General features: G+C 59.3%; 8 protein-coding genes and 1 non-coding gene across 14 annotated transcripts; 3 read left to right on the forward strand and 6 right to left on the reverse strand.

The window, feature by feature from the left end:
• Nucleotides 1-1,713: 1,713 nt before the first annotated feature.
• TAFAZZIN (tafazzin, phospholipid-lysophospholipid transacylase) lies at nucleotides 1,714-8,296 on the reverse strand. Of its 2 annotated transcripts, none has more exons than XM_037511753.2 (10): nucleotides 7,915-8,296; nucleotides 7,622-7,750; nucleotides 6,670-6,715; nucleotides 6,368-6,453; nucleotides 3,615-3,695; nucleotides 3,499-3,540; nucleotides 3,270-3,332; nucleotides 3,069-3,121; nucleotides 2,587-2,664; nucleotides 1,714-2,473 (listed from the first exon to the last, which is right to left on the reverse strand). In XM_037511753.2, the coding sequence occupies exons 1-10, from the start codon at nucleotides 8,021-8,023 to the stop codon at nucleotides 2,372-2,374; spliced, it is 789 nt and encodes a 262-aa protein (XP_037367650.1). In that variant the 5' UTR covers nucleotides 8,024-8,296; the 3' UTR covers nucleotides 1,714-2,371. The 2 variants fall into 2 exon arrangements, with proteins under 2 accessions (XP_037367650.1, XP_054551470.1); XM_054695495.1 differs by having other exon boundaries at nucleotides 2,417-2,469.
• Nucleotides 8,297-10,894: 2,598 nt separating this feature from the next.
• On the forward strand, nucleotides 10,895-16,019 carry DNASE1L1 (deoxyribonuclease 1 like 1). The gene is made up of 8 exons (XM_037512841.2): nucleotides 10,895-10,984; nucleotides 12,820-13,029; nucleotides 13,379-13,467; nucleotides 13,543-13,629; nucleotides 14,650-14,750; nucleotides 14,891-15,003; nucleotides 15,083-15,331; nucleotides 15,414-16,019. The coding sequence occupies exons 2-8, from the start codon at nucleotides 12,895-12,897 to the stop codon at nucleotides 15,561-15,563; spliced, it is 924 nt and encodes a 307-aa protein (XP_037368738.1). The 5' UTR covers nucleotides 10,895-10,984; nucleotides 12,820-12,894; the 3' UTR covers nucleotides 15,564-16,019.
• A 980-nt stretch (nucleotides 16,020-16,999) lies between these two features.
• Nucleotides 17,000-19,331, reverse strand: RPL10 (ribosomal protein L10). The gene is made up of 6 exons (XM_037511754.2): nucleotides 19,260-19,331; nucleotides 18,434-18,492; nucleotides 18,237-18,344; nucleotides 17,935-18,073; nucleotides 17,313-17,475; nucleotides 17,000-17,238 (listed from the first exon to the last, which is right to left on the reverse strand). Exons 1-6 carry the CDS (start codon nucleotides 19,280-19,282, stop codon nucleotides 17,086-17,088), a joined length of 645 nt encoding a protein of 214 aa, XP_037367651.1. The 5' UTR covers nucleotides 19,283-19,331; the 3' UTR covers nucleotides 17,000-17,085.
• LOC119246822 (small nucleolar RNA SNORA70) lies at nucleotides 17,524-17,654 on the reverse strand. Its single transcript, XR_005125575.1, has one exon. It is a non-coding gene; the product is annotated as a small nucleolar RNA SNORA70 (small nucleolar RNA).
• Nucleotides 19,332-29,124: 9,793 nt separating the features above from the next.
• Nucleotides 29,125-31,234, reverse strand: EMD (emerin). The gene is made up of 6 exons (XM_037511758.2): nucleotides 31,116-31,234; nucleotides 30,888-30,995; nucleotides 30,683-30,760; nucleotides 30,366-30,499; nucleotides 29,943-29,989; nucleotides 29,125-29,865 (listed from the first exon to the last, which is right to left on the reverse strand). Exons 1-6 carry the CDS (start codon nucleotides 31,195-31,197, stop codon nucleotides 29,541-29,543), a joined length of 774 nt encoding a protein of 257 aa, XP_037367655.1. The 5' UTR covers nucleotides 31,198-31,234; the 3' UTR covers nucleotides 29,125-29,540.
• A 4,368-nt stretch (nucleotides 31,235-35,602) lies between these two features.
• Nucleotides 35,603-59,725, forward strand: FLNA (filamin A). 3 transcript variants are annotated; one of them, XM_037511755.2, is made up of 48 exons: nucleotides 35,603-35,649; nucleotides 38,533-39,021; nucleotides 41,953-42,201; nucleotides 42,297-42,394; nucleotides 42,492-42,639; nucleotides 43,109-43,227; nucleotides 43,305-43,382; nucleotides 43,468-43,630; nucleotides 43,732-43,932; nucleotides 44,414-44,551; nucleotides 44,633-44,756; nucleotides 44,844-44,980; nucleotides 45,066-45,259; nucleotides 45,406-45,519; nucleotides 45,604-45,747; nucleotides 46,311-46,434; nucleotides 46,520-46,680; nucleotides 46,763-46,853; nucleotides 46,943-47,112; nucleotides 47,349-47,466; nucleotides 47,575-47,837; nucleotides 48,069-48,666; nucleotides 48,750-48,923; nucleotides 49,005-49,167; nucleotides 49,241-49,401; nucleotides 49,493-49,663; nucleotides 50,029-50,152; nucleotides 50,244-50,400; nucleotides 50,896-51,085; nucleotides 51,240-51,263; nucleotides 53,434-53,681; nucleotides 53,774-53,869; nucleotides 53,986-54,088; nucleotides 54,174-54,314; nucleotides 54,412-54,540; nucleotides 54,715-54,888; nucleotides 54,977-55,138; nucleotides 55,224-55,427; nucleotides 55,503-55,655; nucleotides 55,767-55,889; nucleotides 56,014-56,280; nucleotides 56,388-56,525; nucleotides 56,716-56,831; nucleotides 57,338-57,470; nucleotides 58,117-58,293; nucleotides 58,453-58,671; nucleotides 58,754-58,957; nucleotides 59,222-59,725. In XM_037511755.2, exons 2-48 carry the CDS (start codon nucleotides 38,649-38,651, stop codon nucleotides 59,407-59,409), a joined length of 7,944 nt encoding a protein of 2,647 aa, XP_037367652.1. In that variant the 5' UTR covers nucleotides 35,603-35,649; nucleotides 38,533-38,648; the 3' UTR covers nucleotides 59,410-59,725. The 3 variants fall into 3 exon arrangements, with proteins under 3 accessions (XP_037367652.1, XP_037367654.2, XP_037367653.1); XM_037511757.2 differs by lacking the exon at nucleotides 35,603-35,649 and having other exon boundaries at nucleotides 48,315-48,666; XM_037511756.2 differs by lacking the exons at nucleotides 35,603-35,649; nucleotides 51,240-51,263.
• A 7,929-nt stretch (nucleotides 59,726-67,654) lies between these two features.
• Nucleotides 67,655-91,281, reverse strand: TKTL1 (transketolase like 1). Of its 3 annotated transcripts, none has more exons than XM_037511759.2 (13): nucleotides 91,156-91,280; nucleotides 84,991-85,108; nucleotides 82,769-82,866; nucleotides 81,705-81,896; nucleotides 81,497-81,624; nucleotides 80,243-80,436; nucleotides 76,627-76,791; nucleotides 74,916-75,072; nucleotides 73,332-73,462; nucleotides 71,711-71,794; nucleotides 69,727-69,823; nucleotides 69,473-69,592; nucleotides 67,655-68,480 (listed from the first exon to the last, which is right to left on the reverse strand). In XM_037511759.2, the coding sequence occupies exons 2-13, from the start codon at nucleotides 85,072-85,074 to the stop codon at nucleotides 68,308-68,310; spliced, it is 1,623 nt and encodes a 540-aa protein (XP_037367656.1). In that variant the 5' UTR covers nucleotides 85,075-85,108; nucleotides 91,156-91,280; the 3' UTR covers nucleotides 67,655-68,307. The 3 variants fall into 3 exon arrangements, with proteins under 3 accessions (XP_037367656.1, XP_037367658.1, XP_037367657.1); XM_037511761.2 differs by lacking the exon at nucleotides 67,655-68,480 and adding an exon at nucleotides 68,487-68,707 and having other exon boundaries at nucleotides 91,156-91,281; XM_037511760.2 differs by lacking the exon at nucleotides 67,655-68,480 and adding an exon at nucleotides 68,487-68,725 and having other exon boundaries at nucleotides 91,156-91,281.
• A 4,625-nt stretch (nucleotides 91,282-95,906) lies between these two features.
• On the forward strand, nucleotides 95,907-100,367 carry TEX28 (testis expressed 28). The gene is made up of 3 exons (XM_037512774.1): nucleotides 95,907-96,137; nucleotides 96,181-96,575; nucleotides 100,208-100,367. The coding sequence occupies exons 1-3, from the start codon at nucleotides 95,907-95,909 to the stop codon at nucleotides 100,365-100,367; spliced, it is 786 nt and encodes a 261-aa protein (XP_037368671.1).
• A 1,285-nt stretch (nucleotides 100,368-101,652) lies between these two features.
• LOC119246480 (long-wave-sensitive opsin 1) lies at nucleotides 101,653-111,150 on the reverse strand. Its single transcript, XM_037512842.2, has 6 exons — nucleotides 111,039-111,150; nucleotides 107,911-108,207; nucleotides 105,646-105,814; nucleotides 104,475-104,640; nucleotides 103,371-103,610; nucleotides 101,653-101,780 (listed from the first exon to the last, which is right to left on the reverse strand). Exons 1-6 carry the CDS (start codon nucleotides 111,148-111,150, stop codon nucleotides 101,670-101,672), a joined length of 1,095 nt encoding a protein of 364 aa, XP_037368739.1. The 3' UTR covers nucleotides 101,653-101,669.
• Nucleotides 111,151-134,490: the final 23,340 nt, after the last annotated feature.

Here is a 134,490-nt window from a genome sequence, read left to right on the forward strand (position 1 = left end):
TAGGCAGACTGACTGAAATCCACTGCTGAGGAGAGCAGCAGGGAGACAGGAGAGGTCTGCTGCACCATGTGGGTTGTTCCCTGGCCAGGGATGGAACTCGTGCTGCAGAGGCTGCGGACAGCTTGACAGTCTGCGTCTTAACCCGTTGCGCCACCAGGGAGGGCACCCATTCTCTCTCTATTCTTCGTACGTTGACCGCTTGTGTCTATCTCTAAGCAGTCTCATTCTTGGTCTGCTCGTACTTGAGCTTAATAAGATGGCCTTGCCCTGCCAGAGTCCCCTGCAGAAGACGAGTCACATCACGCCACCCCTGCTTGAGCCGCCTGCCTCTGATGGGCTCATTCTCCCGGCGGAGATGCCGAGAGAGCTTCCTCCATGCCTGTTATTGGCTGGGAGGCCCTGTGCCCTACGCATGCAAGATGCCTCAATGCCATGGCGGACGTCGGCCTCTGCTCGCAATTAGTCTCTCCCCATCCCCTTGAAGAACATTCCTCCTGCTGCATTGCCCGGCTCAAGGACACCCCTTAGAGCTGTGACCCGGGGATATGGAAACATCTTTCAGGACCCCCAAAATCAGTGACCGGGCACTGGGACGTTGCTACTGAACCTCCGCGCCCCACACTGAGCTGGTGAGGAGGTGAAGGGGCAGGAAGGCCCCTGCCTCACGCCTGCATTCTGATCGCCTTTGAATCTTGTCTTTGTTGGCTTGCTTTGTGGGTCCACCTTTTCTTTCCATTTTTATATTATAGCATTGTTTCAAAGAGACTTTTTGAGGTGCACTTTTTCCATTTTATTTATTTTTTAAAATTAAATGAAAGACAACAGGCCCCAGATGGCGTCACTCTGCTAGGCCCACGTCCCCAAAGCGAGACTTAACACCTCGCCCAGCGGCAAGCGCAGCGCCCCCAGAAATGCACCCTGGTCAGCACTGGTGAGGAATCGGCTCACAGGCCCCGCCCACCCAGTCGACAAGGGGCGAAGGTGCGCCCGGCCTCACGATGCTCTCTTTGCTTGTCACAGTCTCCCCATTTGTACAGCCCTGTGGAGCTCGCTAGGGGCAGTGCTGCCCCTTCGTGGCCCTTTGAACAAAGCTAGTTAGATCTTGAAATTTATTCAGTTGCATTTTGTTATTTCATAGTATTTTCCACGTAGTTGCCCCGTTGATTTTGGAAGTCCCCAAAGACTTGAACCTTTTTTCTGCTTGCCAATACACTGCTCCGTGTCCTTACGTGCTTGGCAATCCTTCTGCGGGCTCCTGTTTGATTTTACCCTGTGGACAAACTGGAGGCCCACACTGAACATGTTTCTGTCGAGAATTTACTTTCCCTATGCCAGGAACATCACCACCCTGGACTTCCATGCTCAATCTAGGTGTCCCCTTCCTCACCCCCAATCTCGCCTGCACTGTTCATGGTGCCCTTTGGAGACCGCCTCCCTCCTGGGACCACGCCTGGGTCAGATGGAATCAAAACTTGCTTCCCTCCATCTTGCTAGTTCTGGGCTTTGAAGCAAGTCCGTTAAACCTCGCTCTGCCTCTTGGCAAAAGATTAACCCCTACATTTGCAGGGGTGTTATGGGGACTACGGGCTGTAACTGAAGTCTTAAGTGTGCAGGGAGAGATCGGTGCCCTGACACACCCAGGGCCCCGTGGGTGCGGCCCTCCTGCCCAGCGGGTCTCCTCCACCCCTACAGAAAGGCCAGCGGTAAAACAGAACAACACAGATGCTTTATTGTTTACAAAACAGGGAAACCCAGGTCCAGGAGATGGGAGTGATGCCAGGGAGGTAGAAAGGGTGGAGAAGTTGCTGGGCCCCAGCATGGGGACCAATGGCCAAGGCTTAGGGTCTCGGGCCCTCGCTGCAGGCTCTGTTCAGCTGGGCTTGACTTTTGGCAAAGGTCGGCTTTTCTGCCTGCAGTCCAGGGCCTGGACCCATCCGAGGCTCCCACAAACGTGGCCAGCGTGGGCCGAAGAAAGAAGTGGCTGGCAGCCACCCCTGAGGCGGTGAGCTGCTCCTGGGCAGGTGGGCAGGTGGAAGCCAGACCGAGGGGCTTTGTGGACCCCTGCCCGAAGCTTGACAGGGCTACCCGCCCTCTTTCCTCTCCCTCCCTTCTGACTCCAGCCCCCAGGAGAGAATGGCTGAGGCAGGAAGGAAGGCAGCTGGGCCTAAGTTTCTTCCTCTCTTTCTAGCCAAGTGAGAGAGGAGCCGCTGAGGCCCGTGGGAGAACTGCAGGGGAATGGGGGTGCCCACCGCGAGGAGAGGACACCTGTACAGGCAATCAACGAAATCTTAAACACGAAGTCCAAACTCCAAGCACCAGTCTGCGTGCGGCCCGCTCTGTGCGGGCGAGCGGCTGCTTGGAGCGGGCGCACCTAGCACGGGGGCTGCAGGTGGTTGTGCAGCTGCTCCGCCTGTGTCTTGAGGCGCTGGAACTCCTCCTGGATGAAGTCGGTCAGGGCTTTGCGCATCTCTACCTGAGGGAGGGACTGGGGCTGGCCTGCTGTCCTCAGGGCGCTTCACCCTGGGGTCCTGGGTGGCCCAAGGGGGCTGGGAGGCACAGAGGAGACCCAGGGGCGGGGGGACTCACCGTGGACTTGTTCTCCGCCCGGAGCCGCTCCAGCACTGGCAGGGCACTGAAGGGCTTCCCAATCAGCACGGTGATTTTCTGTGGGAAGGCAGCCGTGGAGGGGACAGGAACGGGGGTGTGCCCACCTCTCTGGCCCGAGCGTGCGGGGGAGCCAGAAACCAAGTCCTTCCCCAGACTTGCTGCAGGCTCCCTCGGGGCCACGCTCCCGCTTTAAAACGAGGTGGTTGGGCTAGCCCATCCTGGGAGCCAAGGTCTAGATGTCCTGTCCTGTCCCAACCTCCAGGCCCACCCCTGCCTGGCCAGATCGCCTTTGTTGTCCTTCTACCCGGTCTCAGGGCCAGGAAGTCCCTCTCTATGTGCCACTTGGTCCCCCTGCTGCAGCCTCAAGCTCGGCTCCTCTGCACGTGGCCTCAGGAGTGCCGAGTAAGACATAGGGCCGGTGGTGGACAGACGGACACACGAGGTTGGCAGCCCCTACGCACCTGGCCGAAGCGGGGGAAGTAGGGCGGGCTGTTAGGCAGGACGTCGTTCATTCCTGCAGCAGCAGACAGAGGGCCGGAGGCAGACGCGGGGTGAAGCCTGGCAGCCCCGCACTCCACAAACCCCCCACCCCCCCAACACCACCAGGAAAGCCCCTCCCTCCTCCCATCCCCAGCCTCAGCCTGGACCGGGACGGGGCTCACCGACATGCCACAGCGGCAGGATTACAGGGTCAAGACGGCACTCGGCGACCAGGCGCCCGATTCCTGCCCCGGGGAGAGGCAGAGCGTTGTCGCCAGCCTGAGCCAGAGCCAGCCCTCGCCGCGGCTCGCCTCGCCTGCCACTACCGCCCCCACGGCCACACTCCAGCCGGGCGCAAGAGGCCAGTCCGGCGCCGGCGGCCAGCCCCGGGTCGGGAGGCAGCGCCCTTACCCCACTTGAAGCGCAGGAACTCCGAGCTCATGTTCACCTTCCCTGTGGCGAGAGGGTGGACGTGAGGCGGCCCTGCCCACACGCTGCAGGGGCTTGGGCCCCGGCACCCAACTGACCTTCTGGGAAGATGTGCACCCAGTCCCCATGGTTGAGCTTCTCCAGGATGAAGTCCATGCCCCTCTGGTAGACGCCGTCCCCTGCCAAGCGAAAGCCTCTCCCTGTCAGGCCCCGTCCGCCCAGGGCGCCCCCTCCGCCCCTCCCTGGGGACCAAGCTGCAGCTTGGGGACACCCTCATTCTGCCCCGCGCCACTCACCCCGAGCCCTCGCCCGCCCGCAGCTCCGAGCTGTCTGCTTGGCCCAGCCCAGGCGGCCCTGGCCTCCTCCCTCCACATGAGCGCCCAGCCAGCAGCGCCCTGGCCATGTCGGGCAGAAACTCGGACCATGGCGATTCCCCCGCTCACCTCTGAGCCCCAGCGTGGTCCCTGGCAGGGCCCTCCCTCCCAGGCAGGCTCTGGGAGCCCTGGCTTTCTCCTGAGGATGAGGTGCCCCCCACCGTCGGAACAAACCTCCACCGTTCTGACTTCCAGCCTCACTCGGCCCCAGACTGCGGGCAGCAGCCCCTCGCCGGGGTCTCCGCAGGTGGGTTCCGCCACCCCTCCAGCCCGCCGGCCCCTCCTCCCAAGACTCTCCCCCAGACCCCCCCAGAGTCTCTCTAGGGAAGCCTTTAGGGAAAGGGAGGATATTCACCAGTTAGACGTGCTTCACCACCGGCAGGCAGGGAGCTGCCCCGCGGCGAGCAGCGCTAGCCTTGGAGGTGCCCTGAGACCATGACACTGGACATGGGCCTGGCGGCCAGCAACATAACACGCGGCCTCATGCCCCTGCCAGCTTCCACCCTGCGGAGCGCTGGAGACAACATGAGCACACAGTTCAGAGTGGACAGCGACCAGAGGGGGCCGGGGAGAGCGCAGGTGCATCGACTCTCCTTGTCTGGGGGACTGGGGAGCAGAGAGCCACGCCACCAAAAGGGAGACAGACACACAGACCCTGGGACTAGGGTGCCCGCGCGTCCATGCTGCACAACGGACTTTGAACCTGTTCTCTGCAAGGCCAATTCTCATTCTGATGCAAATGGGGACCTGGGCCGTGAGCCGGCAGCTTCCTGAGGGGCTGCAGTTGGGGGGCAGTCGCCCCTGCACTCATCCAGAGAGCATGTGCTGGTGGCATCCTGTGGGAGGGCCAGGTGTAGCCGAGGCAGCTGGCTGGAAGTTGGGACCCTTGTGGTCGGCGCAGGAGCCACAGACGTCGCGTGTTTTACCTGTGCAGATGCTCTGTCCACGCCGTCGTGGGGCTGCACCAAAGACACTGATGCGCCGTGCCACGGTACCAGGTCTACCCCCGGGGAGAAGGGAGCTCTTTGGGACGGAAGCAAGGTATGCCGCCCCGCCCACGGCCTTACTGAAGGGGCTTCGGGTTCAGACTCTGCTCTTTTTAATTGTGCAACAGGACTTAGTGCAGATGGAACGGAGTGAGGTAAGTGGGCGGGGCAGGAGGCGCAGCCACACCCCCACACCTGAACTGCCCTCAGCTCCTGTGCTTGGGGGGGGTGTCTGTCCCTGGAGGCATCCAAGGCGCAGAGGGGTCTAGAAGGCAGCCTTCCTGTGCCTGGGCGGCCCTCTACCCTCTGTGCTCTGAGGGGCTGTCCTGGGCCACCTCGCCTCTGCAAGACTCCCTTGTGCCTGTGTCCCCTTGTATCTTTACCCCCCACCATTCTTTTGAGTTCTGGCCTCGTGCCACCCATGCCGGTGGCCTGCCCCCCCCCCCCACCAGAGGCTACAGGCTACTCAGATGAAGCGCCCGCAAAGAGGGGTTCCCACCTCACCTTGCCGCTCCCCTCCCCAAGCCCACACTGCTTTGCACTCATGCGACCCTCCGGGTGGCTCAGCGTCCAGACGTCACCTAGTGTGTCTGTGTCCCCCCTCAGTGTTCTCATTCCCTTGCTCCCCCCACACCCAACCTATCCACACGTCCTCTCAGCTCTGCATCCAATGCCTGGCTCCAAACAGCCCCCTTCTCCGGCTCCCGCCCCAGGGGCCCAGCTGGGCCCCTCTGTTGCTAGAATTACTGCGCCAGCCCCTCCCCGGCTCTGGCCTCCCCACCCTGCTCCACACGCAGCCACACTGCAACCTGGCGGCTCCCCTGGGACCCCAGAGGCAGCACGGTACTGAGCTGCTTGGGGTCTGCAAGAAAGCACACCCCAATCCTTAGTCTGATTATTCCAGAACCTCCCCGTTCAGTCCACAACCTACATTTTCTCTTTCATTTTCTCTCCTACCTCTCTGGTGCCTGGCATGTGCCTCTGTCAAGAGCACCTTTCCCGTCACACGCTGCCTGGCAAAGTCCGCTTCTTCAAAGGAAAGAATCACCTGAATTCAAATCCTGGCTTGGCCACCCCTTGCCCTGTGATCTGAGGCCAGCAGTTTAATTGCTCCTGGCTCTCAAGTCTGCAAAATGGAGATCAAGGCGGCCGCCACCTCCCGAGGCTCCCAGGGAGTGCCGAGTGCTTGCTCCCTGCTATGCCCCTCAGCGCACAAGCCCGTCTGCTCCGCCAAACCCTGCAGCCTCCAGCACGTGCCACTACCACCACAGATGTGCGATGCCACACTAACACCAGCGAGCCTCAACTCCTCCCGGAGAGGGGGCCTGGGGTCACACCTCCCGGGCTTCAGATGCCGGGCCCTTGAGCACTTGCAGAGAACTGAGCACTGCTGCCTCTCCATGCTGCCAAACTCCAGACACCAGCCATCAGCCTCCTGGCCCAAAGGAGGCCAGAGAAGTCCCCAGCAGGCCCTCCCAAGGAGACGCTCACCTCTACACACTGGCACGCACTTGCCCAGGCTGAAGAAGTGCGAGTGCAGCTCCTTGGTGAAGCAGATGTCAGCGGCCGCGGGGGTCCTGGAGTGGGACAGACACCATCACCCCTGCCCCCGGCATGAGGCCTGATACCGCGGACAACGTGGACTGGAGGCAAAGGAGGGCCTGTGGGGCCCCACCCCCTGCCCTGCCTGGACTGCTGGACGCCGCCTCCTGGGCAGAACAGGAGGAGGGCCAATCCCGGCAGAGACGGGTGAGGCCTGCCAGGCCCACTGTGAGGGGCCCATTCTTCCTCACCAACGCATCAACTTCAGGTTCCAGATGTGGCGGAGTTTCAGGATCCCTAGAGAAGGAGACGAAAGGCTTCATGCGCCAACTCACCTGGTCCTTAAGGAGCAGCTCTCCTGTCACCCATCTCAGGGGATGTGGGACAAGGACCCCAGCACTACCATTTCTCCACAGTCTGTCTTCCCGACTCTTGGTTTGCACCCTCCAGTTCTCCCTCCCCTCCCCCCCTCCCCCGATCTCACTCATCATCCCCTCCATCTGGTCTGCCTTCCTCCCCAATATATCCCAATGCTGCCTGTTCTTGGACACTTGTCCCTTGTACAGGCCAGTCCAGGCTGCTGGATGACCTCCTGGACTCCATCCATAGCAGCCGTGGGCCCTTCTACACCCAGCAGCCAGGGCGGATGTTGAAAGACTGTAATGTCACCAGGTGGCTCCCCATGTGTGGTGGCAACCCTGGGCACCCTCCACCCAGTCAAGCAAGTCCCTGTGAGGCCAGCAGTGTGGGAACCTGGGGAGGGAGGGGCTTCCAATGAGGCTGGCTGAAGGATACAAACGCAGGCTGGGCCAACCTGGAAGCAGGACACAGGCCTTCGAGCCCATAGCCCAGAGCTCCCTTGACAGGACACCTGAGGCCCTTGGAATTGTTCCCAAGACTCTGGGAGCTTTGACAGTTTAGAGAGCGGAGGGTCCGACAGAGCTGATGCACCAGAGAAAGAGGCCAGGAAGCTGCCAGGGCTAGCCCCGCAGCCATTTCTTCACTTCCTCATTCCCTTATCCCATTCCCTGAGAGGATTCTGATGGGGCCACAAGCGAAACCTTCACCCCAGGAAAGGACACCCCAGAAATAAGCATGCCAGGACTATGCGAAGAGGCCAGTGAGGAAGGAGCTTGGTCTGCTTTTCTGTGGCCTGCTCCCGGGTTCTCCCGCCTCCCTGTGCCCAGCCTGCCATCTGGGTACCCCAGAGATGAGGGTCGTCCATGCAGGACTGGTGATTGGAGACCGTGATGAGGGGGGTGGTGGGGCCTCGGTTCTCAATGAGCTCGTATAGCACCTCCTTGTTGTGGACCGTGAGCTGGTTCATGTACTCTGGGGGGAAGAGAAAAATGGGGGGGCCTTGGCCTCCTTCTCCCAAGGTCCCAAAGTTACCGCCAGCCCGCTAGGCCCAGCCAACGCCTCAAACCCCAACTCTGGTGGGTGTACATTCTCGTCTCCCACCCTACCCACCCCGCCTCCACTCCAGGCCCACTCACTGGTCCAGAAGCAGCTGTAGGTGCCCACCAGACCCATGACGACGCTGCTGGCCAGGGTCCAGGTGAGCGGCGGCACCGCCGGGAACGGCCACTTCACATGAAGGGGCATCTCCCAGGGCCACCCCCGCCTCCGGGCGGCCTGTGGGGCCGCGCTCGGTCTGTGCCCTCAAGCGCTCGACCGCCGGACAGGGGGCGGGGGAAGCCACAGCTCGGGGCGGCAGTGGACAACCAAGGTCACCTCCCGGGTCAGGTCAGAGCCGGGCCGGGCCGGCCCCGCTCTCTCGCCACAGACGAGACGCCACCGGGGTCACGAGCCGGGGACGGCAAAGAGGGGCAAGAGGGGTCGGCGGAGGCAGCCTCGCGCCCCGCGCACACGCCGGAAAGCGAGCCGGCGCCGGCGACTGTCGCAAACTGCATTCCGGCCGCCGGGCGACGACGGGGCGGGGCCTACAGGCTCGGGGCCCCGCCCCTCCCCTCCCCGGTCCGCGCCTGCGCAGTCCCGAGTTCCCGGCGCCGGGCCTGGGAGCGTCTCCGTGCGTCCGGGGCTAAGCCGCGCCCTTTCCTGCCACCGGTCAAGGTCGGGGCTGACAGAGCGCTCTTGCGGGGGCATCCCCCCCCTTTTTTTATGGAATAAAATTCATCTAACATAGCGTTAACTGTTTGATTGTATTTTATAGCATTTTATGTTATACATGACACTTCGTGTTTGTAGCATACGTTGTAGGTATGTAATGGTAGGTCATTTAACATAATTACATGCAGTTTTACTTAGGCTATTCCATAATTATACCATACGTATGCGTGATGTAACGTCTACTGTGATAGAGCACCAGGGGACGTACAGGACACCTCCTTTATGTCATTTAGTACGTTCACAATGTTGTCAGCCATCAGCTCTAACTCCAAAACATGCTCATCGCCCCACAGAAAAGCCCTGTACCCTCTGCGCAGTCTATTTTTTTTTAAAGATTTATTTATTTATGCATATAAGAGCTGGGGTACAGGCCAGAGATGCGGGGGGGGGGGTGAGAGGACTCACCAGAGACAGAGCGGGGGACAGAACAGGCAGACTGACTGAAATCCACTGCTGAGGGGAGCAGCCTGGAGACAGGAGAGGTCTGCTGCGCTATGTGGGTCAGCTCCCTGGCAAGGGATCGAACTCGTGCTGCAGAGGCTGTGGATTGCTTCATAGTGCGGTGCTTAACCCCTTACGCCACCAGGGAGGCCCTGCGCAGTCTATTTTTAAAGGACAAGTTCATTGCTCCTCACCACCTGCCACCTTATCTCGCCGGTGCTGCCCACCGGCCGTCGCTCCGCTGACTGCAGGACAACCACCCGCTGACCACCGAGGACCAGCCGCCAGCCCACAGCCCCGACCTGGTCCCCCAGTCTCTAGCCCCTTCTTGGCACCAGTAGTAGAGCTCCCCTTGACTTCCACCGCCCTGACCAGTTCCAGTTGCGACTGTCCTCCCCTTGGGGTACCCAGGCGCAGGGGAGGGAGCAGTCATACTGGCACCAAGGCTGAGGACCTGGACAGAAGGCTAGCTGCCAGATTCCCCACTTTGGGTGCGAGCTCCTGCGGCTCCCTACACAACGCCAGGTGGGGCCCAGCACCGGATCCCGGAGCCTGGGAGCCGCAGCATGGCGATGGGGGTGTGGGGGAAGGGGTGGGGGGTGCAGGCGGCGCCAGGTCCCTGTCGCCGCGCGCCCTTGGCACAGGCAACCACTCATTAAAGGGCTGCCGCAGCTCGGCCACTCTGTGACTCACAGCTCTGTCGTGGCCCCCAGCCCCGTCGCCGCCAGTGTGGAGCCCCCTGCGGGCGGAGAAAGGCGGGGTCCTGCCTGGGTGGGCGGGCCGGTCCGGTCGGCAGTTCCCAGGCCCAGTTTATCAAGCCAACTAACAACTGGGTGATGCGGGGTGACCAGTGAACACCTGATCCTCAGAGTGAGCGCGGGGCAGGGGCTGGACAATGCACACAAAGCCGACTGTCCATTAGCACCTAGTGCATCACCAGGTCGACCGTTTTCAAAATCCTCAGGTGCAGTCCACTGGTAGCCAAGCCGGGTCCCGGCAGAGAGGGTGCTGGTGCAGGCAGAGGCCTTTTGCGGCTGCAGCCTGGTCAGGGGAGTGCAGTGCAGGCTGCGGCCAGCCCCAGGGAAGTCTGGGAGCTTCCAAGCAATTCCTGCATGATGACAGCATCGCCAAGCCAAGGGTCTCTGTCAAGATGTGCTGTGGTTCATGGCGTCCAGATGCCATTTGTACACTTTTTTTTTTTTTTTTTAATTTTTTTTTTTTTTATAGAGGCATGTTTTATTTATTTATTTGTTTGTTTGTTTGTTTTTGTTTTGTTTATACAAGCACTGGGTACAGTCAGAAGCGTGGGAGGGTGAGAGAATTCACCAGAGCCAGAGCGGGGAGCAGAGCAGGCAGAAGGACCGAAGGACACTGCTGAGGGGAGCAGCGGGCGGCAGGAGAGGTCTGCGCGCCATGTGGGACCCTCCTCCAGTGGCCGGGGAGCAGCCGGGGATCGAACCGGAGCCGCAGAGGCTGTGGGCAGCTTCGCAACCCATCGCTCAACCGCTGCGCCACCGGGGAGGCCCCATTTGTACACTTTTTAAAGTCTCTGTCCAGGATCCGTGTGTCTGGTTGTTCAGACAAGGTTGGGGTAGTCCCCCGGCTTGTTCCCTGACCACTGGTGGTATCCTTAAGTCCACTGGGGCATTGTCTAATTTTCTTGCCCAAAGTGACTTGTGCTTTGACTTTAGTGACCCCATTTTATATCTGACATAGTTCATTTAAACTTTTTCATGACTTATTAAATAGCGTGAATACTGAAATGTTTGCACAATAAAAATCTCTGCAGCAGGGCCTGCCCTCCCTGAGAAGGGGAGGGACTGAGCTGGGCCCGCCTAAGGTTGGGGTGGGGCCTGGCCGGGTGTGTCCAGAAGCCTGGAGCCTACCTCTTCCTCTTTTCTCAGTCTACTCGCTGCCTGGGCCAGTGCTGCCAGCCCGTGGGGTGTCTGCTTCGCTCCCAGCTGAGCCCAGCGTGGACACAGCCCCTCTGCACAGGTACGGGAGTCTCCTGGGCACACTAGGGGGTTGGGCAGTTAGCCCCAGCCTGGGGAGGAGGTCGAGAGGGAAACCCAGGCCTGGAACCAAGCCTGGTGTTGGCTGCCCAGGCTGGGCTTTGGGTTGAGGCAAGGAACCGTCGCCCCCTGCCACTTGTTACCCTTGGCCCCTTCTGGGGACTGCTGGCCCAGAGCCTCCAAGCCTGTCCAGCGCAATCCAGAAGCACACAGACATCCCCAAATAGGCACCAGGACAGGGGCCAAACTAGCTTGAGTGACAGAACAGGTGGACAGGGAGAAACAGGCATTGAGCCCAGCCCGCAGGGTGAAGGGAATACACAGAGGGGTGAGAAAGAGAGGCGGCTGAGCCTGAGCAAGGCAGAAAGTGAGCCCCAGGGGCAGGTGACACAGTGACAGAGTAGAGAACAGACAGAAGTTGAGGGTCTTACGTTACTAACAAGAGCCACACCAACAGGGAGTGGAGTCAGGAGCTGAGGCCTGAAGGCAAGGCAAGAGGAGCCTAAGACAAAGATAAGCCAAGAGAGAAATTCAGGAGGGGGGCTCCCGTTCATGAGGTGAACAAGGAGGGCAGGTGGCAGCAGGGGCGTGGGAAAGAGGCTCCATCACACTGCAATGGGGTGACTTGTCTGAGATCACTCAAAGGCATGCACCTCAAGCCAAGCAATTGTGCTACTGGGAGTTTGTCTTAAAGATAACATCTCAGAAGTGGGTCAAGAGGCCTGTGAAGATGTTCCTCCTAGGTGCTAATAGTGCTGAAGAGTTGGAATCACTTTAAAGCAGCCACTCTAGGGCCTCCCCAGTAGTGCAGCAGGTTGAGTGCAGTGCTGTGAAGCTGTCCGCAGCCTCTGCAGTGTGGGTTGATTCCCGGCCGGCCAGGGAGATACCCACATGGTGCGGCAGACCTCTCCTGTCTTGCCCACTGCTCCCCTCAGCAGTGTTTTCCGTCGTTCTGCCTGTTCTGTTCCCTGCTCTGTCTCTGGTGAATCCTCTCGCCCTCCCATGCCTCTGGCCTGTACCCCAGTTCTTGTATAAATAAAGAAATAAATCTTAAAAAAAAAAGGCAGCCAATCTAAAGACGGTGCTGGGGTCTGCCCAGAGGAACTGAAAGCAGGAGCCTGAGGACATTTGCACACCTGTGCTCAGAGCATGCTTCACAGTAGCCAAGAGGTGGCAGCTGCCTGGGTGTCCAGTAACTGACCAGGGCCAGACACTCTGCAGTGCGCCCACACAATGGAATGTTATTCAGCCTTGAAAAAGAAGGGTGTGCGAGAGGGTCCTCCCTGGTGGGCAGGGGTTAGTCTCAGCACTGTGAAGCTGTCGCCAGCCACTGCAGCCTGAGTGCGATCCCTGGCCAGGGAGCTACCCACAGGGCGCAGCAGACCTCCCCTGTCTCCCCGCTGCTCCCCTCAGCAGTGGATTTCAGTGGATCCGCCTGTTCTGCTCCCCGCTCTGTCTCTGGTGAATCCTCTCACCCCCCGCACCTCTGGCCTGCAGCCCAGTTCTTGTGTGCATAAATAAATAAAAATAAATCTGGAAAAGACAAAGAAGGGCATGCGAGTCCGAGGCGACACGGAAGGACCTTGGGGGCACGATGCTCCGTGAAATCAGCCAGTCTCAAAGGCAGGTGCTCACCTCACTGGCACCCGCTCCCAGAGCAGCCAGATTCACAGAGACAGAGCAGAATGGGGGTGCTGGAAGGGGGTGCCGGGACAGTGGAGTTGGTGACTCATGGGGACAGAGGCCACTTGGGGGAAGAGGTGGGGGTGCGTGTACCACCATGTGCATGGACTTCATGCCATGTCCTTCTGGAACCAGAACTGAGTCCAGCTGGGACGGCACCCTGGGGCGACCTGGATTCCTGCGGAGGTTCCCAGCACCCTAGACACAGACATGCACCCCCCAGCTGTGCTCCTGCTCCTGCTCCTGGACGCGGGGGCTAAGGCTTTTCGCATCTGTGCCTTCAACACCCAGCGCCTGACACTGGCCAAGGTGGCCAGGGAGCATGTGATGGACACCTTGGTTCGGGTAGGTTCATCGCAGCAGCCAAGCCCAGCACCTCAGGACCACGACCCAAATTCCCCAGCCCTGCCTGACCAGGGGCCTGTCCCAGGAGAGAGAGGGCATGAAGAGATGTGGGTGCAGAGATGTGTAACTTTCCTTCTCCGTCACTGGGGTCAGTCTCCTCCTCTGTGAAGTGGGTGCAGTATAGGTGCGGGTAACACCCAATCTCCTCCCGGGTCCTTCCCAGTCCCCCTGCTCTCTGTGGGCCACAACCTGTGCACCAGGGCACTCTTGGCTATGCCATACCAGTTTTCCAGGGAATGGCCCCTCCCGGGACACCTCACATTGAGCAGCCTATGCTGGTGTCCTGCAGATCGTGGCTCGCTGCGACATCATGGTGCTGCAGGAGGTGGTGGACTCTTCCGACAGCGCCATCCGTCTCCTGGTTCGAGAGCTCAATCGGTGAGGAGGTCTGTGGGCCTGGTAGGGGCCTGTGCAGATCTTGGGGCCTGACCCTGGGTTCTCCTTTTCCGGCAGATCCGATGATTCTGGGCCCTTCAACTACCTGAGCAGCCCACAGCTGGGGCGAAGCACGTACATGGAGAAATATGTGTATGTCTACAGGTGAGCGCAGATGGCGGCCAGGGCAGACCTGGCATGTGACCTGGGGCGAGGCGACCCCCAACGGTCCCCCCCAGGGAGACCCTCCTCATGGCCCCGTCTCCTCCATGCTTTTATTTTGGGAGCTTTCCTGCACCTCAGGACACGCTGTGTGCCTACCGCAGGAGGCCTTTTCCATACCGATGCAGCCCCCTTCCGCTTCCCGAGGCAGCCCCCCTGGGCAGGGTGGGCTAGCCCGCTATGGCAGTGGCTGGCAGCGGCTGCGGTTTCTGAGAAAAGGCCCAATGGGGGTGCACTGTGGGTCTTGGGTGGGCCCGATTTCCAGGAACAGCCCTCAGGCCCTGGGAGGGCAACCTGGAGGGAGTCCTTTGGGGCCTGGGTCGAGAGGGCAAGGGGCGGTCAAGAAGAGAGGCCTGCTTCTTTATGTGGATGAAATTGTACCGTATCTAGAACTCCTGCCCAATGAGCAGGGACAGAAATGCGTCCACTCGAGAATGCTCTAGCTGAGCTCCGGCATCCCGCCCAAGGGAGTGCCTGGGTCTGCCAACCGAAGGGCTTCACCCACGCTGGCCTATTGTACAGCTGTGGGAAGGAGAGACGCTCGGCCCGCCCCCCCCCCCCGCAGCCATGGGTAGCCCCAAAATGCCTGTGCTAGGGCACAGATGCACACAGAAGCTACTACAGTGAAAGGCCAGAAGAGGCAGCTGCACAGAGGCAGAGCGGCTCGGCGCAGCCAGGGGCTGCGGAGGGGAGCGGGAGGCTTCCGTGGTGGGCGCGAGTCTTCTCTGGGGCTGAAAAGAATGAACTCAGGTGGTTGTGGGGATGGCAGCCCAGCTCAGGAGTGTGCTGAGACAGCTCAGCTGTGCAACTTAAACCAGTGCCTGTTCGACTGGAAAACAGTTCCAGAGGAAAAGCTAGACAGGTGGAGCCAGGCCTGCTGCCCTCGGGCTGCTGCTCAGGGTCGGCACTTGCAAACCAAAATCAGGGACATGGGGCCCTGTTCCCGGTCCCCTGGTCACGCAGGTCACACAAGACGAGGGTCCTGGAGCACTACGTGTACAATGACAAGGATGACCTCTTTGCCCGCGAGCCCTTTGTGGCCCAGTTCACTCTGCCCAGCAACGGTAGGAGGGAGGGCTGGCGACGCTGCGGGAGGGATGGGAAGGGGTCTCTGGCTGGCTCTCCCAGGCTGGGCCCCCAGAGGAGACCGGGGCGGGTGAGAGCTAGAGTGGGTGGGAGCCCTCTGTGCCCGGGGGTCTTGCAGTCCTCCCCAGCCTGGCACTGGTCCCGCTGCACACCACCCCAAAGGCTGTGGAGACAGAGCTGAATGCCCTGCACGACGTCTTTCTGGACGTCTCCCGGCGCTGGCAGAGCCAGGTAGGGCTGGGCAGACGGCACATGGAGGAAGAGGAGGGGCCGGACTGGCAACTGGGCCTGATGGCTGCCCCCTCTCCAGGACGTCATCCTGCTCGGGGACTTCAATGCTGACTGTGCTTCGCTGCCCAAAAAGCGCCTGGGCGAGCTGGTGCTGCGGACTCAGGCTGGCTTCCACTGGGCCATCGGAGACGAGGAGGACACCACAGTGCGGGCCAGCACCCGCTGTGCCTACGACCGCATCGTGCTGCACAGCGAGCGCGCCCAGGGCCTGCTGCGGGCCGCTGGTGCCTTCTGCTTCCCCAAGAGCTTCCAGCTCAGTGAAGTGGAGGTAAAGGGCTGAGGCAGAAACAGGGTCCCAGGGAAGGCCCTCGGCCTTGACGCTCATGCTCCATCTCACCACCTGCCTCCAGGCCCTCAACATCAGCGACCACTACCCTGTGGAGGTGGAGCTGGAGCTGAGCAGGGCGGCGCACACGCTTCAGCCCCTCAGCCTGGCCACACTGTTGCTGCCGTCACTGCTGCTGCTGCTCCTGCCTGCCCCGCTGGGCCCGGTAGCCTGATCGCGATGACTACACTACTGCCTTCCGGACTCAAACCTAGCCTTCCCTGGCCATCCTGCCCTGCAGCCCAAGAGACTCCCAAGGGGCTGCGGTTGCAGCGCCTCCCCTCCGCCCCGCCGCCTTTTCTTCGCTTAGGCTTGGGCTGTTCTTTGGTGGGGCCGGACCAGGAATTAGAATGTGGAAGAGGAAGGTAGGGGTGCTGAGGCTGGGCCCTCTTCCCGCAGGTCATGGCAGGCCCCTGGGTTGAGGGACGCGGGGGGCGGGGGAGAGGTGGCAGGTGATCTTGGCTGAAATGCAGGGCTCAGAAAAAGGAATCACAGCGGATTGTTTTTATTCTAACAATAAAGCTACTTGCATACACACAACCAAAACTTGGACTGGAAGGATGTTGTGTGTGCAGAATGCCCAGAGGCCGGCCTGATGGCACACAGGAGTCAGAGGCCTCCACTGAAGACACACATCATACTAGGGCAAGCACTGAAGCTCGCTGTATCCAGGTGAATGTAAACAGCTGCCGAGAGCCCTGGTGCCTGCCTCAAAGTCCAAGTTCACAACCACTACTCCGTGGCCCATCACCTAGTGGCCTCAGCTCTACCTGGCTGGCATGCGCCAGGAGGCTGGCCAGCAAGGGCACAGGTGCTCTGCAGCCTGTGAGTCGGCTGTTATGGGCAGGGCCCTGGCTGCAGAGCCACTGCCGCCCAACTCCACTTTCCACAGAATTCAGTGATAGCTGGTGGGGGACCAGGGCCCTAAAGGTGCATTCATGCCCTAGAGCCATCTGTCCAAGACAAAAACAAAGCTACTTTTAAGCTTCAAAAATGGCTATAGTTGGGGCCTCCCCTGGTGGTGCAGCAGTTGAGCGCTGGGCTGTGAAGCTGCCCGCAGCCTCTGTAGCACCGGTTCCATCCCTGGCTGCTGGTGAGGGTCCCACATGGCACGCAGATCTCTCCTGCCATGCCCGCTGCTCCCCTCAGCAGTGTACTTCATCAGTCTGCCTGTTCTGCTCCCCGCTCTGGCTCTGGTGAACTCTCACCCTCCCGCGCTTCTGACTGTACCCAGTGCTTGTATAAATAAATACTAAATATTTAAAAAAAAAAGGCTATAGTTGAAGGCTACCAGGCAGCATAGCAGGGTCTCCGATTCTTACCACCTGGCTAGCTGGCTCTGGAACCGGGGTGTATTTTTTACCTCCTTCAGTGCCCTATCATAGCTCCTGCAGCCAAGTAGCCCTTGGAAAACCAGAGCACTGAACTGTTGGCACACTTGGATGCCCAGGCCAAAGGTGGCACTTTGCAGCTAACCCCCTGGGCAGGACCCCTTACTCACCCAGAAGGGTGTGTCCCAACAGGCAGTGGGAGTTGCTCCTAGCCCCTTCTGGGTTCTCTTCCCTCATTGGTGCTGCCGGCCTCTTAAGAAAAATGATCCCCCCACTCGCTGCCCAACAAACGCAGATGCAAAGACAAAGGTGGTTAAGAATGCGGTTTTTATTTGTGTCACTAACAAGGGGGCAACTCTTCTGCTCTCATGAGTGCAGGGCCCGCCACTTGTCCAGGGGGCCTCGATTTGGGATGTATTTGACACCACAGCCATCTGGGATGAGCCGTTTTTCAGCTACCATGTCTTCAAACTCATCTGCATTAAACTTGGTAAAGCCCCACTTCTTGGAAATATGGATCTAAAGAAAGAGACAAAGTCAGAGGGCCAGGGAACTGTGCTTAAGAAGGGTAGGACAGGTCACAGATGACTTACTTTCTGGCGGCCAGGGAACTTGAACTTGGCCCTACGCAGAGCCTCGATGACATGCTCCTTGTTCTGCAGCTTGGTGCGGATGGACATGATGACTTGGCCAATGTGGACCCTGGCCACGGTGCCCTGAGGCTTCCCAAAGGCACCCCGCATACCTGTCTGGAGCCTAACATTGGGGACAGCATAAGGTCAGACATAAAGGACCTCTAAAAAGGGCTGTCTCCAAGGTCCCTTAGAGCAACCTATATGATCAACAGGCTGCATACACTACCCAGGAGGCTGCTGTTTGCAGCCACTGCACACCGGGCCCCATGGGAGAAGCACGGTCGGCTTAATTGGCTGCAGGAAACAAACCTTAGATAGAGATGGCAACACCCTAGCAAGGCGCCACGGGGTCATCTCAAAGGGCACCTGTGAGGCAACAGTTATGTGCTTGCTGCCAGACGGCCATCACCTGGCTCAAAGCAGGAATGGCTCCCTTGTAAGCAGCCCCCTAGCAGTCTGAGGGCCAATAGGCCTCTGCTTGCATTCCCACTGCTGATGTGCACAGTGGGTGTCACCACAACCCACTCACCAGCCTGTGGCCTGGTTCTGCTGTGGGGGTTCACGTGCACAGCCACCTCACCTATCGGCCCCAGCACAGGACAGCATCTTGTTGATGCGGATGACATGGAAGGGGTGGAGCCGCACTCGGATGTGGAAGCCATCTTTGCCACAACTTTTCACCATGTACTTGTTGGCACAAATACGGGCAGCCTCCAGGGCTGAAAAGAGGGAGAAACAGCAGAGTGAGAGGAGGTAACACGGGACCCCAGAGCCCTCCACAGCTCTCAGGGGACTTCTAGCCACTGAGCTGTGTACAGCGTGGCTATGGCTGAAGAGCACATAGAAGGGATGAAGTGAGAGAAACAAGCAGTACACCCTCACCTTCGGAGGAGAGCTGCTCATATTCATCTGATACCATGTGGCCACAGAGTGGGAACTCATCCACTTTTGCCTTCTTCCGCCCCAAGTCAAAGATGCGAATCTTGGCATCTGAAAAAGGCTCAGGTTAAGTGTGCCTGGAGTGCTGCACGCACAGGCCAGCACAGCCAAAGCAGCTTGGGAGCTCATGCGCTACTTACCAGGAACCCCGCGGCAGAAACGAGACTTTGGGTAAGGCTTGTTCTTACAATACCGGTAACTGCAGGAGGGAGAAAACCCAGGTTAGAGGGTGGGGGGGAGTCACAAGTCAACTAAACGAGACACTTTGAGTGGCCCCTTAAGGAAAGACCAAAGGAGGGATGAGAAATGATTATCAGTGGTCTATCTTGGAGGTCTCCACCCCTGGAAATCAGCTCGAAAGCAACACGTGGTCAGAAAGACACAATTTAAAAAGTAGAAGAACCTTCTCCTGTTCCCTCGTTGGGATTCAAACTCCTCCAAGGTCAACACTTTGGACAGCCTAGTTCAGGCCACTGGCTGGACTTGTGGCCATGTGCCCTGCAATCGGCCTCCCAGCCACGTGAAGGGCTGCCGGCGCCCCCTGCGGGTCACGCGAGGCTCTGGCGACACTTTTATGGGACTGCAGCGCACGTCGCCCGGAAATAAGAAGATGGCACACAAAGGCCGGGGAGGGAATCAAGCCCGAAAGGTCGCGAATTCCCAGCACAGAGGACCCAATGCAACGCGGGCGCGCTCCCAGCTCGACGCTGGCACAACACAGGCGGCCCGGGGCCAATCCGCCACCCGAACAAAAGGCGGACGGGGGAAGCACCGCGCAGCGGCACCAAGTTGTAAAAGGGAGCGCACTCTGCATGGGGAGATGTAAAACGGCGCGGAGGGGAGCGGGGGGACGTACAGTCTCCAGAACGGGACAATGCGGCCTGCGAGGCCCCACCCGACTTCTCGAAGCGGCCAAACGCACTTCCCTCCCTTTTCCCAGGTGAACTGCATGGATTTGGGACTTACCACCGGGCGGGGCGGCGGCCCATCGCGACACCAGGATCTTGGGGGGCTGCGAGAAAGTAAAGTCAGAACAGAAAACGAGGCCAGACCTCCAACGAAGGGAGAGAAACGACAAACGGCGCGCGCACAAAGCCCGAGACAGCGCTACTCACCGCACCGAAGGCAAAGAGGCGATCCCACGCCCGCGCATGCCTTATATACGCCGACTATCTTCACGCCCTAGAAACCATAGAGTCTCAGGGAGGGCGGGTGGACGCTCTATCACGCCTCGCTACCATAGACGCATTAGCGCTCTGCGCCGACGTCAGGGCGTGGCATGGAGCATGCGCAGTGCAGGGCGGCGGCCGGTTAGCGAATGAGGCCTGGCCACCTAGGCTCTAGGCGCCCGCCCCCCAGGGCCATCTTGGGCGAGAGCGCTCGCCCTCGCTTCCCCTAAACTGTGCCAGACGTGCGTGCCGGGGCTGGGACGAATGAAAATGCCTCCCAGAAGCGCTCACGGGTGGGGGCGGGGTCGTACGTGTCCCCGCGTTGGCGTTCTAGGGCACCAGAACCCAGGGGGCGGTGCCGCGCTGGAGCTTCACGGCCCACGTCCCTTTGTCTGCAGGAAGCCTGAGCGGGGGGGCCGCCCCCAAGACCCCTGGCTCCTGGCCGGAACTGGAGTGCGGGGCCGCCGTCGCAGCGAGCTGAGCACCATCTCCCCGTCTCACAGATCCGGAGCGGGGCCTGTGCCCACCCCGGCCGTCAGCACGACCAGCCAGAGAAAGAACCGGGGGAATCCTCCCCTGAGACCCAGGGCCCGGGAGACCCCGTTGGGGCCACTCCGCCCACCCTGACCCGGCAGAGGAAAGAGCTGATGTCAGCTCCCTGGGACAACTAGGAGGGAGGGAAAAGCTGAACGCTGACCCCGCCTGGATGACAGGGCACTGTCGCTCATCTCTGGCCACGCCCCAGGTCTGCCCTCTGAGAGATGGTTCCCTAGCTCGGACCTCCCCTCCCATACACTCCCAAGATGCCTTCAGCGACAGGGGCAGAGTTAAAGCTGAAGTCATCAGGTTTCAAACTCGGTCAGAGGGTCTCCCACACACTGAAGGAGGACAGCAGGAAGGTAAAAAAGCTCCCCTGGGTGGTTTTTTTTTTTTAAAGATTTATTTAGAACTAGAGTACAGAGCAAGGTGGGGGGGAGTGACAGGCGTCACCAGAGACAGTGGGGAGCAGAGCAGGCAGGTCCACTGAGAGAGACAGCCCAGGGGAGCAGCGGGAAGACAGGAGAGGTCTGCTGCGCCCTGTGGGTAGCTCCCTGGCTGGGGATCGAACTCGTGCCCCACGGCCGTGGCTGCCCGTAGATGGCGTTAAGATAGCACTCACACTTAACTCCTTGCACCGCCAGGGAGGCCCTTCCCAGGGATAATTTTTTTTTTAAGATTGATTTATTTATTTACACAAGCACTGGGTACAGTCAGAAGCGCGGGAGGGTGAGAGAATTCACCAGAGCCAGAGCGGGGAGCAGAGCAGGCAGAAGGACTGAAGTACGCTGCTGAGGGGAGCAGCGGGCGCGGCAGGAGAGGTCTGCGCGCCATGTGGGCCCCTCGCGGGCGGCCGGGGATCGAACCGGCGCTGCAGGGGGTGCGGGCAGCCCCCGCAGTCTAGCGCTGAACCATTGAGCCACCAGGGGAGGCCCCTTCCCAGGGATTTTTGACTAGTGTGTCCCACCCTGAGCAGCTGTTAGCCGCCCTGACCACACGTCACCTGAGCCAATAGCGTCACCTGAGCCAATAGCGGCAGCACCCCTTGGGAAGGCTTGGGCAGCTGTGCGGCCTGCGAGGGAAGAAAAGGTGCAGAAGCCTTCCCGGGGGCCCCAGCCTTCCAGGCCGCGCTCCATCAAGGGCTACGGGGCTAGAAACGGGACGAGGCAGGCGGACGAGTAGGGCAACTTGAACCAGGGCTGCCTGGGCCCCAGGGCCTGGAGCATGCGGGGTTGGACGCGGGAAGCAGAAACCCTGACCGGTCACCCACGCCAATGATCTGTCAAGACACTTGGATGCCTGCACACACCCCACCCCCCACCGCCACGCCCCGGCGTGCTTTATGGCAGCCATCGCGGCCTCGGCGCGGGCAGGACGCAGCTGCTGCTCGACCTCGACTCTAGCGGGCTTCCCCGCCGGACTCGGAAAGTCCACGTCAGGGATGTCATCGCCGAGTCACAGAAGGCAGAGGGACAGCAGCCAGAGCTGTTCGAGGACGCGCTCCCACTTGAATGCGCGTGTAGAGAGCTGCTTCGGCGTCGCCCGCGCCACACACAGGGACGGGTGTGCAGGCCCAGATGTGCGGACTCTCCAACCTCCGCCCCCGGCTCAAGCCCTCCGTCTGCGGAGAGGGCAGCTCTGGCATTAAAACCTGGTCAGCACTGGCGGCCATCCATGTGAGGTGTTAAGTTTCCTGCCACCCGCATTCAATTGGAGCCTCTGTTAAGTGGACCCCAGGCACTGAACCCAGCCCCGTGGACCGGCACGCTGACCTCCTTAACCTAGCACCCCGAGAAGTCGCACAAACGTTCAGACATTTCAGCCAGTAGCTACGTCTGGGAGACTTGCTGGGATGAGCCGGTCCCTTCTGTCAGATGCTGTCTGTCCCCGGGAGCAGCCGCATCGGGGCCTGGTTACGGGTTTCCTGTCGACAGCGTGGGTGCTGTGCAGGGTCTCGAGGACAGCGGACGGCCCCCCCGCCCCGGTGACGCAGTGACAGTCCTCCAGCTGGCGAACGCCAGTCCCCCAGACGCAGAAGGGCAGGCCGCCGGCGCAGCAGGGGAGGCTCAGAGGCGCTGGGGGCCTGAGGCTGTCCGCTTCCGCGGAGCCCCACCGGAAAGCTGGCCCGTTTCCAGGTCTCAGGGTCCCACTGTGCGCCCACGGCCCCGCCCTCCCGCGAAAACGAGAAACACGTGCGCCTGGGGCGCAGCCGGCTCTGGGATCCGGGCAGCCCCAGACGGGCGCGGCGCCTGACCCCCGGCACGGTTGGCCCGGGGGCTGCAGGCGGAGACAGCAGCTGGGGGCTGCCCTGGGGGCGGGGGGCTCGGGCCGCACAGCTGTGGCTGCAGCTGAGAGGGAAGGATGCTGGCTATGTCTTTCGTCCCCGGGCCCCTCGGTGCCCTGACAGTCATCCACGCCTCGGTGCTGCCAGCCCTCAGGGCAGCAGCAGCAGCAGCAGCGCCAGCGACCCAGGCACTTGCGCCACTGGGCCCTTCAGCCCACTAAACCACGGCGGGGAAGCTGGCCGCTGGCAGGCCCCCGCAGGACACCCCACTTCCCGCAGGCGAGGAGCTGTGGCCGGCCCTGCGGCCCAGGGCCTGGCAGACCCATGCCCAGAGCCCCCATCTGGGGCCACGCCCGGTGCCAGTTCTCTAGCAGTCGGGCCGGAGGCAGGATACACACACAGCTCCTGCACAGAGGGCAGGAAATGGGGGGCTGCTCAGTCAGGCGTGGCAGGGCGGGAGGTGCAGAAAGGGACACCCAAGTGCACAGGTAGCGCCGGAACAAGCAGCGGCCGCTCCGAGACGGAGGGGCAGGGGCAGAAAGAAAGCAAGAGGTCGGGGTCATGGGCGGCTTGGTAGGAGCCGGGCCGGTGGCCCCGACGGCCAGAACCCAGGTCTCCGCGTGGGTGGGGACGGTGGCCAGTGGCGCCTTCCAGGTCACTGACTCTTTGTCCAGCGGCATCTGCTTGAGGGTTAAGCCACCCCTGAGGCTTCTGCTTCCAGGCCGTGCTCCTCCACTTCAGAAGTGTTTGCTCTTTCCAAAGTCAGCCCGGGCTCCTGTCACCTCGCCTCCGTGCCTTGCCGCTCTCTGTCTCGCGCCCAGCCTCCGCTTGGGCCCCACGGCTGGCACCACCGCCCCCGGCTTGGATCGGGCTTGACTTCCGGGCTCTGCCGGGCCCAGGAGGCTTGGGCCCCCGAGTCCCCGGCCCCCAGGAGTCTCCTCCACCTGCCGGGAGCCATGGGCGGGCGGGCACCTCCGGCCCGCGGAAAACCTCTCGGACACCAGCACCCACCAGCAAGCCCCCCTGCCTTTCCACGACAAGTGACAGGCGACCGGGCCTCCCTGGGGTCTCAGGGGTGAGCCTCAGCGCCATCAAGCTATCGCCAGCCACTGCAGCCTGAGTGCGGTCCCCGGCCAGGGCGCTGACCCACAGGGCGCAGCAGGCAGGCCTCGCCTGTCTCCCCGCTGCTCCCCTCAGCAGTGGATCCGCCTGTTCTGCTCCCCACTCTGTCTCTGGTGAGTGCTCTCACCCCCCCTCCCCGCACCTCTGGCCTGCACCCCAGCTCTTCTACGCATAAATAAATAGAATAAGTCTTTAAAAGGGAGAGACAGGGCCTCCCCTGGTGGCGCAGCGGTTGAGCGCTGGGCTGCTGAAGCTGCCCGCAGCCTCTCCAGCGCCGGTTCGATCCCCGGCCGACCAGGCAGCGAGGGTCCCACATGGTGCGGCAGACCTCTCCTGCCGCCCGCTGCTCCCCTCAGCAGTGTGTTTCGTCAGTCTGCCTGCTCTGCTCCCCGCTCTGGCTCTGGTGAATCCTCTTGATACCGGAATTGTCAGGCTTAGTCTCCCAGCCAGGAACGGATCCCAGGCTGCAGGGCAGCGCTGAGCCCCAGCCACGAGACCCCCACGGGCGGGTGTCTCATGAAGTCGCAGCAGGAACTTCGCAGACGCTCAGGCTGCTAAAGCGAGAAGAGGCAGGTTTGTTTAGAGAAAGAAAAAGTTTATTGAGGAGAAAAAGAGCAGAAATAAAGTGGGACTCCCAGGCCAGGGAACCAGGCCTGGGAGGGGCAAGGAAGCCAAAGTGGAGTCGTGTCTCAGGGAACATAGACCTTTTTCCCCTCATTATTCTACAGCTCCACCCGTCTCTCTGTGATGGGTTAGTTCTCGGCTGTCTCACTGAATTTGCTACTGAGCGGGGGATCTTCACATTCCTTATCTAGCAGGTTTGTCTTTCCCCATTTGTTGCATCTTTAAATTTATGGCCCAGTCCTCTGGATGGACATCCCTGCATTGAAGCTAAACAGCTGCCCTTCTAAGTGGTCCATAAATTAAACCACTCTCCATTTCTCCAATCTCTGCCTCCCTTTACCACCCGAAGGAAATCAGGACCAGCGTTAACAATGTTGTCCTTGGTCCTGGCATGTTTGTTTTTCCTAGTGGAATTGGTTACACGCCTCTTGCTGCCCTTCTCTCTGAAGCCTTCCTCAATTCTCCAAGGTCTCCTCCGGCAGTGTCCCTAAAACTGCCTAATTCCTAGCTTGCCCTGTGTCTCACTCTCACCCTCCCGCGCTTCTGACTGTCCCCAGTGCTTGTATAAATAACTAAATCTTAAAAAAAAAGAGAGAGACAGACAGACGCCGGCCCGAGGGGCGCAGCTGCCACGTCCAGAGCAGGAGCCGACGGCCTCGCGTCCGCCGAGCTCCTGCAGAGGCACAGGGGGTGGCTGGCGGCGAGGACTCCAAGGGCCGCTGGTGCCCAGTGCCCAGCTGAAAACTGCCGTTTGGAACAAAACGGCCCCAGACCCGCAAGCGCGGGAACGACGGGGGATGCCCGCGGGCTGCGAGGAGGAGGCGTCCTCGGGCGTTGTGCGGGGGGGGGGGGGGGGGCGGAGGTCAGCCTTAAGCTGCTCCCCAAGGCCGTCCGCTAGCACGTGCGGAAACACTCGCGCCCAGGCCCTCGCGCGTAGCGGTTCCAGGCCCGGGGCGCGGGCCACCCGGGCGGAGCGCGCTGGGGGCGGGGCCGCCAGGGGCTCGATGCGGATGAACGGCCCCGATTGGAGGGAGACGTGCCCGTCAGGTCAGAGGGGCCGGGCCTCCGAGGGGCGGTGCTGAAGGACACCGGGTGTCGGCGAGGCCCAGCTTGGTCATAGGCCGCGCCAGCCGGAAGGGGCGGGCCCAAAAGGCGGGGCTCCCGGTCGGCGGGGCGGACTTCCGGTGGGCGCGGCGAGAGAACGCGTCAGCCAGGGAGGCCAGGGGTGGGCGAACCCGGGCTCGCCCCCCGCCCTGGGACCCCGCGGCGCCAGCACCCCCGCCCCCACCCCCACCCCGAGCCCAGGGTCGCCGTCCCGGACGCGGACGCCTCAGGAGACCGGCAGCTGTCCGGGGCCGGCGACCGCGGCGCTCCTCCCACCGTGCCTGAGGCGGCCGGCCCTCTAACCGCCAGGGACAGTGTATTGGGGTCCCCGGGTCCTGGGGCGCGGGGTGGCGACCCCACCGAAGGCAGAGGCGCCTGGCGGCCCCTCGGGAAGCTTCGCCGCGCCCGCTCTGTCCGCGCACGCTCGCCCGCCCGGCGCGCAGGTGCCCACGCTCCCGCGCGAACGCCACGCGCGGGCCACTCGGCGGAGTGGGGCGCCCCGGGAGGTGGGCCGGGGCGGGGGCGGCGCCCGGGAGCGCGTGGCCACGAGGGGCGGTCGGCGCTTCTGGAGGCGGGGCCACGGGAAGGTGCCGTCTCCGCCTCCCTGGACGGGCGTGGGGTGTCGTGCCCCCGCCCCCGCTTGTCCCAGGGCCTCTGGGGGGGGGGCGTGGGGAGCCGCGCAGAGGGAGCCCTGGGCTTCCCTAGAAGTGGGGCGAGCGGGAAGCCTGCCTCCCCGAGGTTCTCACGCTGGGGGTGCATGACCGCACCTGCGAGCTTGTTGAGACGCGGGGTGCTGGGCCCCAGCCCAGTCTCCTATTTTTTTTTTTTTTTAAGATTTATTTATTTATACAGGCACTGGGTGCAGCCAGAAGCGCGGGAGGGTGAGAGGACCCGCCAGAGCCAGAGCGGGGAGCAGAGCAGGCAGAAGGACCGAAGGACACTGCTGAGGGGAGCAGCGGGCGGCAGGAGAGGTCTGCGCGCCATGCGGGACCCTCGCCCGGTGGCCGGGGAGCAGCCGGGGATCGAACCGGCGCCGCGGAGGCCGCGGGCGGCTTCGCAACCCAGCGCTCAACCGCTGCGCCACCGGGGAGGCCCCCAGTCTCCTATCTTGCAGATCTGAGGCGGGGCTCAGACTTGGCCATCTCGCGGGGCTCCCGCGCTGGCCCAGGCTGGGGGGGGGGCCGCGCACTGCGGCTTGTTGGCCTGGGAACCCCACTCTGAGAAGCACGGCTCCCCAGCCTCGTGCCCCCCTGCAGGGGCCTGGGAAAGGTGGGCCCGGAAGGCTGGCCGTGGGGTGGGCGCCGCTGTCCCTCCCCTCCCCGCCCCGGGTGGCCTCAGACCAGAGGGGACCAGCGTGTCAGGGGGCTGCTCCCAACGGGAGCACCTGCTGTCCCCTCTGCAGACTCCTAGGTGAGAGGGCCCGGCCTGGGGGGGCGTGTCCCCCAGTCAGCTCTGCTGCTGCCACCCTGGCCCGGCACCCTGCCCGGTTCTGGGCACAGGGCCCCCGGGCGGGTGTGAGCCGGGCCTTGTGCCTCCTGCTCTCCTCCCAGCAGCTGGGTGGAGCCGGTGCTCCTCTCCCTGGTGCCCCTCTCCCTGGTGCCATCTGCCTGTCCTTGCCTGGGGCCCCTCGCCGGACGGTGCCCAGTCTGGCTCCCTCCCGCCCCTGCCTGGGTGGGCCTCGGGCTCGCGCCAGGTCTGTCCTGTGCCCTCTGCCCGGGGCCTGTGTCCCCCACCTGGGCCTCCTCTGCCTGCGCCGCCCTGCACGTGGGCACGGGAGGTGGCGTCCGCGGGGACGGGCATCCCTGCGTAGCCGGCTCTGCTCTGGGGCACTTCTTCCCGGGAGCCTTGCCCGCAGGGGCTTTGGAGGGGATGGACGCAGGACTGTCTCCTCTTGGCAGGAGCCCCCGCCGGGGGCGGGGGCAGGGGTGTGCCCCGTGGGTGCAGAGCCCTGGGGCCGGTCGGCAGGGGCCTAGGGGCGAGGGTGGCCTCTCAGGGGAACCTCTGTTCTTCTAGGCGCTGGACGTCTGCGGACCTGGCTCTGCCTTCTCCTGCCTCGTTCCCAGCTGTGCTGCTTCTGGGAGCCTGGGGGGCGTGCCTGGTCCCTCCTGGCCAGTGTGGGCACGGCCGTGGGGAGCCGTGCGGGGGCGTGGCCGCGCTCGGGTGCCTCTCAGTGCCTGGCCACCAACCGGGAGCCCCGGCCAGGTCAGTCCCGCGCGGAGCCACGGCCACTCCAATGTCTTGGCCCGAGGTGCAAGCAGTGGCTGGTTCATCTTGAGGAGCATAGGCTGTGCACCCCTCAGCCTGCCACATGGCGGGCGCTCGGGCCCACCTGGTCTGGTGGTGTCCTAAAGGGAGCTGGCCTTGCACAGCAGGAGGTCAAGGCATCGCTCCCCCAGACCTGCCCAGTGCTGAGGTGCTTCCCTCAGACTGGTGGGGGAGCCTTGGTCAAGGGGCTCATGAGGAATAACCTTGGGCTCCTCCCCGCACATCCCCTCCCTGCTGTCCCCAGGGCCTCCCGGGGCTCCGGGTGTGCTTCCCTCACTCCTGCCTGGGGCTCCACCTCACCTGGCAGTTCCCTGCTTAAGTCACTTGCCTTGTCTGCACCTGGGCATCTCTGCCTCCTCCTGTGCCCCTCATACCTGCTTCGGCCTTGGGAGGAAGTGCCAGGGGGTGGCCCCCGGGAGTGGGAGCCTGGAGCCCTCTAGGCGGTAACCTCAGAGCCTTCAGGAGCTTTCTGGTGAGCGTTTAGTTGGCGACCGAAGGCTTTGGCCCTTTAGGGTCCCACCCAGCCCTCGGGACCCTTGCAGCCATGCAAGACTTCAGATTGGGGGACCTAGAGCCCTAAGGTGCCCTTATAGAGGTCAGAAGCCTTTGGGGCTGGGAAGCAGCCCCAGCAGCATTGTGGGCCGTTGGGCCAAACCTAAAGGGGAGTTTTCGGTGGGCCCCAGCCCACTGGGACTTCTAGGAGGCTCATTTTGCCGCTCTGGGGCAGGAGCCTGGAGAGTCCTGAGAATGAAGCGGTGCCCTTGTGGAGTGAATGAATGAAAGACGGTTGTCCAAGGATAGCAACTGCTCTGCCCTTTCTTTCCCCTCAGCCACATACCGCCGAGTGGGGTTGCCCAGCTCACCTAGCCTCCTCTCCAGGCCTCAGGCCGAGTGGCCATTTCCCCGAGAAGCTTTCGGTTTCCCCCCCGCTTACGCAGTCCCTTGCTGTAGGGCCACACACACAGTAATGTGGGGAGCCTAGGACAGAGCCAGAAGAAATGGCCAGGAGCAGGATGGGGTGAGTGCAGCCCCAGCCCTGATAGGAACTTGCCTGGGGGCTAAGAGCCCCCCAAGCCTTGAGAGCCCAGGGGTGCATGTGCAGGTACCATATGGGTACATGGGCACTGTGCCAAGTGAGAGGAGTTGGTCACAGGCAGGCAGAGGGACTGAGGTCAGTGCCTGCTGGGGAGCCCTGGTGACCCTCTGCTTCCTACCTGCTTGATGGTGCCGGCCCCCGCCCTGTGCTCCCCCACTGCTGACCCCAGCGAGCCAGGTGCATGATTTCCGGGGCCCTTTCCGCCCCAGCGTGCCTTAGCATTGGCTTTTCGGAATCTAAATGTTGAAGTTCGGAAAACCCCCATGGCAGAAGCCTGCACGTGAGACACGCCAAGCCGCCTTAGCCAGGAGATGGGCGAGTCCCCTGCAGTGCTGGACGGGGCTCCTGGAAAGCCAAGAAATGGCCCCCCAGAGGCCCCAGGCCCTTTCTGGCCCCTGCCCTGAGCTCAGCTCTTACAGGCTGCAGCCTGGCCTGCATCTCCGAGGGGCCCTAGTTTTTGTCCTAAGTAGTCCTAAGAGCTTTCTCTGGGAATGAGTCAGAATGAGCCCCGGAAGCAAAGCCCCAAGGTACCCATGGGCAGCATGAGGGCCCCGCCCCAGACCACAGCAAGAAGGCAGAGCGTATAGCTGGGGCAGGGAGTGGGGAGGAGGGTGGAGCCAGAGACCCGCCCCACACAGGGAAGAGCAGCACATAAAAATAAATGGTTTTTTATTGTGTATCCACGAAAACAAAGTCAGGGTGGCCTTTGGCTAGCCCCCGAAGAGGTGACAAGGAACAGGAGGCATGCAGAGCCACTGCCCTTGCATTCCCTCCAGAAGGGTCTTGCTCTCCTGGCCCTAAGGGTCAGAGGCCAACATGGCCAGGAGGCTCCAGAGGACAGCCCTCCCGGTACACCAAGCCAGAGGGTCTGGGCCTGCTGCCTCCCTGGCAGAACGAGGAAGAACAAGTCAAGGGAGCGAGCATGGGCCAGGCCCAGCACCCCCAAGCTAGAATACACACAAAGCCCCCACCCCACCCCCAGCAAACACTGCGAAGGCAGTCAGCCGGGACTCTGAGAGCAGCTGCCGGGGCCAGAAACCAGGGCCTCAGGGCTCCGTCCAGAAGGGGTTGCCGTCCTCAGCCTGCATGGAGTAGTAAACAAAGAGCAGGAAGGCAGCAAAAACCAGGAACAGGAGCAGCTGGCCCCAGAGGGGGACCTGGCGGTCCTGCCCCAGATCAGCCCCCGGAGCTGGCTTTTCGGGGCGGATGGCTCGTCGGGCAAGCCACGAAGAGGGGGGAGATGAGGACACGGGAGAGGGGGAAGATGGAGGATAGTAGGACAGGCCCAGGGAGCTTCTGGAGATGCTGGGCGCAGGGCGGTAGTGCGCAATGCTCTGGTAGGCGCTGTCCCGGCCATAAGCACGGCGTTCCCTGTGGCAAAGTGGGGCGCAGAAGGGTCAGGAAGGCCAGGGCAAAGATCAGCCTGGCCCCCAGCCCTCCCTACTCACCTATCCTTGCTCTCCTCTTCAGAAGAGAAAAGGCTGTCATCACGCACCTAGAGAAGACCCAGAGTGAGGTAGGTGGCTGGTACGGACTTGCTGTAGCCCCAGTGTCCGTGTCCCTGCCTGGCCTGTCCTGCTCACAGCTCAAAGGCCAGGCCCTGTCTCAGCTCCCAGCTACAGCTGCCGGCCAAGCCCTCCCTCGCGGCTGGCAGGCCTGCCTCCCGGCCCTCTTTCTGCTGAAGGACTCTCAGCAGCAGGAACCCAGATTCCGAGCCCAGATGCGGGCCTGTCCTGGTGCCCGAGTGACAGTTCCCCGGGGGAGGGGGGGGGCTGAGCGGGCCAGCAGGCGCGGGAGGCACTGTCCACACAAGTGCCCCCTCCACTTCCCTTGCTCAGGCTGGTCCACCCCAGAGGCCTGGCCCCGCTCACCTGGCGGTGGAAGGTGTCCCCGCTGGAGAGTGAAGCTGGGGGCTGCCGGAAGCCCTTGGAAGAGCCCGCGGCCTCAGGCTCACCGTAGGTGCTGGTGCTCAGGTAACTCTCCTCGTAGTAGTCATCGTTACAGCCTTGGGAGGGGGCAGCGGTGGTGAAGGGGCAGCAGGAGGGTGCCCCCGCTCCTAGCCTGAACCCCGTTTGGGGGCCGCTCAGGGAGGGTGGGATGGGGGCCTCAGGGCCCACACGGAAGTCCCGGAGGAGGTGGAAGGTATCAGGGTGCCTCCCCCCACCCCACCCCTGGGGCCCGGCCTTACCCTTGCTCTGGTAAAGCAAGGCGTCCTCTTTCTTGGGCAGATCGTACATATCCGAATCCACGGAGGCAGAATCGAAGTCTGTGGGGGGCAAAACCGTTTGCCCCCAGGCTCCTCTCCCGCGCCCCTCCCGCCAGTGGCCGGGCCACACCCTCTCCGCCCTAACCCATCCCGGCTGTGCAGGTGGGGCTCGGGGCGGGGGCCTCACCCGAAAACCGGTAGGAGAAAGAGGTCGCGGATGAGTTCGGCGGCGACAGCCTCCGCCTCTGGGTCTCGTATTCGAAGATCTTCTTCTCGTAGAGCTTGCGCGTGGAGCCTGCGGACGCGGGAGGGCGTGGTCAGAGGCGCCGGCCCCCGAGCCCGGGGGCCCCGAGCCCGGGGGTGGCGCGCGCGGGAAGGCCCGGAGCCGGAGCGGCGCGGGGGGGGGGGCGCGTACCCACGACGGGCCCGTGCGGGATGTTGTACTGGCGCAGCACGGCGGCCAGCTCGGCGTCCGACAGCACCGCGTAGTCGTCCATGGCGGGCGGCGGGGCCTGGGGGCGGCCCGGGCCTGTCGACGCGGGCCGAGCGACGCGGCCTTGGAGGGCGGCGGGGGCAGCGCGAGCGCCTCGGGAGCGGCTGCGCGGGCGTCACGCTGGCGTCACGGCCGCGGCTCGCGGGCGGCGCACGCAGCCGGGGCGGAGCCAGGTGAGCCGCCGCCGCCGGCGCAGACCGGCCCCGCCGTGGGAGCGAGCAGGGAGGGGCGGGCCCGGAGCCGCCAGCGCCGGGATTGGCTGGAGGCGCTGGGGGGCGGGGCTTGCGCGGGAGCCCAGGCGGCACTGGCCGGTCTGGCCGTGGGAGCGGGCGGGGCCGCGGGGCCGGGAAAAGGGGCGGGGTCAGCGAATCCAGACGTCCCCTGCGGGGCGGGCCGTGCGCCGAGGAGCACACGCCCACGGCGGCCGGCCCGGGCGCGCGGGACCCAGCGACGAGCGAAGACGACACCCGCTGGCGGGCTGGGGCCGGGCTACGGGAGGGACAGGACCTGCAGAGTGGAACCGGCAGAAACCGGCCTGGACGCGCAAGCTGGGTGGGGTCGGCACTCTGGGCATGGCTCGCCCTGCCGAGTCACGGAGGCTCCGCCCCGCCCCGCCGCCCCCGCCGTTCCCCGCCCCCGGCCTCCAGCACGTGGGGTTCCTCGGTCCCACCCGGGCCCGCAGGCCGGAGACGCCGAGCGGCCGACGGCTGGGGCCCCCTCCGGACAGCGAGCCCGTGGGCTCCCGGGCTGGCGCCGCGGCCTGCGCTTGGCACGTCGGGGGCTCCCGGGGCTGGCGCCGCGGCCTGCGCTTGGCACGTCGGGGACGCCCCCGGCCCCCGCCCCACCCGGCACCGTCCCCGCTGCGCACCTGCGCCCGCCCGACCCTCCTCCCTGCTCTCCGCCCCAGCCCGGGGAAGTGGGGCACTGGGCCAGGAGGCCGCCCGCTGCCAGCAGCCTTGGAGGGGGCCGGGCGTGCCAGTGGGCCCCGGCCCAGGCCGTCCGTGATGCCGCAGACGGCGCCGTCCGCCCGCCGCACCGTGCCCTCCAGCTCGGGCACTGAGAAGAGGGGGTTTCCCCTCCTCCGGACGGGCCCCTGCGCCCGGTGTGACGGAGGCGGGGGCCAGGTGGGGGCTCCCAGGCCCGGGGGGGGGCCCACTCAGGCGTTCCAACAGACCCGGGCTGGCTTCACTGGGGGGGCGCGGCAGAGTGGGACCGCGGGACTTGGGGGAGCCGAGGGGCTTGGCATCAAGCCAGGCGGCCAGGTTCTGCGCAGGAGCCTGAATGTGAGTTGGACTGGCGAGAGGCTTGGCCAGTAAAGAGCTGTCGGTGGAATGGGAAGGAGGCCACAGTCGTGTTCTAAGGGAATCCACCTCCAGGGCCAACAGAGGTGCCCCCGTCTGGGCAGGCCCCTGCACGGGAACATGTGGAGATAGGGTGCTGTCTCTGGTCTCCTACGTGGCAGCTGGTAAAGGGGAGAGAAGAGGACAGCTCTGGTCAGACACAAGCTGTCTGGTACAGCTGGGGCATCGCAGCAGTTCGCCGGGCTTCTCTCAGGGTGGAGAACAGGCAGCAGACGGAGTGGGAAGGAACGGGCTATGCTGGTTGCTGCACGAAGACCCTCAGAAGACTTGCTGTGGTCTGATTTAAAGGCCAGGCCTGTTCTGTCTCCCCAGTTATGGAAAGGGGGTATGTGGCTTCCTAGTCACGTGCATGGCAGCCCAGAGGGAGAGCCCTGGCTCGCTGCTTATCTCCTCCAGCAGGGAGGAGCCGGCTTGGGCTCTGGGCCACTCAGAGGCAGCCTCATGGAATCTTGAGTTTTGGCAAGAGCAGAGTCCCCAGCACCTCTCCAAGCCTCCTTTTGCACCGCTGGCCCCTGTCCCGGAGGCTCAGCCCTCCCCCATGCCACCCCTCCCTGCGCAGATCCAAGCTGTTTCCTTATGAGGTCAAGGAATCTAGTTTGCCTTCTCCCCAAGGAACACCCCCACCAGCACCTGCCTCGGCACTCTGCCTTTTATGTCCCCCCACCGTTAACCCACTGAAGTCCCACCATGGATGGCGCAAGGAGACTAAACTGTGACAGTCCCCTGTGCCCACTCTCTGAGCCCCTGGAGCCCGTGGCCACACAGGTCCATCCCAGACTAGCAGGAGTTAGGCCAGCCCTGGTGCACTAGGCCCTCGGGGCTGTGCACCACCCTGTCAGCTAGAGGAGGAAGCAGGGGCTGGGGCAGGAGAAGACTTGCCTGCCCCACAGCTCCAAGTGCAGCGATTTATTCGTGGCCTGGCCCCCCAAGCCAGGACCTAGTCCTCAGCAAACCCCTTGGCTGGCTCAGCAGTCATCACGGGGGCTATGAAAGAAGTCTGGGGCCTGGTCCAGGGGTCTTCCTGACAAGGGTGGGCAGAGTGAAAGAAGAGGATTTCTCTGGAGCTGCAGCCGGGGGCAGAGGGGCAAGAAGCTGCCCAAGCCCAGTCAGAACAGGAAACGCTTCGCCTCCAGGTGGGGGAAGCAGCGTAACGTGTCAGCTGCAATCCTGGCGAGGTTGGAAGTGATAAGGAAGGATCTTTGTCAGCTTGAGTGCTTGTCTCAGTGCCGTATCCAAGGTGGTTGCTCGCTGCGCTGCCAGTGTTTTCGAGGTCAGAATCTGCTGGGTGCTTTAGAACAGCACAGAAGTTTTTTGTAATGTGAAAGAGTCTTTAGGGTGCAACTGGTGTTCAGGCGCTTTGAATCACTCAGTAAGTCGCAGAAGCCATCAGGTGGTTATCGTGAGGACGAGTGTGGAGGGTGTCCACTAAACGCAAACTAGTGAGTGGTTGCTGCCCAGTGCTTCTCAAAGAACGCCTGTGTCCACACCCTGGCACACATGGCTCTGTCTCACTGCTGCTGGCGCGAGAGGGCAGGTCCAGCTGCCTTTGCAGCAGGAATGGGGCAGATTCCAGTGATTTTCTGAAACCCGCAACATAAGAACAGGTCTCTCATGTGTTCTGGCCTTCGCCAGGGGACAGCTGCCTCTCCCACACTGGAAGAAGTCAGGACTGAGAGCTGCATGTGCTCAGGGTAGGGGGTACAGGCAGTAGTGTAGAGGACTCAAATGGAAGTGGGGCTTCCAAGATCTCCCCCCCCCAGCCTTCTGGGTGCTCACCCAGCTCTTGTGCTCTGGCTGCAATGCCTGTAGCGGGTGGATTTCCCGCCTCGAACGACAGCCTTGACCATGAGCTCCAGCACAGCTGCCTCGCGGGACCGCGCTCATGTGCTCGTTATCCAGTGGTGGTGGGCAGAGGGCCACTTCCGCCAGGGGAGAGACCCTGCTGGAGCGGCGCGCTAGGAGATGCCCACTTGGGTCAACATAGAAGGTGACCGCGGCACAGGCAAGAAGGCAGCGGAGGCCGTAGGGAAGCCTGGAGGGCCTCTGGCTCCCTGTGTTCGGGAACTGTAGATGGCAGGTGTGACCCAAAGCCCTCCCACCCTCCTTCCTGCTTCCCTTGCTCTTTTGTAATGAAGTAGATAAAATAGAAACTACCAAGGACTTTCAGATGGTTCGGGAAAATTTCCTTTTGTGAGACCCTTGGCTTAGTTGTTTGAGTCCATCTGTGCGCACACAGACACTGACTGGGGGTATAAAAGTCACTTACTGGGGGCTGTGGGCAGGCAGAATGTCAAACGACATCATTTTATGCAGCCTCCCTGAGGAAGTGACACTTGAGCTGAATCTGAAGTTACCAGGAAATGGGCACATAGAAGAGGAAGAGGGTGTGCCTGGCAGTGCCAGGGTGTGGCTGTGCCCACCCATTTCACAGACACTTGGCTCTTTGGCTGCACTCCACTGCACACCCAGACTAGGAACTGCACCTCCTTTTTGCTCCTGACGCACCAGTACGTTTCACCAGTCCACCTGGCATCCAGGTGTCAGGGCCACATCACTGTGGCAGCCGAGATACTGGTTAGTCATGGGGCTCGGTAGCTGCCCCACTGTGGCCTAGCAGGTGGTGGGCCATCATGAACACCTGCCCCCACCCACGGGTGTGGAATTGGGGCAGCAGGCCTGCAGGGCGGTGGCTGGGGGGGGTTGGTTCCTGGAGGAGGGGAGCCTTTTCTGCCTCGGCTCAGAAGTGGTCTCTTGAGGGAGCCCCCCGCCCCTCCCCGCGGCCCTCGCAGGCGGTGAGCTCATCCCGGGGGGCGGTTTGCCAGGAGGCCCGGGCGCTGGAGCTTGCGGCACCCCCGCCCCCGGCTCCTGGGCGATTTTACCAATTAAGGCTTTCTCGCCGGGTCGGGCCGGGCCGGGCCGGGCGCGGGGCGGGCGCGGGGCGGGGGTGCAGCCACTAGAAGGCGGCGGTGGGAGCCCATTCGCCTGCAGGCGCGCTGCGCGCAGCGGCCCCGGCGGAGTCCTTGGGCGCGAGCGCGGCCGCCCCACCAGCCAGGCGCCACCCCGCGGTCGCCGGACACCCGCCCGCAGGGCAGCAGGTGAGGCTGGACTCCGCACCGCGCGGTCGTGGGCGGCTCCCGGGGCGGCGGTCGTGGCGGCAGCCTAGGAGGCCCCGTAGCCGCAGGGCCAGCGCCGAGAGAGGGCAACAGAGCGCCTTCCCTGGCTGGCCCGGGAGTCCACCATGCCCAGAAGGGTGGGGGCCGGTCCCCGGGGTCCCGGAGAGAGTGTGTCTGGGTGTTCGGCAGGGCGTGGGCCAGGGCACACGTGCCAGGGTTCGCTGTGTTTTGGATGGAAGGGCCCGAGGGCATGACATCGAGTCACCTGAGGGTGAGTGGCCACCTGAAAGGGCACATCCCAGCCCGTGTGCTCCTGGGAGGGTGGTAGTGGGCGCCTTGCTATCACAAGCCCTCAGTTACAGGGCTGGGCGCCTTCGGGACCCAAAGGGGGTGTGGCCAGATGGGGGAAGTCCCCCGTAGACTAGCCTAGATTGCCCGCAGGGCCCTGGGTCCTGTTACAGGTTGGCTCTGAGCGGATGGTCCATGCCAGCCGGGTGTGGGCAGCAACGTCCCCAGAGTCCCATGCCACCCGGGTTCAGGAAAAGCGGCTAAGTCGGCTGCCAGGCCCGCCTGCAGGTGTTCCAGGCTGTAGGTCAGGGTGGGAGCTCGGGAAAGGAGCTCGCACCTGCTGCACCTGGGCCTTGCCAGCCCAGATCTCCCCTCACTGTGCCCCCTTGTGGTTCTCTCTGCCAAGTGGAGCAGCGGCATGGAAGAGCCTGGCCTGGGTCTGAGGGCTGGGGGTGGGGTGGGGGTGGGGTGTCTCGAACATCCAGGAATGTACTCCAAATAAGGGAAAATATGAAAGAGCTGGATTTTGGCTTCTAGGGACTAGTGGTTCTGGGGTCTCCGGGATGGGGCGCCATCTGGTGGTGAGACTAGCCCCCACCCCAGGCACAAGAACCCTCTACACCCCTAGCCCTTGTCTCCCCAAATATGGGAAGGCTAGGGTTGGAAGCTAGGACACCCAACTTCTGGAGGGCTGGAGTTGACTAGTGCTCAGTTACTCTGGAGATGAAGAAATGGAGACAGGTGCGCGCTGGGTGGCGCCTGGTGGGGAAAAATCAATTTTCCATGTAATTCTGACCAGAGGAAGCTGCTTTCCAGCAGGGCAAGGGGACCCAAGGGACACTTTCAGCCAGCCTCAAATGGGGCCTGGCAAGGAGGGGTGAGTCTCGGTTCCCTCTTTACAGTTTTCCCTCCCACCCCACCCCAGTTCCCAACACGTTAGTGCGGTTTTGTGCAAGTGGGTCTGAGAGTGGTCAAAAGAGGGAGTGTGCCTGGGGGGCCTTGGGCTGGAAAATGCCTTTTGGACCCCCTACCAGCACCACTGGTGAGGAAAGATCAGAGGGGGGACTGGCAGTCCCAAAGTGAGCGTGCTGGAGGGTGGGGGAGATGCATGCTGGGCCCCGGCTCCACTGCAGGTAACGTGGACGCCAGGCGACACCAGAGGCAACCATATTTGGGCATGTCACGCTGGCTGACCAGGGTCTTCTGTCCCACTGGCCTCAGCAGATGATCAGTGCTAACTAGTCTGCAGCTCAAGCTAAGAATTGAGCAGAAAGGACAGAATGCCTTCTGGACAAAAGACATAAAGGGGTAACCTGAAGGGGGGTTACGGGCACTTGGGGGAGAGTCCTGTCTGGGGATGAAGTCAGGTCCGCTGGCTTCTCCCGGCTGAAGGGGGTGTCAGCCTTGCCGCGTGCTTCCGCTGGTCTCCATGTCCCTACAGTAGCTCCGCAGCCTCCAGAGCACCGGCCAGAACATTAGGTCCGAGCCAATAGCTCCCCAGTGCCCTGTGGACACAGTCCAGCTCCTGCGCAGAACCTGGCCGCCTGGCTTGATGCCAAGCCCCTCGGCTCCCCCAAGTCCCGCGGTCCCACTCTGCCGCGCCCCCCCAGTGAAGCCAGCCCGGGTCTGTTGGAACGCCTGAGTGGGCCCCCCCCGGGCCTGGGAGCCCCCACCTGGCCCCCGCCTCCGTCACACCGGGCGCAGGGGCCCGTCCGGAGGAGGGGAAACCCCCTCTTCTCAGTGCCCGAGCTGGAGGGCACGGTGCGGCGGGCGGACGGCGCCGTCTGCGGCATCACGGACGGCCTGGGCCGGGGCCCACTGGCACGCCCGGCCCCCTCCAAGGCTGTTGGCAGCGGGCGGCCTCCTGGCCCAGTGCCCCACTTCCCGGGCTGGGGCGGAGAGCAGGGAGGGGGGTCGGGCGGGCGCAGGTGCGCAGCCGGGGACGGTGCCGGGTGGGGCGGGGGCCGGGGGCGTCCCCGACGTGCCAAGCGCAGGCCGCGGCGCCAGCCCCGGGAGCCCCCGACGTGCCAAGCGCAGGCCGCGGCGCCAGCCCCGGGAGCCCACGGGCTCGCTGTCCGGAGGGGGCCCCAGCCGTCGGCCGCTCGGCGTCTCCGGCCTGCGGGCCCGGGTGGGACCGAGGAACCCCACGTGCTGGAGGCCGGGGGCGGGGAACGGCGGGGGCGGCGGGGCGGGGCGGAGCCTCCGTGACTCGGCAGGGCGAGCCATGCCACCCCCACCCCGCACGGGCTTGGGGCAGGAAAGTCCCTTGTATGGTGAGCCGGCTGAGGCTAAGTGGTCCAGCGCCAGCCGCCGCCCTGCCTCTCGCTGCGTGGCTTCCTGCCCGCGGGCGCGAGGGCCGTGGGTCCGAGCGAGTTCTCGCCCCTTCAGGCCCCGACGACCCTCTCTCCGGCTCCGGGTCGGGTCCGAACCGAGGGGCTGCGGGGTAAGAGGGGCATTCCAACGGGTGGGGCGGGGCGGGCGCGGCTCCGAAGCTCCACCCCGAGGCTCCGCCCCGGCCCGGCCCGCCCTCAGCCCCGCCCCTGGCCCGCATTTAAAGGGCTCGTGCTCTCTCCGCAGCCCAACCTCCGCTGTCTGCATCGCCCCGAGCGCGCTGAGGTGCCTGCGACTTTAATTAAAGGGCCGTCCCCTCGCCCAGGCTGCAGCACCGCCCCCCCGGCTCCTCGCGCCTCAAAATGAGTAGCTCCCACTCCCGGGCGGGCCAGAACCCGGCAGGCGCGGCTCCGAGCGGCGGCGCCGACACTCGAGACGCCGAGATGCCGGCCACCGAGAAGGACCTGGCGGAGGACGCGCCATGGAAGAAGATCCAGCAAAACACTTTCACGCGCTGGTGCAACGAGCACCTCAAGTGCGTGAGCAAGCGCATCGCCAACCTGCAGACGGACCTGAGCGACGGGCTGCGGCTCATCGCGCTGCTCGAGGTGCTCAGCCAGAAGAAGATGCACCGCAAGCACAACCAGCGGCCCACCTTCCGCCAGATGCAGCTGGAGAACGTGTCGGTGGCGCTCGAGTTCCTGGACCGCGAGAGCATCAAGCTCGTGTCCATCGGTGAGGCCCTGGGTCGCCCCGCGCGCCCTCCCACCCGCCGCCCCCTCGCCGCCGCCCCTGCGGTCGCGCCGGTGCCCCCGGCCCCCGGGCCGCAGGGCTCCGCGCGCGCCTGGAGAACAAAGGCGCGCCGGCCGGCTGGTCGGGCGTGCGGACCGCTACGCGCCCCCCCCGCCGCGCCCGGCTGGCCCGCGCCCAGGCTGAGCTCACATCCTCCGCAAGCCGCGCCCCCGCGGCGACGCTCGCTGTGGAGAGGGTCTGGGGGTGGGGAGCGGGCACTAGTCAGGCCCTGGCCCTGTGCCCGGCGCCCCATCCCTGCGCCCGCGGCTGGGCTCGCCAATCTTAGAGCCGCTTGATGAGGGTCGCTGGCCTGCGGTGGCCGCTGCGGCTCCTAAACGGGCTTGGACCTTGTGGGTCCCATCGTGTAGGACTCTCGATTTTTTGGCCCTATCGGGGACAGAGGCTCCCCATTGGACAGGGCTCCAATCCTCTCCCCTCTTTAGCTCGCCCTTCCCAATTTTGGGGGTGGGCAGGGAACCGTAGCCAGCAAAGGGGCACCTCGGATGGATCCCAGTGGCAGCCGGTGAAGGGACTTGGCTTGACGTGGACACCAACTGACCGTCCATGCAGCGCCAGACTCCAGCTTCCGCGTGGGCCTGCCTTCCCTGTGTTTAGAGGCACCAGTTGGTTGAGAGGTTCTCTGGCGCCACCGGGCTCTCTGCCAGCCAGTGTCTCTGTCACTGGGTTGGGGAGGCTCGCACTGATTGGGCCTACTGCCACATCCCAGGCCCTGCTCCAGACCTGGGCCCACTCTCAGCGTGTGCCAGCACTGGCCACTTGGGGGACTGTGCCACACAGAGAAGAGGGGACTGAGCTGACTTTCCTTCAGGATTGACCCAGCACAGCCATCAGTGCCAGGTCTCACAAAGTGAGGGGCCAAGACTCAGGTGCCCCCAAGCATGCAGACAGCAGGTCTCAAGGGCCCCACCTCTTGCCTGGAATGCCTGTGGAAGCTGAGGCCCACCCCCCAGTCCCAGCCTCAGTCTAGCCAAGCTGAGTCATCTTTGAGGCTGGGAGAGGGGCAACCGGATGTGGGGAGGCAGGCCACACCCCAGCTATCTGGGGGGGGGTCTCCTCCTCCCTCCTCCTTTCTCCCCTTGTGAGCTGGCTGGAGCAGGCCTAGTTCCCAGAGCTTTGCCATATAAGGCAAAAAAATGTTGGAAAGCTGCAGTGATTAGGGGAGGGAGGGGGCAGACCGGCCCAGGGGCTGGGGAAAGGGGGTGGGATGGGCGGGGCCATCCTACCAGGCCATCTCCCAACCCTAGGTCCTGGTCCTTCCCTCCCTCTTTTGTGAGGGGCATGGAGAGGGCCTGACTTGGCCTCCCCTGGAGCACGGGGAGGCCCCAGCCCTCCCCACCGGGCTGCCGAGCTTGGTCTTGCCTGGCCCCTCCTGGGTGGGCTCGGGCTCAGGCCTCCCGAGGGCTCACTCGCTGGGCCCGGGAATTTGGCGGTGGGGGCCCGGGGAGAAGCCCCGACCGGTCCTGGGTCTTCGCTGAACCTTCCAGGCACCCCTAACCTGCACCCCCTCGTCCACCCTCCCGCCTGCCATCCAGGGACAGTGCGAGGCAGAGGCGTGGAGCCGGGGCCCACCCAAACCCAGTCTGGGCACAGGGAGGCCGCTCTGCTTTGGGGCCTCCGGGCGCTGCCCGCGGGCTCTGGAGGCTGCCCGCCACAGATGCCTTTTGGGGGTGGCCGCCCCGCTCCCAAGTGGACTCCCTCCACCCGTGTTAACCTGAGTGTCTTCCCTCGGCGACCGGGCATCCACAGGCGAGCTCCTAGAAAGCCCGCCCCAGCCCTAGAGGAGACCGAGCCCCAGAGGGGCCCCGGGTGGGGCCCGGAGCCGGGGTGGCTGTGGGACCGGGTGCAGGGTACCCGCCCTAACCACTTCCCCTGCGGCGAGCGGGCGGCCCGTTAGGTGGCGAGGAGGGGTTTGGTGGAGAGGAGGGCAGCGGGACTGGGGGCCCCCACCCGGGCTCCCGCCCCCTCCCGGGCTGGAAACACCCCTCCCCTGCCCCACCCCCGTGCCCATCCCGGGCTCCCTGACTGCACCCTCCTCCTTCTTGGGCGGGGTGAGGGGCCCCAGAACGTGTCCTGCCATCATCCTGGCAGGCAGGCCGTCCCCTGGGCCGGTGAGTCAGGACCAGGCGGCCCCGCCGAGGTTCCTCCGGGCTCCCCGCCCCTCCCTGCGCTGGGCCTGCAGCTCTGCCTGGCTCCCAGCTTGGCCCTGGGGGCCGTGAGGAAGTGCAGGGTGGGGCGCTCACCCTCCTCCCGAAGGGTCCTTGCCCAACGCCCTCCACTTCCCCTGCGCATGCCTCACGCCCCCGCCCCCACCCTGGGCAGCAGTTGTGTTTCCCAATGGCCCTGCCAGCTGGCCTTCCTCTTCCTCACCCCAGCCCCGCCACTCACGCCCGCCGCCTCCAGGGCGCCCGTTGCCTGTTTCCCTGGAGGCCCCTGGCATGGGTGCCGGGCCCCTGCTGGGGCAGCTGCCAGGCCTTCCTCATGCTCGCTCCCCAGAGCTGCCTTCAGGAAAGGGGGCTCCCCCGGCGGCTTGGACTTCCCTGGGCCTGTGCGGGGCTTCCCGCAAGGTCCCTTCCCGCACTGAGCCGCCACCATGGTTCTCTGGGGCTCCCAACCCCCCAGAAGTCCTCTACACCTCTGAACCCCACCCCACACCCCCACAGAATCCCCGGGCAGAGAGGGCCAGGCCCGTGCCTCGCCCCGCCCCAGAGGAGACCTCTCCCCGCTCCCTGGGGCCCCCCCACGCGACCCTGCTGCCTGGGAGTGACCGACGCCCCAACCCTGAGTGCACGAGAGCGCCCGGGACACCAGGGGCGGCCCCTGCCTGCCCAGCGCTGCCACCCCTTTCCCGCGCAGACAGCAAGGCCATCGTGGATGGGAACCTGAAGCTGATCCTCGGCCTCATCTGGACCCTGATCCTGCACTACTCCATCTCCATGCCCATGTGGGATGAGGAGGAGGACGAGGAGGCCAAGAAGCAGACCCCCAAGCAGAGGCTGCTGGGCTGGATCCAGAACAAACTGCCCCAGTTGCCCATCACCAACTTCAGTCGGGACTGGCAGAGCGGCAGGGCCCTGGGCGCCCTCGTTGACAGCTGTGCCCCAGGTGAGGGGCAGGGCCCCATGTGCGGGGTTGGCGGGGAATGGCCTGCGGGGTCCCACAGCCCTTGGACTCAATGCCCTCTCTTTCCTGCCCGGCAGGCTTGTGTCCCGACTGGGACTCCTGGGACGCCAGCAAGCCTGTGAACAACGCGCGAGAAGCCATGCAGCAGGCAGATGACTGGCTGGGCATCCCCCAGGTAGGGCCCTCCCGCTGAGCCTGCTCGCTTGAGGGGGCACCTGTGCAGGCATCTGAGCCCTGGAGGCCACACAGCTCATGTTTCCTGTCTGTGATAGGTGATCACCCCTGAGGAGATCGTGGACCCCAATGTGGATGAGCACTCTGTCATGACCTACCTGTCCCAGTTCCCCAAGGCCAAGCTGAAACCAGGGGCTCCCCTGCGGCCCAAACTAAACCCGAAGAAAGCCCGCGCCTACGGGCCAGGTGAGGGCGCCCCGGCCGTGCACGACGCTGTCCCCTAAACGCGGAGGTTGCACAGGTCCCCAGTATGCAGCGTTGGGTCACCAGATGCCCCTGAAGAGCCGCGGTGGGGGGAGGGGGGGAATCGGGATATGCCCCTTGGCTGTGCTGCATTAGCCCCAGGTGGGGTGAGTCCAGGGAGGAGGGCCCAGTCTCTGTGCTATAACTGGGGACCAACCCCAGCCAGGACGTCACACTAGAGCAAGGGCCCAAGCAGACTCCAAGGAGCATTCCAGAAAACAGGCCTAGGCCTGTCCCACGGCTGGGCCGCTCTCCATGCACTGAACTGGCTCACCTGGTTCTGAATGTATCTGATGGGGGTGCACAGATGGGGCCAAGCCTGTAGGGGGTTCTCCTGAAAGAAGAGGGGTGGAGGGCCAAGATGTGGCCCTGACCACGGTGGCTTCCTTTTCACCACCATCCCCACCCACAGGCATCGAGCCCACGGGCAACATGGTGAAGAAGCGGGCGGAGTTCACGGTGGAGACCAGAAGCGCCGGCCAGGGGGAGGTGTTGGTGTATGTGGAGGACCCAGCTGGCCACCAGGAGGAGGTGGGGCCGCTGGCGGGTCGGCGGGGCGCTGGAGGGGCAGCTCCTGGCCAAGGCTCATGGGCTTCTTCCCACCACAGGCCAAGGTGACAGCCAACAATGACAAGAACCGGACCTTCTCTGTCTGGTATGTCCCCGAGGTCACGGGGACTCACAAGGTGAGCCTTCATCCTGAGGGGCGGCTGCTGGGGGGCCAGAAGCCGGCGGCAACCACACACTCACAGCCTGCGCCCCTGGGGACAGGTCACTGTGCTCTTTGCTGGCCAGCACATCGCCAAGAGCCCCTTCGAGGTGTACGTGGACAAGTCTCAGGGCGATGCCAGCAAAGTGACTGCCCAGGGCCCCGGCTTGGAGCCCAGTGGCAACATCGCCAACAAGACTACCTACTTTGAGATCTTCACGGCAGGTGGGGGGCCGCTGCAGACTGGCAGGCCCGGGGGCAGGGCCACAGGGCTGAGGGTATGCACAGAGGCTCCAGGAGCTTACCTGGTGTGGGGCCTTCGGCAGGTGCTGGCACAGGAGAGGTGGAGGTCGTGATCCAGGACCCGGCGGGACAGAAGGGCACGGTGGAGCCTCAGCTGGAGGCCCGGGGCGACAGCACATACCGCTGTAGCTACCAGCCCACCACAGAGGGCGTACACACTGTGCACGTCACCTTCGCTGGGGTGCCCATTCCGCGCAGCCCCTACACTGTCACTGTCGGCCAAGGTAGGCCGGCCCCGCGGGAGTGCTGCCGCCTGGGCCACGCGGGGAGGGGGCGCTGGGGCGGGATCCCGGTCTCTGTGCTTCCTCCATGTGGGCGAGTGCTCCTCCCCGCCCCGGGGCCCTTCCTTCTCCCGCTCTCGCCTCTCTCTGCCTCCTCTCCATGCTCTCACCTTCGGAAGCGCTGGCTCCCGCTGTCTAGAGTCCTGCTCTCCGCTCTGCTGCAGGGTCTACGGTACTTGGCTCTGTCTTCTTCCTTGGCGGGTGGGGGGGGGCAGGGCGCTGATGTGGAACAGGCGGGAGGAGGCCTGTTCCCACCGGCCTGGGCCACAGTTCCCGGGGTCACGGTCCCTTCCTGTTCTCGTGTGTTCCTCGCCATACTGTTGGGCTCAGTTCTGGGGGTGTCTCTACTCCTGACGGCCCGCCCTATGGGAGGGAAGGGAGGGCAGGCCCTGGCCTCAGCCGCTAAGCTGGCCTCTGCCCGCAGCCTGTAACCCGGGTGCCTGCCGGGCCGTGGGCCGGGGCCTCCAGCCCAAGGGCGTGCGGGTGAAGGAGACAGCCGACTTCAAGGTGTACACGAAGGGCGCCGGCAGCGGGGAGCTGAAGGTCACCGTGAAGGGGCCCAGTGAGTCAGCCTTGGGCAGGGGCGGGCGGCGGTCCCCTGGCTGCTGCGGGCAGGTCTGACATTCTCCCGTGTTTCTGGCAGAGGGCGAGGAGCGTGTGAAGCAGAAGGACCTGGGGGACGGCGTCTATGGCTTCGAGTATCACCCCATGGTCCCTGGCACCTACACCGTCACCATCACGTGGGGTGGCCAGAATATCGGGCGCAGGTAAGGCCCCCAACAGAACACTTTACCCAGCCCTAGTGCACCCAGACCGACAGCCTCAGTGCCCCCGTCTGTCTCTCCCGTGTACAGTCCCTTTGAGGTGAAGGTTGGCACTGAGTGTGGCAATCAGAAAGTGCGGGCCTGGGGCCCCGGGCTGGAGGGCGGCGTCGTGGGCAAGTCGGCGGACTTCGTGGTGGAGGCCATCGGGGACGATGTGGGCACTCTGGGTGAGTTGGGGGCTCATGGGTGGGCATCTAGAGGCCCCCTGCCCTGAGCTTCCACAGGGCTGACGGAGCTGGCGGCTGTTGTCAGGCTTCTCCGTGGAGGGCCCGTCCCAGGCCAAGATCGAGTGTGATGACAAGGGCGACGGCTCCTGCGACGTGCGCTACTGGCCCCAGGAGCCCGGCGAGTACGCGGTGCACGTGCTGTGCAACAGCGAGGACATCCGCCTCAGCCCCTTCATGGCTGACATCCGCGAAGCGCCTCCCGACTTCCACCCAGACCGGGTAAAGGGCACACGCCCTGACCTGCCCCTGGGCTTCCTTCTCGAAGGGTGGGCACTGCCTCTCCTGTCAGCCAGGCTGAGGGCCCCTGCCCCACTCTGTTCTGGTGGTCCGCCCTTGGCCCCTGACATTGCGGTGGCCCCCCTCAGGTGAAGGCCCGCGGGCCTGGGTTGGAGAAGACAGGCGTGGCTGTCGGTAAGCCGGCGGAGTTCACGGTGGATGCCAAGCTCGGCGGGAAGGCCCCTCTGCGGGTCCAAGTCCAGGTAGGCACCCGCCCGTGACTGGGGGAGGTGGTAGGCAGGGGCCCGGGCCAGACGCTGACCCCATGTCTCTCCCCCAACTCGCAGGACAACGAGGGCTGTCCCGTGGAGGCCACCGTGCAGGACAACGGCAACGGCACCTACAGCTGCTCTTACGTGCCCAGGAAGGCCGTGAAGCACACAGCTATGGTGTCCTGGGGCGGCGTCAGCATCCCCAACAGCCCCTTCCGGGTGAGCCGCCTACAGCCCATTTCCCGGGACCCCAGCTCCATTCTTATGCCCCCCCCCCCACATCAGATGAAAGCGGACGCCACTCAGCTGGCCCTTTCAGCAGTCCAGCCTGGCAGGCGGCAGCGCAGTCTGAGGCTCAGATGTGCTCCTCATCCCGAGAAAGAAGCGCTCTGCCCCCACATCCTCCCCTTTCCCCCCCTGGGCCTTAAGCAACTTCTAACTGACTTTTCCCGTGTGGCCTGGAGGGGCCCCTGACACGGGCTGTGAGGAGGTGCCCACAATCCTGGCATGCCCTTCCTGAGGCTCTGCCGCCTTGTTGCCCTGGCACATCCTTTTTACGGCGAAAGTTTTGGAAGCGCCACATTTAATTCATGAAGTCATTCGCGGCTCATGTAGGAGCGCTCTGCTCCTGGCCGTGGGGCAGCCTGCTGCCAGCACTCGGTAGGGTGTCTGGCCGAGGCCGCTTCCCTGGGCGGGCGGTGCTGGCCTGGCAATGGACGAGGGAGCAAATCCAGTCCCGCCCAGGCTGATCACGCCCTTGCATCTGCTCCTCTGCGTGGCAGGTCAACGTGGGAGCTGGCAGCCACCCAAACAAGGTCAAGGTGTACGGCCCAGGAGTGGCCAAGACAGGACTCAAGGCTCACGAGCCGACCTACTTCACCGTGGACTGCACGGAGGCCGGCCAGGGTGAGCCTCTGTCTCCGTGGGCGGGCGGGCGAGGGGACGTGGCAGCCCCTCTATGTCCCAATCTCTGCTCCCTCCCCTGCCACAGGCGACGTCAGCATTGGCATCAAATGTGCCCCTGGCGTGGTGGGCCCTGCTGAGGCTGACATCGATTTCGATATCATCCGCAATGACAACGACACCTTCACAGTCAAGTACACGCCTCGAGGTGCCGGCAGCTACACCATCATGGTCCTCTTCGCTGACCAGGTAGATGCTGCTGCTTCCACCCCTGACACTGCTAGGTGCTCGGGTGCTGCTCCCCTCTTAGCCCCTCTTCCACCCTCTGCAGGCCACTCCCACCAGCCCCATCAGGGTCAAAGTGGAGCCTTCCCACGACGCCAGCAAGGTGAAGGCCGAGGGCCCTGGCCTCAGTCGCACGGGTGAGTACGAGCACCCTGCAGCAGGTGAGAAAGCCATAAGGGGGCCCCAGAGGGGCACCCCCACACAGTCACAGGGTCTGTCTTCCCAGGTGTTGAGCTTGGCAAACCCACCCACTTCACGGTTAACGCCAAAGCTGCTGGCAAAGGCAAACTGGATGCACAGTTCTCAGGGCTGGCCAAAGGTGACGTGGTGCGAGACGTGGACATCATCGACCACCATGACAACACATACACAGTCAAGTACACTCCTGTGCAGCAGGTAACCCCTGGCTGCAGCGCCCCACTAGACCTTCAAAGCCATGGGCCTCCTCGCGTGGTAGGCCGGGCAGGCTGCTCCGGGGCATCCTGTCCCCTCATTTCCCACCTGGCAAGCACACGTGGGCGGCCCATGGCGTGCGGAGCAAAGCCGGTGTGTTTGATGCCTGCATGCGCAAGCGAGGCAGGGAGACCAGGCATAGGAAGCATGACCCTGTCCTTTCCAAATATCGCCCCCAGGGCCCAGTGGGCATCAACGTCACTTATGGAGGGGATCCCATCCCCAAGAGCCCCTTCTCAGTGGGCGTGTCTCCAAGCCTGGACCTCAGCAAAATCAAGGTTTCTGGCCTGGGAGAAAGTAAGTAGTTGGGGCCCTCGTCGCCATCACCACGGATGCCCTGGGGGCGGACTGGGATGGGCACCACAGTTCTCTCTTTCTGCCTCCCTCCTTTCTTCATCTCCACAGAGGTGGACATTGGCAAAGACCAGGAGTTCACAGTCAAGTCAAAGGGTGCCGGTGGCCAAGGCAAAGTGGCATCCAAGATTGTGGGCCCCTCGGGTGCCACAGTGCCCTGCAAAGTGGAGCCAGGCCTGGGGGCGGACAACAGTGTGGTGCGCTTCGTGCCCCGAGAAGAGGGGCCCTACGAGGTCGAGGTGACCTACGACGGCGTGCCTGTTCCCGGCAGCCCCTTTCCTCTGGAGGCTGTGCCTCCCACCAAGCCCAGTAAGGTAATTGGGGCGGGGAGCCCTCATCTCCTCCGCACGGGCGCTCACCCTTTATCCTTTCTGTCCTTACCATCCACGGCCCTGCCCAGACCTGCTTCCTGCTTCCTGCTTTTGCCCCGTCTGGTGGGGAGGCAGCCAGACCCAGAGGAGGCAGCAGGCGGACAGCAGGTCAGGTTGGGCAAGGGCCAGGGTCCGCAGGGGGCGTGGCCTCCTGATCTGCCCCTCCTCCCTCAGGTGAAGGCTTTTGGGCCAGGGCTGCAGGGGGGCAGTGCAGGCTCCCCCGCCTGCTTCACCATCGACACCAAGGGTGCCGGCACAGGCGGCCTGGGCCTGACGGTGGAGGGCCCGTGCGAGGCCCGGCTCGAGTGCTTGGACAACGGGGACGGCACCTGCTCCGTGTCCTACGTGCCCACGGAGCCCGGGGACTACAACATCAACATTCTTTTTGCTGACACTCACATCCCTGGCTCCCCATTCAAGGCCCACGTGGTTCCCTGCTTTGATGCCTCCAAGGTCAAGTGCTCAGGCCCGGGGCTGGAGCGGGCCACCGCCGGTGAGGCCGGCCAGTTCCACGTGGACTGCTCGAGTGCAGGCAGCGCGGAGCTGACCATCGAGATCCGCTCCGAGGCGGGCTTGCCGGCCGAGGTGCACATCCAGGACCACGGCGACGGCACGCACACCATCACCTACATCCCCCTGTGCCCGGGGGCCTACACAGTCACCATCAAGTACGGGGGCCAGCCTGTGCCCAACTTTCCCAGCAAGCTGCAGGTGGAGCCCGCAGTGGACACCTCAGGGGTCCAGTGCTACGGACCAGGGATCGAGGGCCAAGGTGAGCGGGGCCCCGCCACGGGCCGTGGAGATGAGGGGAGCCAGGCTCCTGGAGCCCCATGCCTTCTTCCCACGCCCCTGCAGGTGTCTTCCGAGAGGCCACCACTGAGTTCAGCGTGGATGCCCGGGCTCTGACCCAGACAGGAGGGCCACACGTCAAGGCTCGTGTGGCCAACCCCTCGGGCAACCTGACCGAGACCTATGTGCGGGATTGTGGCGACGGCACATACAAAGTGGAATACACGCCTTACGAGGAGGGTGTGTGCTGGCGTGCCCGGACCAGGAGGCAGGGATGGGCAGGATCACCGCACTCCGCCTGACCTAGCCTGTCCTTCTCAGGACTCCACTCTGTGAACGTCACCTACGACGGGAGCCCAGTGCCTAGCAGCCCCTTCCAGGTGCCTGTGACTGAGGGCTGCGACCCCTCCAGGGTGCGTGTTCACGGGCCCGGCATCCAAAGTGGTACCACCAACAAGCCCAACAAGTTCACTGTGGAGACCAGGTGAAGGAGCACCTGGGAGGGGGCCGTGGTGGGCCTGTGCCCCCAGGGACTAACCAGCTGTCTGTCTGGACAGGGGAGCTGGCACTGGGGGCCTGGGCCTGGCTGTTGAGGGCCCCTCCGAGGCCAAGATGGCGTGCATGGACAACAAGGACGGCAGCTGCTCGGTGGAGTATGTCCCCTATGAGGCTGGCACCTACAGCCTCAACGTCACCTATGGCGGCCACCAAGTGCCAGGTGAGGGGGCAGGCGAGCTGGGGCTGGGCTAGACCACCTGCTCCCCTGTCTTCTGCGTCACACCGCTGCCATCCTCTGCCCCGGGCTGCAGGCAGTCCCTTCAAGGTCCCTGTGCACGACGTGACAGATGCATCCAAGGTCAAGTGCTCTGGGCCAGGCCTGAGCCCCGGCATGGTCCGTGCGAACCTCCCTCAGTCCTTCCAAGTGGACACGAGCAAGGCTGGTGTGGCCCCGCTGCAGGTCAAAGTGCAGGGGCCCAAAGGTGAGTGTCCCAGGCCTGGGGGCAGGGGGTGCAGTCCCCCTGGAGGGCAGGAAGAGGTGACTGCCGAGGGCGCGGGCCGGGGTCATGCGCAGGCTGGCCTCGAGGGGAGCCTCCAGTGAGAGCGGAGCCAGCGTCCGGGGCAGGAGGCCAGAATGAGGGAGGGCAAGGGTCACGGGTCCAAGGTGGTGCCGACCAGTGTCTGTGCCCCAGGCCTCAGGCCCCTTCCTAGGAACTCGCAGGTGAGAGCAGAGTGAGGGCTAGTCCCGTGGTGGGGCCAGGTGTGCCACTGAGCCCCAGCTGTCTAGCGCGGCAGGGCTGAGTGCCCCGGGAATTGGCTGAGGCTCTGTGTCGGGCACTGGGGCCAGGCCTGGTGGAACCAGTGGATGTGGTGGACAATGCCGATGGCACCCAGACGGTCAACTACGTGCCCAGCCGCGAGGGCCCCTACAGCATCTCGGTGCTGTATGGAGAGGAGGAGGTGCCCCGGAGGTGAGCAGCAGTGCCCCCTGCCTGGGAGGGGGGCGGGGGGGGGTGCCCCGAGCCTCACTGGCTGACCATGCACCACACCCTGCCTCAACAGCCCCTTCAAGGTCAAAGTGCTGCCTACGCATGATGCCAGCAAGGTGAAGGCCAGTGGCCCTGGGCTCAACACCACCGGCGTGCCCGCCAGTCTGCCCGTTGAGTTCACCATTGATGCGAAGGACGCAGGAGAGGGGCTGCTGGCTGTGCAGATCACGGTGCGCATGGCCGGGGCAGGTGCCTGGGCGAGAGCGTGGGTGGGCAGGTGGCCCGTCGGGGTCTCTCAGGAGCTGTCCCAGCGGGCTCGGCTCTCTGCTCTAGGCTGGAGGTGACACGCACAGGCTCCCCACAGCACTTACCGCCGACTCGGCAACCATCACCAGAGCCCCTCAGTGCCGTAGCCAGTGACATGTTTGCTGGCTGGGCCCCGAGGCGTCTGGGCAGCACCTCCCAGTGCTGGGCAGGCCTGCGCAGGGGATGGGCGCTGTGAGGGTGTGCACTCAGGAGAGGAAGCAGGGTGGGCATCTGGCTCCCCAGCCCTGCCTTTTGTCACATGGGGGAGCGTCTGGTGTTTGGGATGCCACTGTAGATCTTGTCCTCGAGGCGCGCCAGGCCAGGCCTTGGCCCCCGAGCGGCTCGCCTCAAGCCTCGGAGGAGGGCCCAAGGCCGCGGGTCCGGGCCTGGCCAACCGCCTCCCCTGCGCTCTGCTGCAGGACCCTGAGGGCAAGCCCAAGAAGACACACATCCAGGACAACCAGGATGGCACGTACACCGTGGCTTACGTGCCCGACGTGACAGGCCGCTACACCATCCTCATCAAGTACGGCGGCGACGAGATCCCCTTCTCCCCGTACCGAGTCCGGGCCGTGCCCACCGGGGACGCCAGCAAGTGCACAGTCACAGGTGAGCGCGCCCGCCGGCGGCCACGGCCTCGGCACGGGGCTTGGGTGTTGCCTGTGTGCAGGGCTCGCTGCTTGGGGCGGCGTGTGGGAGTGGGGGCCGCCCCCTCGAGTGACTCACCTGACCTTTCTCCTTGCTCTCTGCCCTCTCACCTCAGTGTCAATCGGAGGTCACGGGCTAGGTAAGCTGCTTGCTGGGGCCACTCCCAGTGCCCTCCTGCCCAGAGGGCAGCTTCCTCTCCTCTCCTGTGCTGACTCCCAGGACAGTCCAGCTGCAGCTCTTGGCAGGGAGCGAGGGGCGGAGGGCTAACAGCGCAGGGAGGGCTCTGGGCTGAGCCTCAGAGCTCTGGCCCGTCCCTCTCCGGGACTCCGTTTCCCCGTCTGAGGAATTGGGTTGCAGCCGAGAGCCTGGGGTGAGGTGTGTCCTGAGAGGCACCCCACTGGGGGCTTTGGGGTCTGGGGATCTTGGCACCGCAGGGAAGCCCCCGGGAGCAGGCAGCAGCCCCTTCCTTCTTGCTTCCTCCTTCCGTGTCAAGAGCTCCTGCGTGGGCTGAGGGGACGGGGTCTCCCCAGACCAGTGGGAGCCCCCAGCCTTGGCCGGATCCACAGACCCCCAGCCCCTCTCCCAGGGGCCCCTGTTCCAGGCCCGGGCGGGGTGCAGACTGCATGAGCGGGCGGGGCTGGCGGGTAGCGCAATAGCGCCGGCGTCGACTGCTTGGACGGCCAGCATGGCGGGGCCCGGCCCAGCCTCAGAGCCCCAAAGTGCGCTTGGTGGCCCACCCCCCTGCCTCCTTTCCCCCTCCCATTCCCCTAGCAGTGACGTTATTCAGAGGGTCCCCAACTGGGCATGGAGGGGGGAGCCAGCCCCAGCCAGGGACACCATTAAGATGCACTGACTAGTCAGGAGCCTCTGAAGCTGCAGGCCTGGAGCGTAGGCAGGAGGAGAGGAGTCCTGGGGCCTCCGTAGGCTGCGAAGGTCTGCGAGGCTCCGTAGAGCAGGCTGTGAGGCCTGGACAGGCCTGTGCGCCTGGGACAGGGTCAAGGCTTGGCCTGAAGCCACGGTCTCTACCTGGCTGCTGTGTGCAGCTTGGAGAGAGCCCCGTGGGAAACAGAAGTACCTCTTGGGTGAGCTGAAGGAGCAGACCGGGCCAGGCCGGTTCTTCTAGGCCTTAAGGGGGGGCTGGAACAGGGGTGTTTTAAGAATGGAATAGCCAAGGCCTGCCGATGGGCTGGGGGCCGAGGGAAAGTGGGGAGTAACTGTGAGGTGGAGGCCCAGGCCAGCTGCCAGCACGGGGGTGGCTCTGGGCTCTAAGCCGGGGAGGACAGGTGTGGAGGGGAGGGGAGGCCTCCCAGGGCAGGGAGCAGCAGGCAACCAGGTCTAGCGCTCAGAGGCCGGGGAGGGCTGGCGCAGAGCCTAGCGCAGCAGTGGCGCTCGGCAATAGGGGAGCTCAGCAGCAGGAGTGGGAGAGAGTCTCAAACATAGCCCCGAGTGGGTTTGGTGCTCCCAGCTGCTTCCCTGGCGGGACAGGCTGCAGGAAACACTCGCTGCCAGGCCTCACAGCCCCTGAGCCTCCGCGGCTGAGCCCAGATCGTAACGTCACTGTCCCTCCCCTCTCCTCGGGCGCTCCGGGGCCCTGGAGGCTGCTCGGCTGTTGTGCCCTTGCAACCTGGCAGTGATGGCTGTGGCTTGGGCCTTCTGTCCCCTTCCCTGGGTGCTGCCACTGCCTGCTGTGCTGTGCTGCTCGGTGCTAACCCTCCGCTTCCCTGCTCCCTGCCTGTGCCGGGCCGCGCTGGCTGCCCCTCACTGCGAGCATCCGGTTCAAAGAGCCTTCTCAGTGGTCAGAAGATTCAGTTTCCCTTCGGGCCTGGGGGTGGGAGGCGAGTGTCACGTTCCCCCACGCTGCAGCAGGACCCCGCCTCACCACACCCGCACATGGCAGTGGGAGCCAGGGCCAGGCCGCAGGGGTGAGGGCAGCCGTGGACCTTCCAGCGCGCTGCTGCTGGTCGGCGCTGTCCACGCGCCGGCTGAGGCTGAGGTGGCAGGGGAGGGGCAGTCGACACTCGCACCCTGACAGCAGCAGTGGCCTCATGAGCCCCCAGGCCCTTCCTCCCAGAACCCTTGGGCCTTTCTCATGCTGGGGCCCACAAGACATGACTCTGGCTCGAGGGGGCTCAGGAGAACCTTCCCTGCCTTCTGAGAACTACTCGCCGGCCCAGCTTGGGGGTGGGAGGGAGGCCTGGCTGTGCTTGGTGGTGGCAGTAAGAGGCCTAGGCGGGCGGCAGGATGGGCGCGGCCTGTGCCCCAAGCTCACACACTGGCCCCCCTTTTGGGGACCCGCCCTGCCCCACCAGGTGCTGGCATCGGCCCCACCATCCAGATTGGGGAAGAGACGGTGATCACCGTGGACGCCAAGGCGGCAGGCAAGGGCAAGGTGACCTGCACCGTGTGCACACCCGACGGCTCCGAGGTGGACGTGGACGTGGTCGAGAACGAGGACGGCACCTTTGACATCTTCTACACAGCCCCCCAGCCTGGCAAATACGTCATTTGCGTGCGCTTTGGCGGCGAGCACGTGCCCAACAGTCCCTTCCAAGTGACGGTGAGAGGGGCTGGGGGCGAGGGGACCGTGGGGACTGGCCTGCCCCGCCGGGGCCCCCTGCGAGCTTCCAGCTTGTGTGTGTTGCTCCACAGGCTCTGGCCGGGGACCAGCCTACAGCGCAGCCCCCACTGCGACCTCAGCAGCTGGCCCCACAGTACAGCTACAGCCAGGGCGGCCAACAGACCTGGGTATGGCCCGGCCCCAGGGCAGCTGGGTGCTCCAGCGGGCCCCGTCCTGCCACGTTCATGGAGAGCCTCCAGCTTGCCACCCCAGCCCTCACTTGGGCCTCCCATCCTCGTTGCAGGCCCCAGAGCGACCCCTGGTGGGGGTCAACGGGCTGGATGTGACCAGCTTGAGGCCCTTCGACCTCGTCATCCCCTTCACCATCAAGAAGGGTGAGATCACCGGTGAGTAAGGGCTGCTGAAGCGTGGGGGAGCCACAGACCAGGGTGCACCAGCAGGCTGCCCTGACCGTGGCCCGCTGCCCCACAGGGGAGGTGCGGATGCCCTCGGGCAAGGTGGCGCAGCCAGCCATCACCGACAATAAGGATGGCACCGTGACCGTGCGCTACGCGCCCAGCGAGGCCGGCCTGCACGAGATGGACATCCGATACGACAACATGCACATCCCAGGTGGGCGGGCCCCCACGTGCCACCGCGGCCCAGGGCAGGGTGGCAAGTGCGGGTGGGTCAGGGTCCCAACTCCCTGCGACCCCTCTCCCTGCCCCAGGAAGCCCTCTGCAGTTCTACGTGGACTACGTCAACTGCGGTCACGTCACTGCCTACGGGCCTGGCCTGACCCACGGCGTAGTGAACAAGCCCGCTGTGTTCACCGTCAACACCAAGGACGCAGGAGAGGGTAACGGCAGCTCTAGTCTCCACAGGACACCCCTGGGGCTACCCTAGGACAACCCAAATGCTGAGAGCTGGACCTGGGGAAGCTGCTCCCCAAGTGGGCCCCCCTCCCTGCTGCTCGGGCCTGCTGAGTTTCCTCCTTGGCGCCATTCCTGCCCTCACCTGCGCCTCTCTCCAGGGGGCTTGTCCCTGGCCATCGAGGGCCCGTCCAAAGCAGACATCAGCTGCACGGACAACCAGGACGGCACCTGCAGCGTCTCGTACCTGCCCGTGTTGCCCGGCGACTACAGCATCCTGGTCAAGTACAATGAGCAGCACATTCCGGGCAGCCCTTTCACTGCCCGGGTCACAGGTGGGAGCCCGCCCGAGCGAGGAGAGTGGCCGCGGCGGGGGCGCCGTCGCCCTCCTTGCCGGCGTGCTCAGTGACTGTCCCGTACCAGGTGATGACTCGATGCGCATGTCCCACCTCAAGGTGGGCTCCGCCGCGGACATCCCCATCAACATCTCGGAGACAGACCTGAGCCTGTTGACAGCCACGGTGGTGCCGCCTTCGGGCCGGGAGGAACCGTGTCTGCTGAAGCGGCTGCGCAATGGCCACGTGGGTAAGAGCCCGAGGGGCTGGGCCTTCTGGAAAGGAGGGGGTGGTGTGGCCCCCGGCCCTGGCTGATGGCCCCACCCTGTGCCTAGGGATCTCATTCGTGCCCAAAGAGACAGGGGAGCACCTGGTCCACGTGAAGAAGAACGGCCAGCACGTGGCAAGCAGCCCGATCCCAGTGGTGATCAGCCAGTCGGAGATCGGGGACGCCAGCCGAGTGCGGGTCTCAGGCCAGGGCCTTCAGGAAGGCCACACCTTCGAGCCAGCTGAGTTTATCATTGACACCCGTGACGCAGGTAGGCGGGAGTGGCCTGCCAGCCGTGTGGAACCCACTGGGCTTGGCCTCTGGCTCAGATGTGTCCCTCCCACAGGCTACGGTGGGCTCAGTCTGTCCATCGAGGGCCCCAGCAAGGTGGACATCAACACGGAAGACCTGGAGGATGGCACGTGCAGGGTCACCTACTGCCCCACAGAGCCTGGCAACTATATCATCAATATCAAGTTTGCCGACCAGCATGTGCCTGGTGAGGACCATCCCCACGCAACCCCCGGGCTTGGTGGCTCTCCTCGCCACCCGCCAGGGCCCACCTGCAGGTGTGACCATGCGGGGCGTGGGCCTTGCTTCCCTCCTGCAGGCAGCCCCTTCTCGGTGAAGGTGACGGGCGAGGGCCGGGTGAAAGAGAGCATCACGCGCCGGCGGCGGGCACCCTCCGTGGCCAATGTGGGCAGCCATTGTGACCTCAGCCTGAAGATCCCTGGTAGGGGGCTTGGGGAGCGAGGGAGGGGGGTCCTAGGGTGTCCAGGGTGCCGGCCCCACCCAGTGGTCCCAAGCAGAGGGGTGGGGCCAGAGTTCCCATTCATCGGGCTGTCCCCGACCTGCAGAAATCAGCATCCAGGACATGACCGCTCAGGTGACCAGCCCCTCGGGCAGAACTCATGAGGCCGAGATCGTGGAAGGGGAGAACCACACCTACTGCATCCGCTTCGTGCCCGCGGAGATGGGCGTGCACACGGTCAGCGTCAAGTACAAGGGCCAGCATGTGCCCGGGAGCCCCTTCCAGTTCACCGTGGGCCCCCTGGGAGAAGGGGGAGCCCATAAAGTCCGGGCCGGGGGCCCCGGCTTGGAGAGGGCCGAAGCCGGAGTGCCAGGTAGGCCTGCTTCCTGCCCCGCGCTTGCTCTCGAATCCCGGCGGCCTTGCAGCTCGCAGCCTGGCACGGGGAGCAGCTCTCCATGATGCCGCGCTGCTTTCCCACAGCCGAATTCAGCATCTGGACCAGGGAGGCTGGTGCCGGGGGACTGGCCATTGCTGTCGAGGGCCCCAGCAAGGCCGAGATCTCCTTCGAGGACCGCAAGGATGGCTCCTGTGGCGTGGCCTATGTGGTCCAGGAGCCAGGTACCAGGAGCCTGGCACAGCTCAGGGGAGGGCGGGTGGGTGGGGACACACTGACGGCCCCGACTTCCACTCTGAGGTCCCAAGGTGACCTGGGCTATTGGTGGGAGGCAGAAGGCTCCAACACTGACCGGTGGGGCCTCCCCGCATGTCCTCCATGCTCTCATGTCCTCCATGTCCTCCCCCTACCCAGGTGACTACGAGGTCTCAGTCAAGTTCAACGAGGAGCACATCCCTGACAGCCCCTTCGTGGTGCCCGTGGCATCTCCGTCTGGCGACGCCCGCCGCCTTACTGTTTCTAGTCTTCAGGTGAGGCACCGAGAGAAACCGCCCGCCTGGGGCTCCTGGGCCCGGCCAGACCAGAGCTGCTGCGCGGAGCAGGCCTTGGCCCTACGTCGAGTTGACCCGCCCAGCCCAGCTCGGGCGCCAGGTCTCTGCTCTGGCCGGGTGCAGCCCACGCTTGGGGTGGCAGGGAACACCCCTGCCTACCGCGTGGAGTTTTTCTCGTGTCTCAGGTCTAAAGGCTTTGAACAGAAGCCTGTGCCCCTTGAGCACCAGGGCCAAGGTTTAAAGAGGGACAGCCTGCCAGGGCTCCGAGCTGCCTGCGGGGTGGGCTGCCCTGCTGCCCGCTGTGTGACTGGGGCGGGGCGGGGCGGGGCGGGGCGTGTGCCTGGAGCTTGCTGCCCCTCAAGAAGCCACGGCTCTCCCTCTTTAAACCAAGTTGGACGCCAGATGGGTAAGTGCGACCCAGGGGGCGCCTGCCCTCCTCCCCGGCCAGCCCCAGGCCCTGTCTGACCGTGTCTGCTGTGTTTCAGGAGTCAGGGCTAAAGGTCAACCAGCCAGCCTCTTTTGCAGTCAGCCTGAACGGGGCCAAGGGGGCGATCGATGCCAAGGTGCACAGCCCCTCGGGAGCCCTGGAGGAGTGCTATGTCACAGAGATCGACCAAGGTGAGGCCCTGGCCCTGCTGGCCGGAGCGGGCTGAGAAGACGAAAGGAAGCGGCAGTGTTTGTCAGCAGTTAAGACAGGACCGAAATGTCGGGGCTCCCTCGGCCAGGTCACCTTTCCCAAGCTCGCGACCCCTGCCGCAGGGGTCTGGGCGGGCAGCCCCACTGCTAGAAAGGACGGCGTCTGCAGACAGCCTCCCGAGGGCCTGGTCGTGGGCCTGCCCCCAGCCGGGCACACGGGCAGCGCTGGGGCAGCGGGGCGGGGGGGGGTGGGCGCCGTTGGGCTAAGTGTCAGGAGTCTCACCGCCAAGTGCTGTCCCTGCCCGGCCGCGTGGCCCCGAGCGAGGCCCGCCTCCTCTGCACCCCGGCCACACGCAGGGAACGCGGCGTCCACGGCAGCCTTTCTGCGGAGGCGGCGAGGGGGCGTCCCGCTCGGACAAGAGCCGGGTCCAGTGGGCCTCGGGGGCGGGCCGCTGGCCCCCTGAAGCGCCATGCTGCGGCGGGTAGCCTGGCGTGGCCCCAGAAGCGGCAGGGCAGGCCGCGGGGCCAGGCAGGGCTCACGCTGGCACGCAGGGACAAGCTCTTCGATGCCACCGGCGGCGTTTTAGCGGAGGGCCCCCGGGCTCAGCGCAGCCCCTCTGCTCCCCAGACAAGTACGCTGTGCGCTTTATCCCGCGGGAGAATGGCGTCTACCTGATCGACGTCAAGTTCAACGGCACCCACATTCCTGGAAGCCCCTTCAAGATCCGAGTTGGGGAGCCTGGGCACGGAGGGGACCCAGGCCTGGTGTCTGCTTACGGAGCAGGCCTGGAAGGTGGCGTCACAGGTGGGTCAGTGGGCACACTTCTGGTGGGTGGACACTGCTGCTAGGGGCCCTCCTGCACGTTCTCAGCGACAACAGGAGGCACGTGGAGGTGACAAGGCTGCACGGGGGGTGGGGGGGGAATGGGCCTTGCCAGCTCTGCCTGACTTCCTGCCCCCCCAGGGAGCCCAGCTGAGTTTATCGTGAACACAAGCAGCGCAGGAGCTGGCGCCCTGTCAGTGACCATCGACGGGCCCTCCAAGGTGAAGATGGATTGCCAAGAGTGCCCCGAGGGCTACCGCGTCACCTATACCCCCATGGCACCCGGCAGCTACCTCATCTCCATCAAGTATGGAGGCCCCTACCACATTGGGGGCAGCCCCTTCAAGGCCAAAGTCACAGGTGAGCTGAGCACCAGATGGCTAGTGCCCGCCCACGCCTGGCACTCCAGCCACCTCTTACCCTCCCCTGCTCCGCTCTGCAGGTCCGCGTCTCGTCAGCAACCACAGTCTCCACGAGACATCGTCGGTGTTTGTGGACTCCCTGACCAAGACTGCTGGGGCCCCTCAGCACGGGGCCCCAGGCCCGGGCTCCACTGATGCCAGCAAGGTGCTGGCCAAGGGCCTGGGGCTGAGCAAGGCCTACATGGGCCAGAAGAGCAGCTTCACAGTGGACTGCAGCAAAGCAGGTAAGTGCCCTCGCCCTGGCGCCGGCCCTTCCAGAAAGCAGGCCAGCATGAGACCGGAGGCCGGGGCCTGAGAACGCAAGGAACTGGGCCTCGCTCCCAGAGCCACCTTCCCCATCGGGGCCGCCCACCCACTCCTCTAGCCTGTGGGAGAAGGCCTTGGCAGAACTGGGCTTCCGCAGGCTGGCCTGGCGGGCAGGGCAGGCAGAGGGAGAGGACAGGACGAGGGCGGGGTTGGGCCAACACTCCGGACCCTTCCCGCCCCAGGCAACAACATGCTGCTGGTGGGGGTGCATGGCCCCCGGACGCCCTGCGAGGAGATCCTGGTGAAGCACGTGGGCAGCCGGCTCTACAGCGTCTCCTACCTGCTCAAGGACAAGGGCGAGTACACGCTGGTGGTCAAGTGGGGCGAAGAGCACATCCCAGGCAGCCCCTACCGCGTCCTGGTGCCCTGAGCCCTGTGCCGGCCCAGCCGGCAACTCCCAGGACCAGACTGCCCCCCACCCTGCGCCCGCCCCCCAGCAGACCCCTCCTCCTCAGCCCTGGAGCCCTGGCCAGTCCTGGCCGCCCCATCACTGCAGCCGCCCCTGCCCTGCGCTGCGCTCACTGCCTCCACTTGGGCAAAGGAGAGAGGCGAGCAGATGCCTTCTTTGGTTCCAGGAGGGAGAAGGGTGGGGGTCCTGCGCGCCACCCCTGCTAGTTCTCTTCCCCAGCCAAGAGGAATAAAGTTCTGCTTCCATTCTCCTGAGGGTCTAGCCTTCTTGCCATGGCATCAGCGGGGGGCTTGTGGGCCCAGACAACAGGCTGCTGGATCCCCAGGCAGGGCCACCCCTCCTGCTCCCCACCCTTTCCACCACCTGGACTCCAGGGGACGTTGTCTCTCCTCACCGCCCAGCGTTGCGCCCCGTGCAGGGGCCGGCACTGGTGAACTCGTCCCAGGCCGCAGGGGAACAGACACTGACGTGTGGGAAGGGCAGCCGGGAGGAGAGATGCAGGGCGAGGACAGGAGAACATGCCTCAAAATCACCCACACCAGAAACGTGCTGCCACAGCCGGGCGAAGGACTGTTAGGAGATTGCCCCGAGGGGCAAGCAAGTGGCAGGAGAACAACCAGCGGCCATGCCCCCTGGTGGCCGAGTGCCCACCTTAGCCACCAGCTTTAGAACTTCCCATCACCACAGCTCCAGGCAGTTCGCCAGGACAATCTGGAAGCACTTTCTGACCAGCCTGAGCCCCGACACCGGGCATAGTGCCATCAGGACGGCCCAGTGCAGAGCAGAGCACCAGACAGGGCTGCCCGGTGGCCAGAGCCCTAAGGCCAGCTACACGTTCGCCCCATGGGCCTCCACAGGTGGGGGTGGGGCAGGAAGACAGCAGCACTGATACTGCGGAGAGTGGCCGGGGCTCCGCGCGGGACTGACCTGGCCGGGGCTCCCGGTTGGTGGCCAGGCACTGAGAGGCACCCGAGCGCGGCCACGCCCCCGCACGGCTCCCCACGGCCGTGCCCACACTGGCCAGGAGGGACCAGGCACGCCCCCCAGGCTCCCAGAAGCAGCACAGCTGGGAACGAGGCAGGAGAAGGCAGAGCCAGGTCCGCAGACGTCCAGCGCCTAGAAGAACAGAGGTTCCCCTGAGAGGCCACCCTCGCCCCTAGGCCCCTGCCGACCGGCCCCAGGGCTCTGCACCCACGGGGCACACCCCTGCCCCCGCCCCCGGCGGGGGCTCCTGCCAAGAGGAGACAGTCCTGCGTCCATCCCCTCCAAAGCCCCTGCGGGCAAGGCTCCCGGGGAAGAAGTGCCCCAGAGCAGAGCCGGCTACGCAGGGATGCCCGTCCCCGCGGACGCCACCTCCCGTGCCCACGTGCAGGGCGGCGCAGGCAGAGGAGGCCCAGGTGGGGGACACAGGCCCCGGGCAGAGGGCACAGGACAGACCTGGCGCGAGCCCGAGGCCCACCCAGGCAGGGGCGGGAGGGAGCCAGACTGGGCACCGTCCGGCGAGGGGCCCCAGGCAAGGACAGGCAGATGGCACCAGGGAGAGGGGCACCAGGGAGAGGAGCACCGGCTCCACCCAGCTGCTGGGAGGAGAGCAGGAGGCACAAGGCCCGGCTCACACCCGCCCGGGGGCCCTGTGCCCAGAACCGGGCAGGGTGCCGGGCCAGGGTGGCAGCAGCAGAGCTGACTGGGGGACACGCCCCCCCAGGCCGGGCCCTCTCACCTAGGAGTCTGCAGAGGGGACAGCAGGTGCTCCCGTTGGGAGCAGCCCCCTGACACGCTGGTCCCCTCTGGTCTGAGGCCACCCGGGGCGGGGAGGGGAGGGACAGCGGCGCCCACCCCACGGCCAGCCTTCCGGGCCCACCTTTCCCAGGCCCCTGCAGGGGGGCACGAGGCTGGGGAGCCGTGCTTCTCAGAGTGGGGTTCCCAGGCCAACAAGCCGCAGTGCGCGGCCCCCCCCCCAGCCTGGGCCAGCGCGGGAGCCCCGCGAGATGGCCAAGTCTGAGCCCCGCCTCAGATCTGCAAGATAGGAGACTGGGGGCCTCCCCGGTGGCGCAGCGGTTGAGCGCTGGGTTGCGAAGCCGCCCGCGGCCTCCGCGGCGCCGGTTCGATCCCCGGCTGCTCCCCGGCCACCGGGCGAGGGTCCCGCATGGTGCGCAGACCTCTCCTGCCGCCCGCTGCTCCCCTCAGCAGTGTCCTTCGGTCCTTCTGCCTGCTCTGCTCCCCGCTCTGGCTCTGGCGGGTCCTCTCACCCTCCCGCGCTTCTGGCTGCACCCAGTGCCTGTATAAATAAATAAATCTTAAAAAAAAAAAAAAAAATAGGAGACTGGGCTGGGGCCCAGCACCCCGCGTCTCAACAAGCTCGCAGGTGCGGTCATGCACCCCCAGCGTGAGAACCTCGGGGAGGCAGGCTTCCCGCTCGCCCCACTTCTAGGGAAGCCCAGGGCTCCCTCTGCGCGGCTCCCCACGCCCCCCCCCCAGAGGCCCTGGGACAAGCGGGGGCGGGGGCACGACACCCCACGCCCGTCCAGGGAGGCGGAGACGGCACCTTCCCGTGGCCCCGCCTCCAGAAGCGCCGACCGCCCCTCGTGGCCACGCGCTCCCGGGCGCCGCCCCCGCCCCGGCCCACCTCCCGGGGCGCCCCACTCCGCCGAGTGGCCCGCGCGTGGCGTTCGCGCGGGAGCGTGGGCACCTGCGCGCCGGGCGGGCGAGCGTGCGCGGACAGAGCGGGCGCGGCGAAGCTTCCCGAGGGGCCGCCAGGCGCCTCTGCCTTCGGTGGGGTCGCCACCCCGCGCCCCAGGACCCGGGGACCCCAATACACTGTCCCTGGCGGTTAGAGGGCCGGCCGCCTCAGGCACGGTGGGAGGAGCGCCGCGGTCGCCGGCCCCGGACAGCTGCCGGTCTCCTGAGGCGTCCGCGTCCGGGACGGCGACCCTGGGCTCGGGGTGGGGGTGGGGGCGGGGGTGCTGGCGCCGCGGGGTCCCAGGGCGGGGGGCGAGCCCGGGTTCGCCCACCCCTGGCCTCCCTGGCTGACGCGTTCTCTCGCCGCGCCCACCGGAAGTCCGCCCCGCCGACCGGGAGCCCCGCCTTTTGGGCCCGCCCCTTCCGGCTGGCGCGGCCTATGACCAAGCTGGGCCTCGCCGACACCCGGTGTCCTTCAGCACCGCCCCTCGGAGGCCCGGCCCCTCTGACCTGACGGGCACGTCTCCCTCCAATCGGGGCCGTTCATCCGCATCGAGCCCCTGGCGGCCCCGCCCCCAGCGCGCTCCGCCCGGGTGGCCCGCGCCCCCGGGCCTGGAACCGCTACGCGCGAGGGCCTGGGCGCGAGTGTTTCCGCACGTGCTAGCGGACGGCCTTGGGGAGCAGCTTAAGGCTGACCTCCGCCCCCCCCCCCCCCCCGCACAACGCCCGAGGACGCCTCCTCCTCGCAGCCCGCGGGCATCCCCCGTCGTTCCCGCGCTTGCGGGTCTGGGGCCGTTTTGTTCCAAACGGCAGTTTTCAGCTGGGCACTGGGCACCAGCGGCCCTTGGAGTCCTCGCCGCCAGCCACCCCCTGTGCCTCTGCAGGAGCTCGGCGGACGCGAGGCCGTCGGCTCCTGCTCTGGACGTGGCAGCTGCGCCCCTCGGGCCGGCGTCTGTCTGTCTCTCTCTTTTTTTTTAAGATTTAGTTATTTATACAAGCACTGGGGACAGTCAGAAGCGCGGGAGGGTGAGAGTGAGACACAGGGCAAGCTAGGAATTAGGCAGTTTTAGGGACACTGCCGGAGGAGACCTTGGAGAATTGAGGAAGGCTTCAGAGAGAAGGGCAGCAAGAGGCGTGTAACCAATTCCACTAGGAAAAACAAACATGCCAGGACCAAGGACAACATTGTTAACGCTGGTCCTGATTTCCTTCGGGTGGTAAAGGGAGGCAGAGATTGGAGAAATGGAGAGTGGTTTAATTTATGGACCACTTAGAAGGGCAGCTGTTTAGCTTCAATGCAGGGATGTCCATCCAGAGGACTGGGCCATAAATTTAAAGATGCAACAAATGGGGAAAGACAAACCTGCTAGATAAGGAATGTGAAGATCCCCCGCTCAGTAGCAAATTCAGTGAGACAGCCGAGAACTAACCCATCACAGAGAGACGGGTGGAGCTGTAGAATAATGAGGGGAAAAAGGTCTATGTTCCCTGAGACACGACTCCACTTTGGCTTCCTTGCCCCTCCCAGGCCTGGTTCCCTGGCCTGGGAGTCCCACTTTATTTCTGCTCTTTTTCTCCTCAATAAACTTTTTCTTTCTCTAAACAAACCTGCCTCTTCTCGCTTTAGCAGCCTGAGCGTCTGCGAAGTTCCTGCTGCGACTTCATGAGACACCCGCCCGTGGGGGTCTCGTGGCTGGGGCTCAGCGCTGCCCTGCAGCCTGGGATCCGTTCCTGGCTGGGAGACTAAGCCTGACAATTCCGGTATCAAGAGGATTCACCAGAGCCAGAGCGGGGAGCAGAGCAGGCAGACTGACGAAACACACTGCTGAGGGGAGCAGCGGGCGGCAGGAGAGGTCTGCCGCACCATGTGGGACCCTCGCTGCCTGGTCGGCCGGGGATCGAACCGGCGCTGGAGAGGCTGCGGGCAGCTTCAGCAGCCCAGCGCTCAACCGCTGCGCCACCAGGGGAGGCCCTGTCTCTCCCTTTTAAAGACTTATTCTATTTATTTATGCGTAGAAGAGCTGGGGTGCAGGCCAGAGGTGCGGGGAGGGGGGGTGAGAGCACTCACCAGAGACAGAGTGGGGAGCAGAACAGGCGGATCCACTGCTGAGGGGAGCAGCGGGGAGACAGGCGAGGCCTGCCTGCTGCGCCCTGTGGGTCAGCGCCCTGGCCGGGGACCGCACTCAGGCTGCAGTGGCTGGCGATAGCTTGATGGCGCTGAGGCTCACCCCTGAGACCCCAGGGAGGCCCGGTCGCCTGTCACTTGTCGTGGAAAGGCAGGGGGGCTTGCTGGTGGGTGCTGGTGTCCGAGAGGTTTTCCGCGGGCCGGAGGTGCCCGCCCGCCCATGGCTCCCGGCAGGTGGAGGAGACTCCTGGGGGCCGGGGACTCGGGGGCCCAAGCCTCCTGGGCCCGGCAGAGCCCGGAAGTCAAGCCCGATCCAAGCCGGGGGCGGTGGTGCCAGCCGTGGGGCCCAAGCGGAGGCTGGGCGCGAGACAGAGAGCGGCAAGGCACGGAGGCGAGGTGACAGGAGCCCGGGCTGACTTTGGAAAGAGCAAACACTTCTGAAGTGGAGGAGCACGGCCTGGAAGCAGAAGCCTCAGGGGTGGCTTAACCCTCAAGCAGATGCCGCTGGACAAAGAGTCAGTGACCTGGAAGGCGCCACTGGCCACCGTCCCCACCCACGCGGAGACCTGGGTTCTGGCCGTCGGGGCCACCGGCCCGGCTCCTACCAAGCCGCCCATGACCCCGACCTCTTGCTTTCTTTCTGCCCCTGCCCCTCCGTCTCGGAGCGGCCGCTGCTTGTTCCGGCGCTACCTGTGCACTTGGGTGTCCCTTTCTGCACCTCCCGCCCTGCCACGCCTGACTGAGCAGCCCCCCATTTCCTGCCCTCTGTGCAGGAGCTGTGTGTGTATCCTGCCTCCGGCCCGACTGCTAGAGAACTGGCACCGGGCGTGGCCCCAGATGGGGGCTCTGGGCATGGGTCTGCCAGGCCCTGGGCCGCAGGGCCGGCCACAGCTCCTCGCCTGCGGGAAGTGGGGTGTCCTGCGGGGGCCTGCCAGCGGCCAGCTTCCCCGCCGTGGTTTAGTGGGCTGAAGGGCCCAGTGGCGCAAGTGCCTGGGTCGCTGGCGCTGCTGCTGCTGCTGCTGCCCTGAGGGCTGGCAGCACCGAGGCGTGGATGACTGTCAGGGCACCGAGGGGCCCGGGGACGAAAGACATAGCCAGCATCCTTCCCTCTCAGCTGCAGCCACAGCTGTGCGGCCCGAGCCCCCCGCCCCCAGGGCAGCCCCCAGCTGCTGTCTCCGCCTGCAGCCCCCGGGCCAACCGTGCCGGGGGTCAGGCGCCGCGCCCGTCTGGGCTGCCCGGATCCCAGAGCCGGCTGCGCCCCAGGCGCACGTGTTTCTCGTTTTCGCGGGAGGGCGGGGCCGTGGGCGCACAGTGGGACCCTGAGACCTGGAAACGGGCCAGCTTTCCGGTGGGGCTCCGCGGAAGCGGACAGCCTCAGGCCCCCAGCGCCTCTGAGCCTCCCCTGCTGCGCCGGCGGCCTGCCCTTCTGCGTCTGGGGGACTGGCGTTCGCCAGCTGGAGGACTGTCACTGCGTCACCGGGGCGGGGGGGCCGTCCGCTGTCCTCGAGACCCTGCACAGCACCCACGCTGTCGACAGGAAACCCGTAACCAGGCCCCGATGCGGCTGCTCCCGGGGACAGACAGCATCTGACAGAAGGGACCGGCTCATCCCAGCAAGTCTCCCAGACGTAGCTACTGGCTGAAATGTCTGAACGTTTGTGCGACTTCTCGGGGTGCTAGGTTAAGGAGGTCAGCGTGCCGGTCCACGGGGCTGGGTTCAGTGCCTGGGGTCCACTTAACAGAGGCTCCAATTGAATGCGGGTGGCAGGAAACTTAACACCTCACATGGATGGCCGCCAGTGCTGACCAGGTTTTAATGCCAGAGCTGCCCTCTCCGCAGACGGAGGGCTTGAGCCGGGGCCGGAGGTTGGAGAGTCCGCACATCTGGGCCTGCACACCCGTCCCCTGTGTGTGGCGCGGGCGACGCCGAAGCAGCTCTCTACACGCGCATTCAAGTGGGAGCGCGTCCTCGAACAGCTCTGGCTGCTGTCCCTCTGCCTTCTGTGACTCGGCGATGACATCCCTGACGTGGACTTTCCGAGTCCGGCGGGGAAGCCCGCTAGAGTCGAGGTCGAGCAGCAGCTGCGTCCTGCCCGCGCCGAGGCCGCGATGGCTGCCATAAAGCACGCCGGGGCGTGGCGGTGGGGGGTGGGGTGTGTGCAGGCATCCAAGTGTCTTGACAGATCATTGGCGTGGGTGACCGGTCAGGGTTTCTGCTTCCCGCGTCCAACCCCGCATGCTCCAGGCCCTGGGGCCCAGGCAGCCCTGGTTCAAGTTGCCCTACTCGTCCGCCTGCCTCGTCCCGTTTCTAGCCCCGTAGCCCTTGATGGAGCGCGGCCTGGAAGGCTGGGGCCCCCGGGAAGGCTTCTGCACCTTTTCTTCCCTCGCAGGCCGCACAGCTGCCCAAGCCTTCCCAAGGGGTGCTGCCGCTATTGGCTCAGGTGACGCTATTGGCTCAGGTGACGTGTGGTCAGGGCGGCTAACAGCTGCTCAGCAGGATGCCTGCCCGGGTGGGACACACTAGTCAAAAATCCCTGGGAAGGGGCCTCCCCTGGTGGCTCAATGGTTCAGCGCTAGACTGCGGGGGCTGCCCGCACCCCCTGCAGCGCCGGTTCGATCCCCGGCCGCCCGCGAGGGGCCCACATGGCGCGCAGACCTCTCCTGCCGCGCCCGCTGCTCCCCTCAGCAGCGTACTTCAGTCCTTCTGCCTGCTCTGCTCCCCGCTCTGGCTCTGGTGAATTCTCTCACCCTCCCGCGCTTCTGACTGTACCCAGTGCTTGTGTAAATAAATAAATCAATCTTAAAAAAAAAATTATCCCTGGGAAGGGCCTCCCTGGCGGTGCAAGGAGTTAAGTGTGAGTGCTATCTTAACGCCATCTACGGGCAGCCACGGCCGTGGGGCACGAGTTCGATCCCCAGCCAGGGAGCTACCCACAGGGCGCAGCAGACCTCTCCTGTCTTCCCGCTGCTCCCCTGGGCTGTCTCTCTCAGTGGACCTGCCTGCTCTGCTCCCCACTGTCTCTGGTGACTTGCCTTCCCCCAGCAAATATTGAGCAAAGACCCCCAATGATCAGTTAATGAGGGCAATGAAAATAAGGAACACACCAGAGCAGGCACACCGAGTCCAAGGACATCTAGTCTTGAAGCTCCAGCCCCCCATTAACATGTCTGCCTGCTGCTGTCAGCGCATCTCCCGGGCAGGGTCACTGGCTTGCAGCTGGGCCGTCCATTCACTGTCTGCTGGGTCCTCCCCTCCTGCCCAGACCCTTTCCCACATTGGCTGTTGGGGGATGTGCTCTCTCTCCTGGTTTAGAGAAAAGCTGCTTCCGTACTTAGAATTTTACCAAGGAGAAACCCAACACACACACACACGGCAAACGTGAAATAACGCTGCTACTTCATTATTTTTGAATGCTTTATTAACATGAACTTGAACTAGTATCCTTACTAGATGACTATAACTGAGCTAACATTTTAGTTTGATCAGTGGGTATATGAGACACTTCTGGAACCTCACGAGTGTGCAGTCACATGGGAGTAGAACTAGCATGTCCTCTCCACCGGGCGGTCCCTGCACGAAGCACAGGACACCCTGAGGGCTTTCGTTGCTCCACAGCCTCTGCCCGCAGAAGGAAATGAAGCAACCAGCAGAGGCCAATCCAGGGCAGCGCCTCCCCACGGCACCCTGAAGCTGTGGCAGGAGGCAACGCATGGGAGCCCCGGCACATGCTGCCACCACTCTCCTCACACCACGTTTACTCATCAGCAACACGCACATTCACGGAACTCCTGGACCCGAGGTTATCCCCAGCCCACTTACTTATCTATTGTCTCACGAGGAAATACCCAGCGCTGCTGCTGTTAGCTACTGTGTCACTGAAGGTCTGGCACCTGCTTTGATGACTCAATTGCACTCAGATGTGAAGTTAAGCTTAACAGGAAGGCAGTTAACCTGCTTCTAAGAACAAAGCACAGCAGTACAGAACTCAATGGCTTGGCAACAAGCAGTCACACGTCTGGGGGCCAGTCTTCCAAGACTAAGGCCAGCAGCGATCTTAGTTCATTAAGATGCATTTCACAGCCACGATGATGTGTTTGGCACTGATTCCACACATATCCAGCAGCTCACTTGACTTTCCACTCCGAGGCACTCCAGGCACTGCCAGTTGATGGACCAGGATGTCAGGCTCCATGGAGACAGCTGCGGAGACAGCCTCTCCAATGCCACCTGGGAAGCAAAGGACAGAAGGTTCTGTTCTTGAAGGGGCCTGTTTTCCAGTTCTGCGGGAGGGAGGCTCTTGTACTGGCTGGTTCCCGGGGAAAATGCTGGTCACTAGCCATTGCCCGACGTGAATTCACTCCCCAAATGGCCAGAGGTGTTCTCATTTGACACTGGATCTCCAAACTGCTCTACTTCAGGGGCCTTCTCAGCCAGGGCTTCATGGATGTGGGGATCTGTGGACATTCTCAAAGCTGTCAATTCAAACCACCAAACGAACTGTACAGAAGAGAGTAGCAGAGGGGCCGTCCGCAAAGTTGGCTCTGGAACAGCATACATCTCTGCTCCCGGGACCACCAGTGCCGCCAGGGGCTGGGCCAGGCACCCTCAGGACCCATAAAAGCCCAGACGCCAAGTCTCTCGGGGGACCACTGGTCTCTGGCAGTGCCTTTCCACTGTCAGAGAAAGGGACGCCTGAGGTGTGGGTCCTGCCATGTGCCTCTTCCTGGGAGCACACTGCTGTCCTGAAGGCACTGGGGTGCTCTTGGGGTCTACTCCACCTAACCATGGGGTCTACTCCACCTAACCTTGTCCGGCCAAACCCTGTCCTGTCCCAGCGGTGGCCTTCCGGTGCAGCATGCTCTGCTCGCAGGTGCTAGTCCTACCTTTCTGGAGCAAACTATTAATCGCTTGAGACTCGAGAGCAGCTGTGAAGCTTGTTACAACCCCTCCCTGCCCACAAGAAGTTGAGACTGGGCCGTGCTGGGACCAGGTACTGCGCTGGGGACATATGTGTGAGGACGGGCCCTGCCCTGCCCTGCCGGAGCCGGTAGGCAAGAGACCCCACACCTCTGCTGCACACTGGCAGAAAGCAGCGATCAAGGGTACCGGGTGCACGGGCAGCGGGAGGAGCCGCGCCAGTGCACCGCACACCTCCAGTCGAGGAAACAAACACACCCTGCCAAAGCAGCCTTTCAAAACCCTTCCCGAGGCCTGCGCACCTTCTGGGGAGTGGTCTTCCACCGTGATGACCCGGCCGCCCGTGGCTTTGGCGTTGGAGACGATGGTGGCGACATCCAGGGGTTTGACCGTAAACAGGTCGATGATGCGGAGAGAAATACCTGGGGAACAGCAACAACCAGCTTGGTAGATGAAGCAGACTTGGCATCCTCACAAGACCACTTGGGGTACATGAGGCAGCCCAGTCCTACCTCCCCCCAAACTGATCTTCGATGTTCAGCAACCCCCCACTGACCTTGCTTGGCGAGCTCATCAGCAGCTGCTAAGGCTTCGTGGAGAGTCACCCCTGCTGCGATGACTGTGATCTTGTCGTCCACACTGTGGCGCACCACCTGGTATCGTGTCACCCAACAGAACACCCTGGTTACCACCCAGTGCGCACCTCCAGGCGGAGGACACACTCAGCTCCACTGCCCCCACCCTGCTGGCAAGGACGCCTGCTCGCTACTCCCCACGTCCTGTTTTACAGACCCGACAGCTCCCTCCTGAGAGTCCCGTGCCACACCGACCAAGTTCTTGTACAACCCCCGTGCAGAACTGGCCCTGAGCACAGAAAGTGGATTTCAAACCGGGGTCCAAAAGGCAGAGAGAGGGTCAGAAAGTGAGTCGTGTGGCCCAGTGGTGCTGGGGCACAGACTCACGCCCACCAAGAGGTCGGGCAAGGCAGCGCCTCTGGACTGCCTGGACACCCTGGGACACCCTGATCTGGCGCACTTGCAGACTGGACGCTGATGAACATGCTAACAGGGAATGTTCTGGGCATCTGTGACCCACTTCGGGCCGAGCACCTTCATGCCTGAGCATGCTGCCCTGGAAAGGTCAGTGCCAGCCGGGAAAGTGCGCCTTGGAGCAGGGAGAACGCTCCCAGAGTAGGGCTGGGGTCAGCAGCCAGGCCTGGCCTCTCAGTCCAAGTTCTCAGCCACTTCCTATTCTGTAGACGAAGACCAGTGCTCCCTGGTCTTTTTCCTGAGTTTTGTTTTCTCTGCAACCACTCAAGCAAACCGACGGCATTTATTCTCCATTTCGCCCCGAGTGGGCTTCCCTACTGCTGACAGTGCAGAACGATCAGAAACCAGGGCCTGCAAGCCACCCTCTGAGGCTGGGGCCTTTTGATAAGTACACAGGCATATACAGGCATGCCAGCTACGTCCCCTTTACAAAGCCCTGCCCTCGAATGAGCCGCGTCACACACGTTCTCACACACACTTAACTCACATCCTTCACCACCAGGATACTGACATCGTGTTGCCAGGACAGGGGCGTATTGGGCGGCGGGGATGACAACAGGAAGATAAAAAGCCGGGCAAACTATGTGGCTGCCACTGAGACACCCCTTCCCTGGCAGACACATGGCCTTGCGCGTGCCACGGGAGTCCAGGGAACAGCAGAACCTGGGTTAACCTGGCAGCGCTTCCGACCAGGGTTTGCCGACGACCTTGTGGCAGGCGAGGGCTGCCCCATATAGCACTATGGCATTCCGAGCGCCAGCCTCTGTTCATTCTGGAGTAGCCTCAACCTTAGCCCTCCAGTCGGCGTCACCTATCGCCCCTTCAGGAGACTCCGGTCTATTTCACATACTCAAAAAGAGTGTCAGCAAGCACGACAGCTCACGAGAGAAAGCAGGACATGAAGATCTCCTATGCAGCACCATCTCCGCCACGTGAAATGGACACAGGTCCAGGAAAGGCAGGAAGGAAACATCCAAGGGGCCACATGGCTTGGCTCCTGCCTGCTCTCCCTAGCTCACGGTGAACCGCCAGCAAATTGCTGGCCTTCTCTGACCCTCGCCTACAAAACAGGACTAGCAACCCATGCCTTGAGAACATACCCCACGCACCCACCTCAGAATCACAGAACTACCAGTAGCGGAACAGTTCAAGTTCCCTTTCATCCCTGGCCTAGGAGCTGTAAGCCTGAGCCGAGCAGATCTACTATTCCTTTGAAATCATTTCCATTCTTTTGTTTAGCTCGAGGCTGAGGACTTTCGTCCACCACTCCATGCCTTCAAGAGAGACTCCATTTGGAAAGGAGAAAAGGTCAGTGTGGACGGCATCGGCAGACCGTTCCTTCCCGGGACAAGGAGGCAGAGTCTCAACGGGCTTTTGCTAGGCTACAGCAAAGAGGCGGCGAAGCCTGCACATGGGGTCCTACCGTGCTCTTTAGAGCAGCAGTGTTCTCGGAAGTAACAGTAGGTGACAGTACACAACTCCAGGCCTTACCTTGGCCTTTCCGACCTGGAAGCTTTCTTGTGGCGCATAAATAACCTCAGTTTCTGGTCGACTGGTCCGAATGAAGCATATCCCCTGGGGCACAGACAAAACCAGAGCAGAGTTTAGGAAACCAAACTACACGCGGCCAACAAATAATCCTTAAAGAACAAGGAAGGGCAGAAGACTGGATGGTTCTTTTTATTGAAAATGCAGCAAACATTCGGTGCAAGGGATGAGCACCTGTAATCGCCGGCCAACCTGATCAGGCTCCCTTCCATTCCGGCCAAAGCCGGAGGCTGGTGTGGTGTCCCGCCCTCAAGGGCAAGCTTGCCACAGTCACACTCCCGTTCAGGAGTCGCCCCGAGGACGTACCAACCTGGTCTGTCTCCACGGAGCATGGACTCAGGGCAAGGGCCCCGACTCCTGTGGAAGCCGCAGCCCAGAGCAGTGTTAACCAGTAGCTCCTCTGCCACGAGCGCACCCTGCTTTGGCCTCAGACATACCTCTCAGACACCAGCTTGGGACGCGGCTCGCCATTTTTCCAATAAGATGTAAACTCAATTTTTCTGAACTTGGGCACAAAACCAGGAGTGTAGAGAAATACACGTGTATTTAAAGCATTTACTAACCTACCTAGGAGTGTAAGGTGCACATTATGAACGAATACATTCACTTAGAAACCTGCTTCCGTTCAGTCACTCACAGGAGTCAACTCTGTGTTTCCATCGAGGTAAAATTTACGTGAGTGGAGCACTTCAAGAATTCTGACAGAGCCGTATATGCCATGAAGCATCCTGAGCCCACAGAGCGGCCACGCTGCCCACAAGTGCCCGACCCCTCTCGGGAGGCACTCTCCCCATCCCTGGGAAGCAACTTTTCTGATTTCTGTTATCACAGCCTTGTTTTTCCTCTTTTTAACTTTCTAGAAATGGAACCCCTTCCGCACAGGAGAGCACTCTGCATAAACGCAGGTGTAGAGTGACTCCCAGCACAGTTAAGTGCTGCATGCGCTGTGCAGTCTGAGCCCAGCCAAAGAAACATGCAGTCTTCAGTGCGCCGGGAGTGCCTGGCATGGGCCTCACGTGATGCACCCCAACCGTGTGCGGGGCGGGGGTGGAGAGGAGAGTCTGGTGAAGGTTGCTTACAGTGGTTGGAAAGGTCCAGACTGTGACCCCTGAATGCCCTTGTACATGACCTTAGGAGTGACAGGTGGAGTAGAAACTACTCTCGTGCCCTTCCTGAGGGGACTGGGGCCCCTGGAGTTCATCTGCAGCGGGATCCCAATAGCCACACTCTGGGCTGGCACCTGGTAACTTGCTGGAGCCCCCCCACCCCGCACCCTCCTGAAGGCTCTGTCTTCTCAGCTCACTTGTGGCACAGAGCAGACCTGACACCCACACGGGGGTGCGGCATCCTGCTCTGCATGTGCGTTCACACTCTGAGTGTGCTTGCTGGCAGTGGTTCTGCTGCAAAGAGTTTAATGGTTCTACTTCTAAGAGGATTCTTCCACCCACATTCCATATAACCAATACCTTTATGCTCAGGAAAGAGGAAAGACCCGATCACCAGCACCAAAGCAGTAGCAGAACCCAGATGCATTTTTCTGTCACTAATGTCTGCTTAGAAATACCTTGGTTTTGGCTGCCAGAAAAACAGCGTGCTCAGTGGAGACCGCGTCACTTGGGTAGAAAATCGTGCAGTTGGGAACAGCTCGGAACATGGCCAGGTCCTCCAGGGCCATTTGGGAGGGGCCGTCTTCACCTGAGAAAGCCAAGGCACAACCTGGACGTGAGCATGGCCCACTAGGAGCCTTCCCTCTGCTGCAGAGCAGTTCTTACTGCCAGGGGTACCCACAACTGTAGCAGAGCCCCCTAAAAGCATTCAAATCTGTGAACAGAACACTGTCACCATGAGCAGTCATGTCTACTTCCCTGGAGACACCACTGGGCTCTTCAGGTCAACACCAGCCCTGCCCCTCCCTCATCAACCTCTGGCGCTTGGTCCAATGTCACTTGCCACTTTTACCTTGAGCGCCATGGCCAAGGCAACCCCACTAGGTCTCCGCCCTGTCCTCGTCTCCTCAAGGGCCCCTCTCAGGCTCTGCCCTTCACAGATCCAGGTGCTCTTGCCAGTCCCTCAAAGCCTTTCAAGAGGAGGGCATTAACATCCTTTCCGGGCGTGTCTGGGGTGCTGTTTTAGCTAAGGGGGACTCAGGCTGTATTTGGGGAGTTTCTGACCCATGTACATGGGCTAGGTCTAGAGCTACTTCTCCACTTGGCTGATTCCAATTTTAAAACTCGCACGACACCCAGCCCTGGGCAGACCCTGGGCCCCTTCAAGGCCCGCTACAGGACTCACTCTGCTCTATCTGCTGCATCTGGCCCACACAGAAAGCCCTCAGTTCAGTTCTGTTAGGGGTCCTCAAGGTGACTTGGAGGCATACTCTCTGCCCTACACCTCTGCACTCTAACAGCAGATGCCCTACCTCACGAGAGGCACACCAGTGGCCTCATCTCCCTGAATCCTTACTTTGCCCATTCAGGGGAAAACTTCCTGATGTTTCCGAAGTGAGGGAGAATCAGAGACTGTTTCGGCTTCTCATGCAGTTTCAGACTCCTCCATCTGCTAGCAATGTCGCCTTCTTACCCTGGGCTCTCAGACTCGCCCTGTTTTCTACCCACCCCACTGCTAACTCTCAGGGCCTGCCTGTCCAGGGTCCTCCTGGGGCTTCCTTCTGGTCTACCTGGTCCAGGTTAGTGTGCCAGAGGGCCTCCTCCTCAGCATAGCTCCACTGCGCAGAGCTCTTCGAGGCCTCCCATTCCACCTGCTAGGCCCAGGCCGAACCCTGGTGTGCTGCGTTGCCCACTTCCCTGTGCCCGGGGTGCCTGTCTTCCCTGAGCCTTTAAGGAGACCACACTGAGAGCAGAAAGGAACTCTAGCTCTGCGTGGCGCTGGTCATACCCAGGATGTGGCTCAACGTGCTAAGCGGCGCTCAGGACATACAACTCCTCCTCAATGGCTGAGAGCTTGGGGAGTTACAGTAAAACCAAGAGGTGTGCTCAAAAGTTAGCCAGAGCACCTGGAACTTTCAGAACATAATACGGCTTTTTAAGAGTCACAAATAAGGACACACTTGGTTGGCAATTGCATAGTCACATGCTAACGTGTGTCTGCAGAGGAGCATCACGACGGTGAGGGCAACGAGAGCTCGTACCGAGGGACGCCCCGCAGTGGGAGCCGACAAGGTTGATGTTGCTTCCCAAGATGGCTCCTGTCTGGATCTGATCAAATGCTCGGGTCAGAAAGGCAGCGAAGGAGCAAGCAAAAGCAACAGTGCGGTCACGGGCGGCACAGCCCAGCGCCACGTTCACCTGCAGCACAAAGGTGGTGAGTCAGAACATCCCTGGCCTCTCCCCCACGCCCCAACTTAGCCCTGCGCAAATAGCTGCAGGCAACCCCTACTCCGCCTACCCACCCTGCCTCGTTCACCACCACAACAAAGCCAGTGCCTCCGAACAGTGCCTTCCAACCCACAAGGAGGAAGCCTGGGGTACGCAAGCCCATCTTGCTTCCCTTGAGGATCTACTTCCCACTCTGCCTTTCTCAAATCTCCTGCACCCATTCTCCCCTGCCCGCTCGCTCAGCGCCCTCATGCCTTCTGGGGAAGAGACGGAAAAATTTGGGGGCTCCGCCATCTACCTGACCAGCCTGTGCTGCCAAGGAGAGAAAGCCCTAGTCCCACTCTTATCACAGCCACCTGTTTCACTAGGGTCCTGTGCCACCTGCTGGCCACTTCTTTACTAGCGTTCTTCCCGCTGCTAGAAGACGTCAGTGGCAGAGTATATGGCTGCTGACTGAAGCAACTAGTAAGTTGGGGAGCAAGTTTTTTTGATAGGAAGCTTAATTCAGAAAATGGATTCCCCGTCCACTGAAAACGGCAATAATCTAGAGAACCCCACAGAACCGTGTAGGTACTCTTATAACTGTGACAGCCTACTTTAGAGAAGGTGGGGGAAGGGGCTTCACTCCCAACACTGACAGGGCAGGGAAGTGCTGTGAATGCGCCAGCAGGTCAGCGGAGGCCCGTGGACGCCCACTGCTCAGCTCCAGCCAGCTTGCAGGAGGGAAAGCCAGGTCGTTCCTTTTTCACAAAAATTCAAAAATTTGGATTCTGTATAAAATTTTCTGACTGGAAGAACTGGCCACTAATTTCTAAGAATTGTAAATAAATTTGTAAATACTATTTATTCCAACCAAATCTCTGGTGGTTATGAGACCTACTGGGTCACAGTGTTTAGGCCAGTGCCGCTTTAAGCCTCCACAATGTGAAGACACATGTACCACCCACTGCATGGGCACAGTTTGAGACATGAAGGTGCTGACTTGCATTAACTTATTTCTCTTGAGAGGGGTTGTGTGTGGTAAGAGACTCCTGCCTTAGCATCACCGAAGGCCACAGCTCTAGCTACTGGTGCTCTTAAAGATGGAACTGGTGTAACACTGGCACAAGTACGACACACTGGGCCCACAATACAATGGAAAAAAAAACCCACAGTCCCTTGTAGCCCTTCTGACCTACTGGCTTCTGGGTGTAAGACTTGGGTAGGAAGAGCAAGTCATCTAGACATACTAGGAACCCGGGATGCCTCAGGCCTGGAGTGCTGGGATCAGATGGCTGTAGTCCTTAGCCTGTCGTTCTCAGTCTACCTGGAGAGGGTGCCAGGCAGTCTACCATGTTCCCACCAGCAATTCTGGAGGCCACCTACCACACTCTGCCCTACTTTCTACCTGTTTCCTCAGAGACATCTTCAGGTACTTTGCCTTTATAAATGGAAAGAAAAACTAAGGCAGAGCAGGCCTCCTATGTCTGGGGGGCCACTGTGAGTCAATGAGAAGACTGGAGGGGCCACACACAGTGTACGCACCATGTTTTGCTCAGCAACAAAGCACTCGATGAAGCGCTCAGGGTGCTCCTTCTTAAACAGCTCAGAGAAGGTGGAGTTCTTGGTGTCACCATCCAGCACAGTAACTCTATCATTTGCGTGACCTAGCTTAGCCAGAGCCAATCCACATGCTTTGCGAGTCGCTATCTAGAAGAGAGAAACAGTGTCTCAGGATGCGTTAAGATGGAAGGCGAGAAACCTCGCAGAACTACCTCATTAATGAGGCAAACAAATTTCTGATTCACCAATAATTTTCCTTAGAATCATGAAGACGGCTTGCTCACCAATCTGAAGTCCGTATGTGACCCATGAAGTAGTGATCTATCAATAATTTATTCCCTGGGGCCTCCCTGGTGGCGCAGGCGGTTGAGCACTGCACTGTGAAGCTGTCCGCAGTCTCTGCAGTGCAGGTTTGATCCCAGCCAGCCAGCGAGAATCCCACATTGCGCGGCAGACCTCTCCTGTCTCGCCCACTGCTCCCCTCAGCAGTGTATTTCGTTAGTCTGCCTATTCTGTCCCCCACTCTGTCTCTGGTGAATCCTCACACCCTCCCGCGCATCTGGCCTGTACCCCGGCTCTTGTATAAATAAATAAATCTAAAAAAAAAAAAACTTATTCCCTGTCCCATTCAGATAATTAAAACCTTTTAATTCCCAAAATGCACTGTTTCTGACTTTTTAAGTATGAAATTGAAAATACTCACTGCAAAAATGAAAATGCAGAACTTTAGACAGGAACAACCCAAACACCCATCGATGGATGGCAGCAAACACAACATGCCTGGCACACCTGAGAGCTGGAGCCCTGCACAGGCCACGCAGGCTGGCCAGAAAACTGTGCCAAGTCGGCCGGACACAGGCGTCTACGTTCAAGGTCCCACTTACATGAAGTGTCTGGAACAGGCCAATCCAGAGGCTGAGTGAAGCTTGCTGGCTACTGGGGCTGGGTAGGAGTGGGACAGGACTCTACCAGGCACAAGGTTTCTTCTGGGGTGGTACAAGAGTGATGACCCCACAATTCTGTCACTGCGTTGAAACTTATTAACTGCATACTTTAAATAGGTGGATTATACAGTGATTCAAATCTCAACACATCTATTGTTACACAGAACAAGGCTTGCCTCTTCATTTGCCTTCTTTCATTCATCAAAGTGCTCAAAAATATTCTTAAAAATTAGGCAATTCAAGTAGACACAAAGTAAAAAATTATACAGGACATAGCACGAAGAGGTTATCTTCCTGCCATGCGCCCACTTGCCAGCCCAGAGATGCACAGGAAGCACAGGTTTGCGTTGCGCCCCCTGGGAAAACACTGCTCACGTACAAGGCATGAGGTCACTGAGGGGGACAGTTTTTTAAGCATCTTAATGAAGACCCTGCATATCTGAACTTTAGCTATTTTAGTTTTGTGACTGTAAAAGGGACCACCTGTCCATTTTGTTTATTTAGAAGAGGAGTGAACTGTGCATTAGTCTCACTACAAGCTTTTACTGGATTCTTTTTCGGGATGATTCTCTTGGGTTTTCCAGACACAATGCTATCACCTGCCAGTGATGACAGGCTTGCAGTCCCCTATACGGACTGGTTCTGTATTTCATCATTTAGCCACATTGGCCAGCACATCCAGAACGGGGCTGATTCTGTCAGATGAAAATATGTTTACTGTACAAAGGGGGGGGGCGCTCCAGGTTTAAGATTGTTAGATTTAGAATCAAACTGAAGAAATATCTCACCAGTCCAATTATGTTTTACTAAGAGGTCTGAAACAAAACAAAAACCGAAATGGGAATGACTGTTGGATTTTATGAACTGCTTTTGTGTAGCATGTATCAAAATGATATTCCAAATACTGATGAATCATCTGTACATTACAACTTGTACTCCACTGATTCATGGATTTCTTTAATGTACCAACTTGAAACTGGCAAATTACAACTTTTATACTGGTATGTGCAGGTGAGGTTAGTCTGTACTTTTTCTTTGGACTAGCTCTGCCACATTCTCAGTTTTATGGATGAATTGGAATGATACTTTTGGGTTTTTTTATTTACTTATGCATACAAGAACTGGGGTGGAGGCCAGAGGTGCAGGGGTGAAAGGATCCACCAGAAACAGAGTGGGGAACAGAACAGCCAGACTGACTGAAATACACTGCTGAGGGGAGCAGCGGGCGAGACAGGAGAGGTCTGCCGCACCATGTGGGTCAGCTCCTTGGCTGGGGATGGAACTCGTGCTGCAGTGGCTGCAGATTGCTTCAGTGTTGCGTCTCAACCCCTTGAGCCACCAGGAAGGCCCCAGTTTTGTATTTTTCAAGCCAATATTGATATTTTATGTATTTCTAAAAAAATGGTTCATTTTCTTTTACAAATTTCCATGCCAATTAGCATGAAGTTGTATACAATTTGCCATTCTCTGAATGTTCTCCATGTGTGTTTATCATATCTAATGACTAATTTTATACGTTTATGGTTTTTATCTTTAAGCAGGTAAGTTATTAGCTAATCTACCTGAAGACTGTATCAGCAAGCCAGAGCCAACCTTTATACTTGTTAGTGTAACTTTTTTTTTTGTTTGTTTTTGTGGGACCCTCGCCGGCCGGAGAATGAACCGGCGCTGCAGAGGCTACGGGCAGCCTCGCAGCCCAGCGCTCAACTGCTGCACCACCAGGGGAGGCCCTGTTAGTGTAACTTTTTAAAAAATTCATACTTTTTTTTAACAATTTTTTTTTAAGATTTATTTTTTGTTTATACAAGAGCTGGGGTACAGGCCAGAGACACGGGAGGGTGAGAGGATTCACCACAGAGTGGGGAGCAGAACAGGTAGACAGACTGTAAGCACTGCTGAGGGGAGCAGAGGGGAGACAGGAGAGGTCTGCCGCACCATGTGGGAAGCTCCCTGGTCGGCCAGGAATTGAACCCACACCGCAGAGGCTGAGGACAGCTTCACAGTGCTGCGCTCAACCTGCTGTGCCACCGGGAAGGCCCTAAAATTCATAATTTTTTTTAAACACTTATTTTTCATTATTAATTTATACAAGCACTGGGTACAGTCAGAAGCACGGGAGGGCGAGAGAATTCACCAGAGCCAGAGCGGGGAGCAGAACAGGCAGACTGATGAAGAAATACACTGCTGAGGGGAGCAGGGGGCGCGGCAGGAGAGGTCTGCCGCGCCATGTGGTAATCTCCCTGGCCGGCCAGGAATCGAACCCGCGCTGCAGAGGCTGCGGACAGCTTCACAGTGCTGCGCTCAACTGCTGCGCCACCAGGGGAGGCCCTGGGCCCCCCTCTTTTGCGTAGAAACAGAACCATGGCGCTTTCATGCACAGCAAGTAAACTACAGGGCACAAAGCATATTTAGGAAGCAAGCAAATATGTAATGTAGCATTTGACCTAACCCATAAAAAATTCAGACGTAAGTGAAGTATGAAATCGAAGGATATCAGACAGTGAAAAAGAAATCGTCTCTACTGCTTATGAATGACCTTTAAATGTCACGCCCCTCTATAATGGGTTCATCTGTGGGTAACAGACTAGATGAAGAGTCCTGGGCACACAGGAAAAGCAAAGGTTGTACTTACTCTGTTACATGGCTCTGCCTACCTTGTCTCCGATTTCATAAGCAGGTGGAGAGAGCATTTCTGTATCCGCGATGTTGACTTGAGGTGAGTCTTCAATAGGAGACTTTGGCTCGAGACTCTTATTGGTCTGTATCTGGCTCTCAATTAATTTGATAATTGCATCTGCTCTCTCTTTTGGCATTGGCTTTCCATGCCAATTTTCTGCATCCTCAACACCTGCAACCAATGAACAGACGATCCAGTCCATGTGTATTCAATGAGCACCTGTCAGATCACCTGGCACTTAGCACCAGGGGACAGCCTGGCAAAGGCCCAGAGGCTCTTGAGTGGCCACTGTCCCACATGCTGATGAATGGAGGGGAGCGTGAGGGAAGAGGGGCTGAAGAAACAAGCAGGGTGGACTATGGAGTATCCTATGGGTATAAGGTGTTGGAGTTTTGTCCAAAAGCAAGATGGGAAACCAATGAAGGGTGTGGGGTGGGAGAGGTGATTGATCATGTCCATGGTGTAGAAAGATTCCCCTGGAAGCCATATGGAGACTGGTTCAGGGGGAAGCACTGCAGTTAGGGAGAAATGATGGGCCCTTGGTGGGGAGCAGGAGAGATGGATAGAAGAGGTCTGAGGTGTACTTCAGGGGCAGAACCAATTAGAACTGATTATGGGATGGGCATGCCAGGAGTAAACGGGTCATCATTTACTCAACTGGGCGTGACCTCGTGGTGCCATAGTAGCGCGTCTGACTCCCACGCACTCAACATAGAAAGACTATTTGACAAGGAGTCAGAGAACACTTTTCTTCTAGGAGAAAAAAGCAAGAACCACACACATCCTTTGCAACTATTTATACTTGAGACGAACGACTTTTGGTGTCAGTCTTAAAGTCTGCAAGATGTTAAGACTTCCAACCCCCCCACTCCCTTGGTCTACACAGCCACCTTTCCCAGAGCTACTGTTTTCCTAGTTGCCCGGGTATGCACCCTGGGCACCAACTCATGCACTAGCCTCACCCCCCTGAGTGTCCCTCAGCTTCCAATGGACTATCTTTCTTAACACTGCCTCTGCAGGTAGAAAATTTCTGCTCACTTGCTGGGAGGGTCTGGGTCCCCCCCAACCCTAAGCAGACACGCTGTCTAGTAAGAGTCAAGCAGAGTGAGAGAGCCCAGCACACATCACAGGTGGGACTAGTTGGTTGTCTGACGAGCCCTAGCCTGCTTCCACCGCGCTTGTCACACAGATGCTGCTAACAATCCCACACGTAAAAGGAACACTTGCTTACTTGGAATGCCCCGGCCCTTGAAGGTCTTGGCCACCACCGCAGTGGGCTTGTTCTTCACTTGTGTCGCCTGCCAGAACACCTGGCACAGCGCCTCCACATCACGGCCATCCACCACATAAGTATTCCACCTGCCACAGGAGGCGGTGCCAGGTTACAAAATGAAGGAGAAAGGGAACATAAAGTAGGTGACACAACAGAGGGCAGTTACCCAAAGGCTTCGCAGCGCTTCTGATAGACCTCGATGCAGTTCTCGAGGGGCAAGGCGCCACTGTGGCCCAGGCGATTCACATCGAAGATAGCCACGAGATTGTCCAGACTGTAGTGGGAAGCGAAAGCCAGTGCCTCCCAGACGGCGCCTTCGGAGGACTCGCCATCTCCCATGAGACAGAACACCCGGTAGCTGAAGCAAGGCAAGGTGGGTTAGGACCCTGGCAGGGGTTCCTCTGGGCCCTTGGACAAATGCAGTTTCTGAAGAGAAACACCAGGCTGAAGCAGCTGCTGGACTCGCCAGGTTCCTGAGCGACCCAAACGCCACAGCTGGGGAAGTGCCACTTTTAAAAGCTTGGGCCTCGCCTTTGGCTAGCGTCCTGGTTCTAGCTGTAAAAGGCATTTCTAGGTTCTACTGCCACTTCTGCAGCTCCACCAACAGGAGGGGAAGAAGAGACTGGGAGGAAGCAGCTCCCTTTAAACACCCAAACATCCACACGCCGTTTCTCGGCAGGCTCCAATGTGAGCTCTGCCACCTCCTATTTCCAATCTTACAAATTTATTTACAATAATCATAACCATCAAAACATTCTACCTCAGGAGCATATGTTCAATTGTAAACAGTAAACTCCTCCGCAGCAGAAATATGAAGTGTTTATACCAATAAAACACAGCCCAGACCTTGTAGGAATGCTGTAACTCAAGTTTGAGAAAATGTTATTAATCGCAGGACACAAACCAAAAGAGCCAACAGCAGATGGAAAACGTCATCACGCTTACAGGGCATGAAGGGGCCTGAGCGTGTTAGCAGCAGGTGGGCGGGAGGCGAGGGGCGCCTGACTCAGGCACCCGCGAAGTCATGGGACTGCAAGAGGTACCCCACCATGGCCAGCCTGCCCACCCCACCATCGCCCCAGCAGGGTGCACACACGCTAGGATGCTTTCTGATCTCTTTACTGCTGGAGCACTGGTGCTACACCCAGCCATCAGTGTTGCCCCAAAGTACCGGGGGTGGGGCCGGGTGGTGGTGAGGGTGATGAAGTGACTCCCCGGTATGCAGCTTACCTTGCCTTGTCAAAGTACTTGCCGGTATAGGCCATGCCACACGCAGCACCCAGCCCTTGGCCAAACCAGCCAGTGGCCACATCAATGAACGACAGTCTCTGTAAGAGAAGAAAGCGGATGAACTTGGCTCGCCTGCAGGACACTGGGTGCACACTGTTCTTTGGGAAGGCCCGCCCGCCCCTACTAGGGGGGGTTCCTCTTCACCACACCTGCGCACACCCAAGTCTCGGATCAGCATCCCAAAGACGGGGAAGCCCGAGGAATCCCCTGTGCCACAGCAGAAGGGCCAGCGGCCAGGGTAACTGGAGATTTAGGAGCCGAAGAACGGCTTCCCTAGATGGCAGTCTACACAAAGCCTAAGAGCAGTGCAGAGAACATAAGCGTGAACCCTGCCGTTTCAGAAAGCCTTTTATCCAGCCATACACAAACCAAGAGTTTGACTTTGTGAGCGAATATGGGTTCTTAGATGGAAACACAGATGAAGACTACGACTTCCCTGGTGTGTTAAAATCAGGCCAAGTGAGAGTTCAGAAGTGCCGATGCCAGAAAGGAATCAATCCCCCCACCCTGTTGCTGCACAGGTTTGCACAGGTCCATGGAGAGACCCTGGCTTTGTGAGGGCCACACGGCAGCACACCGAAGGGCTGCCATGCTGAGGGCCCACGTTAAAGCTTGCAAAGACATTGAACATCTCTCACCACCCTCATTACCACGTCTCCCTGCTCCCTAATCATCCTCAACACAGCTCCCAGGGGGGAGCCTCTTACAACTTACAGAGGTTCATGCTGGCTCAGCTATCAGCTGCCCAAGATCTCACTTCTAGTGCCAAATACAGCCCGAGTTCTTGCACTGTCCTGCTCACTCTGGCCCCTGCTCACTCCCTACTTTACCTCCCACCACTCAGGGCACCGTGGCTTCTAGCCCAGCAGAGCTATCTCACTTAAATTTCTGACCTCTGGTTCTACCCCACACCCCAACCTTACTCCCACAACAAGCGCTGGCTCCTGGTTGCCTTACATGTCTTTGGGTCTAGCCTGGGTTCTGTAGTCTGACCAGCTCTGCCTCCCCCACAGCTTTCAAATGGAGGGTAAGTGAACCCACCTTCTCAGGGCCTCACTTTACAGGTATGATGGCGAATCCTCCTCAGGTGGCAGGAGGCTGTAGAACTGAGAAGACTGGCCAGGAACAAGGACGGTGCCTGGCATGGCTGAAGTGTCCCCCCAGTGTGGGTTCTCTTCTTCTTTTTTTCAAAAGATTTATTTATTTATTTATTTATACAAGCACTGGGTGCAGTCAGAAGTGCGGGAGGGTGAGAGAATTCACCAGAGCCAGAGCGGAGAGCAGAACAGGCAGACTGATGAAGTACACTGCTGAGGGGAGCAGCAGGCACAGCAGAAGTCTGCGCGCCATGTGGGACCCTTGCTGGTAGCCAGGGTTCGAACAGGGGCTGCAGAAGCTGCGGGCAGCTTCGCGGCCCAGCGCTCAACCGCTGCGCCACCAAGGAGGCCCACGTGGGTTCTCTTCCATTCCTCAAGAACCCTTATGCCGCAAGGGAGGTGTTCATGGTTGAGAGGGACCAAGGAAAGGTAGAATAAAGGTGTGTACAAGAGAAAAAAAGATGCGCACAAGGTGCTACAGGCACCAAAAAAAGCTCTTCTCTTTCACGTGTTACTTCTCATCATTGTTCCAGCACAAAGAGCATGTTTACAAAAAAGCCTTTTGGTTACTTCCCAGGCCTGCTTGGCCGTAGAAAACAAAATACCAGATAAAACGAAAACAAAGGCCTGGGCAGGGTGGGGGTCACAAGGACCCACCCAGGGTGGGACCTTGTGACCCCCACCCTGCAAGCCTCCCGCACCATGACCCCTCTAAGGGCATCCAAGCACCTGACAGTAACAGCTCCAGGCCTTGGCAGGAGGCCTCCCGCAGTAGCTGTCTGCAATGGACACCCCCACCCCGGGCACGCCAATCATGGAGGCCCTGGCTCTCCTAGCTGTAGAGCACCCACTGACCCCACCCCCGGACAAGGCCAAGGCCTACGCTCCTGTATGTTCTCTTTCTCAATTTCTGCTGCGGCCTAAATCTGATGCACACACACATTCTGGTGGCTAGAAAAGTGCCCTGGCAGCTACTGCTGAAGAAAACCTCTATCACTCTAAGGCAGACAATGGAGTTTAAATCCGTTTAAGAAGCAAGCAACTGAGCAGCCCTTGCTGCCTTACCTTGGAGAGGATGAATCGGTCATTGTTGGGGTTCTCCGGGTCCCCCTGTTTGTACTTCATGACATGAAAGAACAGCACCGACATGATCTCAGCAGCACTGCTGCATGACGTGGGGTGGCTGAAACGTAGACAAGGTTAGGTCATTTCTCACAGGCAAGTGAACTCACCAGGAACGTGGCGCATGAGGCAACCTTTCAGCACGTGGTTGCCTCAGACTGGAAGCAGCAATCAATTCTCTCAGGCCTGGAAAAATCCAACTAAGGGAAAGGGAAGCAAGGTCAGTGTCTCTCAAGCTCACTGTTTCTAAGGATATTTGCAGCTCAGTGACCTCACCACCTTTCCCCCAGCGGAGAGAAAGAACAAGACCTCTAAGACCTTTCATCATTGAGCACCTGTACACTTAGGTCAAACTCACCTGATGTAAGCATCTCCTCATTTGTGCTGTCATTTATCAGAAATGCCACAAAACAAAAATAAACCAATGCATATGAGGTCAACCATCATTTGACAAGAGGGTTAAGGCTCAATGGAAGTTGGAACAATATGAATGGCCACCTTGGTTCCAGAGATTTAGGGAATCAGATTTTCTAAGATTTTATGTCCTGAGAGTATGGGTGAATGATGGTGGAGACAGTCCACTGGACAGGGGTGGTCGTGCATCAAAACAACTATAGAAAACCTACCAGAAAACAGAATAAACACAGCTTGGCCATAACTGACTTAAGATGATGAAACCTTACTCCCCCAGAAGACCTGTCTCTGTAGGAGAAATGAAAAGCTATCTCATGCTCTTGGGTTGGAAAAATTAATGTGTAAAAATGGCTATTTTAGCAAAAGGAACCTAAAGACTCAATGCAATCACTATCAAAATCCCAGTAGCATTCCTCAGAGAAAAAAAAAAAATCCTAAAATGCATATGGCCACAAAAACGTGAATAGCTAAAGAAATTCTGGGAAACAAAAATAATGAAACAAAGGTATCATGCTCCCCGACTTCAAACTATACTAAAAAGTTACAGTAATCAAAACAGTATGGTATTAAAATAACAACAGACACACTGATCAATGGAACAGAACTGAGAGCCGGAAATAAACTCTCACACAGAAAACTAATTTATGACAAAGGAGAGAATACAATGGAGAAAGGAAAATTTGTCTGATAAATAAATGCTGCTAGAAAAAGTGAACAAGTACATGTAAAACAATGAAACGAGCACTATCTTATATCTCTCACGCAAGCCAATATAAATGCAACTACCATCAAACTAAAAGGCATCATACTAAAAGAACAGCAAAAGGCTAACAAGATAAATGCTTTACAAAGAAAATGCAACCTACAGAACTGAAGAAATTGGCAAATTACATAACAGACAGGGGTCAATATCCAAAATAAACTCATACAACTAAAAACAAACAACCCTGTACAATCCAGAGGCTCTAAACAGAGACTTTCACAAAAGAAGGCATCACAAGTGGCCAACAGATATGTAAAAGAATGTTTTTCACAATGCAAATCAAAACAATGAAGTATCATTGCACACTTGACAGAATGGCTGTAACAAAAATCACAAGAAAACAAGTGTCGGCAAGGATACAGAGAAAAGTAAACCTTGCGTGCTGTATAGGAAGGTATATGGAGGCTCCTCAGGACTAGAACCCCCATTCAGCCCAGCAATTCTGCCTCTGGGTGCTGGCATGAAAGCACTAATGAACACAGGTTTCTTCGAAAGTTAAGAACAGAGATACCGGGTGCAATCGTATGGGGACTATAACCAAAATGAAAATGCATACATTGTGCAAAAATGAAATGATGTAAGAATTATATAAAATATTAAAAACAAGAAGAGATACCAGATGACACTGCTGTATTCCACTTCAGAGTATTTAACCAAAGACTATGAAAACCCTAACTCAAAAAGATATCAATATATACAGCCCTTGAAAGTGAAAAACTAACACACTTATATTAAAGTGTATGTTACGTATGAGCTTAAGAAATGTCGGTGGAAGCTTCATGTATACGTAAGAATGCAAATATGAAGTTGCTGATGGATCTTGGTATTAAACATCTCACCGTGTTAAAAAGTGTAACCAAAAAAATGAGGCCACATACACTGAAAAATGAATATAGCTTATAGGCGCAAGGATTTTCTTACAAAATCTTAGTTCAATGTCCACATTGCAACCAAATCAGGGTACCATTTGAACTAACACGTTTAAATACATTTACTAGCGTAATTACATTAAAAGTAAATTTTCCTTAAAGGAAATAAAAATATACTCAAAGTCTAGTCAATAAATGAGGGCAAAGAAATCAGATATACCCATGTTAAAAAGCAAACAAACAGAACATAGTTCCCTATCCTACACGGCTCACAAAAATTAACTCAGTATGGGGAATAGACTTAAATGTGAGACTGGAGACCATTAAACTAGAAAAAAACATGGGAGAACACTTTTTGACTGACTTGGGTCTTGGCAACAACTTTTTGGGTATGGCACAAAATGGACAAGCAGCAAAACAAAAAATAAGTGGGACTACATCAAACCAAAACACTTCTGCACAACACAAAAACAAAACAATGGAAAGACATTTTCAAACAGAATGGGGAAAAAATTCCAAGCTATGTACCTAAAAAGGGATTAGTATCTAAAACATACGAAGAACTCATACAACTCAGTGACACTCTCCCCAATAATCCAATCAAAAGGGCGGGCGGGGCGGGGGGGGAGCCTGAAGACTTTTTTACAAACAAGATATATGGGCCTCCCTGGTGGCACAGGGGTTAAAGTCTCAGTACTATCAAGCTATAGCCAGCCACTATGGCATGAGTTCCATCCCCGGCCAGGGAGCTGGCCCACATGGCGCAGCAGACCTCTCCTGTCTCCTGCTGCTCCCCTCAGCAGTGTATTTCAGTCAGTCTGCCTGTTCTGCTCCCTGCTCTGGTGAATCCTCTCACCCCCTGCACCTCTGGCCTGCACCCCCCCTTCTTGTATGCATGCATAAATTAAAAAAATTAATCAAAGTATCTACTTTCTTAAAAAAAAATACACGAGGGCCTCCCCGGTGGCGCAGCGGTTGAGCGCTGGGTTGCGAAGCTGCCCACAGCCTCTGCGGCGCTGGTTCAATCCCCGGCTGCTCTCCGGCCACCAGAGGAGGGTCCCACATGGCGCGCACACCTCTCCTGCCGCCCACTGCTCCCTCAGCAGTGTACTTCAGTCCTTCTGCCTGCTCTGCTCCCCGCTCTGGCTCTGGTGAATTCTCTCACCCTCCCGCACTTCTGACTGTACCCAGTGCATGTATAAACAAAACAAACAAACAAATAAATAAATAAAAACATGCCTTAAAAAAAAAAAGACATTAAAAAAAAATACACGAATGACCAACAAGTACACAAAATCACTCTCTTTAGGGATTTGCAAATCAAAACCACAATATCACTTCACACCTGTTACAAATAGTTATTATGAAAAAGATGAGATAAACCCTAGAGAGAATGTAGACAAAAGGGAACCCTTGTGTACTGTTGCTGGGAATGCAAATTGGTGCATTCAATCTGCAAAACAGTATGCATGTTAAAAATATTTAAAAATAACAGAACTACCTACCACGTGATCAGTAATTCTGTGTCTGGACCACATCTGAACATGGAGGAGATGTGTTTTCTAAAAATGGATGAATGCAAAAAGATGTGATACATGGGCCTCCCCTGGTGGTGCAGCGGTGGAGCGCTGGGCTGTGAAGCTGCCCGCAGCCTCTGCAGCGTCAGTTCGATCCCCGGCCGCTGGCAAGGGTCCCACATGGCGCGCAGACCTCTCCTGTCTTGCCCGCTGCTCCCCTCAGCAGTGTATTTCAGTCTGCCTGTTCTGCTCCCCGCTCTGGCTCTGGTGAATTCTCTCACACTCCCGCGCTTCTGACTGTACCCAGTGCTTGTATACATAAATAAATCTTTAAAAAAAATTTAAAAAAAAGATGTGATACATATGTGCAATGGATTGTTGAATCATAAAATGGAGAAAACCCTGCCAATACCACATGGACGAACTATGCTAAGTGAAACAAATCATATAAATAAGAATATTTGTATTTCTTACATGTGCAATCTGAAGAAAATTAAAGTCATAGAAAGAGAGAATGAGATTTGTTGTTATGAGAGGTTGGAATGGGGGAGAGGAATTAAAGGAAGGCGGTTAAAAGGTAGAAACATCCAGTTGAAAATACTCAGCATGTGATGTACAACAATAGATCCCGTTCTGGTACATCCAAAAGCTAAGTATTAGATGCTAAGAATTTTCATCACAAGGAAAATAAGTTTTTCTTCTGGTATCTATAGAATGCAGAACTAAACTTCCTGTGGTAATTATTCTACAAAACATGGAGGCAAATCACATTGTATGCCTTAAACTTACATAGCATTGTATGCCAATTATATTTCAATCTGGATAAAAAAAAAAAAGCACAAAGATCCCATTCTAAAGCCAGTTTCTTTTAAGAAGTGAACGGTAAGGGCCTCCCCAGTGGCGCAGCGGTTGAGCGCTGGGTTGCGAAGCTGCCCACAGCCTCTGCAGCTCCGGTTCGATCTCCGGCCACCGGGTGAGGGTCCCACATGGCGCGCAGACCTCTCCTGCCGTGCCTGCTGCTCCCCTCAGCAGTGTGCTTCGGTCCTTCTGCCTGCTCTGCTCCCCGCTCTGGTTCTGGTGAATTCTCTCACCCTCCCGCGCTTCTGACTGTACCCAGTGCTTGTATAAGTAAATAAATAAATAAAAATCTTAAAAAAAAAATAAAGAAAGAAATGTTTAAAAAAAAAAAAAACAGAAGTGAACGGTGAGACTAAGTCATTTCTCATGGTGCAGTAAGTGAATGCCGAAATGCAGAAGGCCTGCATGGGGGTCTAACCATTAAGTGCAGAGAGGACAGGGCGGGACACTAAAGCACCTCTGCAGCATCGCACCACAATTACTAGAAAATTAAGGTTTTCGGTCTGGCTCGTGGTATAAATAATGTCCTTTTACAAAGTTTCACAGTACGCAAAATTGAGACCAAACTCTTGCCTGGCCGAGTATCCTTTAAGAGGATGGACTGGGGCTAAACTGTTAGATCCCTTGAGAAAATGTAAACTGTTATTGATTTTGAAGGTGAATGGAGCAGAATGAAAGTGTTAGAAAGTCCAAAACTGCACATTTTAAACTCACTTGCACTGTCCTTTATTGTCCCAGCTCAGGTTGGAGGACAAGATTGAAGACCTATCAGGCAAAGTACTTTGCCAGATGACAATGGAATGCAACTAAAAACCCCTAACGAAAACCCACATTCGTGGAAATTAAGCAAAACACGCTTAAACAATCAATGGGTCAAAGATGAAATCACAGGAGAAATTCAAGTGGACAATGCTTGGAAAGGAAAAGACAACATACCAAAAGTTACGGGATGCAGAAAAACCAGTGCCGGAGGGAACGAACAGCTGGTAAACCCTTTCCTCAAAAAGGGACACTCTCAGGTCAAACACCTAACTCAACCACCGACACATTACAGAACGACCTAAGCCAGAAGCCAGCAGACAAAAATGAGAGCCAAAACAGACACTAGAATAATAAAGTGAACCAAAGCCGGTTCTTTGAAAGGATGAACCAACGTTGAGCTGGATTAAATTTAAGAGGAGAAGGAAATTATTAAGCCAGATTTGAAATCACTTTCATTTTGAAAGTAGGGGCGACGCCACCACGGGTTCTACAGAAGCAAAACGACTGTGGCGCGGATACAACTGTTCGCCACTGAATCTGCAACCTGGAAGAACGTTCTGGAAACAAACCACCCAAGGCGACGCTCTCGAAAAAAACAGAAATACAACAAACCCGCCACCGAACAAGCTCCAAAACGCCCCAACAAAAGACCCTGAGCCCCCCGCGAGCCCCGCAGAAGCGCCCCAGAGCGCCGACTCTCCCGAGCAGAAGGGCGCGCGGGCCCAACAGCCCGAGCGGACACGCGGCTGCGGAAGGGAACAGCGCCCAACGCAAGACCCACGCCCGCCGTGTCGTTTCTCTCGGGCGCGGTTTCTTCCCCACGCCGCACCCTGGTTTTCGGGTCCCGCTCCACGCGCCCCTGGGCCCCGGCTGGCGGAGAGGGGCTTGGAGGGGCGGCCCGGCCCGGGACTCGCCGAGCGCTCACCCGAAGCTCAAGGCACACGTGGCCCGGATGGCGCGGATGCGCAGGCGGTTGGCCAGGTCCCGCAGCACCTGCACCGTCCTCGCGTCCGGCTTGGCGGCCTCGGCCAGAGCCACACTCCCCTCAGAGTCGGCCATCGCGGCAGCCCGGTCGGCGTCGGCACCGCAACTGCGCGCGGGCGGTCGGCGACGTCCCCCCACGAGGACTCTGCGCATGCGCCGCTCCCTCCGCGCCCACGCGGCGGCCGCAGCACACCCTGCGCCCCCGGCTCTCTCCGCGCGCGCGCGCGCGTCTCTGTCCGACGGGCGGTGTCTCCCGAGCCGAGCGCGCGGGTCAGGGAGTAGCTGATTTCGCCTTAGGGCGTCGTAGGGTGAAGTAGCGCCAGAATTCTCGGTCTGATCACCCGGCCCGCCCCCGCGAGCCCGCCCCCCGCCACAGTGGGCTTCTCCGTGGAGGAAGCTCATGGTAGCGAGACCGCATAGCATCACTGAGCCGACTGTTCTCGCTTCTAGAACCTTCTGTGCCGGGCAAGTCTCGCGCAACCGCTGAGGCGGTGTTAGGGGACGTGAGCGCGACTTCACGGGGGCGCCTGACGCTCGTGCTCCCGCTGCCTGGCCCACTGCGCGCCCTCCTCAGCCCGCGGGGGTGGATGCGCTGGGCCTTGCGCTCCCTGGGTTTCACAGCTGGGGCGCCAGAGTGGGGTGCCAGGCTTCCCCCCACACATCCCCCAGTTGTCCCCGACTGCTAAGCTCCCACCTTCCTACCAAGTGCCGGGGTACGTGCGTTGTCGTGAGTCACTGATTTCGCCGATGGCCCATCAACCCTCTCCCCCAGCCCACACCCCTCGTCCTCATCCATGCGCCGGTCGCCCGCATGGTGAAGGCGCTTTCTGAGGCTGCGAGATCGCGACAGCTTTGCTCCGGTTAGGACTTTCCCCCACTCGCGCCTTTTCCAACGTTCGGTGCCCTTTGAGCCGTGTCCTCTCTGGGCTGTCCACGGCTGTCCTTCGCCTTAGTAGAGCGGATCTGTTTGTGACCTTCCTGATCTGCAGGATGTCTTTGTATATTACCTCGAGTAGCCCTTGATCTATCAGACACATTGCAAATGTGCTTTTCTCATCCTGTGGCTTTTAAAAAAATGTTATTGGCGATGCTTTGCTTTTTAAGCAGAAGCAATCCCTTGCACCCAAATCTGAAAGTCACTTATTAACCTGATTACCTCCACAAGAAGATTAAACATTTTTGGGCCTCCCTGGTGTCGCAAGGGGTTGCAAGCTCAGCACTGTGAAGCTGTCCGTAGCCACTGCAGCACGAGTTCGATCCCCGGCCAGGGAGGTGACCCACAGGGCGCAGCAGACCTCTCCTGTCTCCCCGCTGCTCCCCTCAGCAGTGTACTTCGTCCTGCCTGTTCTGTTCCCCGCTCTGTCTTTGGTGAGTCCTCTCACCACCGCCCCCCACACACACACCTCTGGCCTGTACCCCAGCTCTTGTATGCATAAATAAATAAATCTTTTTTAAAAAGATTAAACATTTTTAGTGTGTATGTAGGTCTCTTCCTTTACGGCACTGTAGTTTCGCCTGGGTTAGCAACGTTTTCACAGAAATACTATTTTGAAAATGTGCCTAGTATATGTGCTCTTCATGCTTTTATAGTTTCATTTTTATGCTTAGTTCTGTATTGCCTCAATTTGACTACAGTTGATGATGTAAGGTAAGGTAGTGTTCTAACTTAATTTTTTAACAAACAGCTGCTTGTTCTGGATCAAATTTATTATTCTTTTTCAAATTGTTCTTAGATATTTTGCATTTTTCTTCCAAATAAACTCTGGAATCAGCTAATTTAAGATTCATGAGACATTTCTGTTGGTTTTTTAATTGGGATTTCGTTGAACTTACCTGTTACTATGCAGGGGACTGACTCGCCACAGTGCTGACTCTCCTCTAGAACAGGGATAATTGATAATCGGATTTTACTGGCATCCTATTTAATGGTTTCTGTCTGTCCCTTTGTTTTGTCAACCCTTTTAAAAATTTTTGATTAATCAAGTTCTACTTTTTATCTCCCCTTTGTTCTTTGGATGTAATGTGCCTGACATTTTTCTAATGGTTGCTTTTAATTTTTTTCACCACCAATTCTTCCTCTATCTTCTGTAATAGAACAAATGAGTCATTAGCAACTTTCAATGTCCCTCTTTCCTACTTCCTTTTCAAACAATTTAGTCCATTTGTCACTATATGTACAAACATACCTTTTAAAAGTTTAAAGCAGAGGCCAGTAAGCTTTTTCTGTGAAGGACCAGAGGGGAAATCTTTGAGACCACTTGACCTCTGTTGCAGCTGCTCAGCTTGGCCGCTGTGGCGGCACCAAACCCGCCATAGACAATAGGTGAATGAATGCAGGTGGCAGTACCAATCAAGTTTTATTTATAGACACAGAGATTGGAATCTCCTATCATTTCCATATGTCATGAAACCATCTTTTCTTTTTGTCTTTTTCAACCATTTCAAAATGTAAAAATCACCCTGACCTCACCTATACAAAGCCAGGTCAGGGCTTAGCTGCTGTTACAAGGCTTATTGCAAAAAATGACATCCCCCCGTGTCTATGCGCCAATCATTTACTCCCCAGAATCAGCCATTTTCAATCCTTTTACCTGGTTATTTATTTTTTATTTTTGGCTTTTACTTCCAGTTCTCTGAATCAGTTGTTTACAGTACCATTTCTTTGTTTTTCATATTTTAGAAAGTGTTGGCTTCACTATAAAAGATGTAGGTCTTTGGGCCTCCCCCGGTGGTACAGTGGTTGAGCACTGGGCTGCGAGGCTGCCCACAGCCTCTGCAGCACCGGTTCGATCCCTGGCTGCTGGCAAGGGTCCCACATGGCGCGCAGACCTCTCCTGCTGCGCCCGCTGCTCCCCTCAGCAGTGTATTTCGGTCCATCTGCCTGTTCTGTTCCCCGCTCTGGCTCTGGTGAATTCTCTCACCCTTCCGCGCTTCTGACTGTACCCAGTGCTTGTGTAAATAGATAAATAAATCTTTTTTTTTTAAAAAAAAGATGTAGGTCTTTTACTGCCCCCCCCCATCCTGCCAGTGTGGTGTGCAGCGATTTGGTTTCAGTCATTATCAAGTCCATGGAAAGAACTAGTTGACTTTCTGACTCCTTTCCTGTCTCCCCAATGTTTTGTTTTCCTTGAAGTTAACACTCTTTTTCCCCCACAACCCCTGATGTTCTCAGCTGCTTACAATAGGCACGTCCTACCCCAATGTCTGTGTCTCTGCGTCTTGCGTGAGACATTGAAACACATCCGTTTGCCCTCTTAGAGCACCCTCTCCCAGAGCCTTTTTATATTTTAATTTTTAAAAAGATTTTATTATTTATTTATGCATACAAGAACTGGGGTGCAGACCAGAGGTGCGGGAGCTGGTGAGAGGAGTCCCCAGAGATAGAGCGGGGAGCAGAAGAGGCGGATTCACTGAGATCCACTGCTGAGGGGAGCAGCGGGAGACAGGAGAGGTCTGCTGTGCCCTATGGGTCAGAGCCCTGGCCGGGGATTGAATTCAGGCCACAGTGGTGATAGCGCTGAGTCTTAACCCCTAGGCCACCAGGGAGGCCCTCCCTTGGAATTTCAAGGCATTATTTCTTTTGTTTTCTAGATCCCAGTGCTGTTGTTGAAAAGTCTGAAGACATCTGACTTCTGATTTTTTTTAACGCGAACTCTTTTTTTTCTCTCTGATAGTTGTTCTTGTGGCATGCTGAAGCTAGCATTCCACTATTTTCTGGATGTCATGGACACCTTTAGAAGTCAGCTTTCATTCTAAAAGTCATGGCTTTAAAGGTAATTCGCTTTTCCCCTCTGGCTGCTTTCAAGACCTTATGTCTAGATGTGGATCTACTTCTGACTTTCCTGTTTGGGACTTACCAGGCTTCCTGAATTTGTGGATTTGTGTCTCTCATCACTTTGGACTATTCTTAGTAATTATCTCTTAAAACCATCCTGCTGCCTCATTCTGCCTTCTCCCTCTGGCATGGCAATTAGAGGAATTTTTCCCTCTTGGGCCATACAGTTTTACTGGCGCTCGGGAAGAGCCAGGGGTAAGGGCCCCTACCCGGGGGATCCCTCCACAGGAAGGGGACTGGGGACTACAGGGCGTCCTGGCCCCTAGCAGCCTGTGGCAGGTGGCGATGATCTGCTAAAGCTGGGACTTGAGGTCTGTGAGTCGTTCGTGTTTGTGCCTCTGCCTCTCCATGTCAGACTCATTTGTTTGTGCTACAATAGGATTTTCTACCCTGAAAGTTCAGCTCTCTGAGCACAGAATGTGTCTGACTCCGCCACTGCTTGGGGGTGCTCAGGAAACGTGTATTGAATGAATGACTAGATGAGGACGAACTATGGGGACACTGACCTCCCTGTCTACCTCCTCTTCCTGCTTGGGAGTCAGGATACAGCAAGCCCATGGGTTCATGGGAACAAGTTTGTTCTGTACTTTACCAGAACAGTTCTTTACGAAAGGAGTCCTATAGGAGTCCAGGAACAGACAGGGCTGGTGTGGTGGGGGGCTGTGAACCTTCTGGGGGTCACAGGGCTGAAAGGAGGGGCGAGGGAAGGGAGTGCCACTGGCCCAGTCTGTGCGGGGCCCATCTTGAATGCATAGATCTTGCAAGTGGGTATATTTTTATAGCCTGAAGCAATGACCTGGCCACGTCCACCATTAGCAGCTCACCGAAGGACCCATTGGATATTGCCTTGTTTCCCAATGCAGGCAGAATACACCAAGAGCCCAAGCGCAACTCTCCCCTCCAGTGTGCCCTCAAGCCAGTCCCTGGCGCCCAGTGAGGATGGTGCCAGAAGCCACTCCAGCCTCTCCGACAGGGAGCCGGCCTGGAACTTACAGGCCAGCATCAAGCACCGCCTCCAGTACCTTTCTGAGCAGCTTCGGGTGGAGAAGGCCAGCCGGGCCGAGAACAGTGTGTGCTCCCTCAAGCAGGTGCCCAAAGCTGGCCAGCATCAGTCCCCCCCACACTCGGCAGGTCTTCAAGAAGGTGAACCAGCATGCCTCTGCTGCCCTCGCCCAGGATGCGCATCGGCTCCGCCTATGTCACCAGCTGCTCCAGGAGCTGAAGCAGGGCTGCAGGCCCAAGGGCTTCGTGCTGAGGGCGGAAAGCAGCCTGCACTCCTGGGAGCCCCCCCCACCCGACCTGTCTGACATTGTCAGACGCGTCCTGCTGGAGCCTCATTCCCTGGCTTGGCAGCCGGGCACCTCCTTGGTGCCAGAGCACACAACCTGGTTGCAGAAGATGAACCAAGAGCTGAGAGATGCCAAGGAGTTCCACCGTGGCCTCCAGGTGGCCTACAAGAGCCTGAAGGAGTGCCACCTTGAGTCGCTGCAGGTGTCTCTGGAGTTTCTTCAGGAGGAGCGGTGCAGGTGAGCAGCCCCTCCCACCAGGCGAGGGAGAGCCCCGGGCCTGTCAGTAGGGGGTGAAGGGGCAGGGGAGCTGGGCTTGCAGAGTCCGGGGTTAGTCACCATGGGGTCAAGTTGCCCTTGGCCCCTGGGCCCATGCCTGTCCCCTGACCTGCTGCTGGCAAATGAGGCTACAGCTTGGGGTCCCAGTGCCGTCGCTCTGACTGGGGGGCCAGGGGCCGGCGTAGGAGCCGCATCCCTCCGGTCCCTGTATGCTGGGATGGTGGTGGAGGGTGGGTCAGGCAGGGAACCCCATGCCTCTCGGCTCCCCGGGGCCCGAGGTGCAGGGTGGAGGACCCTTCTGAAAGTGACGGCTTTCTGAGCAATGCTCTTGCCCCGCTGTGTGCTGAGTTGACTGCATTTTTGTCTAAGGTAAGACTCAGAGCCCTCGAGGGGGAGAAAGGCGAACTCACACTCTCGAAGGAGCCTCTCCATTCCTTTTGAAGCCTTCTGGGGTCCGGCCGGCCCTCGGGTGCACGCTGCCTCCACTGGTGCCCTTGGCCTGGTGTGGCCATGAGCTCTGACCCTTCTACCAGCCCACCAGGACATGGGCCGAGGTGCTCAGCATCTGTTCCACGTCAGCACTTGTCTGCTCCATGGACCCACCACGAGCAGTTGGGAGCTCTAGGGGTGCCCGTTGTCAAGTGAGGAGACCAGTCTGAGCCATAGATATTTGCAGGTTATATCATAGGACCCGGCATCCGAAATCCCGCGGCTCTTACAGACCCCTTTACGGAAATGACATTTCCAAAGTGGGGTTTGTGGAAAACAGGAGTGGGGGCGGCAGCCCTGCCTGTGTGCACATGTTCTGTCCTGTGCGAGCCGCGGAGGTGACTGCAAGGGTCAGAGCCCCTCCCAGCACGCCCACCCCTGCGCTGTGGCTGAGCGGGAACTCAAGTCTGCTGGGAGGAATGCAGCGGGCTGCGATCCCCGGGCCCTCACTCCCTCTTGGTGGTGGGCTGCCCGCTCTCCACAGGAGATGTGCGCAGGCCACGCGCCGGAGGCTCGGAGCTGAGGGTTGGCCGGTGGCTTCCTCAATCGGGGCCGGGATGCAGGAATTCATGGCATTTAGAAAGCATACGTCTGCGAAATCTTTCTAAAACCTTTACGTAAGCTAGCTGCCCACATGAAGTGCCACCGGGTGCCCACGCTTACTCTGCCACCGACACAGCTCTGCTTCTGGACCGACAACCCTTTCTCCTCCAAGCACCTAGACCGCAAAGCCTTTTGACAAATGAGACCAATGTGTTAGTGGCGGGATACCGCCTCCCAGTGGGTGGCAGTCAAGTCCTCTGAGAAGAACCAAGTCACAGCCCCTGCGTTGGCGACAGCCCGGGGTGATTGTTCCCTCGGCGGCTCCACGCCTCTTCGCCAGCGTCACGGCCCCCAGTCAGGCTTGCGCTCTTCTCTATGTGGCGGTCCTGACTGCTGCCTGTCACTGCCGTTCTGGTTCGTCATTCCTGGTGCCTGATGAGGACCCTCGAGCTTTTGTTAATTACGAAACATTTCAGGCCCAGGCAAAACAGAGAACAGCATGACCAGCATTCTCATACCCATCCCCGGCTTCTCAGACCCTAATACTTACCATATTTGTATTAAATCTTATTTTTTTTTAAGATTTATTTATTTATACAAGAGCTGGGGTACAAGCCAGAGGTGTGGGAGGGTGAGAGAATTCACCAGAGACAGAGTGGGGAGCAGAACAGGCAGACTGACGAAGTACACTGCTGAGGGGAGCAGCGGGCACGACAGGAGAGGTCTGCCGCGCCATGTGGGAATCTCCCTGGCCGGCCGGGAATCGAACCGGCACTAGAGAGGCTGCTGCAGTCGGCTTCACAGCGCTGCGCCATGGGGGAGGCCCCAAATCTTATTTTTTTTAAAGAAAAAATATTTTTAAAAGATTCCCTTTATGGAAATAACTAAGTGCACGAAGACAGAGGAGCAGATTAGGAAGACGTGGTCTATGCGCACCCCAGCACGGCCGGGACTGGAGGTGGTGGTACTAAGCCGGAGAGACGGACGAGCTCCGGGCGACTTCATCAGCGCGGAATATAGAGCAGCGAGACAAAGGAACTGAGACAAACTGACACAGCTGAACCAAAGCAAACTCTAGGGCTCTCCCCCCGGAGGGGAGCAGAGGAGTAGGAAGCAAAGAGGAGCACCGTGATGGTGGTGGAGGACTGTGGGTGCCTTGCTGGTGGGGGTGTCTGAAGAGGTGTGAGCTGTAGCTGCCGCGCCCCGAGCAGGGTTGTGAGCCAGTGGCACTGTGATGAAAAAGAACACGGTTTTCAAAAGATGTGCCCGAAGGCCCTCATGCCCCTCCCCCGCCCATCTCTTTTGCCCACCTGGCTGCCCTCCTGCTGGCGCCCATCTTTTCCGCGAACATTGCTGGACTGGTGCTTCTGGGGTCTGGGACCCCAAAGCATGGTAGCGACGCTTGGTTTGCGTTGCCACTTTGGAGCGCAGTGGTTGGTTGCAAGAGAGGCCCAGGTTACTCGCATGATGAGCCACTGCAGGACCGTGTGGAAGGGGCGGCCTCGCACGACACCCTTTCAGTCATGATTTTCGTGCCCACTTTGCAAGAATGTCACCTCCTCTGAATGAGAAATCACCCTCATCGTCTAGGGTCGCTTTGGCGCCTCCAGATTCTGGGAGGAACCCTTTAGCTTCAACTCTCACACCACTTGGGGGCTGTCCCCACCCTTGCCCTAGAGTCCGGCCCCACAGCTGCTCCTGTGGCAGCGCTCTTCCTTGAGCGTTTTTCTGCCCGCACAATGCCCCCATGGTTACAGTTTCAGCGGCCTCCGTCCACCTAGTACTCGGTCAACTCGTCCGCGTCAGAGGAGAAGAACTTGCCGGGTGCTGGTGCTGCCAGGGCCCCAGTGCCAGCTTGCGCGCTCTTCTCCCGCCGCTTCTCCGCCTGCCATCGAACACGCCATTGGAGCTGCCGTCTCGGTCATCTTTAGTGAATTTCCCGAGTTGTGCAACTGTTACTGCAATCCACTTTTTTTGTCTCCTAACAGCTTTATTGAGACATAATTACCCTGCTGTGGGGCCCCCATTTAGGGTGCAGTCAGTGGTCGTCGTCCAGGGTCGTGCCACAGCAGCTGGCACGTGCCACGCCCACCGGCCCGCACCCTCCCCGCCCCCGGCCCCCACCCCCACTCAGCTGTTTCTGTATTTCTGATTGGCCTCACCTGAACATTTCAAATAAATGGAATCATGCAACGCATGGTCTTTTGTGACCACGCCGTCCTCGTAATCAACAGGTTTTTTCTGGAAACCTCCTGCTGCCCCGCGCTGCCCTGAAGCCCGGGTGCAGTTTAGTGGTGTGGGTGGGAGATGTAAACTGCGGTTCCCGCAGCCTCTGTCTGTGGCTGCTGTCGTCGAGCTGGTACAAAAGTGTGAGCATACAGAAAACATCTCCGGGCGTCGGTGTGTGCACTCGGGGCTCCCAGGAGGCCCTGGAGGAGGGGCAGGTTGCCTGGGGCTTGGGGGCGGCATGGAAGGTAGGTTCTGGACCCCAGCCTGGTCTCAATGTCCGCGTGAGCTCTAGGCGGGATGCTGAGGACATCACTTTCTCTTTTGCTCCGGAGACAAGCGTCTGTGGAAGAACAGGTGGACGAGCACCTGCAAGGGCACCTGGACGAGATTTACCACCTCAGGCAGCACCTGGCTGGCGCCGAGGAGAAGATGGTGTACCTGTCCTACGAGAGCAGCAAGGAAATCTGGTTGAGGGCCTTGGGCACTTTCTGAGAAATGGCCAGAGAGAAGGAGGTAGGCCAGAGAGAAGCAAGAAGGACGAAGGCCCTGTGGCGCCCTCACACCCAGAGAGGGGATCCCCCTCGGGCTGTGCCCTGCTGAGGGAACAGTGCCCAGACCCTCATGCGCTGCAGCTGGCACGGAGCCATCTGCATCACACTGTGCTCCTCTGATCTCAGTTTTCCTACTTTGGGGCGTCAGGGCCTCCTGGAGAGCCTGCTGCTGGTGTGGGGATCACCCTCTAGGGACCCCCCGCTTCTGCCCCGACCTTAACGATGTGGGGGCAGGGCTTCCTCTCCCGCATGGCGCAGCCCGCTCCTGCTCCTGGCCTTGCCTGCTCTGTCCAGGCCTCGCAGGATGAGGGACCAGGGTGTGTGGCCAGGTCAGAGGTGACTCCATCGCTGCCAGTGGGAGGCTCAGTAGCGGCCAACCCTTCCCTGTCGGGGCCTTCCTTCCTCCATCTTGCTGCGTGCCCCTAAGGACTCGGGTGAATGACACCCGGCCCCGCTGACCTCGGCGGGCGGGTGTTTCTGTCACCGGTAGGAGGTCATGGAAACGTATATGAGCCGGATCGCCAAGCTGGAGACTCTGCAGCAGGCGGCCCAGCTGCGGGGGCCGGGGCGCTTCCAGAGCCGTCCCCAGGAGCTGGTGTTCCGCGCCGTGAGCCTGCTGCTCACCCTGGTCACTGTCCTCTTGGTCCTCGTGTCCACCACCTGTGCCTGCCCTGCGCTGCTGCTCGACTCACGCCTGCGGACCTGCACCGTGCTGCTGCTGGTCGTGCTCGGGATCCTGGCTTGGCAGAAGCGACACGCTATCCTTGCCACCGATTGGCCCTCCTGGAACCCCTCCCGGTGGAGAGTCCATGCCAAGGACTCCAAGCCTCTGCCAGATGGGCCTTAAAGGGCCCGAGAAGGCCAGTTCGGCCCGCCGTCCCCCCGCCCCTGTGGCCCATCCTCGCTGCCTGACCCCCTCAAGTGCCGCAGCCCCTTGTGCCCCTTCTCACCGTCCTCCCACCCCGCTGCAGGCCTGAGGCTCAGCACAGATGACAGACTGTCGTGCGCAGCCCTGTCTCTGCGCTGCCCTCCCGCACCCCACACTGCATGCCGCGGGCTTAGGGCCCCAGACGGTCGTGCTGCCTCGTGACTCAGTGGTTTTGGTAGAGAAACTACATTTATTTTGCAGGGAAGGTGGCAAGGAGCGGAGGGTGGCTACAGCCCCTGGGTGGGGGTCGGGCTTCCGGCTTGGCTCCACACAGGCCAGCCTCGGCCTCAGCCTTAGCCTCGGGCTGTGAGCGCCTCAGGCAGGGGACACCGAAGAGACAGAGCAGGCCTCCGTTCTGGAGGCACTGGAGAGTTCAGAGCTGTCATCCACCTTCTTTCCAAAGAGCTGCAAGATGCAGTTTCGAAACTGGCAGAAATAACAGAAAGTATCACTTCGCTGTGCAGGAGGACACCCGAGGAAGTCGCCTGCACAGCTGGGCCGCAGCTGCCCGCCTTCCCCGACTCCTGGGAAAGGGGCAAGCGAGGGCATTCCCTCCCTGTGGTGGCCCTGCTCCCCTCCTGACCTCACTCACTCTCCTGGCAGCTGATGCTGCCCCCCGGGGAAATACTAAATCCCGACCCCTGCAGCCTGTGCACCCCTCGATTCCACAGTAGCCTTGACCGCCCTGACATGGTGGCCGTGATGAGGCGGCACACTGAGCGCGGAGGCCCGATCCCAGCACGGGGTCCCAGGAGGAAGGGATGGACGCGCACAGGGAAGGAGCCTCATCACGGTGAAGACAGAGACCGGGGTGGCTTGGACAAGTTCAATGCCAAGGGTTGGGAGTGGCCTGAGAGCTGCAGAAGGGTTGGGACACACCCGTCCCAGCCTCTGAAAGGGAGGTTCCCGGCCCACTCCCTGCTCTTGAGCCGGGTGATCTGACCTCAGACTGTCTGGGAGGGCTTGAGGCATTCTGGCGAGAAGGAACATGGCTGTGCCCTTGTTTCTCTGCGTGGCCTGGGCGAGGCCAAGGGGAAGCAGTTGAGCCATCTCATCTGTTCAGCCAAGAGCATCTCTGACACCAGGAGGGTCTGCTCTTGGCAGCGTGGCCCCAGATCTGAGCGTGCTCACATCTCAGGTGATGTTTCATTTCGTCCCTGTGCTAACCCTGGTGCTTCGAGGGCACAGCCCCCAGGCGTCTCCTAGCTAGCCCAGGCTTGCTCCTCACCACCTCCGGCTCCTTCCAGCCTCAAAACTCTCAGAGTGTAAAACATGATTGAAATAATAATATGAGGCTTAGGAATTCATTCCACATTTACCCGTCGAGCATCCTCTGTGCCACATGGTTCCAGAGGGGAGCAGTCGTGAACAAAAAGCACAATTCCCTGTCCTGGAGCTCCATTCCAGAAAGTTCTCACAAAGTACAACAGGAAAGGGAAGACAGGGTGGAGAGGGCATCCGTTTTCAGACATGTCCTACTGAACACTGGTGGGTGCCGAGGCTGGGCCAGCAGGGCTGGCGGAGCCACTCGGGAGGGCTGACTGGCTCTGGCCTGTGTGAGGCCCCTGCGGGACCTCTCTGGTCACTGTCCGGTCACCTGGCAGCTGTGCCTGTGTGAGGTGGCCGTGGGACACCACGAAGACTCAGCGCAAGTTGCACTTAGAAGCAGGTGAGCCTTACACGGTCCCTGTGATCTACCAAGGTGGCCTCGGAGGCCTGGCCACTGAGGCTGCCGGCGGTGGAGAGCCCGGGCGCCAAGTCTGTCCTGCACTGATCCAGGAGCTCGTGAGAGCACCTGTCAGTACGGCCTTGTGGCCTGGAAGTTGGCAAGGCTGCAGGCTGAGAGAAGAGCTGCGCTAATGAAAGTGAGAGAGGGACCTTTAGGAAATCCCAGTGCTCGTCCCAGCCGAACTCGGCCTCGAGGGCCGTGGGAGAAGCCCGGCGGCTGCTGCCAGCGGTGGCGCCTTGGGCTTGGACCGGGGCCATTTCTAGTTTGCTTTGCTGATGGTGTCTTACCTGCCGGTTCATAAAGACATAGATAATGGGGTTGTAGATGGTGGCACTTTTGGCAAAGTAGGCTGGCAGGGCAGCCACCAAAGGGTGGAAGGAGTGGCCAGGGTGGGCAGTGGCAAAGCAGGCGAAGAAGGTGTAGGGCCCCCAGCAGACGCAGTAGGCCAGCACCATCACCACCACCATGCGCGTCACCTCCTTCTCGGCCTTCTGGGTGGACTCGGATTCTTTCTGCTGCTTCGCCACCTGGGGGAGACAAAGCGGCAAAAGGACAGTGAGTACAGGAGGCCCCTAGGACTCTGTGGCCCAGGGGACTCGATGATGACATGGCTGTTGCTCTGACACTAGTGTGTGTGGGGGCATGAGAGGCGGGTGGCCATGGGCAGGGGAGTTGTGGGAGAAGGAAAAGGGCCTGCTTACTCCAGCACCCCTGCCAGCCAGCATCCAGCTCTCAGCAGTGACCCTTCAGCACTGGTGGGGGGATCGCAGGCTGATGCAGCTGGGGACGTGCGCTGGGAGCATGTGGTGTCCGTGCGTCCTCCCCAGGAGGGGCCTTAGCGCGGGCTGGGCTGGTCGTGCGCACAGACAGTCGCGCGCAGGAGACCCCACCCCCGCCTGCAATCAGCAGGCACTTGGGGATGAGGCTCATTGCAGTTGACAAAGGGACAACTTCCGTTTGTGTGCAGGGGGCCACAAGGGGGAGCTATCAGTACCCCAAGACCCAATCCCGTCTCTGCCTGGCTCTGAAGAGTTCCCCAGCCTGTAGGGCACCGGGTGGCTGTGAACAGGATCGACTTCTGGGGAAGGAAGGTGGAGAGTGGGTGTGGGGTGCAACTATGTGATCCAACATTACCTCAAAATTTTTTTTAAATAAAACTCAATTTGTAGATTTCACTTGTGGATCTGGCTGGTTGCACTCCGTGCTGTGGGGGATGCAGAAACCCCCCCTCCCCTCGCCAAACCATCCTGGGCCTGGAGGAAATGCAGCTCCCACCCCTCCACGGGCCCCCAGGAAGGGGCACGGGCCAGGACTGAGCAAACGCGCAGGCACGCCTGGCCTGTGAGCGGGAGAGCAGGCGGCCGGGGGGGGGGGGGGGGGCTGGGGCTTACCGCGCGGATGGCCAGCCACACCCTGAGGTAGCAGAACACGATGACACTGAGCGGGGCGATGCAACAGGTCACCATGAGCACGACCATGTACGACTGTGCCCCGGGGTATGAGCTGCCACTGAACACGTCGGGGCCGCACGAGGTCTTCAGGCCGTGGGGCCAGTACCTGGAGGGGCACCACAGCCGGTCCTGATGGGCCCTGTCCACCCGGCACACCGCAGACATGGGTAGGGCCATGGGGTCTTTGCCGACAGGACATTTCCCCCACATGAGTGAACCATTTCTGAGTGAAAGATTCAGGGACTTTCCGGGCACCCGGTGTTTTGCAGCTAGCCGCTCTGTCTGGTTCCAGAATAGTTCATCTTCCCCAGAGGAGAGCCCTAGGTTTTGGTAGTTCCTTGACCGTGCGTCGAGCTGACATCCCCTCACATGCCGCGGCTGCAAGGCCTGCCAGTGGTGGCGTCAAGGGACCGCCACCTCCATGTGGTTCTAGCATCGTTTCCTGGGGTCAGCTAGGCAGAGGGGCTCACGTGGCTCACCTCACTAATCCTGTTGTGGGTATGTGGTGTGCAGAGGGCTGGGGACCAACACAGGCATTTGCAGGCCGCTTTCCCCAAATGATGACAGTTTCCCACAGGGCGTCCTCACAGGCTGCAGCACAAGACTGTGCGGCGCAGTCTGGCTGTCCGGGCCTGCCCTCTCAAACATCCGAGTCGCTTACTCAGAAATGTGGCTCTTCTTCCATAGTGGGCTGGCCAGGAGACAGATGACACGCAGCCCAAGCGGTCTCAGAAAGTGGGGGAGACACCCCCACAGTGTTTGAGCAAAGGGCCTGGGGCAGCAGGGGTGCCAGGCCGTGGCTTGCAGATAGCCACCCTGTGCCGAGCTAGGCCTTCCTGCCTGCGTTCCCAGAGAAACAGGCCTTCCCGAGGCCCAGAGCCCCAGGCCCAGCTCTGTGTCTTGTTGCCACAGACCCTGTGCTCACAGGCATGCAGGCTCAAAGGGGCCTCAGGAAGAGTTGGGGCCACCCTTCCTTCATTCATGGGGCCACAGAGGTCAGAGACAGTTCGTGACTGATTTACTTGCCCTGAGGCCACAAAGGGAACTGGGGGTCTGAACCTCTTGGCTATGTCCTAAAGCAGCTACATTTGTGGCACCCTGGCATCCTTACCTGCTCCAACCAAAGATGGGCGGGGCAGTCCACACAGCAGACCAGACCCAGGAGAAGGCGATGCCCGCTGTGGCCAGCTTGGCGTCACACCTCGCGTTGCCAAAGGGCTTGCATACCACCAGCCACCTCTCCCAGGAGATGATGGCAAGGGACCAGAGGCCTGTGACCCCTGCACGAGAGCAGATGGAGAGGGACCCCAACGTCGCGCCTTCCCTCCAGACCAGCCAGCAATCGCCAGGGTCAAGGGGCACCCCCACCCACCTGCCAGACCTAACATCTGGCAGTGTCTTCAGGTCCGGGCAGCGGTCTCGGCCATTCCCTTTTCTCATATCTACTTCCCACGCCTCCTCCTCCCGCCAGGCCCCAGCTCTCCTGCCCCCTTGGACTTGGCCCCCCCTCACGCCCGCCTGCCCCACCACCGGGCTCGCTGGGGCCGGCTCCCCGTGCCGCAGCCCTCCCTTCCCGCAGAGCCTCAGGGGCACTCCTGCCGCAGCGCGGCAGAGCTCTGGGCATGGGTTCTGTCCGTTGTTTCTTGCCTCCCAGCCTGGAATCTTTTATATACATATATATATATATATTTTTTTTTTTTTTGTGGGACCCTCGCCGGTGGCCGGGCATCGAACTGGTGCTACAGAGGCTGCGGGCAGCCTCGGAACCCAGCGCTCAACCGCTGCGCCACCAGTGGAGGCCCCCAGTCTGGAATCTTGACGCTGGGACCCGAGGACCCATCGAGTGCTCTCCCTGGCCTCCTGCCTGCGCCACCCCAGCGCAACGAAGAAGGCACAGGCCATGCGAAGGCCCTGCCCTTGTGCGCCCGTGAGGCCCTTCGGTAAGTACGTGTCCTCTCAGCTGCCGTCCTTCCGCTGATGCCATCACACCACTGCCCCCCACACCAGGGTGACCTTGCGGAGGTGCTGTCATCTCAGCCCGGAGCAGGAGCATGTGACGCGCCCCTCCCCACGCCCCTAGCCACCGCCCTCCCGCTCCCAGGGTGCCCAGCCCCGCCACCTGCAGCTGCTCAGGGTCTGGCTTAGACTCCGAAGGCCCGTGCCGGAGCCCTGGGTCAGCAGCCTGCACTTGAAATCGTAGACATCTAACGAAGCGCTATGAGGCTAGGTAATTCTTATTACTTTCATAACTATTTCGAAGTCATTGGCTTCCCGTGCAATCATTTGATTCTCGTCCACATTTGCAAGTTTTGCCGCCATTTTTAACGATGGGAAATGGAGGAGGAGCCGAATGGTAGAGTCAAAGTGGGGCGCCCCCTCTCCAGGCCCCTCCTGTTTGTGTCTGTCTGAACTGGAGAGGCGTTTGGATGGCATGGAGACAAACCCCAGTTAGATGTGGGAACTGAATAACTCACGTGTGGTGATCTGGTGGCCAACCCTGAGGAACTTTCCAGAAGAGAGCAGCCACAAGCCCCTGCTGCTTTGAGGCTGGTGGGCAACTGGAGATGGGCTCTCGTGCCCAGTGCCACGGCTCTGCAGCCCCTGTCTTCACCGCGGCCCTCTGCCCTCATCTTGGGATGTGGTGCGGGGCCTTCCTGCCAGGACCTCACTCTCATCTGGCCTGCCTGTCCCCTTCTTCGTGGGCCTGCCTCCTGACACCCCACGTGTGATAGATCTGGCTCCAGCTCTGGCTCCTCATGCAGCCTTGGCTTGGGTCTCCCCTCCACCTCCTGCTCCCCTCCCCTCTTGCTGATTCAAGATCTGGCTACACCGTCACTTTCTCCTGCTACACATGCCCCAGGATGATTCGGGGCTCCACATGGCTCCTCTCTGGATCAGGCCCACTCTCGACAGGACCCAGGACCCACTCAAGGCTGCACTCCGTACTTCTTGGCCGGTGTGGCTGCCCCAGGGAGCCGGGCTCGAGGGCTGGCGGAGATGGGCCAGGGCTGGGTCTAAGCGTCTCTACCTGCGGCGAAAGCTCTGGTGACGTTTGCTGCTTTCCCTGAGAGAAGCAGACGTGGAGGGCGTGCTGTTGGGCACCCAGAGCGCCCCTCTCCCGCACTGCTCAGATGTCACCACCCTTCCCCCCCTCCCAGGCTCTGTCTGCCCCAAATTGCCTATCCCCAGGCAGAGGCCATTCCAGAGCAGACACTCAGGGTGTTCGGGCCAAGCAACCAAGCAAATGTCAAGTGGGCCCGACAGACCCCTCCCTCCCCGGCGGGCGCGGCCTAGCTCCCCCAGCAGATCCGTTTCTCCTCGACGTGGCGCGTGGCACGGTGGGCGGGGGTCCCGTGCCTAGGCCGCAGCGGCTTACCACACAGGGAGACTGTGTAGCCCTCCAGCACGCACAGAGGGTGGCCCAGCACGAAGTAGCCACAGATCTGGTTCACCACGCTGATGGTGCTGGCGACGATGGTCTCTGCCAGGTCGGCGACCGCCAAGTTCACCAGGATCCAGTTCAGAGGATGGCGCAGCCTCCTGAACCTCACAGTGGCTGCCAGCACCAGCCCATTGGTGAAGACCGAGGAGATGACCACGAACACCATCCAGGCGCTGGTGAGGTGGTACACCCACCTGGGAGCGATGTGGTAATTGGGGCCTTCAAAGGGGCCTGGGGGCGGGAGGCACAGAGTACCGGCAGGTGGGCAACAGTGCCCAGCTCCCATCCCCAGGGGGCCCCTTCCTGGCCCTGTCCCGCAACCACCTTCCCTTGATCCTGCCTCTCAAGCCAAAGGCCTTGGCCTGCTGGCCACCTCCAGGGCACCTTTGAACTTAACAAAGCTCCTGGGCTGCACCACCGGTTTCCCTCACCGGGGAGCAGCTCTCATCCATCCCCCAAGTTGGGTGCAGCCCTCAGAGATGAGGGGGTGAGTGTACTGTGGGTTGGATTGTGTCCCCCAAAAAAAAAAAAAAACAACACAACGAAGTGAAGGTCCTAACCCTGAGGACCTCGAGGGAGGTCCTTTCTTGGGGAAGGGTCTGGACGGAGGTGACAGGTTAGAATGGAGCCATTGCGGGGGGGCCCTAATCCGATAGCACTGGGGGTCCCCATCGAAGGAACATGCACGCAGAGCAGGGTGGAGGCGGAGAGCAGGGTGACAGTTCCCCAAGCCCAGGATTGCCACCGGTTGTCAGGAACACCCGGGAACTGGGCCAAGGTCTCCCTCACCGCTTCCGGGAGGGTCCACCCTCCCGCTGACCCTGGCTTGCGGGCTGCTGGCCTCCAGCACCAGGCAGTGGTGTGTCGCTGTTGAAGCCCTTGGTTTGCGGCGCTTTTTTAGGACAGACCCAGGAAAGACACCCCCTGTCCTCTGGCACAGAGGCTCTGGGCTTGTTGGGGTGGGAAGGACCTTTCGCTGGGACCCATTTGGATGAAAGCATGGGTGCAGTGCTCCTGCGGCGCACGCTCCGCTTGTGTGTTATGAAAACCCAACTCAAAGTAGTTTAGGAATAATGGGAATTTCTTGGGTCCCATGGTTGAGGGGAGACATGCACTCCTAGTACTACTGGACTCCACAGCCCCACAGCCCCATGACACTGCAGCACTTGGTCTCCCTAACTCAGCTCTGCACCCCGCTGTGAGGGGGGCTCATGGAAACTCACATCTGCAGCTGCACTCGATGGCACGGACTCTCCATGGGCAGACCTGCATGGTGCCCGAGAACAGAAGACCCCCACATTGCCAGCAGGTCCTCCCCAGCCTAGTGTGACAACTGCAGCTGAAACGGGGAGGTGTCTGGAACCCCCAGGCTGCGGGCAGCGACAGGGCACTGGGACAGAGGTGGGCCGCTGGGGTGTCCTTGCCAGACAGAGCCCGAGGAAGGGGAAGGGCAGGCACGCTGGGAGTGTGTGGGCCACAGGGGAGGTGCTGGGCCTGTCCCTCCCTCCTGAAAGTTCCAGACTAATCCCATGAAGAAGGGCAGTGAAGTCCCCTTTCATCCGAGACAGTCCTGCCTGCTTTCTAGATTTTAATTGGGAACCTGATAAATATTTTGTTACATAATCATAAGCCAACATTGAGTTGTTAAAAGCAATCACAAAAAATAAAAAATACAACAAACGGGCCGACAGCATGAGAATGGCACAACGGCAAAGCGAGGGCCGAGCCCTCGGGCCGTGGGAAGACGCGGCCTTGACTGGGCGGCCTTGCCGGCGCACACGCTAAAGACGACAGGACCTGGCCAGATGTTAAGCTTCGGGCAGTCCTGTTGCTCGCCATAGTGAGGTGTGTGTGTTGAGATAAAGCGGATGACAAACTCAATGTCATCTGAACCCTGATTCTCCCCAAAGCCCTTGAGAACAGGGTCCCTGGCGGCAGAGACGGGGGACACAGAGGTCACACCCCCAGGGCCCCACTAGGGAGCACGGCAGTTTTCTTGAAGCAGGAGAAATCGAAAGAGAGTAATCCTTTCTCCTGCCTTTCCCCTGTGCGCTGTACCCCTGGGGAGTACAGCTATCAGCACCCCAGGACAGAGGCTGCCCTCCTAACAGGCAAATCCGATCTGCCACCACCAGCGCTTCAGATCACTGGCAGTTTGCAGAAGGTGGAATAAACGAGGTGGAGGGGCACGTGAAGTTGCAGAGTCAAAAGTGGGGAGTCCAGGGACAGAATACTTGTTTCCTTCAACAAATAAATTGCCAGGACTTTGAGGGACCCGCTAAACAGGACAGCGCATGCGCGTTTGTAAGCACGCGCTAGGTGGTTCCCCGCGCTCCAAGCGCTGCTACCCTTTGAGGCGCGACAATGACATGCTGGGGTGTTTTCAAAGAGGCCTTTCCCATTAGAGGCACCGTCTAAAGATTTACAGAGCAAACCATGTGAGGTTTTGGGTCTGCTTCCAGAAGCCAGGAGGAGGTGCGTGGAGGGGCGGACCCCAGGGTCCATTAGACTCTGCCCTCTACTCTGGAAGATACTTGAAATTTTGAAAAAGAAAAGCAGAAAAAGAAATGTCAGATGTGGACAGAGCCCTGGGGTCTCCAGGGAGCCCCTTCAAGGAGAGCCATGTAGCAGGTCTGCCAAAGACCGGGGTGGGGGGCGGGGGGGTTGGTTGTCATGCCCAGGTCAACTTCAGGGTTCTCAACCAGTGGGCTCAGGAAACCCGTCGCTGCTCATGGCAACAGTTTTGATTCACAGGACGGACCCAGAGCCGGTGTCACTAGTGTCCTTCACTCTTTGACCAGCTCCATGCAAAGCCTTGCAGTGGGTCACCCCCAAAGGCAGACCTTGGGCCGCTTTAAGGAGGTTCTCAACTCTCTGTGGGCCTGGCCCTCTCTCCCAGGGCCACTCTCAGGAGAAGGGTGCCCGTGAGCCTCCTGCCCCAGAATGTGTGGCCTCTTGGGCGGGTGGGTGGATGCCGGGCCCGAGGGGCCACTCTGGCCTGAGGTCCCAGGAAGGCCGCTCCAGCCAGCACGACCCAGCTTCCGCAGCTCCCGCCTGCTCACCTCTCGTTGCATTGCTGTTGGTGTAGGTAAAGATGCTCCCCAGGGTGCTGTCCTCCAGGCCGGCGTGTGGCTGTCCGCCCGTGAGCCTTTGGGGAACCCACTGTTGGGCCATGGCTCTGAAAAGCCCTGTCCTGGATGGCCGCCAGCCCTGGCACTGCCGGGGTGGTGGTGGGGCACAGCACTTTATAGAGCCTGCAGGATCAGCCCAGCACTCCTCACCTTAGACGCTCCCAAACCCTTTGTTATCTGATCTCTTAATTGGGCCGGGACTTAGACCTCCACCCCCCGCCCCTGCCTCCTGGTTCCTAAGGGCAGCTCAGAGGGATTTGCTGGGGACCAAACTCGGGGCGATGCTGTGGGAGGTGCTGGGATCTCCCTCCCTCCCTCCTACTGGCAACACCCACTAGAAGGTTAGGAGACTGAAGGGGCCTGGAGGAAGCAGCCTGACGAGGTCCTCCTTTTGCTCTGCTTCTCCCAAGAGCCCTGGGGCGTGGTGGTCCAGGAGGCGGTGCAGGACTGGACTGAGGCCTGGAGCCAGCATCCTCACGGCCCAGCCAGCTCCACCTTCTCATTGGGCCCAAATGGACGCAAGTGGCGCCCGTGGGGGCTCCTTCCCAGGAGGGCTTACAGGAGTGTGCCTGGAGGCCCCCCGTGCATCCCGCTCCCTGCTCCTCTGCCTCCCTGGCGCAGACCCTTTGGGCTGCAGGTGCCTGCCCTGGAGCCCCGCCTACCCCTACCTGAGGGCCATGCACTCAGATTCCACCTGCTCAAATCTTCCTCTTCTGAGTTCATGACCTTTCCTTGATTGGCCCCTCTAGATTGCCTTCACAAGCAAACCCCTGGCAGAGTGTTCCAGACCCCCTGCTCCATGTTCCTCACTGCCCGCAGGCGTCTGGCTGCTGGTGGCTTCACACTTGGCCAGGGTCTGGTTACCTGCTATTTGCCTCATGCCATAGTTTTGCCTGTTTCCAAACTGAGGAATAGTCACAACACCCCCCACCCCCCAGGTCCGCCTTAGGGAGCACCACTGTCAGCTCCCATGGCTCGTCCAGGAGTCAGCTGCCTCAGGGACGTCCTGGGCTGGCTTCAGCTCAGGGATGCTGAGCCGTGGGCCCTTGGCGGTGGGAAGCCTGGGCTGCCACGTTGAGGGCCAGAGCTGTGGGGCGCCTCGTAACTCCGAGATCACCCAGGCCTGCCGGGCGCCTGGGGCAGGGCTCCCAGCTCCTCATGGGGTTGAAGGAAGGCGTCCTGGCCTGAGCCTTGGCAGGGCCCATCGGCAGCCTGCAAAGCTGGCCCCCGCCCGAGGGCCTCATGGAAACAGTTCTCCCGACTGCAAGAGAAGGTGCAACTTGCGCCTCCAAGCCTCTGCACTAGTCACAGAAGGTCAAAGGAGAAGCCACCCCAGAGTGAATCAATCAACAGATGAATGACCACATAAAATGTTGGGTTCCATGCACTGGAATAGGATTTGGTCCAAGCAAGGAATCAGCTCTGAGCCAGCTGCAATGTGGCTCGTGTGGAAGAAGCCAGACTTGGCAAAGACCATGCAGAGTGAGGCCACTGCCTCGAAATCTCCAGAACAGGCCCGTCCGTACAAGCAAAAAGAAGGCACCGTAGTGGGTGCCAGGGACTAGGGGAGGGAGCGGTGGAGAGTGATGCCTGCCGGCCATAGAGAAGCCTTTGTGGGGGATCAAAATGTTCTAAAATTAGATGATGGTGGCGCAGCCACTGTGGAAAACAGTTTGGCAATTCCTCAAAGAATTAAATATAGAGCTACCCCAGGATCTAGCAACTCTACTTCTGGGTACAGACCCAGAAGAATTAAAAGCAGCGGTTCCCAGCACGGGCACAGCTTGGTCAGGTGGCACCACGAGGCACAAACCTGCCGACAGAGCTTGCTGGAGCAAGGCCTGGTCCTGAGAATGCAGCCGAGGTCCTCGTGACTGGCAAGGCTGTGCCTTCCCTTCACCCAGGCCCCGGCACTTGCTCTGTGGTCCCCTCCCTGGTGGGAGAACCAGCGGCTGGCAGGAAGGGCCCCCTGTGAGATCAGCCTGCGCCTCGTGAGCAGGCGCAGGGGCTGCCTGGAGCCGGGGACAGTGAGCGAGCCAGGTCTCAGGTGTGCCCCGGGGCCTGGGGAAGGCTTGGGGAAGCAGGGGAGGCAGGGGGTGCTAATCGATGATTAGGGCTGACGGAAGATCAAGCCCTGCTTTGGCCGAAAGCAGATTACTGCCCTGCAAAGTCGCGGGGCACCTGGCCCCCCACGTGTGCCCCAGCAGAGGCCACAGCGCCTCTGTGCTCCGCACAGGCTGGGTGGGAGGGGCAGCTGGAGGGACCAACGAGAATGAGAACGAGGGATGGGGCAACCGGGGGAGGAGCAGCAGGAGAGATGCAGGGGGAGGAGAAAGGGCTAAGGGAGGAGGCCGGAGGCAGGGGCAGCCCAGGGTTCAGAGTTCAGCACCCTGTCCAAGCAGTGTTTGCCGAGAAAGAGACCCGGCACCTGCCCTGCGGGGTCCCCGCCCCGCCAGCTGGGGAGGGCTGTCTAATCTGAGTTCTAGGCGCTGGGCAGGGTGTGATCAGCAGAGCCAGGGGCTGGCTGTCACCTTGACTCGGCCGTCAGCTTGGTCAGCAGGCCCAGGGCATCAAAGGGACCATCTGGACACGCGCAGTGACGTGAACTCCGTTCGCGTGGTCACACAGCCATCCCTGCTGTCCCTCCAGCGCGTTCTTCCTTTCCCCACACTCCCAGTGTCCCCTGGGACCCTCGCCACCCCCGTCGGCCCATCCTGGGCTCAAACTTTCTGTGCCCGTGGAGTTGAGGACTCTCAGCGCCTCATCGAGCGCAGCCCAACAGGACTGCCCCTCTGGCTCAGCCCATCTCGGCGTGATGTTGGCTGGGAGCGGCCGAGCCTTTGGCTTTGTGTGTGGAATCGACTAGGCGGAGTTATCATTTCATGTGGTCAGATGTGACTCCATTTCTTCTTTGGTTCCTGGCTCCTGCCTTGCCAGAGAGCCCGCCTGACCAAAGTTCGCACGGGTCCGTGAACACACCCTGGGCACAGAGAGGCCAGGGCAAGCAGTGTCCCCATTCCTGTGGCTGTGCCACCCCATCCCAATCACTCACCTCAAAAGCTGACCCTCAGATTTTGCTCATCCTTCCAGCGGACGGTCTCTCCAGATCGATGCACGTCCCCTCCTTGGGGGAGTCCCCCTATTCTCAGCTTAGCCGCAGAAGTTCGCCCTACCTGCAGCAAGCTGGTCACCATCTCTAGAGCACGTGTCGTCGTGGGGAACTTGCTGGAAGAAGGTCATCCCGGGGAAAGCCCCAGCAGAGTGTCTGTACAGAAAGTTCAGCACCGACTTCTTGCAGACCCTGTCAAGGCTGCTTGTGCCTGTTGGCCTGGTGCTGTGGGCCCCCAGGGGTCCCTGCCTCCTGCAGCTGCCACTCTAGTAGGGGACACAGCATGAACCCCAGACATGATATACCTGCTATGGTGAGTACCATGGGGAATAGGGAGAGGAAAAGAGGAAGCTTAGGTTGGGTGCCAGGGTGGGGAGAGACTGGGTGCCCATTTCACAAGGTGGAGGGTGGGCCTCTCTGGGCAAGGCCACAGGTGCAAACAGTGAAAGGTGGAAGGAGCCCTGTAGAGAGCTGAGGAAGGTAGCCCAAGAGAGGGGCAGCAAGTGCCAAGGACCCGGGGGCAGGAGTGTGCCTGGGCTGCTCAAATGAACCAAAGGGGACCAGTGTGGCTGGTGCTGAGTGGTGAGCAGGAGGAAGAGGGAGGGCCAGAGAGGGCATGGGGTCGGCACATGTGTCCCGGCGGCCATTTCAGCACTTTCTAACAAACACGGTCCTCAGCGTGGGAGAAGCCAAGGCGGAAGCAGGGGAGCAGCTGAGACGCTGCAGTGACCCAAATGAGAGATAGTGGCTGCAGCCTCAGGAGGGGCGAGGCAGGCACGCACCAGCCGTGTTGGATTCCATCTGGCTTCCTGGTGGCAGAGGCAGGAGAGCTGGAGGAAGGGAGGAGTCAAGGCCACCTGTAAGGTTTGGGGGCCAAGCAACTGGAAGGATGGACTGGTTGTCAGCCAAGAAGTCGGGGTGTCGGCAGTGGGGGTTGGGTGGTGGGGAGGTGAGCATCAGAGATCTACGAGGAGGAGATGGTGACCTGGAGCGGAGACGTCATTCAGGGAGCCGGTGACTGACTGTGTATCCCCCTCGGTGTGAAGCCACCATGTGGGGAATGGGCTCTAGAAGAGCTGGGCGCTGCGAACCCCTCAGTACCCAGCAGCGCCGCGACTGTGCCCGAGCCAGGCGGTGCATGTGGGTGGCAGGCTGCCATGTCCCCTTCGCCAGCCACCCTCGGGCCTCTTCGGCTCCTCCCGGGAGGGCCAGTGTTCCCTGACAGAGCAGGAGAAGCTGCCAGTGTCCAGAGGGAGGGGATCGCCCTCCGGGGGTTCCCGCACCCTCTGCCGGCCGCCTCAGGGGCGCCACAGAAGTCAGGACTCTACCACAGCATGGGCTTGTTTCTCTGCAAACAGTCTGCTCCTCGGTCGCAGCCACGGGCAGCTCGCTGCAGGGTGCCAGTGCTCAGGGACACCCCAAGGGCCCCAAGTGAGAAAGTTGGCACTGCGCAGGCGCTGCTGTCTGTGGCTGCCTCCCGCGGGGCCCCGGGCAAGAAGTGTGGGCTGCCGCGCTCCCCAACACCAAGCGCCCAGCAGCAGTTGGCGTTGACCTGAAGCCGGGCTGCGCCAGGCTGTCACTGCTTAACTAGCTGGGGTTTGTCACAGTGGTCCCCCACGACAGGACCCCAGCTGACCTGCTCCAGCGCTGCCCCCCTGCCGCACCCCAACACAGGCTTCTGTCTTCACCGTGGTCGTGCTGTGTCCAAACCGGCTTTGTACCTTTATGGCGTGGAAAACAAGGAATTGGATCCCACGTACTGGTCTTCAGTCCGGCACAACGTGGGGGGAGACTCATGTCAGTCGCTGACTGCGATCTGAAGTCGTCGTTGTAAATGCACAGGGGTCCTCTGACACGCCTGCTGCGCTGGTCCAGGAGCGCTGTCCAGAAAGGCGACACCAACCTGGAGAATCTCCCTTGGGGAGAAACGGGGGGACCCATCCCGGGACCTGGGCGCCAGCTGGAGGGGGCCTCCCACTGGCCAAATTTGGCACAAATCGAGCATCAAAAAGAATTGACGCAGAGATGGTGTCTGTGCCCGCCCCGGGGCGCCGAATGTTTCCTCTCTGGGGTCCCAGCAGCCTGCCTTTCCCAACCACCGCTCCGTGGCGGGCTCGGCCAGGGCCTGCGCGCCAGCTCTCGGGCGCCCTCTCCTGGCGCTGCCGCGCCCCGCAGTCCGCCCCGCTCCCGGCGTGACCCCACGTGTCACTGCTCCCCGACAAACGTGCCGGTGCCGGAGAGAAGGGTCGCCTTCGTCCTCGCCGTTTCCTGCCTTCTGGAAGCGGCAAATTTTCCTCTGGGTTTCTTTGGCTGCCTTCCTGCTGCTCGCCGAATCCAAGAAACTCGTCCTGCGCTTGTGCGTGTGTGTGCGCGCGTGTGCGTGTGTTTAAAATATGGTAAAAATGCACATAAGCCTTTTTTTTAAATAATTGTGTATGGTGAGATAGGCTCACGAGGTTTATGTGCTTGCAACACCTACCAATGTGGATTCGCGACGCTGTCCCCGAAAGCTGGTGACACGCCATGTGCCACGTGTCAGGGCCAACTCCGCAGCAAGGAAGAAAGAAAATACCATGACAGAAAAGACTCTACTGACGACAGCTGAAAAACAAGGGAGGAAAGATTGAGGAAGGAAAGCAGACCGGGAAAGAAAGAGACCCAGAGGGGTGGAGGCAGACGAGGGGACACTCCGGGAGCAAGACCACAGACGCGGAAGTCAGTGAGCGCGGAAAGGAAACTTGCAAAGGGTGCGAAGTCTGCACAGACACCACCTCAGGATAGGAGGAAGACAGGAATAACTTCAAAGGCATGAACTCCATTTGGTGAAAGAGAGAATCAAAATTGTAAATGTTCTGATTCTTTCCTAAATGAGTGTGCACCCAAAAAAGTCCACATGGGCGTCCCTGGTGGCACAGTGGTTGAGCACAGCGCTGTGAAGCTGTCCGCAGCCTCTGCTGCGCCCATTCGATCCCGGCCGGCCTGCGCGGATCCCACATGGCGCAGCAGACCTCTCCTGTCTCGCCCGCTGCTCCCCTCAGCAGTGTATTTCATCAGTCTGCCTGTTCTGCTCCCCGCTCTGTCTCTGGTGAGTCCTCTCACCCTACATACCTCTGGCCTGTACCCCGGGTCTTGTATAAATAAATCTTTAAAAAAAAGTCCACATAACGTAAAATGGACCGTTGTGTGATGTACAGTTCGGTTACATCACTACATTATTGTCTTCGTGATCATCTTTGTATTAAGAGCTTTAATTCAATTTGCGTTCTGCTTAATTGCTTTTTTAATTTTCACTCTCAGAAAGTGGAAATCAGCAGAAGCATCATTTACTCCATCCCCTTTACCCACCTGCTGCCCCGAGGCCTTCTAACACAAGCCCCAGGCCAATCTGTCTGAACAGAGCTGTCTCCTGAGCTCAGGGCCTCTTGCCATTGTACAAGTTCTCTTTATCTGTTATTGCGAGCTCCTTTTATCTATCAGGCCTTTTCCACATGGTACTACAAGAGAAGTGCTTTGTTTCCATTGTTCTAGAAAGGTTTCACTGCCTTTGATTCTGGAAGCCAGCACAGAAAGCTTGTCCCCACTCAGTCTGGAGGATGGCCTTCCTGCGAGGCTGCTCCCCAGGTTTTAGGGTGCTTCTGTCACATGCAGCCCTGCCTCCACTCCATCCAGGACACAGGGTGTCTTGAATCTGATCTTTTACAGGTGACATTTCTGGGCAGATTCTGACGACAAGGTCCATTCATCCAGTTACAAGCCAGCTTTGCTGCAGGCCCAGTAGCCCCTGTGGTGGCTGGCACCACAGTGCTCGGGGACAGAAGGGTCAAGCTCTCTGCTGACCTACTACAAGCAGTGTTTAGGAGTCGCTGTGACAACCGCATTAGCATTTTGTGATAGTCTAAATGTTTGTGTCCACCACCACCCCCATTCCCATGTTTAAATCCTAATCCTAACTGGGAGGTGGGGGTCCTTGTGAGGGTGGTTAGACTATGAGGCTGGCACCCTGGTGAATGAGATTATGCCCTTATATAACACAGGCCCCAAGAGACCCTTCCCCTTGCGCCATGGAGGACGGAAGGAGCCCATGACCCAGGAGACTTCCATCTGACCGCACTGTTCTCAGCTCCAGCTTTCGCCTCTGGAGCTGTGAGAAGTGGACTCTGTTTGTTACAGGGCAGGGAGAGGGGCACCCCAGACCCCACAAACCTGCCTACTCTACATGGGTTCTGCCATCCGCTGCAGCAACACAAAACACAGGAGACTTTAATGGGAAGGAACTTTAATACAATTAGGAAACAACACAGGAAAGGCAAAGAATCTAGTTTCTAAATCAAACACCCAGAGTTACCCGTCCCCTCGTGGGTAAAAGTCCACCCAAGCAGGATTGGCCCAGAGCAAGGCCCCAAAGACTGCCCCAGGTCCAAAGCACCTTCCAGTGGGGACCCACAGAAAAGGATCAGAAACAACCAGACAAGTCTGGAAGGAAAAGAGCAAAATCAGGGCCTCCCCGGTGGCGCAGCGGTTGAGCGCTGGGTTACGAAGCTGCGCTCAGCCTCTGCAGCGCCGGTTCGATCCCCGGCTGCTCCCCGGCCACCGGAGGAGGGTCCCACATGGCGTGCAGACCTCTCCTGCCGCCCGCTGCTCCCCTCAGCAGTGTACTTCAGCCCTTCTGCCTGCTCTGCTCCCCGCTCTGGCTCTGGTGAATTCTCTCACCCTCCCGCGCTTCTGACTGTACCCAGTGCTTGTATAAACAAAACAAACAAAAAAAAAAATAAATAAATAAATAAATAAAGCATGCCTCTAAAAAATAAAAAAAAAAAAGAGCAAAATCAAAAGCAAGACAAAAACCGCCATGGTCACCTCCCCACGGGTCTCACCCACATTTGTGTCACCCCGTCCACGACCAGAAGGCAAGCGCAGTTGCTTCATGCATCTCTCGGCTCCATGCGCCTCCTCCAGGTCTCCTTCTGGCTCCATCCTGCCTCCTTCCTTCCTTCCTCAGTCTCCTCTGCAGCTTCTTCTCTCTGCTCAGCCCCACCCTCCTTTTGGGTGGGGCAGGGAACCTAGAACCTCCCCCTTTCCTGGGGACCCCCCTGTTACATGTTGTTTATAAGTCACCCATCTGCAGCGTTTTGTTTCAGCAGACTGAATCCACAAAGAAGGTAATGGGTACTGAATAGTGGGGTGCTACTGTCACAAATCCCTAAAAGCCTGCAGGTGGCTTTGCCACTGGGGAACGAGTGGGGGCGGGAGAGCTGGGGGGGCAGGGCAGAAGCCTCCCCGCCATGGATGGAGCTCTGCAGGCAGTGCCGGCCCAGAGGTCACAGGGGAGGGTGGACACAGCCTCAGCCTCCCACAGGTTCTGGGAACTGACACTGGATGATGGGGAAAGAGCGTTCTTGCTAGAAAGAGGTGAAGGGGAGCAGAATCTGCCACCCCAAAGTGTCTGTTTGGCCTAAAGATTAGCATAGGCTGGTTATTTGTAAGAATCAGCAGACAGGGGCCTCCCTGGTGGCTCAAAGGGTTAAGCACGACACTGTAAGGCTGTCCGCAGCCTCTGCAGCCTGACTTTGATCCCTGGCTGGCCAGGGAGCAACCCACATGGTGCAGCAGACCTCTCCTGACTCCCCGCTGCTCCCCTCAGCAGTGTGTTTCAGTCATTCCTCCTGTTCTGTTCCCCATTCTGTCTCTGGTGAATCCTCTCACCCCCTCCCCATGCCTCTGGCCTGTACCCCAGTTCTTGTATGCATAAACAAATCTTTAAAAGAATTAAAAAAAAAAGAACCAGCAGACAGAGGAAGTGGTGAAAATGGAGAAGTCAGCCTTCCAGGGGGCCACTTACTGACTGCGCCCAAACAAGGGGAGTCCACAGTTGTGAGGGTGTCTCCCTCTGCGGACTGGGAAGCGGGGCATGACCACTCTCTTGATCCCTTATCAGTGCAGACCAAGTCGGCGTAACGACCAGTACCGGCCTTCCCCTCAGAGGGTATCGAAGGCGGTGACTCGGGCCATGTCCGGGAGTTCCTGGGTTATGCTGGGTCTCCCTCAGCTAGATGGGGGGCGCATGTGATTGAGCGTCTGCTTGCTTTTCTCCTGCTAATCTGTCTTTTATCAGAGCTGTCTCAGCCAAGCACCTGGAAGGATAGAGGGAAACGTGTTCTTTTTCTCTTCTACAAGAGCAACGAACTTGGCTGAACTGGGCTCAGGGCCTAGAGTTTAGTGGAAGGCAGACCTCACGTGTGGTGAAAGAGGATATCCGCCTGAGGCAGAATGGTGAGTCAAAAAGGAAGCAAAACTTAGCAATCTAGAAATTTCTCAGCCAATCCATGCGATAAATGATGTGAAAGCCACATCAGCAGGTCTCAGGCCTGTGAACCCAAGGGGGAGGGAATGAAGGCTGTCCCTGGGGCTTCACCCCGGAGCCCAGCCTGGGATTTCAGCTGACCTCAGAGTGCTGTGCGGACTGTATCCAGCAATACCAGGGCTGGAGTGTGGGCGTCTGGCAGGCCGGACCATGCCCCGGAGGCCTGGTGAACAGAGCATCCAATTAAACAGACGGTTCCCACGCCTTCAGTTCCTCCCTTGCTGACCTGGATTGTCAGTCCTGTCTCGGGAATGGTCTTCCCAGGAATGGGAGTGTTTCCCCGGCCAGGCCCACCATTGCAGTCTGTAAACTTCTTTGATTTTCAGGTTCACAACTGGGGAGGAAGGACAGCGAGTCTCATCCATAGCCGACCCACATGGGATTTAGGTGAGACTTTGCACCTTATACTTTTGAGTCTGTGCTGGAAGCGATCAAGACTGTGGAACCTATTGGGCTGGCATCTGTGCATTTTGCATGCAAATGCACGAATGGGGGGGTGCAGGGGCAGAATACTCTGACAGATCTGAATGAATAAAAGTCAAGGTTAATATACTCTTGGCCCTGAATCCTCTATTGAAAGTCACCTAAGGGGTCTAGAGCCCATTGGTTCTCAGGCGCTGGAATCGCCACCTGTGCTTGCCTTTTCCCGTGGCGCCGTCAGGAAAATTGGCGTGATCGCGATGTCAGCGGCTTTGTCCTGCCATCAGCACAAGCACAACCAGCAAAGCAGAGAAACAGAGGAAGAGCCCGAAGGAGAGGTCTCACCGTCTGACTTAGCGAGCACCATGCGAGGCCAGTGGCAAGCCAGTCCAGGACAGGTGAACCCGGCAGCCCTCCGCTGGTCTCCCCTGGAAGTGCTCTGCAGTCCGCCTCGCCCTCCGGCCCGGCTCGCTCGCTGTCTTCCTCAGAAAGACGCCTGCTGCAGGGCGGTCCGCCGGGGCCTTCGGAGCTCCAGGTCTCTGCAGGCTGAGTCGGCCAAGCCGCTCAGGTCGCTTCAGCCTGTGATCAGGTGCACATCCTCTGGCCTGTGCCCAACAAGTCATGCCAAGCTCAGTGGTTCAAACAAGACTTGTTATTTCTTTGCATTCAACGTGCGGACTGAGAGTGAGGGGTGATTCTTTGCTCCCCCATGTGTGCTTGGGCTGCCCTGGGCACTGCACTCCTCCGCCATGTCTGGCTGTGCGTGGCGCTGCGGAGCTGTTCTCATCCTCCAGGCTCTCTCTCCGCACAGCCTCCTCAGGCGAGCCCGAGCTTCTTTCCATGGCAACTGGCTTGCGCAGGGCAAATATGGAATCCGCACAGCCTGCAAGTGACCCGGGAGCACTTCTGCCACATTCTATTCGTCAAAGTGAGAGGGCCAGCCCTGATCAGGTGAAGGGGGATGAGTCTCCACCTCTCGCCAACGAAGAATGGTCAAACCATATTGCAAACAACGTGCAGAATGGGGACCATCGTGGCCGCCATCTTTAACCGTCCACCCATCCAGTGTGTTCTGTTCACCCCCAGATGGCAGAGAAAACCCCAGGGACAAGAAGTCACAAGACCATTGTGTGTCATGAAAGGACAGTTGAGTCCCCTAGAAGCATAAAGTCCCAGCTCTTCGAGACCCTGTATTAGCGCTGGCAAAAAATGAACATTTTTCTCTTCATCTTAAGTTTTGTAATTAACCCAAATATATTTTAAGTGGTTTTTCATTGAAGTGAAATTCATATGAGATACAATTATCTTATTGCCTCAGACAATTCTGTGGCATTTAATACATCCACACTATTGTCCAACTCGTGCCCTCTAATTCCAGATTCTCATCATCCCTAGCAGAATCCCCAAACCCAGCAGTCACTTGCCATGCACTTGTCCCTCCGCACCCCAGTCCCTCGCACCCCCAGTCTCCTTTCCAAAGTCTAAGGACTTCCTTGTTCTGGACATTTCATATCCATGCGACTCCCGAGACTGGCTCACCCGCTGCACGCTAGCGCCTCGTTCCTCTTCCCGTGGTGCGTCTCAGCCAGGACATGCTGATAAATGTACAGGGTGGCTTTTATAATGCCCTCGAGTGATTTTTAATAACTGTGCCTCATCCTGACCATGCCCTCTTTTTTTTTATTTATTTATACAAGAGCTGGGGTATAGGCCAGAGGCACGGGAGGGTGAGAGGATTCACCAGAGACAGAGTGGGGAGCAGAACAGGCAGACTGACTGAAGCACACTGCTGAGAGGAGCAGCGGGTGAGGCAGGAGAGGTCTGCCGCGCCATGTGGGAATCTCCCTGGCTGGTGGGAAATCAAAACTGAGCTGCAGAGGCTGAGGACAGCTTCACAGAGCTGTGCTCTTCCTGCTGCTCCATCAGGGGGACCCCTGACCATGCTCTCTTATCCCTTACATCCTTCTTTATTCCCAGTGGGTCAGCCAAGCCAGGTGAAGGGGTAAACCTTGGCACCATGAAGCAGCCACCTGCAAGGATGTGGTGTGGGGCAGTAACTCATCGCATGGTTATCAATGTGAGGACTTGTTTTGCAACCACCCCAGGCCAGTTAGGTTCACCTTTGATTCTCACAGTTTAAAAGAGAACTTTGGGGGGGCCTCCCTGGGGGTGCAGGGGTTAGTCTCAGCACTATCAAGCTATCGGCAGCCGCTGAGGCTTCATTTACCCTTCAGGACTGAGAGTGGGGAAGGCCAGGATCGATGGCACTTGTGACAGGAGACTGGTCAGTGGCTTGGAGTCAGCATTGGTGCCCCAGAACAAGAAATGCCCATGACCTTGAAAATGTAACCAGAGTCACAATATTTGATAACAACATACAGCAGAGAGTAATATGATAACAAGTGGGAGTCTAAGCTCTTCCAGGAAGGAAGAACCGCCGCCTCTTGTTTGCCTTGCTTCTTTTCTTTCAACTGGCCCAACTGTGAACCCTGAAGTACAGCTCCCCTGTTAACAAAATCTGGAGCTGTGAGAGAAAAACTCTTCTCCTTTGGGCGGGACACCTGCGCTGAAAGATACTGATTGCTGAAAGACCCCTTTTCTGCCGAACGCCCAGGCTGGTACTCTTCGAACCTGCTGAAAACATGTCTTGGCTTAATGCTCCTTTCTCTGTATTTTAAGCAAGTACACGCTAGATGCTGTCACAGTCAAAGAGGCTCAGATGGCGATGCTATTGAAAACGTCAAGGCTTTAGGTGTTAAAATATAATGAAAATGACCAGGCATAGCACAAAACACTGTTTATACTGAAGTGCTTCTCTGAATTTAATTTGAGCGTGAGAGGGCAATTGTTTATATACAGACAAGACTATATAAGTAAAAAGCAACTATTACTTGTGCATTCTCTCTCTACGAATTTTAATTCCTTTGGAAATTGTCCAGGTAGAGCTTATTTGCTAATTACCTTGGTTTATTATTCACCGCAGGCCTCAAAGTCAATGGGTTGGGTGATCTTAGAAGTCAGAGCAGACATTGAAGAATAGTGTGATCCCAATTGAATGGAAAGTACTCATTTTACGGGATGGAGTAACTTCGAAGGGCTACATAATTATCATTATTGTTGGAAAGGATCAATTTTAAAACTAAAGATATTAATTATTGTGACTCAATTTAGTTCAACTTCTGCGTGGATATTTACATAACATTACATCACCATAGACATTTACTGTAAGACAGAATCGTGGATCTGTAGGAAGTTCCACTTAATCTTTTCTTATAAAAATTGAATAATCGATAGATCGCAAATCTCACAAATGCGCCCTTCTGTCATAGAATTGGGGGAAAGTGGGCCTGTCTTTGAAGCGAAAGCCAACAGAACAGTTAACTTTGCTCAGGCATTTGACCTTGCCAGGAGATGCTTTCTTTGCCTTTATTTTGCCAAGTGCAGCCACAACTTGATGAAGTGGGGTCCGAACACCTTAATCGTGAAGAACCAGGGTTTGTGTCACTTGGAGGTGAACACAATGAGCAGGGCCTTTGCACCCCGATACCACCCAGTTCCCCACTGAAATGTCCTAGCACCTGTGACTGGCAGGGATTCGAGGAGTCTCACCACGGTTGGCGCCCTCCAGTGGCCTGCGGAGGCATGGAGGCGGAAGCTTGAGGGCCAGGGACCTGGCTCTGCTTTTCCCCCAGGCAAACTCGTCAGGTCCCTACTCATCTCTCCCAGGTAGAGTCTTTAAATGGGAGTAAGAGTGTTTCACACCGAAGAGGTGCCTGGTCCCTAACTGTTCCCGTTTGGCTTGATGGCCTTGCACCTTTCCTTGCTCCTTATGCTGTTACTTAGCAACCAGGACCTCAAGGCAATTGAAGAAAACAAATCATTTTCCATTGTCTCCCATCCAAAAACTTCTTTCAAGAAAGTGCATTGAAGAAACAGGCTTACTCTTTACACTGGTTCGAATAGGCTGCTGGATTTCTATGGTAAGTTATACATCTTCTACTTTTACTCATTAGTGTGTAAAAACCAAAACTTCTATGCTTTGATTCATTTTCCTCCCTTGTTGACCATTTCGAAATTACCTTTAGTGGCAGCTTCCTCCCCACTCCCACTCCAGTGCTGCTGACCCAGCAGGCAGTGGGGCAGTGCCCTTTGGCTCCCTCCCTCCAGGTTCCACAGGGGCCACCTGCTTGATGAGGTGGTTCCCGGTCTGGGGACCACCCTCCCCATGGTTGGGGGGGCTCTGGTAGCCAGGGCTTCACTGAGGACAGTGCACGGATCTTATGCCAGCCCCTGGCTGCTCCATCTCTGAACCTTGAGAAGTTCTCTGGAGGGGCTGGTACTTTTTTTTTTTTTTTAAAGATTTATATATTTATTTATTTATTTATATAAGCACTGGGTACAGTCAGAAGCGCAGGAGGGTGCGCGCATTCACCAGAGCCAGAGCGGGGAGCAGCTGGGGATCGAACCGGCACTTCAGAGGCTGCGGGCAGCTTTGCAACCCAGCGCTCAACCGCTGCACCACCGGGGAGGCCCGGGGCCGGTACTTTTACAGGATCAGCCGTGTGGGCTTACGTTGTAAGCTGTGTTCCCCCTGGGGGCTCTCTTTCTCTAAAGATTTTATTTTTGCCTAGAAGAACTGGGGGTTTTTGAATCCCATGCAAATACCAGTTGCATGGGCTCTGAGAGCTGTGCCTTCTCTGTTCATTTCCTTCGGAAGCAGAAGCTGAAGGGAAAGCAGCAGGGTTGTCTTTCAAAGGGAGCCCCCTTCACTTGCACGATGTGCTCTGCGTGCTGGGGACTTGAGGGGGACACCTGTGAGGATCGCAGTCCCCCAACAGGGACTGTGCCCACACTGGGCGTCTCCTTTCAGTGTGGAGCCCATCAGCTCTGGGACTCGGGGGGCCCCTTCCAGGCCACCACAGAAAGCTGGAGCACACAGAGTGCATGCTTGTCCTGCCATCCTGCCTTTGCCCACTTGGGAATGTTTCCCGGATTCCTCTGGTTCTGCAGGAAAAGCTGTCAAAAGCAGCCTCTGGGCAGGCATGAGGCAGTGGAGGCGGGGCTGCCCTTGCTGTCCTCCCAGGGGAAACCCACCCTGAACCCTGCCAGCCTACTGCCCAGGCATGGGCTGTGAACCCTAGCATGCACGTCCTCCCCCAGGTCTCCCAGGGGCCTGGCTACTCCACAACTGCTGGCGTGTGTCTCTCCTGGAGGACAGGGGATCAGTGGCCGTGCCTGGGGTGGTGACTCCAGGGACACAGCTCTCTGCAAGGCTGAAGGAAACAGGCCCAGCCAGTTCTGAGGCCTGAGCTGGAAGCCAATGGAAACACACACACACACACACACACACACACACACACACACACACACACACACCCGTGGGCAGCAGGCGTAGCTCCTCTGGCCTCGGACTGGGAACTGCAGAGGACTCCTGGGTAGCTTCTATGCTCTGGCTGACAGAAAGCCTCACCAGGCTCCCACGTTCTCACCAGGAAGCGGACGCCCTGGAGTGGTCTGGTAGGTTCTGTAGCACGAACAGAGCTAGTTAAGTGGGTAGAAACAGGACTTTGGAGCTCTCACACTGAAAGATGAGGAACTGACCAAGACCGACCAGGGGACCACAAACCTCGAGTGGCTATCAGGCATGGACATAGGAGAGCTCAATCACTGCAAGCAGGGTCCAGCTCCCCAGCCAGCAGGAAAGGACACATGGGGTCCTCACAGCGCACTGCTAGGCTTCGAGATGAGTAACCTTGGGAGAACCTCTAAACCACGACAACAAAGTCAGAGAGGTGAGGAACACAAGTCAAGAACAGCAACACAGCCGGCAGGAGAGAAGGCTGAGGGGGCAGCTCTCCGGAGGCAGGGGTGGGGGGGCAGAGAGGCGGGGATTTAGACCACTTGCTTCAGTGGGTGTGAAGCAGGCTAATTTTCCCAGGGGCTAGTGGTGGGTGTTACACCTTGGGATCTTAATTAGAAGTGATAAGCAAGATAGCTGTGAGTGCCCAGCAGAAACATAGCACTGAAATGTCCAGTTTTTCCTCATGACAAAGTCCTGCCTCAGTTGGGAGAAAAGACACTTTTTCTTAAGTTTGGAATAAAGTTTACCCACTTGTGTCATTCCCACTTTGGACACCAACCCAGATGGTCCTCACAAAGATAGAGACATGATTGATGACAAAAGGGAAAACTTCCTATGTCACAGAGCACGGGGCAGAGCAGGGCCGGCTGACTGAGGTGGAAGATTCCCCAGCAGGACTGCAACATTTGCAAACCTCCTGAAGAGAAAAGAGAGAAAGGGCATAAAGGATAGGCCATATTATAAATGGAAAATGGCACAGCACCACAGGCACAGTAAGATTTGAAAACTGTGGATATTGTGAGTGACTTTATGTTAACAGTTGAAATGGACAAATTCCTAAAAATAGAAATGACCGATATTGACACAAGAAAAGGCAGAAACTCTAATTAGTCATACACTCATAACATGTTTCCTTATCCGTCATCAAACAGCTCCCCCCATAGCAAGTACCGGACCCAGGGCCTCAGCAGCAATATCTTCCAAGTACTCAAGAACAGATGGTTCTAATTCTATACACACTCTCCCAGAGAAGAAAAGAATTCTCTGTTGTGAGAGGGCAAACATAACCTTGAAATAAAAACTTTTCAAGGATATTATGAGGAAGAAAGTTAGAGGCCAAGCTTACTCATGAGCACAGATGCAACCATCCCAAACAGAAGTTTAACAATATATAAAGTGAGCGGTGGGACTGAAAAAAGAAACAATATAGAAAGTGAAATATAAAAATGATGATATATAAAAATACATGGTCATCAAATTGTGTTTCTCTCAGGAGGGCAAAGTTGGTTTACGCATAGAAAATCATCTATTGCAATGAAACAATAACAGGCTAAGGAAAAACATTTACATAGTCATACAATAGGTGCAGAAAAAGCATTTGCTAAAATTCAACATTCACGCATTATTAAAAACTCAGGAAATAGGGATTACAGTGAACTTCCTTAATAAGAGACCTAGAAAAATAATTACAGCAATCATCATATTTAATGGTGAAAGCTTTCCCTGGACATCAGAACTAAGGACAGGAAGACCACCTCCACTACCACCCTTGTCAGCAACGTTCTGTTGGTCCTAGCCAGTGCAGCGGGGCAAGAAAAAGAAGTAAAAGCTAGGCAAGAACAGACTGTTGTTATCCACCATGAGTGGACATGTATTGCAAAGAGAGAAATTATTGCAGTTAATGAGAGAGTTTAAGGAGGTTCCTGGATATAAAAGCCACATGTAAAAATCATTTATATTTCTGTTAGCAGAAGTTACAAAGTGAAATGTAAAAAATTAATATGCTTTTGCAATAGCACTTTTAAAAACATAAGTTATCTAGGAACAAATTTACAAAAGACTTGTAAGCCCTTTTGGGGGGAAATTGTAACTTTAATAAACCTATCAAAACCATAATATATGAAGCGGATTCTAAAGTATATATGGGCATGCATAGCACCAAGTGTAAAAGACACACTCTGGAAGCTGTGTCCTAGAGCTATAACAGTCAGTAGAGTGACCTCTGGGGACAGACCAATGGGACTGAATAGAAACCATAGAAATACCCTCTTTGCTGTGTGGGGACTTCATCCATGACAGGGGGGCGCCTAGGACAGTGAGAGAAGGGTGAGCCTTCTAGTAAGTGGTGCCAGGGCAACTGCTTTCATATGGGGATAAAAATGAAACCGTAAAAAGCAAAGAAAAGGAAATCTACCTGCACTTCACACTATATACAAAAAGCAATTTCATACAGATCAGAAACCCAAATATGAAGAGCAAAGCTGACTCCCTTAGGAGGCCACACACGAGGAGACCTCCACTCCTCGGACTGAGAAGGGTTATACAGAAAGCACTAACCACAGCGGAAAAGGTTAATGACCGGTGGGCTTGGATTCCTCAAAAACATCACAAGGAGAATGAAAGGTGAGCCCCAAAGCGAGATGATCGCCTCAGCGGCAATACGCTCCTATGGCCGGCAGGCATTCCAGCGGATCGGAGAAAGACTAACAGCACCGCGGCAACAGGCAACATGGGCGGGAGGCTTGCACGGCCCCCCACGAAAGCAGAACGCGTTGTAAATATGGTAAATATGCGTAAAGGCGCCGATCACGACGGGAAGCAGGGCAACGGAGAGTAAGCGCAGCAGGACACCCGCACACACCGGCCCGGCCGCTCACCCGGCACTGAAACTCCCAGCCGTGTGTTCATGGCAGCGCTGTCTACAGTGCCAAGCCTTGGAGTCAACCCAAGTGCCCGCTGGCAGGTCATGGGACGGAGAATATATCGCCTGTGGAGTACTACACCGCTGTTGAAAAGGCCGAGGTGCTGGCCTTCGGGACAAGATGGATGGGTCGTGAGGTCGTGACGCTCAGGGAAAGTCAGGGGAAAGACAGGTGCCCTGTGCTCTCGCTCATTTGTGGAATATAAATGACCAAAGCAAACGAACTGGCAGAACACAACAAAATAATTTGAGACTGTGACAAAGAGACTAGTCGCCAGAGAGGAGCGGAAGGCGGAGAGGAGCCGGGAGGGCGGTGGCGCGGGAGGCTGAAGCCTCCTCCCCTGGTTGTGCGAGTAGGACAATGAACAGCGAATCAGCAAAACTGGATTTAAAAAACACCTTGCAGCCCTGACGGGAGCGAGCGTGGGCAAGGACGAGAAGAGGGGGTCAGGCGTTGCTGGCGGGACTGTAGCTTGAGGCGGCACTTGGAGAAACTGGCATCGTCTACTCTGCGTGAACATGCCCTCTGCCCCCCACAATTTCACTCCTGAGTCTGTCTAAACCCCGCAGAGCCGCGTGCACCAGGCTCCAGGAGGAGCGTTAGGCTCTTCGGAATGAACAAAAACTGGAAAGTACCCAAGTGCCCCTGAAGAGTAGCATGGGTAAGTGCCCTGAGGCACGTCCCCCGTGGCAGTGCCAGACTCGGATAAAGAGGCCCTGACTGCAGCTGTGTATTTAACAACAAGAGTTACACGTAGTGGCGAGTGACAGGAGACAGACACAGGCCGACAGAGACGACGTGTTACCTAGCTCACAGCAAGCTCAGAGACAGGCACCAGGCCTCTCGTCCAGGGCAACATTTTTTAGGTGGTGAAACTCTGAAGAAAAATGAGGGGCTGATGATCACAAAAGACAAGAGCTACAGCGGCTAGGGCAGAGGTGGGTGAGGAGGGGCCTGGGCCTGACTGGATTTATTGTGCCTGGAAGTGGTCACGTGGGTATTTGCCTCGGAATTGTTCAGCCCCAGTTCAAACAGCCGAGTCGTGGTACAGCTCACACACTTGGAGCCCGTGGGCTAAGTGTGCAGTGTGGCAGGTGTGCGCAGGGACACGCCTATAAAAGCACCTCGATGAGGACAAAGCTCACAGCCACCACCACCCCCAATGGTGCCCGGGCCCTCTGGCTCCTCTAGGCTTCACGAGGGAGGCGGCTCTGCTCTCCTTGGCCTGGGCACCACCCCCTCCGGAGTCTGCTTGCTCATTCAGCTCCGGGTCCAGGCGGTGCACACTGCACTCCACAACCCCGCGGCCTCCTCCAGGCTGAAGGCCTGTGGGACCCTGCGCCTCTGTTGAGGGGCTCTGGGACGAGAACAACGTCCGCAATAAGAGCTCCTGGGCCACTGTGAGCGCTGGGAGGCGCTCAGGTGAGGGGACTCAGGGCAAGTCAGCTGGCGCAGCCAGGGCCCCCTCCCACTCCCCAACCCCCGGCTTGGGGTGAAAATCCAGCGGGGAGGGGGCTATTCAGTAAGTACTTGGGGCTCCACACGTCCTGGGAAACTCCTGCCTCTACCCCCCTGTACTCCCCCCACCCCGTGGGAACTGGGAACTTGATTCTCTGCAGGGGGCAACATAAGAGGTCAGTGGACTGTGCAAAAGACAGCTCACGGGGGCAGTGAAACCCTACTGGAACAGGGTGAGACCGGCAATGTCTGCAGCGATCCCGCCTCCAGGGAACTGGGACCTCTCCGAGTTCGAGCTCGGGCTGACTCTCCAAGAACTGAAGGACAGGCGCCACAGTCAGAAAAGGCCCAACAAAGCTCAGCTCGTGGCAGAAAACAGACCCTCTCCAAGCACATCCTCCTGACAGCGCACTGAGGACACAGGGGACATCCCACTAGCTTCCCGAGACAGGACAGAGCTCAGCATAGAGGGGAATCGAGGTGGCACCCCCTGCAGCTAATGCAGCAAACCCTTGTAGCTGCTGGAGGAAAACCACTTCCCAATCATCACTGCTGTTCCAGGCTGACGGACAGGGCGTCCCGATGCCCAAGTGGGGAGCCGCTCTCCCCGCAGTGGTTCATGGCCCTGCCTCAGGTTCATGCCAGGCCCTGCAGCCAGGGCAGTGAGAAGTCTGACAAAGCTGCTGTTTCCTCCTTGACCCTGACAACAAAGGCACTAGGAGGGTGAGTATGGTTTGGAAATTTCTCCACTCAGCCAAATGACATTTGAGTGACAAGCGTCCAGGCCGGGGACAGCAGATCAGGGACGCTGCCCTGCCCTCAGGCTGCTGGCCTTTCCGCAGCAGAGACGCAAGCTCCCAGGCACTGGGATCTGCGATGTTCAGGGGAGACCCGTGTGGGGCAGGGAGACAGTCAAGCCATGAAACTGCTACCGGGCAGGGGGAGGGGCACCCCGGACTCCCAAACCTTACCGCCTTAAGTGGGCTCTGCCTTCCGTTGCATCAAGACAGAACACACTCTAGTGTGTAAGACCTTCAATGGAAAGGGCCTTTTATGCAATTAGTGTGCAATAGAGAGGAGCATCCCCATGAAGCACCCAAAGTCACCCAGCCCCTCGTGTGTAAATGCCCAGCCTAACAGGGTTGGCCCAAAGCAGGGCAGCTGAGGCCCGAAAGCTTCCCCATCTAAAGCACCTTTTGGAGGGGACCTACAGAGAAGGGGCACAAGGGGCAAGTCTGGAAGGAAAAGAGCAAAATCACAATCATGATCAAGGCTGCCCTTGTCAGCCTCCCCACGGGCCTCTCACCCACGTCTCTGTCTCCTCCCTGTGTCTCCTTCCGTGTCCCCAAGTCCCTGGCACAAGTCCAGGCCGAGAAGCCAGCGCAGCTTCTTCACCTGTCTCTGCGCCATGGGCCTCCTCCAGGCCTTCGCGATCCCCTTCCTTCTCTCCGTCTTCTGCAGCTTCTCCTCTGCCCAGCCCCACCTTCCTTAGGGTGGGGCAGGCAACACGGAACCTCCCGTTTTCCTGGGGACCCCCTGGTACAAAAGGGGGCGGGACAGCTCCTATTTTAGGGACAGTGGGTGGGGAAGGCTTCCCTGAGTCCGGGACACCTGAGCCGTTGATTGCCTTGTCCCCTGCAGTGTACTCTGTTACGACTTGTTGGAAATTTCCCGTGGGAACTGGAGACCAGTGGGGGGTCGTCTGCGAAGGGCAGTTTGGCACAGTTAGAAGAATGACAGCGCCGGTTTCAGCCAACTATGTTGTAAATACTTTAAATTCCTCGCCACGTGTTATCATGTTTTAACATCCTAAAAACCCTTTCTGGCTGGGGAGAGGCTGCCAGCCCAGCAGGCAATTCTTTAAGACTTGAAGGGCCCAGCGGGGAGCACAGCTTGGTTTGCAAACTCACCAAGGGGGGCGCACACCTCCTCCATCTGACCTGGGCATCCCAGGTGGCAATCTATCTTTCGCCTCAGCATTCCCCAGGCTCAGCACCTGGCACCTAGAGACACCCCCTTGCCTAGGGTCCACCAGAAGTGTTCGGGCTGGCCTCCTAGACTGTTCACCCCAGCCTTCCCTACTCGCCCCTCTCTTCATTTTGCCCAAGAATTAGATTTCGATGGTCTCTTCATCGTGTATTTCTAGCAAGTCATGCTTTTCCGGCTTCAACAAAGTGCTGCTTGGTTGCCTCTTTATGGCAAATGGCTCTTTTATCGACACAAAAGTATACTTTCTGGGTATCATTTAATATTTGAATTCTCCCTTGTCAGACAGTAATAATGCTTTTCCATTAATTTACGAAGGAGGCTGCCGACAGGAGACGCATCTCGAGAGGTCAGCCCGGCAAGAGCTGTTAGACTCAGTTGGGCCAGCGAAGGGCAAACGCAAGGGGCGTCTCCAGGATCTGGTCGAGGTGGGATCGGTGCACCTTGGAAGTGAAGTCCTTGCCCATCCGAAAGGGTGGAGGGTGAGTATAGTTTGGAAATTTCTCCACCCAGCCAAATGACATTTGAGTGACAAGAGTCCAGGCCCGAGACAGCTCCGCCAACATGCTCCCAAGGCCGGCTGCCCCAGAGGTAGGGAGCCCGGGTCCTCGGGAGTGAGGCCTGTGAGCAAGTCAGGCAAGGGGAGCTGCTACTCCACGGAGGAGCACGAGTCTGGAAGCTCAGCACAGAAGCGACGATTCAGAATGCCATTGCCGATGGAAGGAGAGGTGGCAGAAGGGTAGCGTGCCATCCCTTCTCTCCATCAAATCAACATTGCTGTGATCAACAGCTGTTGGCAGATGCTGGTGAAGTTCAACTAGATTACGTAAAGGTCTAGAGAAAACCACTAGACGATCTCAAGGTGATAATATAAACCCAAAGATGGGAGGAGCGGAGGGCAGAGAAGGACAGGGGTGGGGTTGAGGGGCGGTGGCAAGGGGCCACTGTGTCCCGAGGCCGCGCCTCAGCGCCTGAGAACTCTGCGCAGGCCTGTGTGTCCTCAGATCCACTCTGCACTTCGAGTCGCCCTGCAGGGGCGGGCCTTGCCACCTGCCTTGCCCAGGCTGGGGCTCAGCTGGTTTCCTACTGGGAGTGACCTTGGGAGCCAGAGTGAGGACACTAAAGGGCATGTGTGGAGGGGGGCAGTGGGCCTCGGGGGCCTTGCCTCAGGGGCGCAGCTGCAGCTCCCCAGAGAGGCCCCCCGATACAGGTCTCTCCCTGTCTCTCCAGCTTGCAGGCAATGGTGCCTTCCTGTCCCTGGTGATCCCAGAGCAGTCTCGCCTCTCCCAGTGGTCCTGGAGACCCCTTTGCCAGCATTCCGCGTGGTCAGCCAGAGCGGTTTCTGTTTCCCCGGGAGACCCTCGCAGACCACTGGCTACCACGGCAGGGGGGAGCAGTGAGGGAACCGCTGACCAAATGTGAAGCCAGAAAAAGTTGTCAAGAAGTTTCACAAAAAGCCGAAGACGTTACTACAGAGCTTATTTTTGGAATAGAACACGAAGAACAAAAACTGAAAAGAAACTCACCACAGTCGACCTTTACAATTTCGAAGTCCCTTCCAAAAAGCTCCCATCATAAAAACATCAAAGAAAAAAACTTGTGGAATATCTAGAAAACAGGAATGTTGAGAACAGAAAGTCCTGACTGAGAACGCAGAGAAAAACAGAGTAACTCCGTCCCGGAACCCGTTCTTCGAGAACCGAAAAACAAGACCGAAAGATAAAGCAGAGCCAACCCGAGCAACGGAAAACTGGGAAATAGCAACA

This window comes from Talpa occidentalis, unplaced genomic scaffold (genome assembly GCF_014898055.3).
Source record: "Talpa occidentalis isolate TD23 unplaced genomic scaffold, MPIMG_talOcc4v2.1 talOcc4.15, whole genome shotgun sequence".
Lineage (NCBI taxonomy): Eukaryota > Metazoa > Chordata > Mammalia > Eulipotyphla > Talpidae > Talpa > Talpa occidentalis.

Coding starts and splice junctions, on each gene's coding strand:
- TAFAZZIN (XM_037511753.2), bottom strand. CDS start 8,023: ATGCCCCTTCATGTGAAGTGGCCGTTCCCGGCGGTGCCGCCGCTCACC. Junction 3,541..3,614: donor GGTGCACATCTTCCCAGAAG/GTCAGTTGGGTG, acceptor CTCTCGCCACAG/GGAAGGTGAACATGAGCTCG. Junction 3,333..3,498: donor GTTCCTGCGCTTCAAGTGGG/GTAAGGGCGCTG, acceptor TCCCCGGGGCAG/GAATCGGGCGCCTGGTCGCC.
- DNASE1L1 (XM_037512841.2), top strand. CDS start 12,895: ATGCACCCCCCAGCTGTGCTCCTGCTCCTGCTCCTGGACGCGGGGGCT. Junction 13,630..14,649: donor AAATATGTGTATGTCTACAG/GTGAGCGCAGAT, acceptor CTGGTCACGCAG/GTCACACAAGACGAGGGTCC. Junction 15,004..15,082: donor CCCGGCGCTGGCAGAGCCAG/GTAGGGCTGGGC, acceptor CCCCCTCTCCAG/GACGTCATCCTGCTCGGGGA.
- RPL10 (XM_037511754.2), bottom strand. CDS start 19,282: ATGGGCCGCCGCCCCGCCCGGTG. Junction 18,074..18,236: donor TGAGCAGCTCTCCTCCGAAG/GTGAGGGTGTAC, acceptor CCCTCTTTTCAG/CCCTGGAGGCTGCCCGTATT. Junction 17,476..17,934: donor TCCTGTGCTGGGGCCGATAG/GTGAGGTGGCTG, acceptor CCCCAATGTTAG/GCTCCAGACAGGTATGCGGG.
- EMD (XM_037511758.2), bottom strand. CDS start 31,197: ATGGACGACTACGCGGTGCTGTCGGACGCCGAGCTGGCCGCCGTGCTG. Junction 30,996..31,115: donor CCCGCACGGGCCCGTCGTGG/GTACGCGCCCCC, acceptor CCGCGTCCGCAG/GCTCCACGCGCAAGCTCTAC. Junction 29,866..29,942: donor GAAGAGGAGAGCAAGGATAG/GTGAGTAGGGAG, acceptor ACTTTGCCACAG/GGAACGCCGTGCTTATGGCC.
- FLNA (XM_037511755.2), top strand. CDS start 38,649: ATGAGTAGCTCCCACTCCCGGGCGGGCCAGAACCCGGCAGGCGCGGCT. Junction 44,552..44,632: donor GGTCACCGTGAAGGGGCCCA/GTGAGTCAGCCT, acceptor TGTTTCTGGCAG/AGGGCGAGGAGCGTGTGAAG. Junction 48,667..48,749: donor ACCAGGGATCGAGGGCCAAG/GTGAGCGGGGCC, acceptor ACGCCCCTGCAG/GTGTCTTCCGAGAGGCCACC.
- TKTL1 (XM_037511759.2), bottom strand. CDS start 85,074: ATGTCGGTGCTGTTCTTTCATGTCATGAAGTACAAACAGGGGGACCCG. Junction 81,897..82,768: donor AAGTACTTTGACAAGGCAAG/GTAAGCTGCATA, acceptor GCCTTGCTTCAG/CTACCGGGTGTTCTGTCTCA. Junction 69,824..71,710: donor TCCAGGTCGGAAAGGCCAAG/GTAAGGCCTGGA, acceptor ACACGATACCAG/GTGGTGCGCCACAGTGTGGA.
- TEX28 (XM_037512774.1), top strand. CDS start 95,907: ATGCAGGCAGAATACACCAAGAGCCCAAGCGCAACTCTCCCCTCCAGT. Junction 96,138..96,180: donor GTGTGTGCTCCCTCAAGCAG/GTGCCCAAAGCT, acceptor CACACTCGGCAG/GTCTTCAAGAAGGTGAACCA. Junction 96,576..100,207: donor CTTCAGGAGGAGCGGTGCAG/GTGAGCAGCCCC, acceptor TTTGCTCCGGAG/ACAAGCGTCTGTGGAAGAAC.
- LOC119246480 (XM_037512842.2), bottom strand. CDS start 111,150: ATGGCCCAACAGTGGGTTCCCCAAAGGCTCACGGGCGGACAGCCACAC. Junction 104,641..105,645: donor CCCATCTTTGGTTGGAGCAG/GTAAGGATGCCA, acceptor GTGCCCCTCCAG/GTACTGGCCCCACGGCCTGA. Junction 101,781..103,370: donor ATGTCTTTATGAACCGGCAG/GTAAGACACCAT, acceptor TATTTCTGCCAG/TTTCGAAACTGCATCTTGCA.